This window comes from Dipodomys merriami, unplaced genomic scaffold (genome assembly GCF_024711535.1).
Source record: "Dipodomys merriami isolate MVZ:Mamm:240054 unplaced genomic scaffold, mDipMer1.0.p SCAF_59, whole genome shotgun sequence".
Classification (NCBI taxonomy): domain Eukaryota; kingdom Metazoa; phylum Chordata; class Mammalia; order Rodentia; family Heteromyidae; genus Dipodomys; species Dipodomys merriami.
Window position 1 is genome coordinate 2,462,259 of NW_027206168.1, and position 136,355 is coordinate 2,598,613.

The 136,355-nt window shown below is 49.0% G+C and overlaps 7 protein-coding genes and 11 non-coding genes across 25 annotated transcripts in view; 11 read left to right on the forward strand and 7 right to left on the reverse strand.

The window, feature by feature from the left end:
• The first annotated feature begins 4,126 nt into the window (after nucleotides 1-4,126).
• Nucleotides 4,127-6,227, forward strand: Borcs6 (BLOC-1 related complex subunit 6). Its single transcript, XM_070001442.1, has one exon. The coding sequence runs from the start codon at nucleotides 4,457-4,459 to the stop codon at nucleotides 5,549-5,551; it is 1,095 nt and encodes a 364-aa protein (XP_069857543.1). The 5' UTR covers nucleotides 4,127-4,456; the 3' UTR covers nucleotides 5,552-6,227.
• Nucleotides 6,228-6,828: 601 nt separating this feature from the next.
• Nucleotides 6,829-6,902, reverse strand: Trnai-aau (transfer RNA isoleucine (anticodon AAU)). The gene has a single exon. It is a non-coding gene; the product is annotated as a tRNA-Ile (tRNA).
• Nucleotides 6,903-7,579: 677 nt separating this feature from the next.
• Trnas-gcu (transfer RNA serine (anticodon GCU)) lies at nucleotides 7,580-7,661 on the reverse strand. The gene has a single exon. It is a non-coding gene; the product is annotated as a tRNA-Ser (tRNA).
• A 243-nt stretch (nucleotides 7,662-7,904) lies between these two features.
• Trnaw-cca (transfer RNA tryptophan (anticodon CCA)) lies at nucleotides 7,905-7,976 on the reverse strand. The gene has a single exon. It is a non-coding gene; the product is annotated as a tRNA-Trp (tRNA).
• Nucleotides 7,977-16,753: 8,777 nt separating this feature from the next.
• On the forward strand, nucleotides 16,754-18,781 carry Tmem107 (transmembrane protein 107). Of its 3 annotated transcripts, XM_070001363.1 has the most exons (5): nucleotides 16,754-16,988; nucleotides 17,155-17,222; nucleotides 17,321-17,421; nucleotides 18,199-18,295; nucleotides 18,537-18,781. In XM_070001363.1, exons 1-5 carry the CDS (start codon nucleotides 16,902-16,904, stop codon nucleotides 18,604-18,606), a joined length of 423 nt encoding a protein of 140 aa, XP_069857464.1. In that variant the 5' UTR covers nucleotides 16,754-16,901; the 3' UTR covers nucleotides 18,607-18,781. The 3 variants fall into 3 exon arrangements, with proteins under 3 accessions (XP_069857464.1, XP_069857466.1, XP_069857465.1); XM_070001365.1 differs by lacking the exon at nucleotides 18,199-18,295 and having other exon boundaries at nucleotides 17,321-17,460; XM_070001364.1 differs by lacking the exon at nucleotides 18,199-18,295 and having other exon boundaries at nucleotides 17,160-17,222; nucleotides 17,321-17,460.
• Nucleotides 18,782-19,175: 394 nt separating this feature from the next.
• On the forward strand, nucleotides 19,176-19,311 carry LOC138813357 (U8 small nucleolar RNA). Its single transcript, XR_011367758.1, has one exon. It is a non-coding gene; the product is annotated as a U8 small nucleolar RNA (small nucleolar RNA).
• Nucleotides 19,312-44,253: 24,942 nt separating this feature from the next.
• Nucleotides 44,254-48,087, forward strand: Vamp2 (vesicle associated membrane protein 2). Its single transcript, XM_070001443.1, has 5 exons — nucleotides 44,254-44,362; nucleotides 44,903-45,023; nucleotides 45,494-45,652; nucleotides 45,737-45,788; nucleotides 46,389-48,087. Coding segments are annotated over exons 1-5 (351 nt in total). The 5' UTR covers nucleotides 44,254-44,360; the 3' UTR covers nucleotides 46,406-48,087.
• A 3,900-nt stretch (nucleotides 48,088-51,987) lies between these two features.
• Nucleotides 51,988-68,709, forward strand: Per1 (period circadian regulator 1). Of its 5 annotated transcripts, none has more exons than XM_070001444.1 (23): nucleotides 51,988-52,070; nucleotides 57,324-57,743; nucleotides 57,858-57,956; nucleotides 58,051-58,205; nucleotides 58,324-58,445; nucleotides 58,543-58,744; nucleotides 58,897-58,948; nucleotides 59,063-59,205; nucleotides 59,575-59,653; nucleotides 59,729-59,835; nucleotides 60,269-60,422; nucleotides 60,528-60,636; nucleotides 60,730-60,861; nucleotides 61,105-61,210; nucleotides 61,302-61,473; nucleotides 61,550-61,680; nucleotides 61,910-62,089; nucleotides 62,757-62,999; nucleotides 63,729-64,336; nucleotides 64,777-64,963; nucleotides 65,128-65,317; nucleotides 65,582-65,732; nucleotides 67,826-68,709. In XM_070001444.1, exons 2-23 carry the CDS (start codon nucleotides 57,469-57,471, stop codon nucleotides 68,117-68,119), a joined length of 3,891 nt encoding a protein of 1,296 aa, XP_069857545.1. In that variant the 5' UTR covers nucleotides 51,988-52,070; nucleotides 57,324-57,468; the 3' UTR covers nucleotides 68,120-68,709. The 5 variants fall into 5 exon arrangements, with proteins under 5 accessions (XP_069857545.1, XP_069857549.1, XP_069857548.1 ...); XM_070001447.1 differs by lacking the exon at nucleotides 51,988-52,070 and adding an exon at nucleotides 52,096-52,359; XM_070001445.1 differs by lacking the exon at nucleotides 51,988-52,070 and adding an exon at nucleotides 52,368-55,843.
• Nucleotides 68,710-69,265: 556 nt separating this feature from the next.
• Trnat-agu (transfer RNA threonine (anticodon AGU)) lies at nucleotides 69,266-69,339 on the forward strand. The gene has a single exon. It is a non-coding gene; the product is annotated as a tRNA-Thr (tRNA).
• Nucleotides 69,340-69,675: 336 nt separating this feature from the next.
• Trnas-cga (transfer RNA serine (anticodon CGA)) lies at nucleotides 69,676-69,757 on the forward strand. The gene has a single exon. It is a non-coding gene; the product is annotated as a tRNA-Ser (tRNA).
• Nucleotides 69,758-75,934: 6,177 nt separating this feature from the next.
• On the reverse strand, nucleotides 75,935-76,005 carry Trnag-gcc (transfer RNA glycine (anticodon GCC)). Its single transcript has one exon. It is a non-coding gene; the product is annotated as a tRNA-Gly (tRNA).
• Nucleotides 76,006-76,142: 137 nt separating this feature from the next.
• On the forward strand, nucleotides 76,143-80,890 carry Hes7 (hes family bHLH transcription factor 7). Of its 2 annotated transcripts, XM_070001367.1 has the most exons (5): nucleotides 76,143-76,234; nucleotides 76,606-76,667; nucleotides 79,064-79,159; nucleotides 79,723-79,810; nucleotides 80,142-80,593. In XM_070001367.1, exons 3-5 carry the CDS (start codon nucleotides 79,064-79,066, stop codon nucleotides 80,591-80,593), a joined length of 636 nt encoding a protein of 211 aa, XP_069857468.1. In that variant the 5' UTR covers nucleotides 76,143-76,234; nucleotides 76,606-76,667. The 2 variants fall into 2 exon arrangements, with proteins under 2 accessions (XP_069857468.1, XP_069857467.1); XM_070001366.1 differs by lacking the exons at nucleotides 76,143-76,234; nucleotides 76,606-76,667 and adding an exon at nucleotides 78,173-78,224 and having other exon boundaries at nucleotides 80,142-80,890.
• Nucleotides 80,891-81,134: 244 nt separating this feature from the next.
• Trnar-ucu (transfer RNA arginine (anticodon UCU)) lies at nucleotides 81,135-81,221 on the reverse strand. The gene is given in 2 exon segments: nucleotides 81,135-81,170; nucleotides 81,185-81,221. It is a non-coding gene; the product is annotated as a tRNA-Arg (tRNA).
• Nucleotides 81,222-81,722: 501 nt separating this feature from the next.
• Nucleotides 81,723-81,804, forward strand: Trnal-uag (transfer RNA leucine (anticodon UAG)). The gene has a single exon. It is a non-coding gene; the product is annotated as a tRNA-Leu (tRNA).
• A 412-nt stretch (nucleotides 81,805-82,216) lies between these two features.
• On the reverse strand, nucleotides 82,217-82,288 carry Trnaq-cug (transfer RNA glutamine (anticodon CUG)). Its single transcript has one exon. It is a non-coding gene; the product is annotated as a tRNA-Gln (tRNA).
• A 472-nt stretch (nucleotides 82,289-82,760) lies between these two features.
• Nucleotides 82,761-82,833, reverse strand: Trnak-uuu (transfer RNA lysine (anticodon UUU)). The gene has a single exon. It is a non-coding gene; the product is annotated as a tRNA-Lys (tRNA).
• A 1,064-nt stretch (nucleotides 82,834-83,897) lies between these two features.
• Nucleotides 83,898-113,346, forward strand: Aloxe3 (arachidonate epidermal lipoxygenase 3). The gene is made up of 15 exons (XM_070001369.1): nucleotides 83,898-84,059; nucleotides 84,623-84,827; nucleotides 86,803-86,884; nucleotides 90,019-90,141; nucleotides 90,453-90,578; nucleotides 92,382-92,485; nucleotides 93,020-93,192; nucleotides 95,408-95,551; nucleotides 95,657-95,860; nucleotides 95,944-96,030; nucleotides 96,679-96,848; nucleotides 97,453-97,574; nucleotides 105,306-105,406; nucleotides 105,972-106,142; nucleotides 112,576-113,346. The coding sequence occupies exons 1-15, from the start codon at nucleotides 83,913-83,915 to the stop codon at nucleotides 112,753-112,755; spliced, it is 2,139 nt and encodes a 712-aa protein (XP_069857470.1). The 5' UTR covers nucleotides 83,898-83,912; the 3' UTR covers nucleotides 112,756-113,346.
• Nucleotides 113,347-128,705: 15,359 nt separating this feature from the next.
• Alox12b (arachidonate 12-lipoxygenase, 12R type) overlaps nucleotides 128,706-136,355 on the forward strand; it is a 16,128-nt gene continuing 8,478 nt past the window's right edge. The window contains exons 1-2 of the mRNA XM_070001370.1: nucleotides 128,706-128,888; nucleotides 130,312-130,516. Of these exons, the coding sequence (XP_069857471.1) occupies nucleotides 128,742-128,888; nucleotides 130,312-130,516 (352 nt within the window). The 5' untranslated portion in view covers nucleotides 128,706-128,741. The remainder of the gene's footprint in view (nucleotides 128,889-130,311; nucleotides 130,517-136,355) is intronic.

The window sequence follows — 136,355 nt, forward strand, 5'->3', positions numbered from 1 at the left end:
TTGAATCAGCAAAAATGCCAGAAGTGGAGCTGTGGCTCAAGGGGTAGAGCAAAACAGCAAAGGTACAGCAGCCAGGTCCTGAGTTTAAGCCCCAGTACTTGCACACATACACAAATATTCCAAATGCCACTGCCATTCCGATCCATTGAACAGTGCTCCACTGATCCCATCAAGTGCTAGATTCTGCTTGGACACCGACTTTACTCAAGGAAACAAAGCATCAAGAACCATATGTAAGAAGTGGCGCTGTAGCTCAAGTGGTAGAGCACTCGCCTTGAGCTGAAGAGCTGAGGGACAGCACCAGGCCGAGTTCAAGCCCCATGACCGACAAAAAAAAAAAAAGAACCATATGTAGGGGCTGGTAAAATAGTTCAGTGGTAGAGTGCTTGCCTTGCATGCATGAAGCCCTAGGTTCCATTCCTCAGCACCACATAAGCAGAAAAAGCCATAAGTGGCACTGTGGCTCAAGTGGTAGAACGCTAGCCTTGAGAAAAAGAAACTCAGGGACAGCACCCATGTCCTGAGTTCAAGCCCCAGGACTGGCAAAAGATAAAGAAAATTGTAAGAATAGCTCCAGTCTTTACAAAGTTGAGTGCTGGCCAGGTAGTTTGTTCTGATTTAGTAACTTAACCCTGTTTTCAGAACCTCCACTACTGATGCCAAATGGCCTCTTTGTTCTGTTTTCATACATGGAGATAATACTCCCACCGTTCATCCTCATTTAGCTGTCCTCATTCCCACTGATAGCCACCCACCCCCTACCAAAGCCTTTGTTACTTTTCTGTCATTCATTTCACTGCCTCTTCAGCTTCATGGCTGGAAATCTTCCCTCATACACCTTCTGTGTTAGCCATTGGGGCTAACACAATGTCTCTCCTGCCTCCCCATTCCCCCAAATTTTGATGTCAAGTTTTGTTTCAAGGGAAAGCCTTTATTGTAATATCAGAAGGACAGCAAGAAGGACAGTTGTAGTTGGTTTTCTATTGGACCAAAGGGGCCTTCAAAAAAGAAAAACAAAACATGTGCTTGAGCCAGATGCTGGTAGCTCATGCCTGTAATCCTAGCTACTCAGGAGACTGAGATCTGAAGATCATAATTCAAAGCCAACCTAGGCAGGAAAGTCTATGAGACTTATCTCCAATTAACCACAAGAAAACTGGAAGTGATGCTTTAGCTCTAAGTGGTAGAGTGCTAGCTTTGAGCAAAAGAGTTCAGGGACAGTGCCCAGACTATGAGTTCAAGTCTCATAACTGACAAAAATTAAAATTAAAAACCCAAAACGTGCTTATAACAAAGGATTCTCAGTAACAGTGCTTTAACAATAGTTAACAAAAACTAAAAGTGTACTAACAATGGTAGCCCTTCTGTACAACTCAATAAAATTATCTTTAACAGGCATATCTGTAACAGTACTTTAATAACATTTAACAGTGCTTTAACAATGCTTAACTCTGCCCATGTCCTCTGTAGGGATGGGTCCCTACTACGTTTTTCCAAACTTGCCTGCTACCACCTCACAGATACCTAGGTGTCTGGGAAAGCAGAAATCTCACTGTTATACTTGCAGTTAATTTAATGTCAGGATGTTCCAAGTCATCGAAACAGTGGAACACATCTATCTTGTGATGGAGCATACAAGGGCAGGAGAGTACCACACTCTGTGTCTCCTACAGATGCTGTGACAGAAAGGCCTCATGAAGCTGGTTGGGGTGACATGCATCTATTGGGAAGCTTAAATAAAAGGGTCATAGTCTAGGCCAGCCAGGTAAAACATGAGGCCTTATGTCAAAAATAAAAACCTTTAAGACCAAGCCCTAGTACCAGTAGGGGGGGGGGGAGCAAATAGGATTAGGGCATGGCTCAACTGACAAAAGTACCTGCCTACTAGTCATCACGAGGCCCTGAGTTCAAACCCCACTACTGCAGTTGATAAATACTACTTGGGACTGGAGATGTGGCTCAGCAGTAGAGCAGCACCTGCTTCACAAGCATGGTCAGGCATCCTAGGTATTCCCTGGAGAACAAGGGTCAGCAATTTTGAACTGCTCACCAAGTTCATGGTGAGGCCTGGAACTTTCCTAGCAGCAAGGATATTGTGACTCCCAAAGGTAGACGGATGGAACCTAGATATACTTTTCTGCAAGGAATGACTTTCCATTTCAACCGTCTCCACAGGAGCAAAACATCAATTAGTTGCTAACTGTGGATGCCCGGGCTGAGGCCCATGCTGGGACACATTATGAGATACTCTGATGTGCTCAGAAAGGAACATTCATGGAGTTGGCCTATGGCGTAGGGAGATACACTCCTCAACCACTCCCCCCAATCATGACTGTTCTGTATGTCAGACCTGAGTTATAACCCATGAGAGCTACGAATCCTTACTAGGAAGAAAATTCAGTGAAACAGCATGCAGGACATTGCCTTCCTTTGACCCCCTTCACCATCTTGCCATCTCAATATTAGCTGCCTGAAGACAGCAAGCAGTCAGGGCAGAAGGGTTGCAGAAGAGCCTCCCTGAATGCCATTCTCCTCTGCAGCTTGCAGGGAAGGATTCCTCCCCCTACCCCATTCCCACTTTCCCTGTCCCGCAGCCAGCATGGCTCTGTGGCTGTCTCCTGTCTCACCTACATGAGCAAATAATACAGGGAGCAGAAAGTCCTCCCAGGGCATGTCATCAGAAGAAAACTCCCTCCCCAGCCTGACTCATGACAGCAAACAGGGCTAGAAGGGGGTGGGGAGGTGAATAAGAGAATTATTATGTGTATCCTAAGAATGTGTGACATCCCCCCAAATCTAGGAATCAAGTAGTTTCACTGAAAGGGGCGGACATATAAAACCATATATAACCAATAGAGAGACAACAGGATTCTGGACTCTGGGAATCACGACTTCATGGAGTGGATCCAGCCATGTGTGCTGTGTGCCTGGCACCTGAGGACCACATCTAGCATAGGAAGGAAGGTTTGTCCATATGCGATTCCAGTCAACGGGGTTCATGTCACCACACTGGTTTTCCAAAGCATCCAATGCTGAAGGAGGTGAGCTGAAAAGCTGCCTGGAGACCAGAAACTTCCCTCCCCATCCCCTCACATGGGGTAAGTGTGTTTATCCTTGCATACTCCTCTGCTGCCCGGCTCTTCAGCACCCTTTTGTCCATGTTTTTGGGATAGCAGAGACTCCTCTTCGTTTCTTCTGTCTCTTATCATAAAATTCATTCAGTGCTGTAGGCCAGGAGTCTGGTATGGCATGGCTGGGTTCTCTGTTCAGGGAACCCCAAAGCTAAAAAAAAATCAAAAGTCTTGGCCAGCTTGAGTTCTTGTCTGCAGATTGGAGAAAAATCCACTTTCAGGGAATTTTGGTTGGTGGCAGAATTCAGTTCCTTGTGATTGTAGGACGGAGAACCTGACTTCCTTGCTGGGTTTTAAGTGTGTAGGGTGGGGGAGGGGGGACTCAAGTTTCTAGAAACTTTCCACATTCCTCCTCACAGGGTTGGCCACCTCATCTTCAAACCAGCAATGACACATCAAATCATCCTAGTCCTTTTAATCTGACTTCCTGTGAAGCCTTCTTTTGTCTCTTCCAGGGCTAATGTCCTTCCCTCAGCCTCCAAGAGGCCGAGAGGGCAGGAGACAGAAAACAAAGCATCCAAAGCCAGAAGCGTCTCTAGGCCTCGCTGGTCACCGTCTGTGAGTTCCTCTCAGACCGTTCAACTGCCAGGTCGGTTAACGAAAGAGGATGGAACTGGTCAACGGTTCAAACTCAGCCCAGACTTTTCTCCCTTAGAGCCTGGGTGCTGTCACCGAGCTCTTTTGCTCAAGGCCTACCGCTCGCTCTCCCACTGGAGTCACAGCTCCACTTCCAACTTTGTGGTGATTAATTGGAGATCAGAGTCTCGTGGAGTTTCCTGCCTGGGGCTGGCTTCGAACTGACATCTTCAGATTCAACCTCTGAGTAGCTAGGATCCAGTTGACTCGGTGCCAGAGTCGTTCAACCTAAGAACGACTCACCATCTCCATCCCCCCCAAATCAATAAGAACCCCAAGATCGATTCCCGTGAGTGGCGCCCGGGCAGCAATAAGTGTGGGCGTGGCGAGCGTGGGCGGAAAACGTCTGAATTCCGCCCCCGCGGGACTCCCGTATTTCAGGTCCTACACCTTTAAGATCCGTCCCCGCGACTTCCGAAAGGGGCGGGGCGACGCGCCACAGCTGTCACCTCCTTGGCTCCTCCCCGCTGCCTTTCACGTGGGCTCCGCCGCGCAATAACAGCCCTTCTTCCGGAACTTCCTGATCGTCGCGTCCAATCAAATCGTTCTTCCTGTCCTTACCATTGTCAGTCGGCGGCCAATCGGCCCGCCTCTACTAACGCCCCTTAAAGGCGCCGCCGCCTCCTGAGGGGTGGGGGGGGGCGGCGGCGGGGGGACCAATCCCTGGGTTCCGGCCCCCCATTCGCAGTATGGAGTCGTCCCGGGGGCGGCTGGGGTCCGGAGCAGACCTACTAGCTGTCGGGGAGCAGCAGCAGGCCGCGGTTTTCAGCAGCCGGCCGAGCCGGATGCCTTCCAAGCCGCCTTCAGTTCTGAGGGTGTCCGGGGAGGAAGAGGCCGAGAAGGCTGGGCTCGTGAGCCGCCCCCCGCGAGCGACCCCGAAGGTCTCCCGTAGCGGCTCTGTCCAGCGGAGGCCCGAGGCTTGGCCGGACGAGCCCGGGCCCCGGGAGGCGCTGCCTGGGACCGAGGACCGCCGAAGGGCGCCGGCTTCCGAGCATGGCGCGCCCCCGTCCTTGTGGCACCCAGACCCCGATCCGCCTGAGGACGAGCCTGCCTCGGAGAGGGTCTGCCGTCGGGGGAGCCCGGGAGGCGTGGAGATGAACGCGGACGAGGAGGAGGCGGCGGCGCTGGAGGAGGACGACGAGGAGGAGGCGGCGGCGGCGGCGGCCGGGCGCGCTGGCCGCTCCTTCTCCAGCCGCCTTCAGGACAGCCGCAGCCTGGACGGGCTGAGCGGGGCGTGCGGCGGCGGCGGCGCGGGGTCGGCCGGGGCCGCCGAGCCCGGCGCGGGGGGCGGGCGCCGCGCCACCATCTCCAGTCCCCTGGAGCTGGAGGGCACCGTGAGCCGGCACGGCGACCTCACCCACTTCGTGGCGAACAACCTGCAACTCAAAATCCGTCTGAGTGCCGCCCCTGCCGCCCCGGCCCTGGCCCCGGCGCGGCCAGGCCTGCCCCCGGCCCCCGCGTCCAGCATCCCGCCCATCGACCCGGACGTGCTGCGGGATCTGGAACGGCTGAGCCGGGAACTGGGCGGTCGGGTGGATCGTCTGCTGCGCGGGCTGGGGGGCGCGGTGCAGGAGCTGACGGCGCTGAGCGTGGGCTGCATCCAGACCTACCGCGACGCCGTGGACTCCCTGGGCGAAGCGGTGGACATGAGCATCAAGGGCATGTACACGCTGCTGGCGCGCTGCGAGGAGCTGGAGCGGGCGTTGCAGCCGGTGCAGGGGCTGGCGCGCCAGGTCCGAGACATCCGACGCACACTGGAAGTATTGGAGGCCCTGTGCAAGTGATCAGGAGCACGGAAGAGGCCCGTTCCTGGCCCCAGGACGCGGGGCCCAGCAGGACCCCGAGGACTCTTCCCCCAGGAGCCGGTGTGTTGGAGATGCATCTAACTTGACCTGCAGGAGGTGTACTGGGGAAGTCCTAACAGTTTTGGTGGGACGGGATGTTGCTCTGCTTCTACTAATTTAGCCATTTATTGCTACCCTCTTCTCCCCCAACTCTTTCTCCCTAGCTAGAGCACCATCCCTGGGAACCCAGCGCCTTGAGTCTGGGCTTGAGGGTGGGGACGCGACTACCATTTTTGTGATCAAGAGAAGGGAACAGAGGAGGCCCCCAGCCCCAATGTGGCCATCTGACTCCGTGGCCATATTCTCAGGTGTCAGGGGCTTTGGGAGCTTGAGTAGTCATTGGTCGCACACCATGCAGGCAAGATACATACGTGAAGATGAATCACCTCCTGCTTCTCTCCCTGGTCGCTTACCACACCACTTGCCTAGCCTGAACTGGAGTGTAGCTGGGAGGAACGCGCTGCGTGGTGGAGGAGGTGAGGTAGGAGGTGTCTCACTGCTCTCAGGGTTCAAGAAGAATTGTCGCTGGTTTTGAAGCCCACCTGTTGTGGAGTGTTCTTATCAGTTTTGGCTTTCTGAGTTTTTGTGGAATTAAAAGTGTTGCTGCTGCTGCTAAGGCCGAGTCTTTGTCTGTATGGGGTTCTGGGGGTTGATGGGAATAAAAGTTGCTCTTCATGGAGCTCTCCTTGGGGTGGATACTGGGAGTAGTGGAGTTCCCTGGCTAGCTGGGGAAGGATATAGTTCCTGCTGTTAGCAGTAGACGTTAGAGGAGGAATGTGAGACAGATCACATACAGGGTCCTAGAATGAAAGAAGAGACATAAACTAGGTTTCTGGAATGGGGGGTGGGGGGGGAGGAGGAAAGAAGGGGTTAACTTCTTAGAGCCTCCTGGACTGGTGTGGGATGGTAGATTGATATTTAGACTGTGGAGGAAGGAGCATTTGACAGCTTAATCATGATACATTTGCCTTACTGATTTGACTACACTTTAGTATTTGAAACAATCTCAGTCACTACCAGTCTTTTCTTTTTTATAGTTCATGTAGTTCTAGACTATGCTATAGTACTGAAATTTAGATGTCAAAAGAACTATTAGTACTCCCATTTTTAAAATACCAAGTAATTTCTTTTTAATATGTTAAGTGTTTTAGGATGAAATACTAGTTAAGGAACGATGCAATTACACTGGAGAGGAAAAAAAAAAAACCTTCGAAAGATGGCCCGTACGGGGATCGAACCCGCGACCTTGGCGTTATTAGCACCACGCTCTAACCAACTGAGCTAACCGGCCAGCTGAGCTCGCAGGTCTGATTTGAAAGTATATAAATGTATCCAACTAGTAATACTTAATACTAAGCTTTGTCCAGTAAACATCTGTAAGGATAGAATAATTTAAAAGACATGAAAACATATACATAAATTGATCCAATAAACACTTAAATTCAACTTAACGGCAAAACGGAAACACAGAGATGGATCGAATTAGTTTTTAATTGTAAGTCAGAGAGCAATTAATGACATGCACAAAGGACAGGATAGTAGCACCTTTGCCCAAACCAAAAAAAAAAAAATTGACGTTTGGGGGTGAGAGAAGATGCATGGACATGTGGAAAAGTCATATAATTTAACTTGATAAGAAAGAAAAAAAAAAAAAAAAAGCAAACTACAAGAACATTCTCCCTGAAAATTTAGTGACCCCTGAGGGGGAACCTCTGGGATTTGAACCCAGGGTTTACCTGTTTAGCAGAAAGGCCCTTTAACCAACTAAGCCACGGCACCAAAGCACAAGACACAGGGCCCTGATTCCTTGGCCAGGTCAATTTCATGAGAAACCGACGTGCAATTAAAGGGTTCTTGGCAGCACTGGAAAATGAAGATGAAATGACAATGAGATTGATAGAGCAATGATATCTGTAACTTGGGTGTTGAGAAACCATAAAACTGACTGGGAAGCCAACTTTAGCATGTCGACGAGGATGGGATTCGAACCCACGCGTGCAGAGCACAATGGATTAGCAGTCCATCGCCTTAACCACTCGGCCACCTCGTCTACAACGCTCTCCACTGCTTTCTTCTCTCTGGGATATGAACACGCCCGATTTCCGAGCAGCTTGAGTCACCAAAGCAGTATGTTGCAAGAAACCTTTCAAGAACCAAAAAAGAAAAAAGAAAAAAACCTCAGCGCAGAAAACAAACCACACTGTGAAATCCCCGTGAACTCCGTCTCTGTTTCTCCTCTGACTTGAGGTTGGATAAGAGTTAAATACAGAAGGTTAAAAAAAAAACTCGTAGCTGACCCCGACGTGATTTGAACACGCAACCTTCTGATCTGGAGTCAGACGCGCTACCGTTGCGCCACGAGGCCCGCCGCCCATCTGTGCAGGAAGGGTTCTTTATGACCATTGTGCAACTTGTTGTCCGGGCTTCAGCGTTACCTGGATGTTTGTACGCACGGACTGGGGTTCTTCTGGTGATCTGAGGAGGTGGCTTCTCTTCCAGATCCGGCCGCCGCCGCAGAGCGGGGATCGGCAGGCTTAGGGTGTGCAGTGCCTCCCGCCGCCGCGCCCCTGGGGTCCTCGGACAAGCAGGGGGCGCCGAAAAGTGGTCGCAAGGGGACCCGGGCCGCAGAGCCCGGCGTGGATCGACACTCCCGGCTGCGCATCAGAACCAGCTGCGGTGCAGATTTGAATATAACCGGGTCAGAAAAGAGCATCAGTATTTAAAACCATTCGGGAAAAAAGAAAAGATCCACACTTCAGTCTTGAGGCATAATTTACACACGGAATGTTTATCAGGGTATTTTAATTTTTGTATTGTGCCTGTGAGCCACGCCTCCAATTTAGGCTCTTTTCTTTTGCTGGTTACTTGGAGAAAGGAGTTTCAGGGAATTTTCTGCCTGGGCTGGCCTCAATATATGATTTTAAATAAATAAATAAATATATATGATATATAATAGTCCATATACTTCTGTTTATGCCCATGAAGATGTATGTCTTTTAGCAGTCCACATAGGAGTGAAAATATAGAATATCTTGTTTTATGAGCTTGGCTTGTCTCACTCAATAGATATAGAATGAAGTGGTACTGTGGCTCAAAGTGATAGAGTGCTAGACTTGAGTTGAAGAGCCAGGGTCAGGTGTCCAGGAGGCCCAGAGTTCAAAGGACACGACTAACCAAAAAAAAAAAGAAAAGAAAAGATATAGGACATTTTCATCACTCTAGAAAATTCTCCCATGTCTCTTCTCAATGACCCTGACACACACCAGAAGAAACCATTGTCCTAATTTCTATTATCAGTATTTTTAGACTTCTAGGTGAGCCAGAGCTGGAAACTTAGAGGGATTCCATAACTTAGAAGAGACCAATTTGCTTCTTGAAATGTTACCCACCAATGTGGGGGTCTGATTAGTTTACTAAACTTGGGTTGTTGTGACATGATGTCCATTTCCTTCTTTTTTTTTTTTTTTTTTCCATTTCCTTCTGTGTTCCTTCTGAGGTAAGAGTTGAGTTTACCTGAGCGCCTTTTGAGACAAGTGTCCTTCCTTAACATATTTTTTTTTTTGCAAAAAGAAAAAAATGATTATTCTTGATTACTTCTGTAATCAAATGAGTTATTTTACCCAATTATTTTTCAAGGTGTCTTTAAGATAAGTCTTTCCTCACGTCCTAGAACATAGTAATTTTTTGAGCATGTGGGCAAGGCCAGAGGGAGGGAGCTACATGTGAGAAGAAGAAGAGACTGGGAAGGTGGCTCAGTGGTAGAGTGCTTACCTTGCATACATGAGGCCCTGGGTTTGATTCTTCAGTACCACATAAGCAGACTACACTGGAAATAGTGTTGTGGCCCAAGTGGCAGAACACTAGCCTTGAGCTGAAGATCCCAGGCCCAGAGTAAGCAGACTACCCTGGAAATAGTGTTGAGGCCCAAGTGGCAGAGTACTAGCCTTGAGCTGAAGATCCCAGCCCCAGAGTTCAGGCCCCATGACCAATAAAAACAATTGAACAACAACAAAAAAAAGGGAAGATATATATGCTGTTCATCAAACTATACATTCACTTGCTTTTTTTTTTTTTTTAAGCTTCTGGCTTTTGAGTCTCATGCTCCATTTTCCCTAGTCTATTCTACCTGGACAGGATGAAAGAAATTTAACAATCCAAGACTGCAAAGGAGGTCATGGTGTTTTCCAATTGCAACCCTTCACATTCTGCAAGGCTCCTTCTCTTTGTGGAGTGTTCCACGATCATGGACATGTCAAAAACCTAGATACATACTCATAAGCCTAAGGCAGGATTAGGAGTTCAAAATCAACCTGGATTACATATTGACATTTTGTCTCCAAACACACAAAAAGCTTAGAGATACTTCTCAGACTTGGCCTAAATTGATTCCAGGAAGGGATGATTTATTTATTAATTGTGTGTGTGTGTGTGTGTGTGTGTGTGTGTGTGTGTGTGCAGGCACACATACACACGTGCATATTAGTACTGGGGATTGAACTCAGTTCTTGCTTAGCACTTTTTTTTTTTGTCGGTCGTGGGGCTTGAACTCTGGGGCGGGGCGCTGTCCCTCAGCTCTTTAGCTCAAGGCGAGCGCTCTACCACTTCTGGTTTTCTGTGGTTTATTGGAGATAGGAGTCTCACGGTCTCTCCTGCCCCGGCTGGCTTTGAACCGCGATCCTCAGATCTCAGCCTCCTAAGTAGCTAGGATTACAGGCGTGAGCCACCAGCGCTCCGCTTGCTTAGCACTTTTGTGGGGGGACAGGGGGCAGTCTTGGAGTTCAAGCTCAAGTCCTGGATGCTGTTCATGAGTATTTTTGCTCCAGGCTAGGGCTCTACCACTTGAGCTATAGCTCTATTTCCTCCAGCTTTTTCTGGTTAACTGGCAATGAGTTTCATGTGTTTTCCTGCCTGGGCTCGCTTTGACCTGTGATCCTCAAATCTCAGCCTCCTGAGTAACTGGATTTCAGACATTAGCCACCTGCGACCAGCTGAGTCATTTTCAATTATCTAAAATAAACCCACTGTCCCTGGTACTGCTGGATGGTCTTTCAAACAATTTTGTTTTTATTCTGTTTGGTCCTTATACTCAAGAGTTCATTCAAACCCTCCTCTTTTCTTGTCTATCTTCCAAGACAGCACTTAATATGTTATTATATTTTAATTGATTCCTTGGCATGTCCTACTAGAAATTAGGAAATGTGTATTCGTAGCACTCAGTATGATTCCTGTAATATATTCAATAAGTATTTATACAAGAAGCACTGGGGTAAGCAAGAACTTGACTCACAGAGAAAAGTAACTGAAGAACATGGAGGGTACAGCACAAAAAGCAACAGGCAGAATGGCCTTGCTGAGAACAGCAGCAAGACAGGTGACAGGTTTTCATGAATCCCTTAAATTGTACATGTTAAAACAATCATTCGGACTTGGGAATGTGGTTTAGTGGTAGGGTGCTTGCTTAGCATACATGAGGCCCTGGGTTTGATTCCTCAGTACCACATAAACAGAGCAAGCTGGAAATGGTGCTGTGTCTCAAGTGGTAGAGTGCTAGCCTTGAGCAAAAGAAGCCTGTAATCCTAGCTACTCAGAAGACTGAGATCTAAGGATCACCCTTGAAAACCAGCCCAGGCAGGAAAGTCCATGAGACTCATCTCCAATAAACCACCAGAAAAATCGGAAGTGGCACTGTGGCTCAAGTGGTAGAGAGCTAGCCTTGAGCTGAAGAGCTCAGGGACAGTGCCCAGGCCCAGAGCTCAAGCCCCATAATCTACCAAAATAAATGAGTTAAGCTGGGCACAATTGCTCATGCTAATAATCTTAACTACTCAGGAGTCTAAGATCTGAGGACCATGGTTTGTACACTAAATTACTAAGTAAGCCAGATATGGAAAGGTGGCTCAAGTTATAGAGCACTACCTTTGTACAAAAAGAAGTACCCAGGCCCTGAGTTCAAGCCTCGGGACTGGCCACCAAAAGACAAAAACACAAAAGAAAAAAATTAGTTACTTTTACAGGAGGTCAGAGAACCAATTCATTCTAATAAGGAAAAAAAAAGAGACACATCCTTTATTTCCAGTATGGTCTACATGTCACAGAAAATAACTGATTGATGAGGGTAACTCCCTTGATTCCCCCCCCCCCCCCCCACACACACACACAAACACAGGCTGATCTTAAGTTCTGGATTCTTCTGCCTCTACTGATTAAGGGTTTGGATTACAGTTCATCTCTATGTAAACTGCTCGGTAAATTCTAACCCATGAAGGGATCACAGTTGGTAGACATAGAAGGAATAGGACATAGATTAGAATTAGGACAAGGACACCTTTGTTCTGAAAATCCTGAGGATAAATGGAGTTAGGTATAGTCCATCCATTAAACCATTAGATGATAATTGATGGGAAACTTTTTTTGTTGTTGGGCTTGAACTACAAGCCTGGGCATTGTCCTTGAATCTTTTCTTCCCCTGTCATGACTAGCACGCTACCACTTGAGCCATAGTTCCATTTCAGCTTTTTGGTAGTTAACTGGAAATAAGAGTCTCATGGCTTTTCCTGCCTGAACTGGCTTCACACCGTGATCCTCAGATTTCAACCTCCACAATAGCTAGGATTACAGGAGTGAGCAGAACCATACCAGGCTAATGGAGAATTTTTAATGGTTTCTTTAGCTAGCCTGAATCCACCTTTGCTAAAAACAGAGAAGGAGAGATAAACAGACCTCTCAATGAGAAGGAACAGAAAGTACAATAAGCTTTCAAAATCAAAAAGGGATTGATCAATGTCGAAAGAACCAGTTTGCAGGAAATACAGGGGGGCAGAAGGGGGTGGATTATGTTAAACTGGCATCACAAGAGTAAGGGTCCCAGGAGGTCCAATTTCAACAGATAATTTCAGGAAAAGGAAAAGAGAAGGAACGTGAGTGGGTGGGGAGGAGGAAATATCTAAGATTAAGATTTTAATTTTAGAGAGAGGCCAGCCAAGTATATGTAGTTTATTTGGACTCTGGCTCAGGGATTAGTATATATATATATATATATATATATATATATATATACATATATATATATACATACATATATATGTATATATACACATACATACATATATGTATATATATATATACACATACATACATATATGTGTGTATATATATGTATATATATATATATATATATATATATATATATATATATAAGTCAAGAAATTAAACTATTGATCTCTAAAATTTGCTAGTCCCAAGTAGGGACTAGGAATGTGGCTTAGTGGTACAGTGCTTGCCTAGTATCAATGAAGTCCTAGGTTTGATTCCTCAGTACTATATAAACAGAAAAATCCAGAAATGGCACTGTGGCTCAAGTGATAGAATGATATCCTTGAGCAAAAGAAGCTCAGAGAAAGTACCAGGCCGAGTTCAAGCCCCAGAATTGGCAAAATAAATAAATAAATAATAAAACAAAATAACCAAGAAGAGGTTGTAATGAAGTTACAACTGAAATAAAGCTCCCATAATTGATAATTGTTGAAGAATAGTAACACTTCTTGTTATTTTAGTGGTTTATTGGAAATAAGAGTCTCACAGACTTTCCTGCTTGAGCTGGCTTTACACTGCAATCCTCAGAATTCAGACTCCTAAATAGCTAGGATGACAGGTGTGAGCCACCAATGCCTGGCCACTTTCCTTATTTTTAACATGTTTGAATTTTCCTGTGATAAATTTATTTTATTACCAGTTTAAATGTTAGGATATGAGTCCCCCACCTATCTTAAGTGGCCATTTGGGGAAAACAACAAAACCCCGTCTACTCGCAGTACCACCTATGGACACCAGGTGGCTCTAAAACTCAGAAATTGCAAGGCTTTTTTTTTTTTTTTTTTTTTTTTTGATCCTGGGGCTTTTAACCCAGGGCCTGGGCACTGTCTCTGAGCTTCTTTTGCTCAAAGCTAGCGCTCTACCACTTGAGTCATTATGCCACTTCCGGCTTTTTTTTTGTTTGTGTGGTACTGAGGAATGGAACCCAGGACTGAGCCAATTCCCAGCCCAGGCAAAGCTTCTTTCTGCCAACCAACGCCGGAAAAATGACAAGACATACCATCAAGATCCATTCTCATGGGGCTGGGAAGGTGGCTCAGTGGTAGAGTGCTTGCTTTGCATGCATGAGGCCCTGGGTTCAATTCCTCAGCACCACATAAGCAGAAAAAAAAAGCCGGAAGTGGTGCTGTGGCTCAAGTGGTAGAATGCTAGCCTTGAGCTGAAGAGCTGAGGGACAGTGCCCAGGCCCAGAGTTCAGGCCCCACGACCAGACCCCCCCCCCCAAAAAAAAGATCCACTCTCACTAATTCATAACATGACATGCAAACTATCCGATCTACTCTCACTAATTCATAACATGACATGCAACTATCCACTTTTTACTCTCTAGTATTTCTTCTAGGCAGGAAGCTTATAATAAACATATTGTAAGCCCCATCCCTCCAGATACTTGAACCTCACTCTAATGGTCATCCTGGACCCTCCTTTTGTTTCATACTGCATTGTTTTTTTTCCTTCTACATATCTCATGGTTCTACTTAATTAGCTCATTCCATCCTCTTGACTCCACTCTGGTTCAAGTACCATCCTGTCCTTTCTAGATAATCCTCTATCATCCCTATTCACCTTCTGCTTAAAATCTGTAATCCAAATTGCAAAGAGTCATCTTCTAGAATATGAACACCCACCCACCCCCTCCCCACGTGGCTGTAAGACCTCATAGGATTGGGCTCTTGTATACTTCTGCAACCTCACTCTGATCTTTTCTTCCCCTTACATTGTTGGATTTCAGAATCACTGGCTTCCTTTCTCTCCAACAAACACACTGGATTCATTCCCATTACCCTTGACCTTTTTCTTCCCTCAGCCTGAAATGCACTTTCTCCAAATATTCACAATACTAACTTACCCTCATCCTATTCAGGGACCTTGGAAAATCTTGCAAAAACAAGAGTCTAGACTGTCCTCACTTTTGCCCTATTACACAGCTCCCTTTATCTTTTGTGAATAGTCAGATGATAAAACCATCATTGGGAGAGCTTGGCCTGGATTTTCTATTCCCTGGAGAATATACATGAAAATTACCAGAGAGGAGGAAGAAAATGATAAGCTTAGCCTGTGGTTTACATCTATAATCCTAGCTACTCAGGAAGCTGAGATCTGAGAACAGAAGTTCAAAGCTAGCTTAGGCAGGAAAGTCCACCAGGTTTGGTCAGTCATGGGGCTTGAACTCTGGGCCTGGGCGCTGTCCCTCAGCTCTTCAGCTCAAGGCAAGCACTCTACCACTTGAGCTACAGCGCCACTTCTGGTTTTCTGGTGGTTTATTGGAAATAGGAGTCTCACGGTCTCTCCTGCCCGGGCTGGCTTTGAACCGAGATCCTCAGATCTCAGCCTCCTGAGTAGCTAGGATTACAGGTGTGAGCCACCAGCACCTGGCTCACCAGGTTCTTATCTATAATTAAGCACTAAAAATCCACAAGTAGAGGTGTGGTTCAAGTGGTGGATTGCTTGTACTTGAGAAAAAAAAATTCAAGTGTGTGAGGCACTAAGTTCAAGCCCCATGCTTGCACACACACACACACACACACACACACACACACACACACACACACAGAGTTATTTTAGTATCCCTTAATTTGGTAGGTGTTTTCTATTTTTGGTGCTACTGATGTTGGGCATTTGTTAGGTAGGCTATATTTTCTTTTTGGGGGGGGGTCCGGTCATGGGGCCTGAACTCTGGGCCTGGGCGCTGTCCCTCAGCTCTTCAGCTCACTTGAGCCACAGCGCCACTTCTGGCTTTTTTCTTTTTGCTTATGAGGTGCTGAGGAATCGAACCCAGGGCCTCATGCATGCAAGGCAAGCGCTCTACCACTGAGCCACCTTCCCAGCCCCGGGCTATTTTTATTTGGAAGAGATCCTCAGGTTTTTTGTTTTTGTTTGCCAGTGAGGGCGTGGGCACTGTCCCTGAGTTTCTTTTGCTCAAGTCTAGCACGCTACCACTTGAGCCACAGCGCCACTTCTGGCCTTTTCTGCTTATGCGGTACTGAGCAATTGAACCCAGGGCTTTCGGCATGCTAGGCAAGCACTCTACTGCTAAACCACATTGCCAGCCCTCCTCAGTCTTTATCTTTCTTGACCTTTAACCAAAATACTTTAACGTTGAGTTGTTTTGTTTTGACCCACTGGTGTAGAAAAAGGAAACCCATCCGCCTATTTGGGGCCAAATTCCCTAAAATGAAGTTTTAGAAGAGATGATGCAACTTCAAAGAGCTTATCTCTGCTCATATTATTCTAGTGTTTCTTTTAAAATGTTACTAATCGCACCTATTACCTACTCTTAGTTTATTGGTTCCGTGTTTGTCGTTTTCCCTGCCAACACTATAAGATAGAGAGAGGTTTTGATTTTTATTTACGGCGTACTTCCAGAACACAGCAGAGTCAGAACACTCACGAGTCGATACATTTTCGTTGAATGAATGAATGAGAAATGCCTCTTGGCCTCGCCACTTAGACTGGCTTAAAAAGGAACAGAGATGGTAAGTGGAGGTTGTGATCCTGGGAAATGGGCCCTCGAGAATGGAACTGTAAGCAATGTCCGTGGTAAGAACTTTGGGATGTGCAGGGCTCCCACAGGTCAGTAAGGCTCGCAATAAGAAGGGTTTTCCGGCCTGTAACTGTCTAAGATCCGGGGATCCGGGCGCTTCAAAGCCGCCATGGCCTGCGGATTGGGCCTCGAGGCTCTTCTATTCCTTTTCTCCACTCAGCCCCACCCCCCACCCCGAAACTCGCATCTCACCCACACCCTAGTTCTGGGGAGCTGTCAGTCTTGGGCACCTCGCTGGGCCGAGCGCCGCTGGCGGCGTGGGGAAGCGCGGGCCTTCCTCCGGCCTCCACCACAGCGCCCGACGCTCTGGGGGCCGCCCCTGCTTCTCCACGTTCGCTTTCCGGGTTCACCGTGGCCCAGGGCTGCGGACGGGAAAACAGCATATGAGGAAAAAGGTGCAGCAAACGGCCTCCGGGAGAGCCGCGCGGTGAGGTCAACTCTCGCGAGGCTTCCGAGAACGCAGCGCTGCGCTGCTTACGCAGTTACCACGGCAACCGGGCGGCGCCTGAGCCCCGCGCGCGCGGGAAGGCGACCTAAGTCGCGGGGTTTTGTTTTGATTTTTTCTGTCTTCTTGCCTCAGATATCTGCGATTGGAACTTCCAGCTCCCTAACCCGCTGCCTCTGATCCGGGCAGTTCTTCGTCCCCCTGAGGCCATGGGTCGGATCTCGGGGCTCGTGCCCTCTCGCTTTTTGACGCTCCTGGCGCATCTGGTGGTCGTCATCACCTTATTCTGGTCCCGGGTAAGATGATGTCCGGCTGCAACCTGTTCCGCCCTCAACCCCATCGCGACTCCCAGTTCAACTCCACCCCCCCCCCCCCCCCCAGCTAGAGGTCTGACCTCTCTGGGTTCCTTTTCGTTTCCAGCTTACCCCCGCCACCTCCTTCTCTTTTAACATCTTTTCCTAGGACAGCAATATCCAGGCCTGCCTGCCTCTCCGGTTCACTCCCGAGGAATATCAGAAACAGGACACCCAGTGAGCTTCGGGGACGGGGTGGTGTGAAGGAAGAGGGGAAGGGACTGGAGGCCATCGAAGACCTCTGCAAGTCCTGACCCGATTCTTTTCCTCTGCAGGCTGGTGATAGCGCTCGCCGTCACCCTGGGCCTCTTTGCAGTGGAACTGACCGGTTTTCTTTCTGGAGTTTCCATGTTCAACAGCACTCAGAGCCTCATCTGTATCCTTTCTTCCTGTCCACTTTTCCCCACACAATTCCGTAAGCCTTTCTGGCACAAGTGTGTCTCTACCCTGGCTAACCAACAGAATCTTTCTTTTTTTTTTTTTTAATTTTATTTTCTTTACAGTACTGTGATTTAAAGATTACTTTTTTTTTTTTTTTTTTGGTCCGGTCGTGGGGCCTGAACTCTGGGCCTGGGCGCTGTCCCTCAGCTTTTCAGCTCAAGGTGAGCGCTCTACCACTTGAGCCACAGCGCCACTTCCAGATTTTTTCTTCTTGCTTATGTGGTGCTGAGGAATCGAACCCAGGGCCTCATGCATGCAAGGCAAGCGCTCTACCACTGAGCCACCTTCCCAGCCCCCCAACAGAATCTTTCTTGTTGAGAAATCTTAGATAACATGTTTGTGTGAGTGAGAGTGATCGATCGTGCCGGTACTGGGACTTGAACTTGAACTCTCTCACATATGTACATTTGTAAGTGTAATAATAAATGCTGTGGTATATAAGGGGTGTGTAACATATAAGGCATTATAAGGAGGCCTTGGGGTGAGGCACATGGATCAAAGAAGGTTCTTTTTTTCTTTTTTCTTTCTTTTCTTTTGGTGCTTAGTGCTCACCTCCAGTCCCATGACTGTCTTAAAATTTAGATGTAGTTACTGACACTGGCCCTTGCAGTGTGGTAAGGGAGCAGTGGGATGCTATCCCCACCACTGGCTTTTCTCTGCCCCGTAATCCTGTGAATCTAAAGACTTTCCTTGACTGGAATGCATTTGCTAGCCATTGCAGCTCACTGTAGTGCATCTGTGTCTCTATCCTTCTTCATATTTGAACGTTGGGAGTGTACCACGTACTGGTACATTTTTGCCTTCTGCAGGTACAGTAACACACAGTATTAGGGAATGGAAGTGGAAGATGGAAAGTTTTCCCCAAATCTGAAAAGTCCCCCCCCCCTCCAGCCTTTTCCCCCAGGTGTGAGGCATCACATACAACATCTTTTGAAGTTTCATACCCCACCACCCCTGTTCCACTCCCCTGCAGTTTGAGGGTGTAGTCTGGTTTGGGAATTGGGGTTTCATGTTGGAAGAGGCGCTGAACCCACCACTTTCCTTTCACAGTGCCCTCCCAGCTGTCACTGAAATGGCATTGCTTGTCGCTGTCTTTGGGCTGAAAAAGAAACCTTTCTGATCATCCTGATGAGAAAGTAGGTATGAAGCCAGAGGGGCGCAGGACGTCTCATGGTTCTTTGAAGAAGGAAGGTGAAGGTGCCAGTCCCTTCCACCATTGGATAATTATCTCCCTTATCCGAGATTCTCATTTTATACAGTGCTTTATAATAAAGTATATTTTACAGTAAGAGCAAGACTGATAACAATTTTCAGAAGACAATTGGGGTGGCCAAATGCTTTTTTAGCCAGCCCTACTGGTCACAAAATAACTTACACCGCTTCTATTTTGAGTTTTACGGTAGATGGCTGGCGGAAGAGGGTGGGCGGGGATATGTAAATATACTGGGTAGGGACCAATATCGCAAGGGTCTGTGCGTGAGTGGAGCATTCTGGGAGAGACATGTTTTTGGCGTTTTGGTACCTAAATTGGGAAAAAGTATATTTTTAAGGATTTTCTAATAAGTGTTACAATATAATTAGAAAAATCTCGAGACAGCTGGGTTGCACCAACTAGCCCAGTAGCTACTCACCGTAGTTTATAGAGGAACCGGTTTTTGCAGAGTACGGAATGGGTGAAGTTTCTCTTTATCGTCAGGTAGGATAATCCTTACCTGTTCCTCCTTCGGGAGGGCAGATAGAACGTGATGATTGGAGCTCGCATGACTCGTGATTAAAGTCTTCGCGTAACCAGAGACTTACAACACTCTGGTTGCTCCTATCTGATTCTTCCTGGCGATCACCGGTTTTCATTAGTACATAATTGTTAGACTTAACCTGCGTCTTCTCTTACTATACCGTCGTGTTTTGTGGAGACTTTCCAAGTGTGTCCTTTTTGGTGGTGGAAATCAGCGTCTGTTTGTGTCTTATTTCCCCCACAAGAAGTCAGCTATTCCCGTTGGGTAAGATGTTTCCACCCTGAGAATTTGGCCAAGCAACCATTAGTGAGGCATGTATGCCAATACCAAAGAAGATGAATGTTCAAGAGGGATAGCTAGGCCTGGGCGCTGTCCCTCATGAGGGTCTTCAGCTCAAGGCTAGAGCTCTACCACTTGAGCCACACTTCCTAGCTTGTGCTTCCAAGCACCACTTCCTAGCTTGTGCTTCGCGCGCTCTCTCTCTCTCCCCCCCTCTCTCCCTCTCTCTCCTTTGAGCTTTTTGCTGGAAATTTTGAAATTTTGAGTCTTACCTTGCCTTTCCTGCCTAGTCTAGTTTTGGACTGTAATCCTCAGATCTCAGCCTGCTGAATAGCTATGATTGCAGACATGAGCCACCAGTGCCAGTTTAGGATGAATGTTCTGAGTTCAGTGTATGTTGGGAAAGTTTTCTGTACCAAATGGTGGGATTCAAGCTATTTTGTTTTCTTTTTTTTTTTTTTTTTTTTTTTTTTGCCAGTCATGGGGCCTGAGCTCTGGGCCTGGGCACTGTCCCTCAGCTCTTCAGCTCAAGGCTAGTGCTCTACCACTTGAGCCACAGCACCACTTCTGGCTTTTTCTGCTTATGTGGTGCTGAGGAATCGAACTCAGGGCCTCATGCATGCAAGGCAAGCACTCTACCACTGAGCCACCTTCCCAGCCCTCAAGCTATTTTGAATAAATAAACAAAAAATCCAAAACATCCAAGGAGATGCTTTCTGGTGATGTCTTCTTACTGTACATACCTAACTTCTCTGATTTTCCAATGGCCGATTCTCATCTTCAGCATTTATTCAATGAATACTTACGGAGCCCTCTTATAAGCAAGGCACTGTAATACCTGAAGGAATGGAAGTGGCTAGGACACATCTATTTAGCTATCACAGATCTTATGGCTAAAAGAGACAATTTCCAGTGCTTCCAGAATAATTATGCAAATTGATTAGTGCTACAAAAGAAATTAAGATAGTACAGGACAGATTCATTTGCCAGGTAGCTGGAAGAGTGTGTGGCTTCTAGAAGAGCAGTTTGAGTGAGGACTTGGAGTGGCTGGAGTGGAGTGGTAGGACAGTAGAGTGTGGAGGAGACCAGAGGGGAGACTTTGCTCACTCCAATCAATTACAGTCTGCCTGGCATCTCACCTAGTGAAGTGTTCCTACTGAAATTGGAAAAGCTGTGGACTTGTTCCTTAGCACAGCCATTATTAAAAATTAAATGAAGGGGCTGGGAAGGTGGCTCAGTGGTAGAGTGCTTGCCTTGCATGCAGGAGGCCCTGGGTTCAATTCCTCAGCACCACATAAACAAAAGAAAAAGAAAAAAGCCGGAAGTGGCGCTGTGGCTCAAGTGATAGAGCACTAGCCTTGAGCTGAAGAGCTGAGGGACAGCGCCCAGGCCCAGAGTTCAGGCCCCACGACCGGACCCAAAAAAAAAAAAAAAAAATTAAATGAAGAAGCTGAGTGCTGGTGGCTCACACCTGTAGTCCTAGCTACTCAGGAGGCTGAGATCTGAGGATCACGGTTCAAAGCCAGCCCGAGCAGAAAAGTCTGTGAGACTCTGATCTCCAATAAACCACTAGGAAACTGGAAGTGGCGCTGTGGCTCAAGCAGTAGAGCACTTGCCTTGAGTTGAAGAACACAGGGACAGCGCCCAGGCCCAGAGTTCAAGCCCTACGACCGACCTAAAAAAAAAAAAGAAGAAGAAAGAAATTAAATGAAGCCAGGCGCTGGTGGCTCATACTGTAATCCCAATTACTCAGGATGCTGAGATATAAGGATTGCGGTTCAAAGCCAGCCCTGGCAGCAAAGTCCCTGAGACTTTTTGTTTTTGGGGGGGGGGTCCAGTCGTGGGGCCTGAACTCTGGGCCTGGGCACTGTCCCTCAGCTCTTCAGCTCAAGGCTAGCGCTCTATCACTTGAGCCACAGCACCACTTCCGGCTTTTTTTCTTTTTGCTTATGTGGTGCTGAGGAATCGAACCCAGGGCCTCATGCATGCAAGGCAAGCGCTCTACCACTAAGCCACCTTCCCAGCCCTCCCTGAGACTCTTATCTCCAATTCACCACACAAAAACTGGCAGTGGAGCTGTGGCTCAAACTGGTAAGAGTGTTAGCCTTGAGCAGAAAAGTTCAGAGATAACACCCAGGCTCTGAGTTCAAGCCCCTTAACTGACTGCTTTCCCTCTCCCCTCAAAAAGGTAGATTGGTGCCGGTAGGTCATTCTATAATCCTAGCTATTCAAGAGGCTGATATCTGAAGATCAGATCAGAGTTCCAAGCCAGCCCAGGGAGGAAAGTCAATGGGACTCATCTCCAGTTAGCTACTAAAAACATCAGAAATAAAGCTGTGGCTCAAAATGGTAGAACGCTGGCCTTGAACAAAAACATTCAGGAATAATACCCAGGCTCTGAGTTCAAGCCCCAGAAGTGGCGCGCGTGTGTGCACACACACACACACACGAAGTGGCTGGGAAGGTGGCTCAGTGGTAGAGTGCTTGTCTTGCATGCATGATACCCTGGGTTCGATTCCTCAGCACCACATAAGCAGAAAAAGCTGGAAGTGGTGCTGTGGCTTAAGAGGTAGAGTGTTAGCCATGTTAGTCTTGAGCTGAAGAGTTGAGGGACAGTGCCCAGGCTCAGAGTCAGACCCCACAACTGACAACAACAACAAAATAAAAATAAAAAAGTAAATGATGGAGAAGTGGCGCTGTAGCTCAAATGGTAGAGTGCTCGCCTTGAGCTGAAGAGCTGAGGGACAGCGCCCAGGCCCAGAGTTCACGCCCCACGACCGACAAAAAAAAAAAAAAAATGATGGAAACTTATAATTAAATGTTACATTAAGACTGCTGATTTCTCGGAGATAAGAATCTCATACCTTCCTGCCCAGACTGGCTTCAAATCAAGATCTTCAGATCTCAACTTCTTATAACGCTAAGATTGCAGGTGTGATCCACTGCTCCAGGAGCCAGTGAACTTTTAACATAACTCTTCATTGCTTTATTCTCATTCGTGCGTAGAAGTAAAAATAATCAGTTTTCATGCTGGAACTATACTTATCATGGGGATACAGCTCCATTTATGAAATGATAGCTACAAGCATAAAGAATACTGTAAAGCCGGGCACCGGTGGCTCACACCTGTAATCCTAGCTACTCAGGAGACTGAGATCTGAGGATCATGGTTCAAAGCCTGCCTGGGCAGGAAAGTCTGTGAGATTCTTATCTCCAATGAGCCACTAAAAAACTGGAAGTGGTGCTGTAGCTCAAGTGGTAGAGTGCTCACCTTGAGCTGAAGAGCGCAGGGAGAACACCCAAGCCCAGAGTTCAAGCTCCACGATCGACAAAAAAAAAAAAAAGAATACTGTAGACCTGGGGACATAGCTCAGTGGTAGAGCACTTGCCTAGCATGTGTGAGGCCCTGGGTTTCATCCTCAGCACACACAAAATGTATTACTATTTACAAATTCTGTGCTACAATACTTGATAGCAAAAACCTTTGTAATAAACTTACGTATAGTTAATTGTTCATTGTTCACCAGCCCAGTCTGCATTGCCATCCCAAGAAATTACTCATTGCCAATTCTGTGTGTGTGTGTGTGTGTGTGTGTGTGTGTGTGTGTGTGTGTGTGTGTGTGTGTGTGTGTGTGTGTGTGTGTGTGTGTGTGTGTGTGTGTGTGTGTGTGTGTGTGTGTGTGTGTGTGTGTGTGTGTGTGTGTGTGTGTGTGTGTGTGTGTGTGTGTTTCCCCAGGACTGGGGGCTTAACTCAGGGCCTGGATACTGTCACTGAGTCTCTCTGTGCTTAAAGCTAGCATTCTACCACTTGAGCCACAGCACCACTTCTAGCTTTGTCTGTGTCTGTGGGTATTGAGGAATTGAGCCCAGGGCTTCATGCATGCTAGGCAAGCACTCTACCATGAAGCTACATTCCCACTTCCCACTCTCCCCCTCCCCCCTTTTTTTTTTTGGTGCTGGTACAAAGGCTTGAACTGAGTGCCTTGCTTGTTTGCAGCTGGCAATATACCACTTGAGCCACACCTCCAGTCTAACATTGCTGGTTATTTTTTCTGCCCATTCTAGATTCCAACCATGATCCTCAGATCTCAGTCTCCTGCGTAGATAGGATTACAGTCATGAGCTACTGGTGCCCATTGTTAGGAAAATGGAGGGAAAAGGTAGAAAACAAGCCAGACTCAATCTTCCACAGGCAAAGACTGGTTCTTGAGATAGAGCAGCGAGGGACACAGCCTTCCCGTGGGTTTGAAGACTGTGTCAAGGAGCTGGGACTGGAGTTAGGTTTTTTTGAGGTCTGAGCGAGGAGGCAGAGGTTAATGAAAAAGCCATTAGGTCTAGGGAGTGTGGGGCTTTCTGGTTGGGCCCACAATGGAATGTTTACAGCTGGGTTTCGGTAGATTGCCCTGGCTGCAAATCAAGCATGTCCATGCATACCTGGGGTTTTGCCTGGTGTCTGTATATGCCTGGGACAATAGGGTGGGGGTCAGTCCTTCACCCATTGCTGGTTATTTTGGAAATGCAGTCTTGCAGACTTTTTGGCGTGGACTGATCTGCCATCCCCCAGGTCTCGGTTTCCTTAGCCACTGGGATTATAGGCATGAGCGACTGGCACCTGGCTGGCTCATAAACATTTATTGAAATGAAATTGGAACTTCTTTAAATAAAACATGCATTTATTTAAATAAATTTTTTTTTTCGTCAGTCGTGGGGCTTGAACTCGGTGCTTGGGTGCTGTCCCTGGGCTCTTCAGCTCCAGGTGAGCGCTCTACCACTTAAGCCACAGCACCACTTCTGGTTTTCTAGTGGTTTATTGGGGATACGAGTCTCATGGAGTTTCCTACTCAGGCTGGCTTTGAACCATGATCCTCAGATCTCAGCCTCCTGAGTAGCTAGGATTACAGGCACGAGCCACCGGCGCCTGGCTAAATAAAGTATTTATTTAAATTAAACAGCACTAGACTGTCCCCTTCACCTGCCCCTTAAATATTGGTGATTACTTCTTCCTTGGCTGACTTCTCCACCTCTGTTTTAAGTGTGTGGAGGGGTCCCTCAGGGCCTTCCTCACACACTACAAAAGCTCTTTACCACTGAGATGCAACTCCAGCCCAGATCTTACCTTTAAACACCATTCGATGTTTTGATTTCAAATCTCAGCTTTCTAGACCATGGGGCAAACTGTACAGCCAGATTGCTTGCCCACTACTAAGTACAGTCTTCCCTCCTTGGCTATCTAATGGACAGCAGGTCATTTTACCCTTTACCTGCCTGAGACTCTTCTTCTGTACTTCAGATTCAGTTACTAGGAATACTTTATTTATTTTTCAAAGGCTTTGCCAATTAGCATGAGAAACAAATTGATGTGAGTGGTCATCTAGATAGGATGGGTGGGGCTAATGTTTTGAAGAGACCTCCTCACAATTTCAGAAATCAGACCTGCAGGCTAAACTCTGAGGGCTTGAGCCTTGGGGCTGGAATCCTAAACAGTCCTCTCTCCTGTCAGTGGATCTGGGATGGCAAGAGGAGGTCTGTCAACTTCCATAAAACTGTGGTTGATGGGGGCTGGGAAGGTGGCACTTGCCTTGCATGCATGAGGCCCTGGGTTCGATTCCCCAGCACCATATAAGCAAAAAGGAAAAAAGCCGGAAGTGGCGCTGTGGCTCAAGTGGTAGAGCGCTAGCCTTGAGCTGAAGAGCTGAGGGACAGTGCCCAGGCCCAGAGTTCAGGCCCACAACCGGACCTAAAAAAAAAACAACAAAAAACTGTGGTTGATGCTGGAAAAGTGGCTCAGTGGTAGAGCGCTTGCCTTGCATGCATGAGGACCTGGGTTCGATTCCCCAGCACCACATAAGCAAAAAGAAAAAGCCGGAAGTGGCGCTGTGGCTCAAGTGGTAGAGCGCTAGCCTTGAGCTAAAGACCAGGGTTCAGGCCCCATGACTGGACCCCCCTCCCCCCCAAAAAAACTTGCATAAAATTGTGGTTGTAGGGCTGGGAAAGTGGCTCAGTGACAGAGTGCTTGTCTTGAATGAATGAGGGCTTGGGTTCGATTCCTCAGTCCCACATAAGCAGAAAAAGCTGGAAGTGGCACTGTGGCTCAAGTGGTAGAGCACTAGCCTTGAGCTGAAGAGCTGAGGGACAGCACCCAGGCCCAGAGTTCAGGCCCCATGACCAACAACAACAACAACAACAAAATTGTGGTTGCTACCACTACTACCACTGATCTGGCACCTGCACTGATCTGCACTGATCTGGGAGTTTGGACACTTTTGCTTTTTCCACCCAAAGACAGCTTGGTGGTTTCCTATTGGTTACACCTTCGGTGGGAGCCGAGTGGCGGGGTTCCAGCAGCTTTTCCAGAACTCGGAACTGCCACAGGAACTCCGCCGCGCTGTTCTGCCCGCCTTGGCCGTGGCAGGCCGCCATGGCCCTGCTTCTGGCGAGTGCGCTCATCCATGAGCTCCCAAGGCCTCAGTTCCTCACGTTCCCTTCTGGGGACACCAGGTAGACAGGGACCCTTTCCATCTGGTAACCTCTTCAGCACTCCCCAGACTCCCCGTCCACAGCGGGACAGCCCTTTGGGGTGCCTCGTGTGCGCTCTCGATGACCTTTGTCTCCAGACATGTTAAACCCCGAGCGCCTTCTCTTGATCGCAGTAAGGCCTGGCCAACATACAGACGGGACGATCAGACTGGATGTCCCCAGAACGGGCTTCCGGTTGTAATAGCCTCAGATCTGGACGGGTTCTGCCGTGGCCGTGGTAGATGGTCAGATGGTAGATGTGCATCCAGGCCTTTCTTGCCCTCCACATGTGTCTTCATGACTGCCAGGCTTGTCTGAGTTTCCTCTCCCTTCCCCTCTCCCCTCTGTGGGCAGCCCGGGGGAGCCCGGGTTACCCAGGGACCCCAAAAAAGTCCGGGTGGATTTCTCCACCGCCTGGCGGTGGCGCTTCGGCACCATGCTACGAAGGAGGGTACGGTTATTCTTAAAACTCAGTTTATCGTAGAAAAGCCCGGCATGGCAGTGAGGGTTTCCAATAAACGGGAGGATCAGGAAATAGCCGGTAAGACCGCCCGTTCCTGGGTACCATGTAAAATAGAGAACTTTCCTTCTTCACACTCCTTCCTAATCTTACCCTGCTGTCCCACACCCTTCCTAGGGCGAGACTTGCTCTCTAAATTGCAAGTCTCCTCCTCATTCCATAGTCCAAAATAGCCAACACCTATTCTGCTTTTATCTCTTTTTTGGGGGGGGGTAGGGTGGGGGGTCCGGTCATGGGGCCTGAACGCTGTCCCTCAGCTAGGGCTCTACCACTTGAGCCATAGCACCACTTCCTGGCTTTTTTTTTTTTTTTCTGCTTATGTGGTGCTGAAGAATCGAACCCAGGGCCTCATGCATGCAAGGCAAAGCGCTCTACCACTCAGCCACCTTCCCAGCCCTCTGCTTTTTATCTTTAGATGACTCTCCACCCATAACCTCCATAACCCCCCAAGATCTCAGATTTTGTCAATCGTCTCATCTGGGATACTTCTACCCCTCCTATTGCTCGACCCCATAGTCTGTCCTCATTAAACTTAAGGACCCTACCCATTTCCCCAACACATTCCCAAACCCCACTTCTTTTCGACATAGGCAAGGTGTAAAACCCATCATCCTTCACCTTCTTAAAAACTTTTCAGGGTTGGGAAGGTGGCTCAGTGGTAGAGTGCTTGCCTTGCATGCCTGAGGCCCTGGGTTCAATTCCTCAGCACCACATAAGCAAAAAGAAAAAAGCTGGAAGTGGCGCTGTGGCTCTAGTGCCCAGGCCTAGAGTTTAGGCCTCATGACCAGACCCAAAAAAAACCCCATACTTTTCAGACCTGCTAACTCCCCCTTTAACACCTCCAATTTACCAGTAATTAAACCTGATGGAACCTATGGCTTAGTCCAGGCTCTGCACTTTTTTTTTTTTTTTTGTCGGTTGTGGGGCTTGAACTCTGGGCCTGGGCGCTTGTCCCTCAGCTCTTCAGCTCAAGGCAAGCGCTCTACAACTTGAGCTACCGCGCCACTTCCGGTTTTCTGGTGGTTTATTGGAGATAGGAGTCTCATGGTCTCCCCTGCCCGGGCTGGCTTTGAACCGCGATCCTCAGATCTCAGCCTCCTGAGTAGCTAGGATTACAGGCGTGAGCCACCAGCGCCCGGCTTTTTTTTTTTTGATATGTTGTGGGGCCTGAACTCTGGGCCTGGGCACTGTTCCTGAGCTGTTCAGCTCAAGGCTAGCGCTCTACCACTTGAGCCACAACACCACTTTCTGGCTTTATTTTTGCTTGTGTGGTACTCAGGAATTGAGCCCAGGGCCTCATGCATGCAAGGCAAGCACTCTACCACTGAGCCACCTTCCCAGCCCCTCTGTACATTATTAATACTGCAGTCCTCCCTACTCATCCTGTTGAGCCTAACCCATAAACTCTCCTTTAAGATATACCTGCTGGTACCACCCACTTCTCCATGCTGGATCTGAAGGTTGTATGGCAGGCTATGCCATACTTCATAACTATTCTATTCTTGAAAGCAGCTCTCTGCCCCCTGATGCTACCTCACAAAAGGCACAACTTAGAGCTTTAACTAGGGCCTTAACTCTAGCCAGGGGCCATGAGGATTAACCTTTATACAGGCTCAGAATATGCTTATCATGTTCTCCATTCACTTGCAGCCATCTGGAAGGAGCTTGGTTTCTTGTCCACAAAAGGAGCCCCTATTACTAATGCTTCACTTACTCTTAGGCTCCTAGAAGTGGTTCATTTCCCCATCAGGTAGCTGCGGATACCAGACTAGATGCCATCACAGTCAATCCAAAAGCAGACTGGGAGGCAAAGCTAGCAGCCCAGAGCCAACGTTCAACCCTCTTACTTCCTTCCATCCAACCCTTTTATACCCCACAGGAGCTTAAGGAACTTACCCACCGGGGAGCCTCTCAGGAAGCACTGGGATGGCGGTCCACAGGAGGATGACTTGTTCTTCCCAAAACACAAGCTGACAGCTTTCTTTCCCAGGTTCACTAGGGACTGCACATCAGATACAAACCTCTTGCCCACCTTCTTCTTAAACCTTTACTCCATTGTCCTAGCCTAATTGCCACATTTTCTAACTATGGTAGATACCTTTTCAGGATGGATTGAGGCCTATCCCTTCACAGCAGAGACTGCTGACACTGTTGCTTCTGTCCTACTAAAGGAAATTATTCCTAGGTTTGGCCTACCCAGGTCACTTCAATCTGACAATAGGCTTGCCTTCTCCAAAGCGACCCAACATGTGGCAGCCTCTTTAAATGTCCAGTGGGAACTTCACATTCTGTCTTCCTGTCTGATTTTTCTTTTTCAACATGCTGACAAATGTCTTCCTCAGCCACATCAAGACCTCTCTCCTCCCCCAATTTTGCTTGGGGATCAAATTTTTCTTAAGCCCCTTCATCCATCCAGTTTACATCCAAAATGGAGGGGCTCTCACCCAGGTCCTGCTGACCACTCCTACCACAGTCAAGCTCAAGGGACAGCCACAGTGGACTCATCTGTCAAGAATAAAAGGCTCGGGGCTGGGAAGGTGGCTCAGTGGTAGAGCGCTTGCCTTGCATGCATGAGGCCCTGGGGTTGATTCCTCAGCCCCACATAAGCAAAAAGAAAAAAGCCGGAAGTGGTGCTGTGGCTCAAGTGGTAGAGCACTAGCCTTGAGCGGAAGAGCTGAGGGACAGTGCCCAGGCCCAGAGTTCAGGCCCCACAACCGGACCCCCCCCCCAAAAAAAAAGAGCAAAAGGCTCACGTTTCTGCCCCTTCCATACCAACATTGACTCCAAGGTACACCTATTTTCCTCTTGAGCCTACCAAGGTAAAGCTGTCTCAAATCCCTGAAGATGAGTGTGAATAACACTGAAACAACTGCTTTCTACCTCATTCATTTTGTCACTTCTAAGTCATTGTCATCCAATTTTTTCCTTTTCTATAATATTTTTCCTTTTTTATTGTTCAAGACTTCCATACTTCATCTAAGGACTCAGTCCACCACCAAGGAACAGCTGCTGCTTGCTGCCTTCTCCCAGATGGGACCACATCCCCACCTTTTACCCCTAAGGTTGACACCCTTTGTCAGCAGGAAGTAGCCACAGAGAGTCAGCATCCCTTTATAACTATCAAAAGGCTGGAAATGTTAGGTCCCCCGGAAGGGCTGCATTTCTCCCTGTGAGTCCCTACAAAACTCAACATAGATTTCCCCCTTCCCCACTTGTTGTCCATGCAGGGTCCTACATACCCTGCTAGAAATCTCCGCCCAGCACCTGTGTTGTCCAGGTGACCTGTACATCTGGTGGCAGTTACCTCCCCTTTCTCTGAGGTCACATCATGGACTGCCCAGTCACTCCTCTTTCAGACCACAGAAGGTTCCCAGGCTACCCCCCCCATCTCTACATTAACCCCAATCCTACCTGGTGTCAACACCAGCAGTTCAGAATAAATTTTCTTTTTCTGCCTGAAGACTGCATGGTAGTTTCCTATGTGCTAAACCTTACCTATGCTCCCATGCTCATACCAGCCTTACAAGAACCAAAGGGAGGGCTGGGAAGGTAGCTCAGTGGTAGAGCACTTGCCTTGCATGCATGAGGCCCTGGGTTTGATTCCTCAGCACCACATAAGCAGGAAAAAAAAAGCCGGAAGTGGCGCTGTGGCTCAAGTGGTAGAGCGCTAGCCTTGAGCTGAAGAGCTGAGGGACTGTGCCCAGGCCCAGAGTTCAGGTCCCAGGACCAGCAAAAAAACAAAACAAAACAAAACAAAACTCGGAGACAGTTTTCAGGTCCTGAATTCAAGTCTCAGGACTAGACATGTACAAAAAGGGAGCAGTATATACACAACAATGGGGGTAATATTCAGCTTAAAAAGAAAGCAAATTATATCAAGAAGGAGGGTTGGAGCAGGTGCTGAGGGCCCATGCCTTACTGTAATCCTAGCTACTCAGGAGGCTGAGATCTGAGAATCATGGTTCAAAGCCAGCCCAGGCAGGAAAGTCCATGAAACTTATATCCAATAAACCACCAGAAAACCAGAAGTGGAAATGTGGCTCAAGTGGTAGAGCACTAGAGCTCAAGAGCTGAGGGACAGCGCCCAGGCCCAGAGTTCAAGCCCCATGACCAACAAGAAATAAAAGAAGGGCTAGAAACAGGATGAAAAACGAATATAGGGGTACAATTCAACTGGAACAATTTCTTCTAATGTTATATAGTACTGTAGTATAATTATGGAAGTTACACTTTAAAATTAAAGAAGAAAAACTTTCATTTTACAGCCTGGAGTCTATCCTTTACTTTTTTTTTTTTTTTTTTTTTTTGAGCTCTTCAGCTCAAGTCTAGTGCTCTACCACTTGAGCCACAACACCACTTCTGGCTTTTTCTGTTTATGTGGTGCTGAGGAACCGAACCCAGGGCCTCATGCATGCAAGGCAAGCACTCTACCACTGGGCCACTACTCTTTAGCTTTATGCACCAATTCTACTCCGATTTTTGGTGGTTAATTGGAGATAAGAGTCTCATAGACTTTCCTGGTTGGGACTGGATTTGAACTCTTGAGTGTCAGATTTTAGCCTCCTGAATAGTTAAGATTATAAGTACAAGCCACCAGAGCATAGCAAGGTCATTGTTCATACAGCAAGCATATTGTAAACAGCCTAAAAGCTGGTCCTTGAAGGAATGATTAAATAAACATGGCAAAATTTCTTGGTTAAACATGGGAACTTGGAAAGCCCAGAGAAGGAAACCTGTCATCTTGTGACATTTGAGGCTTCCCCCATAAAAAGAGTTCTGTCCTACAGCAAGGCCAATAGTTAAGGAATGTCCTCTTCCTTACAAACACATGAGCACTCACGCACAAACACACACAAACAGCTCCCAGTGGGCCTCTTAGTGGCTTCCTATGGAATATGAACAGAAAGCCAAGGCTCAACAGAATGTCTCCAAAATGAAAGAAAAAGATGCCTTCCATTTGTGAGAAAAAAATTGAAGGAATACCAAGGCACTAAGGAGCATAAAAAAGAAAGGTAGCCAGATCAGTGGCTCACATCTGTAATCCTAGTTACTCAGGAGGCTTGAAGCCAACCCAGGCAAGAAAGTCCAGGAGACGACAACTTCTTCTTTTCTTCTTCTTCTTCTTCTTCTTCTTCTTCTTCTTCTTCTTCTTCTTCTTCTTCTTCTTCTTCTTCTTCTTCTTCTTCTTCTTCTTCTTCTTCTTCTTCTTCTTCTTCTTCTTCTTCTTCTTCTTCTTCTTCTTCTTCTTCTTCTTCTTCTTCTTCTTCTTCTTCTTCTTCTTCTTCTTCTTCTTCTTCTTCTTCTTCTTCTTCCTCTTCTTCTTCCTCTTCTTCCTCTTCTTCTTCTTCCTCTTCTTCTTCCTCTTCTTCTTCCTCTTCCTCTTCCTCTTCCTCTTCCTCTTCCTCTTCCTCTTCCTCTTCCTCTTCCTCTTCCTCTTCCTCTTCTTCTTCTTCTTCCTCCTCCTCCTTCTTCTTCCTCCTCCTCCTCCTCCTCCTCTCCTTCTTCTTCTTCTTCTTCTTCTTCTTCTTCTTCTTCTTCTTCTTCTTCTTCTTCTTCTTCTTCTTCTTCTTCTTCTTCTTCCTCCTCCTCCTCCTCCTCCTCCTCCTCCTCCTTCCTCCTCCTCCTCCTCCTCCTCCTCCTCCTCCTCCTCCTCCTCCTCCTCCTCCTCCTCCTCCTTCTCCTTCCTCTCCTTCCTCTCCTTCCTCTCCTCCTCCTCCCCCTCCTCCCCCTCCTCCCCCTCCTCCCCCTCCTCCCCCTCCTCCCCCTCCTCCCCCTCCTTCCCCTCCTCCTCTTCCTCTTCTTCTTCTTCTTCTTCCTGGACTGGCCCTCAGCTCTTCAGCTCAAGGCTGAATGCTCTACCACTTGAACTATAGCACCACTTTGGTTTTCTGGTGGTTTATTGGAAATAAGACTCATGGACTTTCCATGAGACTCTTATCTCCACTTAACCACCAAAAAGCCAGTGGAGTTATGGCTTAAGTAGTCGTGTGCTAACCTTGAGCAAAAACATTCAGGATAGCCTTGAGTTAAGGCCCCAAGACAAGCATTACATAAATAAGCAAATAAACAATGTAAGAGTATAGTTGAGTGCTGGTGGCTCACACCTGTAATCCTAGCTACTCAGGAGGCTGAGTTCTAAGGATCATGTTCAAAGCCAGCCTGGGCAGGAAAGTCCCCAAGAGACTTTTTTTTTTTTTTGGTCGGTCATGGGGCTTGAACTCTGGGCTTGGGCACTATCCCTCAGCTCTTCAGCTCAAGGTGAGCACTCTACCTCCTGAGCCACAGCATCACTTCCAGCTTTTCTAGTGGTTTATTGGAGATAAGAGTCTCACAGCTTTTACTGACTGGGCTTGGCTTTGAACTGTGATCCTCAGATCTCAGCCTCCTGAGTAGCTAGGATTACAGGTGTGAGCCAGCAGCTTCTGGCTCCCAAGAGACTCTTATCTCCAATAAACCACTCAGAAAACCAGAAGTGGCTCTGTAGCTCAAACTTCCTGAGTAGCTAGGATTACAGATGTAAGCCACCAGGGCCCAATCTAGTAAGACATTTATCTGGCGATGCTTTTTTTTTTTTTTTGTCGGTCCTGGGGCCTGAACTCTGGGCCTGGGCACTGTCCTTCAGCTCTTCAGCTCAAGGCTCTACCACTTGTGCCACAGTGCCACATCCTGCTTTTTCTGCTTCTGTGGTGCTAAGGAATCAAATCCAGGGCCTCATGCATCATGTATGCAAGATAAGCACTCTACCACTAAGCCACCTTCCGAGCCCCCCCCCCTCCGCCCCCCCTCGAGAATTTTCCTACATCTCTACCAGATCTGCCTGGGCCTCCGGCACAGCCTCTGAATTCTATGGTCTCTGAGCCACATTCCCCGCCCCTTTATGGTCTCTAACTCCTATATTACTGTGATCGGAACTGGGTGGTCTGAGAGCTAGGATTATAATTAAGACTGTAATAAAAGAACCTGTGTGACCAGTGGCCTACACTATCAAGTGACTTTAGTAGTAGCTGGCAAACTGAAGCAAAATTGATGTAACTTGTGAATTTGTTGTTATGCAATCAGTCCTGGCACTGTGGAAAGACACAAGTTTATCTCTTTCTCTGAAATAGTTCTCTCATGACAAATATGGGAAGGTTGGGCAGGATTCTGTTTGTTAAAGAAGGAATCCAATCAAGGAAGAGACATCATTAGTCTTGAGTTCAAGTTACAGTACTGCTTTCACCCAAAGAGGAAATATATGCATTTCCCCCACAAACCACCCATTTGGTGATAGAAAATTTGGCACTAACTGGGCTGGGAATGTGGCTTACTGGTAAAGTGCTTGCCTAGTATACATGTGTTCGAATACTCAGTACTGCATAAAGAGAAAAAGCCAGAAGTGGCACTTGGCTCAAGTGGTAGAGTACTATCCTTGAGCAAAAGAAACCCAGATACAGTGCTGAGGTCCTGAATTCAAGCTCCAAGACTGGCAAAAAAAAGAAAAAAAAAAGGTATTAAGCACTTGAAAAGACCAGTTTTGTGACTTTCCAAAACTACTCATGGTGCACCTGTAGCTCATACTTGCAATCCTAGCTAATCAGGAGGCTGAGATCTGAGGATTGTCTTTCAATGCTAGCCCAGGCAGGAAAGTCCATGATACTCTTGTCTCCAATTAACTACCAAAAAAAGCCAGAAGTAGATATGTGTCTCAAGTGGTAGAGTGCTAACTTTGAGCAAAAGAAACTCAGGAACAGTACCCAGGCCAGGCTTGGCACATGCAAATGTGTACACCCACACCCACACACCCACCCACACCCACCCACAACAAACTATACTACTCAATATCTAAGTCTCAAGATTAGAAATCATGATGGCATAAAATTACTACACCTGGTCATTATGGACCAATGAGCCTATATACATATAGCTTTGTTCCTGTAGGATTGGAGACAACAAAATTTTCATATGCATCAAACAAGTATACACTTTTTTTTTTTTTGTCAGTCATGGGCCTTGAATTCTGGTCCTGGGCGCTGTCCCTCTGCTCTTCAGCTCAAGGCTAGTGTTCTACCACTTGAAACTTCCAGTTTTCTGGTGGTTTACTGGAGATAAGAGTCTCATGAAGGGCTGGGAAGGTGGCTCAGTTGGTAGAGTGCTTGCCTTGCATGCATGATGCCCTGAATTCAATTCCTCAGCACCACAGAAGCAGAAAAAGTGGAAAGTGGTGCCATGGCTCAAGTGGTAGAGCACTAGCCTTGAACTGAAGAACTGAGGGACAGCGCCCAGGCTCAGAGTTCAGGCCCCACAAAACCAACAACAACAAAAAAAGTCTCATGGACTTTCCTGCCCAGAAGGGCTTTGAACTGTGGTCCTCAGATCTCAGCTTCCTGAGTAGGTAGGATTACATGCTTGAGCCACCAGTGCCCAGCAAGTATACACTTTTTTTTTCCAAAATTTTTATTGTTATTAAGTGGTTACATAAGTTCCCAAATTTCACAGTATTGTGGGATAGTGAAGCTTAGTTAAAGTCACAAACACATTCTAACTTTCATGGGGCAAATTGTCTATCATGGTCTATAACATTTATGAGTTCTATGAGCTTTGCAATACACTTGTTTCCTCCACATTGGGTGATATGTACATTTCTTTTGTTTTGCATAGCATCAGCTGTTCCCTCTTTCCCACTTGTTTCCTCCCTCCCATCACTGCCATTGAGTTGTTTAGTTCATTTTGGTCAATGTTCAGTGTAGTTGATGGGTCCTATACTGTTGTATGTTTTTCCAATTCCCTCTAATTCTGTGTCGTCCTCCTGGTTTCCCTCCATGTGATCAGCAGCATGGGGGTTCGACCAGATGAGTGGAAGTCCTTTGTTTCTTAAGTCCTGTTAATTTTGTCATATCACCTAACATTTTGGATTTAAGAGCCACTTATCAGGGAGACCATGTGCTGTTTGTCTCTTTGTGCTTGGCTTACCTTGCTCAACATGATTTCTTCTAGCTCCATCCATTTCCCTGCAAATGCCATTCTTTTGTCCTTTCTAATGACTGCATAAGATTCCATTGTGTATAGATACCACAATTTTTGGATCCATTCATCTGTGGTGGGACATCTGGTTTGTTTCCATTTCCTGGCTATTGTCAATAGTGCTGCAATAAACATGGAGGTGCACGTGTCCTTGTATACTGGTTCCTGTTGTTCAGGATAGATGCCTAGAAATGGTATGACTGGGTCATAAGGGAGGTCAATATTTAGCTTTCTGAGGACCTTCTAGACTGTTTTCCAAAGTGGTTGTATAAGTGTACATTCCCACCAGCAGTGTAATAGGGTTCCTCTTTCTCTGCATCCCTCCAGCATTTGTCGTTGGCTGACTTGAGGATGTGGGCCATTCTGACTGGGGTAAGGTGGTATCTCAGGGTTGTCTTTATTTGCATTTCCTTCACAACCAGGGATAGTGAATATTTCCTCATGTGTTTCTTTGCCATTTTTATCTCTTCTTCTGAGAAGTTTCTCTTTATTTCCCTTGCCCATTTAGTAATTGGTTTGTTAGGTTTGGGAGGGATTAGTTTCTTGAGTTCCCTGTATATACTGGGTATTAACCCCTTGTCTGATATACTGCTGGTAAATATTTTTTCCCAATTAGTTGGTTGTCTTTCTAGCTTGGTTGTTATAGATTTAGCTGTGCAGAAACTTTTTATTTTAAGGTAGTCTCATTTGTTGAATCTCTCTCCAATTTGTTGTGACCCTGGGACTCTGTTCAGGAAGTTCCTGCCTGTGCCTATAAGTTCAAGTGTCTCTCCTACTCTGTCCTGTAGTAGTTTCAGAGATTCAGGTTTGATGTTAAGGTCTTTACTCAATTTTGAGTTGATGTTGGTGAAGTATACACTTTCTAAAAATGTGTTCTGAGTCAGGCACTGGTGTCTAATCCTAGCTACTCGAGAGCCAGAGATCTGAGGATTACAGTTTGAAAGGAATCCAGGCCGAAATTAACCACTAAAAAGCTGAAAGTGGGGCTGTGCTCAAGTGGTAGGGTGTTAGCTTTGAGCAAAGGACAGTTCAGGGATATGGGCACCAGTGGGTGGCTCATACCTGTAATCCTAGCTACGGAGGAGGCTGAGATCGGAGGATTGTGGCTGGAAGCCAGTATAAGAAGGAATGTGTGTGAGACTATTATATGCAATTAAGCATAGAAAAAGCCAGTAGTGGCACTGAAGCTCAAGTGGTAGAGCGCTATCCTTGAGCAAAAGAAGCTCAAGGGCAGTGTCCATGCCAAGAGTTCAAGGACCAACAAACTGGGGGTGAGGGGGGAGGAGCAGCTCAGGAGACCACCCAGGCCCTGAGTTCAAATGTCAGGTGTAGTGTGTGTGTGCACACACACACACACAGCACTAAGTCATGTGCATATCACATATGTATCACATATAATTTTTTTAAAAAAACACCAAATAGGCCAAGTGTCAGTGGCTCACGCCTGTAATCCTAGCTATTCAGGAGGCTGAGATCTGAGGATCATGGTTCAAAGCCAGCCCAGTCGGGAAAGTCTGTGAGACTCTGATCTTCAATAAGCCACTCAGAAAACCAGAAGTGGCCCTATGGCTCAAGTGCTAGATCACTTGCTTTGAGCTGAAGAGCTGAGGGACAGTGCCCAGGCCCAGAGTTCAAGCCCCACGACTGACAAAAAAACAAAACAAAACACCAAATATAATAACCAGGTAGATGTACTACCATGAAGTACCAGGGAAGAGGGCAAACTACCCAAATTAAGATCAGTCAGGGTTTAGTTCAGGAGAGGGAGCCTGAGATATGGCTACATGAAAGGCAGCAAGTATCCAAATTATCCACTCCTGACCCAGGAAAGTATGAAGAAAAGCAATAATACAGGACTCTTTCAAGGCTCAGAAATTGGATTGGGTCTACTTCAAATTCTTTAATGAGAATTCATTGAAGGGCAAGTCTGGTGCCAGCAGCTCCTAGTTGGATCTTTAGAGTGAACAGAGGGCCCAATGCCAGGTGAGTCCTGGCTCATCCCTGCCCTGACTCTCAGCGCCTACAGATGCTCAAGGTAGAGCAGCCTTTGAAAAAAATAGCTGCTGTTCTACAGCTACTAAGGCACCACATACCAGCCTGCTCTCCCCAAGACAGCAGTGGAGTCAGGTAGCCGGGGCTGGTCTGAGTCAGACAAGGGCTCACTAACTTAATACTTTGAGTTTTTTTTTCAACTATGATTTTTTTTTTTTGGGGGGGGGTCAGTCATGTGGCTTGAACTGGTGCCCTGGGTGCTGTCCCTGAGCTCTTTTTTGCTCCAGGCTAGCACTCTGCTACTCTGAGCCACAGGTCCACTTGTTTTGTTTGTTTTGGTAGTGAATTGGAGATAAGAGTCTCACCAACTTTCCAGTCCAGGCTGGCTTTGAACTTCAGGCCTCAGATCAGTGCCCAGCTTTGGCAATACTTTTAAATTTTAGTAATGGAGCGGGGGCGCAGGTGGCTCAGGCCTGTAATCCTAGCTACTCATGAGTCTGAGATCTGAGGATTGCGGTTCAAAGCCAGTCTGGACAGGAAAGTCTGTGAAGCTCCAATAAATCACCAGAAACTGGAAGTGGCGCAGTGGCTCAAGTGGTAGAGCATTCAGCCTTGAGCTGAAGAGCTCAGGGACAGCACCCAGGCCCAGAGTTCAAGCCCCACGACTGACCAAAAAAACAACAACCAAAAAAATTAGCATTGGAGGGCCTGGGAATGTGGTTTAGTGCTATAGTGCTAGAGTGCTTACCTAGGATGAAGCCCTGGTTTTGATTCCTCAGTACCACATAAGCAGAAAAAGCTGGAAGTGGTGCTGTGGCTCAAGTGGTAAAGTGCTAGCTTTGAGCACGAGGCTCAAGGACAGAACCCATGCCCTCAGTTCAAGCCCAGGACTGGCAAAAAAAATAAAAATAAATAAATCTTTTTTTTTTTTTTTTTGTGCTTGTAGTGGGGCTTGAACTCATGCCTGGTTACTGTCCCTTAGCTTTCTTACTCAAGGCTGTTGCTCTAGCCACATCTCTAACTCCTCTACTTCTTTTTTTTCTTTTTTTTTTTTTTTTTGGGTCCGGTCGTGGGGCCTGAACTCTGGGCCTGGGCACTGTCCCTCAGCTCTTCAGCTCAAGGCTAGTGCTCTACCACTTGAGCCACAGCGCCACTTCCGGCTTTTTTCTTTTTGCTTATGTGGTGCTGGGAATCGAACCCAGGGCCTCAGGCATGCAAGGCAAGCGCTCTACCAATGAGACAACTTCCCAGCCCCACTCCTCTACTTCTTGATTATTATTTTTTTGGTGGTGACTGATTGGAAATTATAGTTTCATGGTCTTTCCTGTTCCTTTGAACCTCAATCCTCAGATTTCAGCCTCCCGAGTACCTATAATTATAGGCCTAAGATACCAGTATGCTGAACTTATGAAAATCTTTTTTTTTTTTTTTTTGGCTAGTCCTGGGGCTTGAACTCGGGGCTTGGGTGCTGTCCCTGAGCGTCTTTGTGTACAAGGTTAGTGTTCTTGCACTTGAGCCATAGCACCATTTCTGGCTTTTATTGAGTAATTTATTGAAGCATCTCATAGACTTTCCTGCCTGGGCTTGTCTTTGAACCACACTTTTTACATCTCATCCTCTTGAGTTGCTAGGATTACAAGTATGAGCCACAAAGCACCCTCTTTTTTTAGTTTTTTTGTTTTTGTTTTTTCCTCAAGGCTAGTGCTCTACTACTTTGAGAGACAGGTCTACTTCTGGCTTGTTGGTAGTTAATTGGAGATGAGTCTCACAGATTTTTAGTTCTTCCCTGGCTAGCATTGAACCAGGGTCCTCAGGTATCATAGAATATAGGCCTGAGTCACTAATACCTGACTTCACTTCTGGCTTTTTTGCTGGCTAAAGATAAGGGTCTCATGGAGTTTCCTGCTGGGTCTGGCTTTGTTTGAAACAAACAAAAAAGGGTACAAATGAAACAAAAATACAAGAGTTGTAGGTGGCCAAGGCTATTTAACTTTGTTTAATGTTTTAATAATTTTTCAGAAGGCAGTTCACATTCTTTTGCGTCATTTAAAAGCAGATGTGCAGCAGGGTGCCCGTGGCTCATGCCTGTAATCCTAGCTAATCCAGGAGGCTGAGATCTGAGGATTGTGGTTCAAAGCCAGCCTGGGCAGGAAAGTCTATGAGACTCTTATCTCCAATAAAACGCCAGAACACTGGAAGTGGCGCTGTGGCTCAAGTGGTAGAGTGCTAGCCTTGAGCTGAATTGCCTAGTGACAGCGCCCAGGTCCAGAGTTCAAGCCCCATGATCCACCAAAAAAAAAAAAAAAAAAAGACAAAATCATTAACACATGGGGGGAGGGGGAGAGATCTTGTTTCCATATCTTGGTGTTCTAGATCTTTTAAACAATAGCTTTATGTATACTCTTCTAGTTTATGTTTTCTTGGTGAAAAAAAGGTAGACTCAGCCTGAAGACAAGACCTGTCTGTTCAGACACTTCTGGCTTTGTATTTATGTGGTACTGAGGAATCACAGGGCTTCATGCACGCACTCTACTACTAAGCCACATTCCCAGCCCATCGTTGAAGACTCTTATCTCCAATTAAGTACCAGAAAACTGGAAGTGGTGCTGTGGCTCAAAATGGTAGAGCACTAACCTTGAGCAAAAGGAGCTCAAGGACAGCGTCCAGGCACAGATTTCAAGCCCCATGGCTAACAGAAAAAAAAGAAAAGAAAAACAAGAAAAACAGAAGTGAAGGCTTGTGGCAATCCACTCAGCACGTGTGGCATAGAGGAGGTTTTGGATTTTTTTCCTGGAACCCAGGTGGTCCTGGTAGGCTCTGAAATAACCTCAGAGGTCTGGGACTTGAAGAACTACCTGATTATGATGGCCGTGGAGCTTACCTCCCAGCCGCCATCTTAGGCACAATTTGGCTCTTAATTAGAAGGCCTTTCCTTCACAAGCTTCATTGGGCAACACATACATTCTCTGAAATTAATTACCAGTTCTATCAGGTTGACTCATTAGGATGGAGTGAGTTCATGAGTCAGTATGGTAATGACCCAGCTCCCTTCCATCCCAACTTCTAAACAGGAGTTATTTGAAATAAGAAAAACAATGAAAGGGCTGGACAACCATGGCTCACACCTGAGCGACAGCGCCCAGGCCCAGAGTTCAAGCCCCACAACTGACACAAAAAAAAAAAAAAAGAAAAGAAAAAGAAAAAAATCTAAGGATTAAGCCCAGTGCTGGTGGCTCACATCTGTAATCCTAGCTACTCAAAAGGCTGAGATCTGAGGATCATAGTTCAAAGCCAGCCCAGGCAGGAAAGTCTATGAGACTCTCATTTCCAATTAAACACAAGAAAACTAGAAGTGGCTCTGTGGCTCAAATGGTAGAGCACTCAGCCTTGAGCTGAAAAACTGAGGGACAGTGCCCAGGCCCAGAATTCAAGCCCCACTACTAACCCAGCACTGGTGGCTTACTGGTTGGTGGCTTACTACTGTAATCCTAGCTACTCAGGAGGCTGAGATGTGAGGACTATGGTTTGCAGCAAGCCCAGGCAGGAAGTTATTTCCAATTAAACACACACAGACACACACACACACACACACAGACACACACACACAGACACACACACACACAGACACACACACACACACACAGACACACACACACACACACGTGCGCGCACGCGCACACACACACAAAGCAGAGCTAGAACTCTAGCCTTGACCAAAAAAGTTCAGGGACAGTGAGTGCCCAAGCCTAAAGTTCAAGCTCCAAGACCTGCACATACACATACACACACACAAACACGCCAAGTTAAACTCTGGCCTGGGGCGCTGTCCCTCAGCTCTTCAGCTCAAGGTTAACGCTCTACCACTTGAGCCACAGTGCCACTTCCAGCTTTTACTGCTTATGTGGTGCTAAGAAATCAAACCTACGGCCTCTACCACTGAGCCACCTTCCCAGCCCCAACACACACACACACACACAAAGTTTTACAAATGACTTTGAACCTCTATCCTCATCTCAGTCTTCAGAGTAGCTAGGATTATAGGTATGAACCACTTGTACTCTGATAAGATTTTTTTTTTTGGTAAATGTATCTCAGTTATACAAATACGTTAACTTTTCTCTAATTCAACTCCTTCGATTCTGAGTCTCTACCTGCTTGCTGAAAATATTCTCTTACTCATTTCCAGGTAAATTTGGTCCTCCTCCTCCCCCTCTCCCTTCCTCCAGCTTCAAAGATTGATCTAAATTTGGAGTTTCTCAGCACCACAGCCTAGGTGGGATCCAGTGGGAGGGGTTGCTCAAGGAGCACTGTCTCTCTCAGATGACTCCTACTGGGACCTCCACCTCCATGGCTTACATGTGCTCCCATTTCCACCCTGCTGGCCCCAGGATCCACTGGCAAAAGCAATTTAGCAGTTTTCCAAGCCACACTCCCTGGCCTAGGTTCCCCAACTTTATCTGGAGCAAACCCTGCTTGTTTGTACCTACCTCCTTCTAACCCTTCCAGTTTTTTTTGTTGTTGTTGTTGGTCGTGGGGCTTGAACTCTGGGCCTGAGCACTGTCCCTTAGCTCTTCAGCTCAAGGCGAGCGCTCTACCACTTGAGCTACAGTGCCACTTCCGGTTTTCTGGTGGTTTATTGGAGATAGGAGTCTCACGGTCTCCCCTGCCTGGGCTGGCTTTGAACCTCGATCCTCAGATCTCAGCCTCCTGAGTAGCTAGGATTACAGGCCTGAGCCACCAGCGCCCGGCTAACCCTTCCAGTTTTATATCCAGACCCTTAGGCTTTTGAACTTAAAAGTATGGAATTTAGTATTGTTCTCTGAGTAGAAAGTGAAGTAGTCTCAGGGCCAAAAATCACAGGCCAGCTGCCCACAACGTGGTCTGAGGTATACACCTCCCCATCCATGAAAGTGGCTCTTTTTATTTTTATTGTCAAGGTGATGAACAGAGGGGTTACAGTTACTTAAGGCAGTGAGTATACTTGTCTAACTTGTTATCCCCTCCCTCATTTTTCTCCCTCTTCCCCTCCCTCTTAACCCACCCCCCAAGTAGCTCTTTTCTTGTGATATAGGTTGAACAATCACAGCCATTCTGTGTCACTGCACAAAGTCCAGGGAGCAGGAGGGAGCCAAGAGCATCTTGTCTTATATTGGGCTGTGAGTCCCTGCACCCAGCTGCTCACTCACCTCCCCCAGACAGCTGGGAAATGACACCTTTAGTGACAGAGCCAGTCCCAGGGCTTCTGCTGGCTGGGGGGTGGGGCATTGCGGTGGAGGAGGATCTCATACTCGGAGGCCCTCTTCTGTTTGTCTCAGACATGGAAAAGACACCAGCCTTCTTCCCTCCTTGCAGGGTGTATGGAATGAGTACCCCAAGGGCCAGTAGATCCCCCTTAAAATGCCTCCTTCATCCTTAAGGCTTGCTTTAGCCCACCCCACTGGATAGATAACTAGACACCTCATTGGCTCCCTCCTTTTTCTCTGAGAAGCTGGGTTAGGGTGTGTACAGATGCTGGGTCTGCTCAGAGGACCTAAAATGGAGACCAGTCAGGAGATGGGCCAGGCCTGGGATAATCTAGTATATTGTCCAGATCAAGCCATATACTGCCTACCTATGAGAGAATGGAAACTGTCAAGGTCATACCTCTGAGGCTTATCCACGTGTAACCTAGCATCCATACCTGAGTACTACAGGCGCTACAGTCCTCTTTTGGATGGAATCCCACTGGCTCCTGTGATGAAGGGCTGAACGTTCTCCTGTGGTGGGACTAGCTGACCCCTACTTGGGGGCAGAGCTAGGTTTGAACAAGTCTACAGCCACCACGTGAAGCAGTGTCCTCCTCCCTGGGGTCCTTAGCTGGCCTGGCCTCAGGGAGGCCTGCTCCAGCTTTACCTGCCTCTGCCCTCCGGTCTGCTGAACTTCAACCTGTGTTGAAGGAGGGGCAGCTTTTCCCTGGTGGGGACAGGGAAGAGCCCCTGTCCTTACATCCTGGGACTCAGGGTTGGAGGCCACATAGCTTCCTGGAGACAATCACTGGACCCGGTGAGGGCAGTTCTCACGCCGCTGCACCCCAGCGGCAGGTGTACCAGTATTGACCTGGCCCCACCCGCATGGACCCCTTGGCATTTCCGACCCCCAGCCCATTCTAGATGCTTAGAAGCAGGTTCCCAGGTGTTGGAACCAGGGTGCAGGGGGAGGCCAGGGTGCAGGGGGGGGGCAGGGAGAGGGGGAAAGCCAGGGTGCGGTGAGGAGGGAGAGGCCAAGATGAAAGTGGGGGGGAGTCTGAGGTGGGGGAAGGGGGAGGCCAGGTTTTGGGGGGGTGAGGCCAGAGTGTGGGAAGGGAAAGCCATGGGGGGGCGGGGGAAGCCCTGGGAAGGCCAGGGGGCGGGAGTGGGGGGGGAGATGAGACCTGGGTGCGGGAGGGAGAGGCCAGGGTGCGGGGACGGGGTGGGGGGGGCTTGTATCAGGTTCGTGGATGGGAGAGGCTGTGCCCGGGGTGGGCGCGGGGGTCCCAGTGGCCGAGGTCTTGGGGACGCCTGTGGTGACACAGGGCGCTACGGGGGCGGGCGTGGGGGCCTTGCGGGGGTCCGCGGGGGCCGGACCCCGCGGCACGGACGCTGGCTCTGGCCCGCACGACCCCCGCCGCGCCCCTCCCCCGCAGGCCGCTCCCGCCGCGCCGCCGGCCGCGCCCCGCCCCCGCCCGCAGTGCCCGGATGCGGGTGACGTGCGGCCGCCATCTTCCCGTCCCGGGCAGCCAGCGCCAGTCGGAGCCAGAGCGAGCCGCCGCCGCCATCACTGCCGCTGCCAAATCCTCCGCCCGTTTCCCCCGCCATGTGAGTTGGCCGTCAGCCGCCCGCACCGCGCTGCCCCGCACCGGCCGCTTGTCCCGGAGAACCGGCCTGGGAATGCCGGGGTCCCCGCCCGCGCCACCCCCCGCCGTGCTCGGGGCCAGGCTAGCTGACGCCGGTGACTGCGCGCGGGCGACCGGGAACCCCGGGTTCCACAGGCCGGCCTGCGCGGGCGATGGCCGCGGGAGGGCGCGGACCCCCGCGTCCACCTCTCCCCGCCCCGCCCCGGCCATCATGGCCCCCAAGGCATTCCGACTTGACCCCCCCCCCCCCCGACCGCGTTTGTGCGGTCGCTGTCGTTGGACAGGCAGGGGAAACTGAGGCCTGAGGAGCGGGAGGGAGGGCCTCGCTCAAGGTCACGCAGCCCCATCCTCTGCGAGGACCGAAGAGAGACCCGGGCGCCCAGCGATGCCCTTCCCGCAAAGAAAGACCGGAGGGACGATGGATGGACAGGTGGATGGGCGGAGCCCTGGCCGCAGGGCTGGTGGCTCCAGCCCTGGGTCTTAATCTGTTCCTGCTCCTCAGGTCGGCTACCGCTGCCACCGTCCCCCCTGCCGCCCCGGCCGGGGAGGGTGGTCCCCCTGCACCCCCTCCAAACCTCACCAGTAACAGGAGACTGCAGCAGACCCAGGCCCAGGTGGATGAGGTGAGTGAAGGTGTGATACCCAGGTTGGCCAACGGGGTGGGGGCCCGGTTGGGTTGGGTTGGGTTGGTGATGTTGACAGTTCATACCTTTGGATTTTGGGTCAGAGACATGCCATGTCCCTGTCTATTTCCCTGTCTGTCTGCACTTGGATGCTGGGGGTGGGGGGTGGGGGAGGACTAGTCGTGCTATCCTTGGGTGTGCCAGCTCCAGGAAGGCGTGCTCAGGAATGCTCAGGTGATTGAGGCAGCACATGCGGACCCACAAAGCGTGTTGCTATGACATCTGAGATGTCAAGACTACCCGCATGTTTACGATGTGTGCTCCTTGCATGTCCCCAGGTGTGCTAGGTATGTTTTATGTGTGTCCTTGGCATGTGAATCTGGCAGCACCAGGCACGTGTTCTGTGTACGGCACCTGTTTGAGGTGAGGTGGGCCTTGGCACACCTCTGCCTCTTTGGCCTCTCCCCCAGGTGGTGGACATTATGAGGGTGAACGTGGACAAGGTCCTGGAGCGGGACCAGAAGCTGTCGGAGCTCGATGACCGTGCCGATGCACTCCAGGCAGGGGCTTCCCAGTTTGAAACAAGTGCAGCCAAGCTCAAGCGCAAATATTGGTGGAAAAACCTCAAGGTTAGGGGAAGGGAAGTGGGATAGGAGGACTGGTGGGTAAATGGTGTCATAGTTTATCATACTGATGCTCCTTCTTCTCCCCAGATGATGATAATCTTGGGAGTGATTTGCGCCATCATCCTTATCATCATCATCGGTGAGTGGGGCAGGACTGGCCAGGGCCCTCTCCCTGGAGAGTTTTCCCTTGTGGATTCAGGGTTTTGAAGGTCATTAACCTAGTTTGTACTCTTCAACAAAAGACACATGTTGGTGCTAATGGCAGTTCTGATTCAACTAGAGCTGAAAACCTTGATGTTGTGTCACTTCATTTTGCCTGGTTCTGGGCAATTTGTTGAGCTTGGAAACAGGGAAACTGAGTTGGTCCTCAGTACTCCATTGAGAACGCTATGGACCTAAGAGCCCATTCTAGGAATCCTGGAATTGGGAAGGGCCGGGAACATGACCAGGAAGTCAATTATCCCCACTGAAAACCTGCCACCTCACAAGCCCAAAAGAATTAGGGGACTTTGGCCCAAGGCTACCTCATAGATTTGAAGAGACCCTGGGACCCACCTGCCCCAGCCCCTTTGCTTTACAGATGAATGAACTGAGGCCAAGAGAGGGAAAAGGACATCAGCCAGCTGGGAAATGGGGAGGGTTGGAACAGGGCCAGGTCTGACACACTGCTTTCTTTCTCTCTCTCTCTCTCTCTCTCTCCCCTCTTCCTCATCCCCCTTCTCTTACCCTCTCTCCACAGTTTACTTCAGCACTTAAATTCCCGAGGAGTCTGCCCTGCCTAGAGAAGGGCCTCTCCCCTACCCCCCCGCCGTTCCTCCACCTCTCAGCCATATCTTTCAGCCCCCATCCCCTGGATCCGTGTGTGTGTGTCCGTGTGTGTGTTCCCCTGTAAATAGCCAGCTGTTATTTATACATATATAATATTATATATATTTGGTCTGTTTGTAGTTTTATTACTAGAAGATTTTTCCGGTTGTCCTTAACACCCCTTCCTGAGGTTTCCATCACCTTCTCTCTCCTACCTTCCTTTTCCCTCTTCCTGATCTGTCCCAGATTCCTTCATTTGCATCTGCTATGCAATAGTCCCTCTCTTCTCCTTCCCTCGGATTTAACCTGACCCTCCCCAGCTCACCTCCCCCTATTCAATCCCCACCAAAAATAGGTAAAATACACCTGTCCAGGCCTCCTTTGGTGCGTCTTTGCATCAGTTGGGAGGCTCTGAGACTGGCCCCACTTGGTCCTAAGAATCCCAAAGTCCTTTGGGAGCTTCCAGCATGTTAATTAATGTATCATTTGCATACCAACATCCCTTTTGGTTTCCTTTTTTTGTTTGTTTGTTTCATCTTCTCTCTACCTGTTTCTTTTTTTTACTGAGGAATTAGTCCCATTGGTCCTTGTATCACACTTTCATTTGCACGACATTACTTGCAGGTGGTGGGGAACCTGGGATTTGGGGGAACCAGGCTGCTCTGGCCCCCAGAATTGTCCCTTCCTAGCCCCTCTAGTCCAGTTTACCTCTCCTACCTCCATTTTCCAGACCTCTTGTATCCTTTGCTCCCTCCCCCAGCTGGTGTGTAAGTGTCTTGGAGTTCAGTGTGTTATGATGGACCAATAATTCTGCCACTTGGGGTCTCTCCCTACATTCCTGCTCCCCAGTTTTCATGTGGGGGCACTTAACTGACATTCCCATGGGGTTTTCCTCCCTCCCATCTGCCTGATCCACCTCCTCCTCCCACCAGGAGAGTTGGGGGTTGGCTACAATCTGATCTCTTTTGGGAGGGGTGGCTACCAGTGTATGGGGGAGGGGGTCATCACTGCCTTGCGGGAGGAGTGGGAAAAGGCAGAGAATCCCCCCAGTTCCTGCCTGAAACCTCTAGCTTCACCCGTGTTAGAGGTTGGACTGAAATCCTGCCTCCCCAATTTGGGGGATGTTGCTCCCATCACTGCCCAGCTCCTCTGACTGCCACCCTGTATTCAGGGTGGGGATACTAGTCACTGCCAATGTGTGGATGGTCTTGCTGGATGATGGGGCTCCTCACCCCTCTCCAGGGCTGTTGAGCCCAGAGAGAGAGAGAAAGAGAGTGAGAGAGAGCGCGAGAGAGCTGTCCTTTCATTAGATGAAGTTATAAGAGGAAGAAGAGTCTAATGACTTTTTACTAAATGGCACAGTTTTAGGGGTTTGAGGGTGAAGTCCCTTAACCTACCACTGGACGGGGCCCCCAAACTCTTTATCCCCCCACACTGTGTGGAGGGGGAGCAGGGAGATTTAAACTGTTGTGTGAAAGGGTAGGAGAGATGCTGGGGCTGGGGGTGCTGTGTTCTAGACCCCCCATATTATCCCAGTGTCCCCTGCCTTCCCTCTTTCCCCACCCATACCCCCAATTCTGTGGCGCATCCAGATTGTGAAAATGTACAATAAATGTGTAATGAGTAACTAAGTGCTGTCTGTTGTAAGATCATTTCTTAAATAGCAATAAGGACTTGTAAGTACAAGGGTACGGGTTTGGGCTCTGCAGGCATTCCTAACCTTGGGCAGTGCCTAGTGTGATTCTCGAAAGTGCCTATTGGGTGGGAAGCAGGCACCAGGAGTCGGTAATGGGAAATGTCACTAGGACCCCTATGTCTTAAGAGTCTGGTGAAACCTGCAATCTGGATCTGGGTTACCAAGTCACACCTCCCTTCCTCCTCTCTTACTTAGATTCAAAGTAGTTGTTCCCATGGTCATTCAGCTAGGCCAGAAGTAGATGATCACTTCCAGGAAGCATTTCTTTCCTTTCGAGCACATTGCTGTTGGCCAGAGTGTTTAATAAATTCTTTTTTTCTTTTTTTTTTTGGACCAGTCCTGGGGCTTGAACTCAGGGCCTGGACACTGTCCCTGAGTTCCAGGCTAGCACTCTAACACTTGAGCCACAATGCCACTTAATGGCTTTTTCTATTTATGTGGTACTGAGGAATTGAGCCCAGGGCTTAATGAATGCTAGGAAATCACTCTACCACTAAGCCATGTTCCCAGCCCATGGTTAATAAATTCTTATTGAAAGTTTGATTGGAGATCCAGCTGAGTGTGGCATGATACTGACTATACAAGACATATTACTGGGGGCTGGGAAGGTGGCTCAGTGGTAGAGTGCTTACCTTGCATGCATGAGGCCCTGGGTTCGATTCCCCAACACCACATAAGCAAAAAGAAAAAAAGCCAGAAGTGGCGCTGTGGCTCAAGTGGTAGAGCACTAGCTTTGAGCTGAAGAGTTGAGGGACAGCACCTAGGCCCAGAGTTCAGGCCCCACGACCGGACCCCCCCCAAAAAAAAAAAATCACATTTAAAAGGGCTGGGAAGGTGGCTCAGTGGTAGAGCGCTTGCCTTGAAGGCATGAGGCCCTGGGTTCGATTCCTCAGCACCACATAAGCAGGAAGTGGTGCTGTGGCTCAAGTGGTAGAGTGCTAGCCTTGAGCTGAAGAGCTGAGGGACAGCGCCCAGGCCCAGAGTTCAGGCCCCATGACCGGACCCCCCCCCCAAAAAAAAAAAAAAAAAAAGACATATTACCCTTGAACTCTGTTTTATGACTTGTGACTCTAGATCTTATCCTAAACTCCCAAAGCTCTAGGTCTGTTTTGTTCCTGATGAGGCATCCCATAATCCATGCCCCTTGGCTCTTATTATTTTTTGCTAGTCCTGGGACTTGAATTCAGAGCTTGGGTACCATCCCTGAGCCTCTCTGTGCTTAAGGCTAGCACTCTACCACTTGAGACAGTGTCATTTCTGGCTTTTTTTTTTTTTTTTTTTTTTTGTCAGTCATGGGGCTTGAACTCTGGGCCTGGGCTCTGTCCCTCAGCTCTTCAGCTCAAAGCCAGCACTCTATCACTTGAGCCACAGTGCCACTTCCAGTTTTCTGGTGGTTTATTGGAGGTAGAGTCTCATGGAGTTTTCTGTCCAGGCCGGGGTGATCCTTAGATCTCAGCCTCCTGAGTAGCTAGGATTACAGGCATAAGCCATTGGCGCCTGGCTGGCTTTTTATGTTTATATGGTACTGAACCAGGGCTTCGTGCACATTAGGCAATCACTCTACCACTAAGTGACATTCCCAGCCTAGGCTCTTTATTTTTGTGCTAGTCCTGGAGCTTGAATTTAGGGCTGGGGTACTGTCTGAGCTTTTTTGCTCAAGGCTAGTGCTCTACCACTTAAGCCAAAGTTCCACCTATGGATTTTTGGTGGTTAATTGGAGATGACACACAGACTTTCCTGCCCTTGTCTTGGAATGGAAATCTGAAGATATCAGTCTCCTTCTGAGTAGCTAAGATTACAGGTGTGAGCCACTAGCACAGGACCCTAGTTTCTTCAACTATGGACAAAGGCTCCTAATTGAACTCTTGAGGTCCAGCCTTAGAGCTCAGCACAAAGATCAAAGTGTATAGGAAGCCTAGATATTGTTTCCCAAAAGCTCTTAGAACTTCCAGGGGTTCTGTTTTTGTGTTTGTGCCCCTGCGCATGCGCACACACTTGTGCTTTCAATCCTGGTGCTTCAATGTGACCTGAGTGCTGTCCCTGAGCTTTTGTGCTCAAGGCTAGTGCTCTACCACTTGAGCCACAACTCTACTACCAGCTTATTGGATGATTAATTAGAGGTAAGAGTCTCACAGACTTTCCTGCATGGGCTGGCTTCCAGTCTCCATCCACAGATATCAGCCCCTGGAGATGGTATAATTACACTGGTGCCTGGCTTTCCAGGGGTTCTTTTAGATAGGGTCCCACTAGGGAGCCCAGGCTAGTCTCAGACTTTTCATTTTCTTGCCTCAGCCTCCGAAGTTGCAGGGATGACAGGAGTAATCCCAGTCACCACCATGCCTGGCCCAGGGATACTTACTTTTTTTGGGGGGGGGAGGGGAGGTGGCATGTAGGTCATGGACCTTGAACTCTGGGCTTGGGTGCTGTTCCTTAACTCTTCAGCTCAAGGACAATGGTCTACCACTTAAGCCACAGTGCCACTTCCGGATTTCCGGTGGCTAATTGGAGATGAGTTTGATGGACTTTCCTGCCTAGGCTGGCTTTGACCCATGATCCTTAGATCTCAGCCTCCTGAGTAGCTAGGATTACAGGCTTGGCAGGGATACTTTTTAAAATAGATTTATTGGCCTCTTTTTTTGGAGAGTCTAATTCAGAGGATCTAAGGAGCCTAGGTGACTTTTTGTTTGTTTGTTGGTCATGGGGCCTAGGTGCTGTCCTTCAGCTCTTCAGCTCAAGGTGAGTGCTTTACCACTTGAGCCACAGCACCACTTCTGGTTTTCAGAGTGGTTTATTGGAGATAAGAATCTCCTGGACTTTCCCTGCCTGGGCTGGCTTTTAACATCGATCCTCAGATCTCAGCCTCCTGAGTAGCTAGGATTACAGGCGTGAGCCACCAGTGCCCGGCTAGTAATTTCCACTTTTATAGAGGACTTATTGTATGCTGGGGACATGTGCTTTATCTCCTGAATCCCTTGTACATATTGGGTTTCCACAGGCCCTAGGACATACTTTTGGTGTCTGGGACCTGGGTTTAAGTTTTAGCCCCATTATTGACTATCATGTTAATTTAATATTATGTAATCTCTCGGGATCTCAGTCTTACTTGTGAGGGGGTGGATAGTAAGCGATCAGGCCTTCTTGAGGTTTGCAAGAAACTTTTGCCAGGACTGGCCCTCAAGTGACAATCACGAGGAGACTGTTGTGTTTACCGCCTTCATCTTGGTCAGGCGCTGAGCTCTAAAGACCATTTCACCCAAGTGCTTCGCCGTACAGCTTTGGGGAATCGCCGTAAACGCAGGGCGCCCACAGGAGCACTCTTGTCACGCCTGGTTTTCTAGTTAGTGTCCCCACCTACGCCACCGCTTCTTACATCTGCGCCTGCGCGCGCGCTCTCAATGCGCCTGCGCAGACTAAGCAATCTTGGGTAAGTGTCGTCAAGGAAAATCCCCAGCTTCTGGGTAAACAAGTTGCCGCGTGAGGCCGCCTGCACGTGTCCCGAACATCTCCGGGACCTCTCAGCCTATCAGAAAGTTTAGAGGGCAGGACCGGCACGTGCGTCACCGACCTAGGCAGCTCGGGGTTGTTTCCACAGCCAATAGTAACTTAGAGAGTGGGTGGGGGAGTGGCTTCCGTTTAGACTTCCAATCAACGCGCTGGGGCGGCCCCTCCCTCACGTGTATCTATCACTAACTGTTGTGGAAATGGCCAATGAAAAGATGATGGCGGAAAGTGTTGCCAATAGAGGCTTTACTAGGGCGGATCGGCTGCACGCGGCGCGGTGCATGGGATAGCTCCTCTAAACCAATAAGCATTGGGGGGCGTGGCATGCCTGGCGGTGGGCGGGCTGGAGAAGCCTGTGGTGTAGCTACTGTACGTCCCAGTTGTGAAGAAATTCGGCTCCTGTGTGCGCTCCGATCGGTGAGTGCCTGGGGTAGGGAGGTAAGGGGTGGTCGATAAGAGTTTGGGGTGTGTACTTGGCCAGAAGCGGTGTTAATGGTATGAGGGGTGGGATTATGCAAATATGTGATCGCCTTCAACCGGGTCTCAGTTATGGGGTGTGGAAAATCAGGACCGCGAATTCAGAACCCTAGAGTGGGAGTTAACGACATCAGATTCCCGCACGACTCTAGGATGTCTGGACCCAACTGCCAAGCAGGGAGTGCTCAGAATGCTGAGTGAACCGAATGAAGCCCCTGCTCCTAGGGAGGTACAGGGGTGGAACCCTTGAGAGCTTGTGTGTGTGTGTGTGGGGGGGGAAATGTTATAATGTGTGGCTGAAGGCGCCTTAAGTCTGAGGCTGAGAGAGGCCTTAATAGGGTAGGTAGACAGGTAAGAAGAGTTACGATGGTGCTTTGAGAAAGGGTAGTTTGCTGACATATGTGACCCAGAGCTAGTCTTACAGCAGCTATGCGTGTCTCCCGTAGGCAAAGGGCAGGATTTGGGCTTCAGAACCTTCTTTGAGAAACAGATGAGGTGGCAGTTGTTGCGTTCTGTGAGGGAATAGGGGTTTGTGCAGATTTGCAGTGTATTTGTCTTCTTGAGCCAGTAGAGGTGAGGAGGCACAGGAGATGCTCCAATGTCTATGAACAAACAGGCTTGTGGTAAAGCGGCCTGGAACAAGGCCACTTAAAAGTGGAAGAGTGAGGGATTTAGGTTCCTACAAAATGGTTGGAGCTGAGAGTTTCTACGGTGATTTCAAGGAGTTTTGGAGCATGGAGAAAATGAGTTCTAAAGATAAATGTGTAAGAAGTACAAACTATGTCTTGAGAGCAAGCCCAAAGGAGAAGAGTTGGATGGACTCTGTGTTATGGATGTTTGAAAGGTCCAAGTTTGTCAGTGCTGGAATACAACTTAGAAGCTAGTTGAGGGAAGGTTACTGAGGGGGAGAAGCCAGAATAACAAGCCATCATTATAACTCAAATTTGAACCCTGGACTCCATTTGTTAAGGGGCTGAGAATATGTTACAAGACAGACAATTGTGATTTTAAGTAACCATTGAGCCCTAGTTGTCCGCTGTAAAATGGGAGTAATAACATCCAGCTCACAGGGTTGTTCTGGGAATTCAATAAAATTATGTGTAATATATGTAAAGTGTTCAGCACAATGCCTGGATCATTTTTTTAAAAATTAGTAATAGGGTGACAAAACAGCAGTGACAGTGTAATTTATGTGGATGTTGTATTTGGGAATTAGTTTCACATTCTTAGGTTTTTCTGCAAGTTTTGATGGCTGCTTCCCTCTTCCTGATTCTTTTGGTCTACAGGCAGCAGCACAAATTCCTCCACTCCTCCCCCTCTATCCTCTCTCTCAGGATCTGGGCTCCAGACTGGGCTACTTGCTCTGTCCCAGTTTGATTTCTTCATCCTAGACCCATTCTCCTCCCTGTCCCTGCTCCCTCCCTCCTTCCTTTCCTCCCTCTGTTGTTATAGCAACCGGAGATTCAGGCACTGAAGGAGGCCTCAGGGTAGGAGCAAAGGTGCTTGTGTTCCCTCCCAGAATTTATCTGTACTGGGCCAACAGCTGTGTACAGTTTAGCGGAGGGAAAGCTAGTTCCAGGAGCTGTAGGGACAAGTCCAAGGGTGGGCAGCTTTGAGTACCGAACAGAGAACCAGACGTTGAGGTGGGAGAGGTGAGACCCCTTGCTTCTAACCCTCTCTCCAGGAATCCCTGGCGTTGGGACTGGACGGCGGTCGTTGGGTGGGGGGAGGCGCCTAAACTGAGTGCATGTCCTGGGCCACCAGCCAAGAGAACACGATGTTCCCAAGTGCGCTGGCCGCCGCCCTCTGGGGCTGGCCAGCTCCCAAACCGCTGCCTCTCCAGCCTCCCTGCCCCACATTCCCCGGCTGCCTCGCCCCGCCTTCTTCCTCCGCTTTGACGTCACCGCTGTCTCCCGCCCCCTCGCGCCTCCATTGACGGCAGCAGAAGCTGGTTACTGTGGGGACCGTGAGACAGGATAACTGGGGCCTTGGGAGCAGGTGGGGGCTGCTGGAGCGCCGAAACCTTTTGTCTAAGCAAAAGACAGATATGGAGGTGGAAATGGGCGAGCTAGGAGTGCCTGGGTCAGAGGAGATCACATCGAAATCCCTGAGGAGAGGTGGGGAGGGAGAAAAACTTTCCAGAGAAGAGGATTTTTAAGAATCGAGTAGGATTGGGCCACAGTATGGGAGCTGGGCGGGGGAAATATTTTCAAGGAGAGGCTGAGAATCTAGACTACTCCTTTGTTTTCCGGGGTTGGTTTTTCTGGGTTATTTTATAATGTCCCTGTGTCCCAGCTTTTCTCGGAGCTCCCCCCCCCCCAACCCCGTGGGAAACACCATTGTTGAAGAAGGTTTAGGCCACGTGACAGCGAGGGGCGTGCACTTACAGCTGATTAAGTCGGCAGCTGTTTGAGGGCCTCTTGGCTTGCTACCCACGTTTCCTGTGAGCCCCCGAAAGAACTACTCATGTAGTCCTAGATGGAAGGACTTGTCACTTCAGCTCTCCTGGACCTAGATTGGCACCTTTCTTCTCTCTAATCAAACTCTCCTTCTTCCTCTTCCTCCTCATCTTCTGTCAGTGCTCTGCTTTTTCTTCCTTAAAATGTAGCTTTCTATTCACCCCTGACGCTCCTTTTCCATACCTATTATTGTTAGAAACAAAACTATTTGCTTATAATCACGGACCATGTGTCAGATCCTCTCTGGTGAATGTAAAGTAGGTGAGACAGATGAGATGGTTTCTGGGCTCCTTGGGTTCCAAATAATGAGCCTATGAAGCACTTCTCATACCATTTTCTGTACAGGGCCACAGCTGGCCTCTTTTCTCTGCCCCCACTTCCTCCCTATGTAGCCTGGCTTCCTATTCCCTATCTTTGCCAGCCCCCCGCACCCCCAATAGTGGGTGGCCACATCTAGAGAGCAGAAACACTAGCCACCAAGTTGGCTGCTTAGAGCCCTTTTCTCTGATTGGCCAGTGAAGCACCTACTGTTGTTTTCCGTGACAATCTCCAGTAGCTCTGGCTGCCGTTTCCATTGTCTTCATCCTCCCAACACTTTTTCTTTTCAATCACACGTGGACTGTGAATTACTCTCCTACCGGGATTTGAAGTACCAGAGGAAGGGACTCGGCTCCTTACATTTGATGACAAGGCTGGGAAGAACCTAGGAAACGCCAAGCCAGGTTTCTGTCTCTGTCAGAGGGCAGCCATTTCATCCAGCTTGATTCAGCTCTCAGGATCTATGTTCCTTTTCCTATCTGGTCAAGCCTGAAGTGTCTAGTTCCTCTAAGCTGGTCAGTTCTGGAAGTTCTGAACCCAGGCGCTTTAGACGTCTATTTCTTAAACACCCGTTGTGGCCTGAAGAGGGGCAGCTCTCCTCCCTTCATTTCCTTTTTATTATGCACTATGCAAGGCATCCTGCACCCATTGGCTGGGCAGTGTCTGAAGCCCTTCCGTCCAGCGCCAGCACCCAGGTCCACGTGCGCCTGTGTGTGTGACACAGCCCTGACCTCAGTGGGGGCCTGTAGCCAATCAGGCGCCGGGACAAGATCCCCAGCCGATTGGGGGCGGGGCCTGTGGCTCAGCGGGCAGGAGGCCAATGAGGGGCAGTGCCTGGCATTATGCAACCCGCCTCCCCGCCTCGCGGAGCTCCTACTCGGTTGCGGGCTGGAACGGCAGCGGGCAGGCGGCTGGAGGGCGCTCGAACAGCACCAGGTAGGCATCCTTCGCAGCTACTCTGAGGCCTGGTTTCTGTCCCTGAGCGGGGCCACCTCCACTTTCAACCTGATGGGCCACTTTCAGCCCAGGTGCTTACATAGCACAATAATTTCACCGCCTTCTTTGTCACGGTCTATCCCTTCCCTGCCGCCCGGGACCTAGGGGGTCCTTGCAATCCTGCACCGGGTGTCCTCACTCCCGATCCGCTCATAGGGCCCCTACCTCCAGTTTTGGACATCCTGGTCCTACGACAGACCTTAAGCGGGCATGTCTCTCTCCCACCTCCTTGCTCGTCACTCGGAGGCTCTCGGGTTTTCCCCAGGATAGGACCCTTTAAGGCTCTCGGCGTTCCACACCATCCCCCTCCAATCCCTGGCCCCGCGCCGGGCCGTGATGTCAGCCCGCTTCGGGCTGGAACATCCCGTTCCAGGCGCTAGTTCCCACTGTTGGCCACAGCCTTTTCTTCTGGCACTCAGAAAAATGCTAGGGGATGGGGGTGTGGTTGGACGGGTAGTAGGGGAAAAAACTGCTGGTGGTTGTTCCCTGCCCAAGTCTTCGGGTGCCGGGGATCGGGTGGGAGGCGGCTAGCAAAGTCGGGGGTGAGGAGAGCATTTCTGGGTCCTTGACTGTGTGGCCGGTGCCGGCTTCAGCTCCCCGTGGTTGGGCGGGTGACAGGCCAGAGAAAGAAAGGCTGTGTCGTCTTGACCTGAATGGCAGCGTCCCGGGGAGAGCTTGAGTGTGTGTGTGTGGGGGGGGGCACGGTTGTTTCGCCCCAGGGAGGCCAGGAGCAGCCCTTGGAATTCCCTATAGGTTGTTCCTCTTCACAGAGCTGCCTGGGACCTGGGCGAATGTGAAGAGTGGGCGACCCCCGGTCGTGCCCGCCAGCGTGGGAGTGGGTTGTTCCCCCACTTCCGCGGTGGAATCGGAGCCGGGTCGCCCCTCCCACCCTCCAGTGGTCCCTCCAGCAACCGCTGAGCTCAGCGGCTGACGTCGGTTTCCCTGGCGACCACAGCAGCGGCGGCGGCGGAAGCGCGTGGTGGGCCGCGCACAGCGGTGCGCATGTGCAGCGGGGGTGGTGCCGCCCCCGGATAAATTTAGCCCGGAAGCCTAAATATAGGAGGTTATCGGCTCGCACCCTCTGCGCCGCGGCCTCGGAGTCCCAGGGCTAGTCCCAAGGTCTGATGCAGAACCCGAGGATCGGAAACCTCCAGGTTTTGCCCACAGCCGGTAGTTCAAGCCTCCTACCCAGGTTCCATTTACCTACAGCATGCCGGCAGGGGATGTAGGGACCAGCCCGAGAGAGGTCCCTTCCCCACCGCGGCACACCTACGGAGACAGAAAACAAAACTTACCTGGCTTCCGATTTCGAGCCTTACACCTGGGTTCTAGGAGTGAGAATCAGGCAGGGAAGGGTCTGAATAAAGGGTCTGCTGTGGGACTTTCTCCAAGTCCTTTTTTCCTGGTCTCTTCACTCCAGGTACTTGTTGTGATCTCACTTTTCAACTCCCAGCGACAGATCTCCATTTTACTGCCTCCATCAAGCCTCAAGGCCCCCTTGTGCATCCGTGGTGGCTTCTCCACCCTCTCTGTTCTCCTCTTGTCCTCCTCCCCATGGCTCAGTTATGAGTGGCCCCCTGGAAGGGGCTGATGGGGGAGGAAACCCTAGGCCCGAAGAATCTTTTTGTTCTGGAGGAGTCCCGTCCCCTGGACCCCCACAGCATCGGCCCTGCCCAGGCCCCAGCCTGGCTGACGATACCGATGCTAACAGCAATGGCTCAAGCGGCAATGAGTCCAATGGGCACGAGTCCAGAGGTGCATCTCAACGGAGCTCACATAGCTCCTCCTCTGGAAATGGCAAGGATTCGGCCCTGCTGGAGACCACTGAGAGCAGCAAGAGGTGTGTCTGTCTGTCTGTCCTCTTCAGGGTTTGGGAGTGAGACTGGGTAAGTTTGAGCTAGTCCATACTGGCGCTCACCTGCCTCTCATCTTGAGTTGTTGCCTTTTTCTCCAGCACAAACTCTCAGAGTCCATCCCCACCTAGTAGTTCCATTGCCTATAGCCTCCTGAGTGCCAGCTCTGAGCAGGACAACCCATCTACCAGTGGCTGCAGGTGAGTGGGGTGAAGACTGTAGGAGAGATCTCTTGCTGTGGGTAGCAGTCTGGAGCTAATACCTTTACCCCTTGCTTTCCTGTGGGCCCTGTAGCAGTGAACAGTCAGCCAGAGCAAGAACCCAGAAGGAACTCATGACTGCACTTCGGGAGCTCAAGCTTAGGCTGCCACCTGAGCGTCGGGGCAAGGGCCGCTCTGGGACCCTGGCCACTCTACAGTATGCACTAGCCTGTGTCAAGCAGGTGCAGGGTCAGTGATACTTCTGGTCTGGGGAGGTAGCCATGGTCTTGGCCATTGTGTGTGTGTGGCGGGGGTGGGGGTGGTCAGCTTCCTTATTGAATTCTTCACACATGCCTTCACTCTGTAGCTAACCAGGAGTACTACCAGCAGTGGAGCCTGGAAGAAAGTGAGCCTTGTGCCATGGACATGTCCACCTACACGTTGGAGGAACTGGAACACATCACATCTGAATACACACTTCGCAACCAGGTATGCTGCAACCTAGCCCCTCCACTCCAGTACATCTTCATCTGGACCCCCTCCCTCTGGACCCCCAGCTCTGAATCTTCTCTTGTTCTTCTGCTAGGATACCTTCTCTGTGGCTGTCTCCTTCCTGACTGGCCGAATCGTCTACATTTCAGAGCAGGCAGGTGTCCTGCTGCGTTGCAAGCGGGACGTGTTCCGAGGTGCCCGCTTCTCGGAGCTCCTGGCTCCCCAGGATGTGGGTGTCTTCTATGGCTCCACTTCCCCATCTCGTCTGCCCACCTGGGGTGCTGGGGCCTCTGCAGGTGAGGTGCCCAAGTGTTTGTGGGGGAGGGATGAGCATCTCTAGGAAGCAACTGCTTTGAGAGGCTAGGACTCAAGTTTTTCCTTGCTGGGTTCTTCTCAGCCTAGGAAAGGGGTGAGAGGTTACACTCACTGTCTTCCTAATTTATACTAGGTTCGGGCCTCAAGGACTTTACCCAGGAGAAGTCTGTCTTTTGCCGTATCAGGTAGGTAGAGAAAGCAGAAACTGGCATGTCCCTCTTATGTTGGTTGTGTGAATGACCTTGATGCTGAGGTGTGATTCTACTGAAAGTTCCTAAGTTTCTGCTCTCCCTTGCCAGAGGTGGTCCTGATCGGGATCCAGGGCCTCGGTATCAGCCATTCCGCCTAACTCCATACGTGACCAAGATTCGGGTCTCAGATGGGGCCCCTGCGCAGCCATGCTGCCTGCTCATTGCAGAGCGCATCCACTCGGGTTATGAAGGTGGGTAGGACCCAAAGCTGGTCTAAAATGTGGGGAGAGGGAGGATTTTCTTCTTAAGTCTGCTGGGAGGAACCATCTGGGCCCTTAGGAATTTGGAACAAGTAAAGTATTTTACAGATGAGTTTCAAGCCCATCTTAAAGGTCAGTCAGGTCATGTAAGAATCCAGAATCAGGAGTGATCTGGAGAAGATCTTGGTCATTTTCAGTGTTGCTACTGGCATGAAAGACCCAAGTCGTGTTTTTGGGCTGTAGGGATCAGAGCTGAGCTGGGGAGATGATTGCCAGGCACCCTTGGTATCAGGCAAGGAGGAGATCTAAGGCACTGGACTATTCTGGATGAAGCATAACAGCCCATGTTCTATGCTACAGCTCCCCGGATCCCACCTGATAAGAGGATCTTCACCACAAGGCACACACCCAGCTGCCTCTTCCAGGATGTAGATGAAAGGTGAGGTCAGGATCTGGAGGAAAGGGGTGGCCAGGGATGAGACCAAGTCCACTCTGACACCTCTTCCTGTGGCAGGGCTGCCCCACTGCTGGGCTACCTGCCCCAGGACCTCCTGGGGGCCCCAGTGCTCCTGTTCCTCCATCCTGAGGACCGACCCCTCATGCTGGCCATCCACAAGAAGAGTGAGTTTCTCTTTCATCCTGCTCTACCTCCTGGCTGTCCCTGGGGCTTCCTCCATGTTCTTTTTTTTTTTTTTTTAATTTTTTTAAATTTATTTTTAATTTTTTTTTTAATTTTTTTTTTTTAATTTTTTTTTTTTTTTTTGGTCCAGTCATGGGCCTGAACTCTGGGCCTGAGCTCTGTCCCTCAGCTCTTCAGCTTAAGGCTAGAGCTCTACCACTTGAGCCACAGCGCCACTTCCGGCTTTTTTCTTTTTGCTTATGTGGTGCTGAGGAATCGAACCCAGGGCCTCAAGCATGCAAGGCAAGCGCTCTACCACTGAGCCACCTTCCCAGCCCTTCCTCCATGTTCTTATGAGCTGTTTCTTGGTGGTTTAGTCTCCTGGATTTTGATGGGTAGCCCTGTCACCTCACCTCCTTTTCCTGCTTTCATCAGTTCTGCAGCTGGCTGGGCAGCCCTTTGACCACTCCCCTATTCGCTTCTGTGCCCGTAATGGAGAATATGTCACCATGGACACCAGCTGGGCTGGCTTTGTGCACCCTTGGAGCCGTAAGGTGGCTTTTGTATTGGGCCGCCACAAAGTTCGCACGTAAGTAGGTAGTTTCCCCTAAATTGGCATTACGAGTGTTGATACTATGGGATGGGGCAGGACTAAGGACAGGATTGGAATCACTCACTGTTCCTCACCCTTCAGTGCACCCCTGAATGAGGATGTATTCACTCCCCCGGCCCCCAGCCCAGCTCTGTCCCTGGACTCTGATATCCAGGAGCTCTCAGAGCAGATCCATCGTCTGCTATTGCAGGTAAGAGTTGAGGAGAGAGAGGCTTGGGAGGCAGAGAAGGCATTGGGAAACAGGATATAAGAAGTGTTTAACCTGTGCCTTTCCCTGCCACAGCCTGTTCACAGCTCCAGCCCCACAGGGCTCTGTGGTGTTGGCCCTATGACATCCCCAGGCCCTCTCCACAGCCCTGGCTCCTCCAGTGATAGCAATGGGGGTGATGCCGAGGGGCCTGGGCCTCCTGCTCCAGTGAGTAATCCACTGCTCTCACTGCTCCTCCCTTGACCGCCTGGGAATCAGTATGGCCCCTTCCAGAGCTTTGCCTTATTCCCTTTCCTTTTCCTCCTTGGCTTTTCCTCCCCTCCCCCCCCTCCCCAGGGCTCTTTACTGGTACTTTTTGTTATTGTTGTTGTTGTTGTTATTATTATGCCCTGGCTCCTGTCGCTGGCCAGGCACCACAGCCCTTACTCACTGCTCTTTTGTGTTTCCTAGGTAACTTTCCAGCAGATCTGTAAGGATGTCCATCTGGTGAAACACCAGGGACAGCAGCTCTTCATTGAGTCCCGGGCCCGGCCTCCACCCCGGCCTCGCCTCCCTGGTGAGTTGACGATGGGGTTGAAAGAGTTAGACCCAAGAGTCTCCTGTCCTGTACCCCCCAACCAATGTAGCTTTTCCTCTCTCTGACCCAGCTCCAAACATATTCAAGGCCAAGGCCCTTCCATGCCAGTCTCCTGACCCAGAGCTGGAAGCAGCGCCTGCTCCCATCCAGGCCTCCCTTGCCTTAGCCCCTGAGGAGGCCGAGAGGAAAGAAGCCTCCAGCTGTTCCTACCAGCAGATCAACTGCCTGGACAGCATCCTCAGGTAAGCCCCTCCCCTAGCCCTGCTTCTGCCCTGCTCCAAGCCCTGCCCTTATACCTTCTGTTCCATCCATCTCCAGGTACCTGGAAAGCTGCAACATCCCCAGCACGACCAAGCGTAAATGTGCCTCCTCTTCCTCCTACACTGCCTCCTCTGCGTCTGATGATGACAAGCAGAGGACAGGTCCGGTCCCTGTGGGGGCCAAGAAAGGTAAAGATGCAGTGCATGCCCAGTTCCCACCACCCTGTCCTAACAGCCGTGGGTCTCTCTATACTTCTGCCTTGGGGTCCCCACCTTGCTCTGCCCTGCCCTCCTCCTCCCCTGCCTCCTGATCTCCAGGCTCTTCCCTACAGTCAATCCTTTCCCCTCCTCCCCGGGATCCCTTCTCCTAAATTCCCAGTGGGGTAAGGGCAGTAACCAGTGCCATCTCTCCGCACAGATCCTTCGTCGGCAGTGCTGTCTGGGGAGGGGGCCACTCCTCGGAAGGAGCCAGTGGTGGGAGGCACCCTGAGTCCGCTCACTCTGGCCAATAAGGCGGAGAGTGTGGTGTCCGTCACCAGTCAGTGTAGCTTCAGCTCCACCATCGTGCATGTAGGAGACAAGAAGCCCCCGGAGTCGGGTATGGGCATGGAGTGAGGTGGGCAGTGTCTGGGCCCCACTTGGTCCTTCAGCCATATCTTCTTCTTGCTTACCTTTCCCTTCCCCCTCCTGTCCCCAATGGAGAGAAGGCCTGCGCTTTTAGCTGACTGTTCCTTGGCTTCTGCTTTAGCTTACCCTCCCAACTTTTGCAGGGGGGTTTTCTCCCCCATTCTGCTTCCTATATTTTCACTCTCACTTGAAACATAAAGTCTGTGGCATAGAGGGTTTCAAGCCTGAGGTGCTGACCACAGAGGGAGGGTGTGAGGCAAGGGATCTTAGAAGACCCCTAAAAAAAAAACCTTTGGTTACTGGCTTCTAAAACATGTGAAGGAAGAGTAAGGGGTGGGCTTCCCTTAAAAGAGGACTTGTGAAGGGGTCATCCCCAAGGGTTCCTCACAGAGTAATGGCCACTAGAGGGGAATTGTGTAACCTCTGTCCCCTTGGGACAGCTTAGCATGTTGAGGAGGAGGGTCCAGGGTCAACCACCTTCCTCTAACTGAGGAAGTAGCCTGGCCTTCCAGAGGCCCAAGTTTGGAGGTGGGGCAGAGGCCAGGGTTAAGCTAGGGTATTAGACAAGGGAGGGTGTGGTGTGGGTATGTTGACCCCGGAAATATTCTGATGACCTTTTCCCTCTCTACCTTTCTCAGACATTGTCATGATGGAAGACCTGCCTAGCCTAGCCACAGGACCAGCCCCCAGCCCGGCCCCCAGCCCCACAGTAGCCCCTGACCCAGCCCCGGATGCCTACCGCCCAGTGGGCCTGACGAAGGCTGTGCTGTCCCTGCACACACAGAAGGAGGAGCAAGCCTTTCTCAGCCGATTCCGAGACCTCGGCAGGCTTCGTGGGCTTGACAGCTCTTCTGTAGCCCCCTCAGCCCCTGGGGAGCGAGGTAGCCATCTGGGGCTTCCTTGAGCTGCCTTCTGCCTAGTCTAAGGCCAACTGTCGGGGGTGGGCCTTAAGGGAGATGTTCAGAAAAGCCTGGGGGAGCTGGTTCTGAGACAAGAGGGTGGAGGGGCTGTGTTCCAGTTAAGCTATTTCAGGCCTAGCCTGGGGGCAGGGGTAGAAGTACACCCATCTAGGAGCCTGTCTCCCGAATGGTGAATGGAGTTAGGCTTCAAGGGCAGATGGAAGGTGCCTGAGGGAGGCTCCGTGCAGATGGCTTCAGGACTCAGGACTCAGGCGTGGGCATTCTCGCCCACCTCTTCACTTCATTGGAAGCTAGGCGGAGCATGGTCTCGACTGGCAAAAGGAGTACCCAGGCTGGCAGCGCCTGCGGGAGTTTGGCAAATGGACTGAAGCCACCTGCCCGTTCGCCCATGAACTTTTCCTGCCACTTTCCATCCCAGCACACCCCGCCTCTTGCACACCATCAGCTTGACCCTAATGTAACCTTGCCATTTTCTGGCTCCTTTCTCAATAAACCCCCATGTCCCTGGCTCCTGTGATTCTTCCCTGAAGGTGCCCCAACCTCCCATGTCACCTCTGTTCTGGGCAAGCTGAGAAGCTCTGTCTGGGCCTTGGTGCCCGTTCTCTGTCAAGGGTGTTAGGGCAGTGGGGGTGGCAGAGGCATGAACTCTGCCAGGCAGGGGCCCTTCCTAACCCTGGTCTCTCTCTACAGGCTGCCACCATGGCCCCGCGCCCCCTGGCCGCCGACACCACTGCCGATCCAAAGCCAAGCGCTCACGCCACCACCAGATTCCCCGGGCCGAAGCCCCCTGCTGTGTCTCCCACCCCTCATCTGTGCCCCCTTCTGGCTCCTGGCCCCCTCCACCAGCCTCTACTCCCTTCCCAGCAGTGGTCCAGCCCTACCCTCTCCCAGTATTCTCTCCTCGAGGAGGCTCTCAACCTCTTTCTGTCCCCAACTCTGTGTCCCCGACTGCTTTCCCTTCCCCACTTGTGACCCCCGTGGTAGCCTTGGTACTCCCTAACTACCTATTTCCCACCCCACCTAGCTATCCCTATGGGGTGCCCCAGGTCCCTGCTGAGGGGCCTCCTACTCCCGCTTCCCACTCGCCTTCCCCATCTCTGCCTCCACTCCCCCCGAGTCCCGTGCACCGCCCAGACTCCCCACTGTTCAACTCAAGATGCAGCTCCCCACTCCAGCTCAACCTGCTGCAGCTTGAGGAGCCTCCACGCATGGAGGGGGCTGCTGCTGCAGCAGGCCCTGGGAGCAGTGCTGGGGCCCCCCCTCCCAGTGAGGAGGCCGCTGAGCCAGAGGCCAGACTGGTGAGCACTGATTCCCCCTGTGTCCCATGGCTAGCCCCCCCGCCTGGTGATGTTCCTCCACTGGTTTCTCCCAGGCTGATGTCGCAGCCTCCTAGAGATGGTGTCATGGGTGGGAGACCTCCCTCCCCCGCCCCCAGTTGAATTTCTAAATGAGGCAGAAATCAACTACCTCCTCTGTGAAGGGACTGTCCTGTCTGTCTGACAGGTGGCGAGGACATCCCTGTAACTTCTGAGAGCGCATCTGCCACTTGGAAAGGGTCCGGCGTCACTCACCTCCCTCTCCTCAGCTCTCTCCTCTCAGCTTGGCTCCCTGTTATGGAGTGGGAAGCCTGAGACCTCTTGGGTTGGGTGTGTCCCCTGCCCCAAACCCTGGCAGAAGCAGTTGAAGGAAAGCTGAGCCCTTAGCTCCTCTCTGTTCCCCTCTCCTCTCCTTCCTTTAGGCGGAGGCAACTGAGTTCTCCAATCAGGATGCGCTGTCTGGCTCTAGTGACCTGCTAGAGCTGCTGCTGCAAGAGGACTCCCGATCTGGCACAGGATCTGCAGCCTCAGGCTCCCTGGGCTCTGGCTTGGGCTCTGGGTCTGGTTCTGGCTCCCAGGAAGGGGGTAGCACCTCCGCCAGCCTCACGCGTGAGTGCCTACCCTCCAGACCTTCCCTGGGTATAATGGAGATTGGAAGCCAGGCCCCATCTATCTTGGCATAGCCAGTTAAGGCCTATGGCCTAGATGTGTGGCCTGGTGACCCTGAGGCTGGCTATCTGGCTTGGTTCCATTGGCTTGTTCCCATCTCACAGGCAGCAGTCAGAGCAGCCATACAAGCAAATACTTCGGCAGCATTGACTCTTCAGAGGCTGAGGCTGGGGCTGCTCAGGCGAGAGCTGAGCCTGGAGACCAGGTCATTAAGTATGTGCTCCAGGATCCCATCTGGCTGCTCATGGCCAATGCTGACCAGCGTGTCATGATGACCTACCAGGTACCCTCCAGGTGAGCAGCCACAGAGGCCCCTATCTTCACTGCCCAGCTAATTAGCTGGGCCAACCCCTAGGGCTGGCTCTGACCTAGGGGTACCCTTCCTATCCCCTGTCCCTAGGAGCACCATGAGTAATTCCTCCTAGGAGGAGACCAGATATCCTGGTCTTGGTTGCCTCCTGGGTTCAGAAATGGAGCAGAAGGCAGAAGAGCTCTGAGAGAGGGACGCCTACCCATGGATCGTGGCTCTGGGTCCCAGCTTCTACCTTCTCCACACAGGGACATGGCCTCTGTGCTGAAGCAGGACCGGGAGCGACTTCGGGCTATGCAGAAGCAGCAGCCTCGGTTCTCAGAGGACCAGCGGCGGGAGCTGGGTGCTGTGCATTCCTGGGTTCGGAAAGGCCAGCTGCCTCGAGCTCTTGATGTGATGGTAAGAGAAGTCTGAGACAAAGAAAAAACTGAAGTTGAACAAAGATAAGGGCTGGGATGGAGCTCAGTGGCAAAAGTGCATTGTCCTGGGTTCGATCCCCAGTACCAAAAAGAAAAGACAAAAAAAGATAGTTTAAAAAACAAACATAAGCTGGGTGCTGGTGGCTTAGGCCTGAGGATCACAGTTCAAAGCCAGCTGGGGCAGGAAAGCCCGTGAGACTCTTATCTCCAATAAGTAAACCACCACAAAACTGGAAGTAGAGGAAGAAGCACTGTGGCTCAAGTGGTAGAGCGCTTGCCTTCAGCTGAAGAGCTCAGGGACAGCGCCAAGGCTGTTCAAGCCCCACAGCCAACAAAAACAAGCAAACAGAAAAGAAAAGCCAAACCAATTCAAGAGATAGAAACTAAAGTGCAGGCTGCTAGTGGCTCATACCTGTAATCCTACTTAGAAGGCTGAGATCTGAGGCTCAAAGTTCAAAGCCAGCCTCAGAAAGAAATGGGATGTTTACCTCCAATTAGACACCCAAAAAACCAGACAGGTGAAGCTGTGGCTCAAGTGGTAGAGTGCTAAGCTTTGAGCAGTAAAGCTCAGGGATAGCATTCGGGCCTTCAGATCAAGCCCCAGGACCAGGGCACACACACAAGGAGCAGCTATGGGGGCTGGGAAGGTGGCTCAGTGGTAGAGCATTTGCCTTGCATGCCTGAGGCCCTGGGTTCGATTCCTCAGCACCACATAAGCAAAAATGAAAAAAAGCCAGAAGTGGCACTGTGGCTCAAGTGGTAGAGCGCTAGTCTTGCTGAAGAGCTGAGGGACAATGCCCAGGCCCAGAGTTCAGGCCCCATGACTGGACCCCCTCCCCCCTCCAAAAAAAAAAAGCAGCTAAAAACTAACCAGGTGATAATGGTCATGCCTGTAATCCTAACTACTTAGGAGGCTCACTGTTTGAAGACATGGGCAGGAAAGTTAATGAGACTTTTTTTTTTTTTTGGTCGGCCGTGGGGCTTGAACTCTGGGCCTGGGTGCTGTCCCTCAAGGTGGGCGCTCTACCACTTGAGCTACAGCGCCACTTCTGGTTTTCTGGTGGTTTATTGGAGATAGGAGTCTCACGGTCTCTCCTGCCCGGGCTGGCTTTGAACCGCGATCCTCAGATCTCAGCCTCCTGAGTAGCTAGGATTACAGGCGTGAGCCACCAGCGCCCAGCAGTTAATGAGATTTTTATCTCCAATTAATCACCAAAAAGCCTGGAGTAGAACCATGATTAAAGTGATAGAGTGCTACTAGCTTTGTGGAAGGAAGGAAAAAAGATCTAAGAAACTGACCCAATGTCCTTGGATGATTAGTATTTTTTTGGTCATAGGGCTTGAACTCTGGGCCTAGGTGCTGTCCCTGAGCTCTTCAGCTCAAGGTAGCTCTCTACCTCTTGAGCCACAGCACTACTTCCATTTTCCTGAGTGGTTTATTGGAGATAAGTCTCATGGACTTTCAAACTGCCTGGGCTGGCTTTGAATCCCAATCCTCAGATCTCAGCCTCCTTAGTAGCTAGGATTACAGGTATGAGCCACCAGTGCCTGGATCCTTGAATTATTAATTCTGAAGGATGCAGTCATCTGGATTATATAATATTAAGCCACCTGAGGTTTTTTTTTTTTTTTTTTTTTGCCAGTCTCGGGGCTTGAACTCAGGGCCTGGGCATTGTTCCTGACCTTCTTTGGCTCAAGGCTAACATAACACTCTACCACTTGAAGCACAGCACCACTTCTAGTTTTTTCTGTTTATGTGGTACTAAGAAATCAAACCTGGGGCGTCAGGCGTGCTAGGCAAGCACTCTATCACTGAGTCACATTCCTAGTCCTCACTTGAGTGTTTGTAGATTTTTTTTTTTTTCCAGCACATCCTATGCCAACATACACTGTGACCGTCACATAGTTGGGGATCTGGGCAGAGGGTCCTAGGGATTTTCAAGCCTTGGACCCTAGGTACATTTACAAGAGCCAATTTGTTGGGGATCACTGTTGAGTTGGGTGCGGGAAGTGGGCTGGCAGATTCCCAGTGAGGACCCTGCCTAATACATTCATCTCCCTTTTCCCTCCCAGGCCTGTGTGGACTGTGGTAGCAGCACCCAAGACCCTGGCCACTCTGATGAACCACTCTTCTCTGAGCTGGATGGACTGGGGCTGGAGCCTATGGAGGAGGGCGGAGGCGAGGGTGGTGGTGGTGGTGGTGGTGGTGATGATGATGGTGGTGGTGAGGGTGAGGTCAGTGAGGAGACTCAGGCCCACGTTGAGGCCAAGGTCTCAAGTTCTCAGGACTCTGCCATGGAGGAGGAAGAGCAAGGTGGGAGCTCACCCAGTCCAGCCTTACCTGCTACAGAAAATGGCACTAGCTAGACTCCATTTAGGGCCACTTCCAGCTGTCCATGAGAGGCTTCCTTCTCCCGTGTTGCAATTCCTAGAACTCAGATGTTGCTGGACCAACCAATAGAAAACCTCCCCAGCTTCTCCCACTGTCGGGGGCAGGACCCCCATCACCAGCCCAGGATTCAGGGGCTGCCTCTGGAGACCCTTAGGGAACAGAAAGGTGGAAGTTTTCAGTCCAGCCTAGAAGACTGCCACCTACGCCCTGGTGAGGAGTCCTTTCCTTCTCTGGATGAGATTGCTAACAAGCTGCTGAAGTGGTCTCTCCAAATCCCAGCTGAGCCTGAGTCCCAGTCTGAAATTTGGGGCCGTACTTATTTATTGGGGAAGACAGCTCTCTCTCTTGCCTCCTCTTCAGATGGGAGGAGGGGAGCTTGGGGCCCAAGTAGGACCCAGGGGTTTGAACCCCTAGCTGCTCCAGGGTGGAGGAAGTTGGTGGACCATGGAGTCCCTGGTGCTGCCCCTCAGGTGGGACCCAGGCGTTCTCAGCTCTACCCTCTACCAATGGCATTTGTGTTTTTGATATTGTGTCTTATTATTTTTAATACAAAACAAAACAAAAACCAACAGGATTCGTGGAATGAAGCTTTGGGTTTGGGTGACGAGGGGGAGTTGCCCTGAAGAAAGCAGTAGTGAGCTATTGCAGATAAACCACGCGTCCTCTCCTGTCCACAGGCTTTCCAGCAAGGGCCTTTCTAAACCAGCTAAATCTACACTTAAACTCGGTTTTCACCAGGTTTCCTCCCCCGGTTTGTCCTGGGAAGGATCGATGAGAGGCAGCTAAGGGTTCTGGCAAGCTCCAGTTCTGGGCGGGGTGGCAAAGGCCCTTTGAACCCCCCGTGATGCCCTGGTTTTAGCAAAGGGTATTTAGCTGCTTTTTTAGCTTCATGATTACCACAGATGAAGTCAGTCCAGGTGGCAGAGGCACAGGAGTCCCGGGCCCATTGAAGGTCAAGCTGGCCTCCGCGGAGATTGGAGAAGGGAAGGGTAGAGCGTCAACGCTGGGGCTTGAAACCTGAAAGGGAAATAAGGTGTCCATCACGGGGGACCCCCTACAGTCTTTGGTCACCGGCACCAAGTAACACCTGATCTAAGTTGAGATCGAACTCGCCCTCCACTGGCGCCGTGGCTTAGCTGGTTAAAGCGCCTGTCTAGTAAACAGGAGATCCTGGGTTCGAATCCCAGCGGTGCCTGGGGTCGCTGTATATTATTGCTGAGACTCTACGTTTAGGTCTGAACAACATCTCTAAGATTCTTCTTTGGGCCGCCAGTCACTTCTGTGCCCTTTTAGTGTGTATTCGGGAGCACCGTCCCTTCTCCCCGACTTGGTGTACCAGGGGGGCGACTGGGTTCGGATCTGGGCTCGTTTTGTGGCTCTGGGAAAAGTGGAAGCATCCTGAAGCCGAGGGCCAGGCGCGGACGCCGCCTCCAGCGGGCGCGCACGGCGGCCGGAAGCGGCGAGGGCGTGGCGGCGGGAGGCCGGCCCCTTGATCGGCAGCAATAGTTGCGCAGGGCCCAGGTCGCACGCGGCTGTGATGGCCGAGTGGTTAAGGCGTTGGACTCGAAATCCAATGGGGTCTCCCCGCGCAGGTTCGAATCCTGCTCACAGCGCTGGCGATTTTGGAGGAAGCCTATTGTTTTCTAGTCCTTTCTCGCGTTGGAGAAGCTCTTGTTGGGATGATGATCACGGGGACTCAACCACCCGAGACCAGATCGCTAGCGCCCTCTCGCGAGGCTCCGACCTGCAAAAGCCATTCATAGCACACACCGTACGCTCGCTCTGAATGAGCAGCTGCATTTTTCATCTCAAACCCAAACTGCCCTCCGTCGTCTTCAGCTTTCTTCCCTGTTTTACTGAAGCTTCCACTGAATTATTTTTTTTTGGGGGGGGGGATGGTCGTGGGGCCTGAACTCTGGGCCTGGGCACTGACCCTCAGCTCTTCGGCTCAAGGTTAGCACTCTACCACTTGAGCCACAGCGCCACGTCCAGCTTTTTCTGCTTATGTGGTGCTGAGGAATCGAACCCAGGGCCTCATGCATGCGAGACAAGCACTCTACCAGCCCTTGAATTATGAATTATTGAATTATGAGTAATTCCATTGACTTGTAGCCAACCTCTACACCCACCAGGTTTCCTACTCCCTTTACCCTACTCAAGGACATTGTTCTTTGTTCTGTACCATCAAATTTTTCTTCTTTTCTGGAAGAAGGAAAATATACCTACCTTAGCCTACATTGTAATTTCTTTCATTTTGAACAAACAAGATAACAAAACCTATCTGCTGCTAATAATGGCTAGTTCGTGTGTTGGAAACAATCCCTCAATTTATATGTTAAGACATAATGTGAGTTGGATAAAGGCTTAAGAGTGGAGTTCCTATTATGCCAGCAAGAAAGAGGAGGAGGAGGAAGAGGGGGGCAGGGAGGAGGAGGAGGAGGGGGGGGAGGGGAGGGGGAGGGGGAGGAGGAAGAAATTCCAGCAAGCTTACTTGCTTTTGAAGTGCTCTCTGCCATGTTAGGATACAACAATAAAGCTTCTATCAGGTGATTCTAGCACAATGATCTGAAAAACTTCTATGTGTATGTGTATACCAGTCCTGGGGCTCAAACTCAAGATCTGAGGACTGTCCCTGAGCTTCTTTGCTTAAAGCTAGTGCTCTACCACTTTATGCATACCTCTACTTTTGGCTTTTTGGTGGTTCATTGGAGGTAAGAGTCTCATGGATTTTCTTGCCCTGGCTGGCTTTGAATCACTATCCTCATATCTCAGCTTCCCAAGTTGCTAGGATTACAGGCTAGTGGCATGAGGCACTAGTTATTTGAATTATAGCCAGTTAGGGGCTTGAAAGGTGGCTCAGTGGTAGAGTGCTTGCTTTGCATGCATGAGGTCTTGGGTTCGGTTCCTCAGCACCACATAAACAGAAAAATCTGGACAGTGGCACTGTGACTCAAGTGGTAGAGTTCTAGCAGTAAGCTGAAGAGCTGAGGGACAGCATACAGGCCCAGAGTTCTACCCCATGACTGACAAAAACAAACAAAAACAAAACAGAGTTATAGCAGATTAGTGAAAAGATCAGAAACCAGGGTAACATACTAGCACATTTCTCCCCCCCCCCTGTATAACAAGCATAAGTTATGTTTATTGTTTCTGGATTTGAATTCCCTCCAACTAGGCATTCCTGTCCCCATCAGAGCCACCAATCCTATACTACCTGTAATCCTAGCTACTCAGGATTGTGGTTCACTAAGGTTTGTGGTTCAAAGCCAGCCTGGGCATAAAAGCCTCCATGAGACTTTTATCTCCAATTAATTACTTAAAAAGACCAGAAGCGGGGCTGGGAAGTTGGTTCAGTGGTAGGGCGCTTGCCTTGCATGCCTGAGGCCCTGCCCTGGGTTCGATTCCTCAGCACCACATAAGCAGAAAAAAAAAGCCGGAAGTGGCGCTGTGGCTCAAGTGGTAGAGTGCTAGCCTTGAGCTGAAGAGCTGAGGGACAGCCCTCAGGCCCAGAGTTTAGCAGGCTCCACGACCGGAACCCCCCCCCCCCAAAAAAAAAGGCCAGAAGTGGCACTGTGTCTCAAAGTGGTAGAGTACTAGCTTTGAGCAAAAGAGCTCAGAGACAGAACTCAGTGCTGGGAATGTGGCTTAATGTGAGAGTGCTTGCCTCACATGCATGAAGCCCTTAGTTCAATTTCTTAGTACCACACATACACAGAAAAAGCTGGAAGTGGTACTGTGGCTCAAGGACAACACCCTGAGTTCCCTGAGTTCAAGTCCCAGAACTGGCAAACAGAGTTGGGGGGAGGGGGAGAGAGAGAGAGAGAGAGAGAGAGAGAGCACCCTAGGTCTAGAGTTCAAGCCCCATGACATTAAAAAAACTTTTTTTCTTTTCTTTTTTTTTTTTTTTGGGGTCCAGTCTTGGGGCCTGAACTCTGGGCCTGGGCACTGTCCCTCAACTCTTCAGCTCAAGACTAGCGCTCTACCACTTGAGCCACAGCGCCACTTCCGGCTTTTATCTTTTTGCTTATGTGGTGCTGGGGAATCGAACCCAGGACCTCATGTATGCAAGGCAAGCACTCTACCACTGAGCCACCTCCCCAGCCCCTAAAAAACTTTTTTAATTAAAAATTTTTGCCTGGCTTTGAACCATGATCCTCAGCCCCCCCCCCCAAAAAAAAAAATCTCATGGACTTTACTACCTGGGCTGGCTTTGAATCATGATCCTCAGACCTCAGCCTCCTGAGTAGCTAGGATTATAGGTGTAAGTCACTGGTGCCTGGCATCAGTTCATTTTTAAAATAAGCCAGAAACTTGTCACTATCTTAAATATTACACCCTGGCCCAAGCCATCTTACCTAGATTACAGTATTCCCTCGGTACTGTGTGTGTATGTGTTTATATATTTATATTTACTATATATGCATATATTTATATGTGTATATATGTATATATGTATGTGCATATATATATATATATATATATAGTAATAAAAAAGACAGGAAGGGATTACAGCTGAAGGAATTCCCATTGGCTAAATATGGGACAATTAGAGCATAAATAATGATTGCAATTGATTCTAGATTCTAATTACTGGATAAAATAAGAATATCACATTCTTACTAATGTAGATATCTATCTACCTATCTTTCTATCTATTTAGAGTTAGGAAGGAAAGTTCTGTGAGGCTGGGAATGAGACAGGGTCTCATACATATCACAGGCTGGCTTCAAATTCTAAGTTCTTCTGCTTCAGGCAGAGTGCTAGGATTACAGGTATGCACCTCCATGCCAAATGAATACCAAATTAGTGAGATTGTGTGTGTGTGTGTGTGTGTGTGTGTGTGTGTGTGTGTGTGTTTTAAGTAATAGTCTCAAAGCATGTTCCCACAAGCTGAGTACTGGCAGCTCATTCATGCCTGTAAAATGGCTGAGACCTGAGGATTGTGGTTTGAAGACAGCTTGGGCAGGAAAGTTCATGAAACTCTTATTTTTGGGTCCAGTTGTGGGGCCTGAACTCTGGGCCTGGGTGCTGTCCCTCAGCTCTTCAGCTCAAGGCTAGTGCTCTACCACTTGAGCCACAGCACCACTTCCGGCTTTTTTTTCTGCTTATGTGGTGCTGAGGAATTGAACCCAGAACCTCATGCATGCAAGGCAAGCGCTCTACCACTGAGCTATCTTCCCAGCCCTCATGAGATTCTTATTCCCCATTTATCATTTAAAAAAAAAAAAAGCCAGAAGAGGAGCTGTGGCTCAATTGATAGAACAGTAGCCTTGAGCAAAAAAGTTCAGCGATGGTGTGTGCAGTCCCTGAGTTCATGCCCCAGGACTGGCACACACACAAAAAGGAATGTCAAGGGTTAGTTTTTAGCAAAGACAAATGAGGAAGGCAAGACTAGGAGCACTTGGATCATGTCGGTCAGCACTTGGGTTCTTTTCTTGGTACTCTTCCTTCTTAACCCCTGAATTCCCAGGACTCAACCTTCCAGGAACTCTCCACCTAGTATGGGGGTAGGGGTAGGGGAGGGGGAAGGGATGGGGGGGTAGGGGAGGAGGTCCCGGAATGCAGTCTTTTCTTTACAGAACTAGGGGCTAGGAAGGTGGCTCAGTGGTAGAGCGCTTGCCTTGCATGCCTGAGGCCCTGGGTTTGATTCCTCAGCACCACATAAGCAAAAAGAAAAAAGCCGGAAGTGGTGCTGTGGCTCAAGTGGTAGAGCGCTAGCCTTAGCTGAAGAGCTGAGGGATAGCTCCCAGGCCCAGACCCCACGACCGGACCCCCCAAAAAAAATCTTTACAGAACTAAAGAAGGAGGAGCAAAGCCTTGTAATCAAGTGTGGGGAGCTGTTACCCCTGGAGAGGGGAAGTGGACACTGCACCAGCTGTGGGGGGCTTTGTCCCTTCTTGTGCCAGCCTTGATGCCTAGCCTTGGGACATGTGTTTTCTTCTCCTAAGCCCCAGTGTGGCTCACTGTGAAGAGAGTAGCCAGGGCTAGGAAGGTGGCTCAGTGGTAGAGTGCTTGCCTTGCATGCATGAGGCCCTGGGTTTGATTCCTCAGCACCACAGAAGCAGAAAAAGCTGGAAGTGATACTGGGCCTTTATAAAGCGGTAGAGTGCTAGCCTTGAGCTGAAGAGCTGAGGCCCTCCAGGCTCAGAGTTCAGATCCCACGACTAACCAAAGAAAAAAAGGGTGTCATGGGCCATATTTGACTCATCTTAATTTCCATTACTTTGATTTTTTTTCTGTCCTAGATCCATTGCTCTTTTTAAATTTTTTTTCCTCTTTTTTGGCTATTTTTCACCAGCAAAAGCCCTTTCCTACCAGCAAAAGCCCTTTCCTACTTCAGGGCCTTTGTAGTTGCTTGTGCCTGGACTTCTGGCTGACCTACACTGAGCTATTTATCACCTCTTCACAGAGGTCAAGACTAAGGTAGTGCTTCTGCTCAAGTTCTTGCCAGCGTTCCTGGTTAGTCACACCCCACCATTGTAACCATCTGAAATTTTCCGATATGAGTTCTTCCTTTCTTGGTTATTTTTTTTTCTGTCCTCGTCTCACTAGAATATATGGTGTAGGAAAACCCACACCCAATGTAACCTCAAGTCCTAAACAATAATGCGCACATAGACACCACTAGCTGGGGGAGCGGATAAACAAATGCAGCCACTGTATGCACACAGACATCTCCAGATGCCACCATCTTTTATTAATTTTCATTTATTTATTCAATTTTTAAAAATGTTTTTAAGTTTCCTAAGATAGAGCACACAATCCAGACACAATCCAGATCTGGGCCTAGATGACCAGGGCTGAAAGAGACAGGGACAGAACTCAGGGACCGAGATCCAGACCCTCCGGAGAGAAGACCAGCCTCAGCGAACGGGAGTCCGGAGGCCGGGGTGCGAAGCGCGCCGGAAGAGAGCGGGAAGCGAGGGCCCCGGCGTGGAGGAGATCCGGGCTTCGGGTCCGGCTCCCAAGTGACCGCGGCAGGTGGCGGCGCGCCCCTCCGCCCCTCGCCGCCCCCCGCCGCCCGTCGGCGCGTGCGGGATCAAAGCGCCGGGAAGGGGTGGGTCCGGGAGGCGTCAGCGCCTGGGGTGCCGAGCGGGCGGGCTTCCCAAGGGGGGGGGATGCTGGCGGAGCGTGGGAGCGCAGAGAGCCCCCGGCGGGGACGGAGACCCGGAGAGACTACCAGATCTCAGGGAGAGACTCGAGGCGGAGAGGCGCGCGCCGGAGCCGGGGAGCCCGGGCTGGGCAGCTCCAGGCAGTCGCAGATGCAGAGACCACTGGAGCCCCGGGGTCGCTAAGAGGCCTGGAAAGAACGTGGGAACTAATCGCCAAGAAGCACTTGGCGATCCTAAAGACCCACAGCACCTTGGGGGGAAAGCGCGTCACTAAGGACAGGAAAAAGAGGGCGGAGGGGCAGGGCTGCGGAGGGAAGCGGGATTGGAGGGAGGAGAATCGGGGACCTCGCCTGGCACCCGCGGAGGCGCAGAGGACCCCCGCGGAGGGGAGCCCGGAGCCGTGTACTTTCTCAGGGTCACGCCTGTGCAGGGATGGGCCAAGGGGAGGAGGAAGGGGGTGTGGAGACAGCAGGACCCCCGAGCTGGGAGGAGGGAGGAGGGGCATGTGAGGAAACGGAATCACAATTATCTGGAACTTTCAATTCTGAAACAAGTCAAAAAAAAAAGTCTGCATTTGTTAGGTGGAAATGATTCAAGATTAAAAAAATAATAATAATAAGTGAACCCATTTACTGTTTCATGTATCTTTTGGGGAAGGAAAAATGGAAAACAATCAAGTGCATTGGCCGGGAATCGAACCCGGGCCTCCCGCGTGGCAGGCGAGAATTCTACCACTGAACCACCAATGCTGACGAACGTTTCTCCTCCTAATGACCGTATTTGAGTTTGTAAGAGGCGGAGGCAAGCCTGTACACTCTTGGAAGGAGTGGCCGGGAAAGGTTGACGTAGGTGGAGCTGCAGGTCATTCTTTATCCGGCCTGGATCCGGCCGCCACCGGGTCATAAAGCTACTCCATATGGCTAGGGGCGGCCCCACACCCGGGTGCGAACAGCCCCGGGTCCCGAGCCTCGCGTGCAGGTGAGAAAAACTTTACTCGAGCCCAGGTTCCCAAGGAGGGGGGTAGTGGGGCTGCCGGGCCACACATCTGTGGTCCCATTTGGCCGAAGTAGGAAGAGGTGGGATGTGCTGGGGGGGGGGGGGGGGAGAGGGGAAGGGTGGGAGCGTCCTTCTCAAGGTCTGGGGCCCTCCCGCTCAGGCTTTGACTAGTCACCCTCCGCGGGGGGAAAAAATCCCTAAGATGTGCAGGGTTTGGAAGGGTTTAGAGGCAGCCCCACACGTCTCTGATTTCCCAGCTACCTACGGTCGGGGTTGGTTACCCTTGTCGTTCTGTGTCTTCGTTCCCGCCAGCGTTCTGGTTGTGGCATTAAATTTCGGATTTATCTTCTCAGGCACTTCCTCCTGACATCTCCAAGACTCCATCCTTTGCAGAGGGTCGTGCTCTTGGTGTGAGGTGGGTATGGATCCCTCCCTTTGTACCCCTTTTCTTGTTTCTTTAGGAAAATGCATTCTTCCTTTCTCTTCTACAATCACGGGGTGTATGGAGTTCCAGAAGTAAGCAGTTCTGGCATAATGCGAGGTGTTTCATCAGTCATAGTTCTAAAATTTTCCCTCCCCTGCCATCCCTACGCCCAAGTTACTAGTTCAATTCTTAAATAATGAACATTGAATATAATGAATGCATTTGCTCACTAAATTTTAGTTTTAAACCAAATGCATGTAAGTGAAAAGATCTCCACTTGTGTGCATGCTTTAAAGACGTGTTCTTTCTTCCTAGAATGATCTCTCCTCAGGCTGGCCATTCTGGAGGAAAATTCTTTCCTTGGTGCACTCTGCTTCTATACTAGTTACTTAATGACACATCCTTTTCACTAGATCTGCAAGGACCTCTGGGCCTCTCCCACACATATCGATAAGAACTGTCCAAGCCTAGGACAGTAGGCAGGTGTGTGGGAGGGAGACAAATAAAAAAACTGACATAGATGGGACACATCAAGATGCATTGTGCTCCTAAATTGACATATTGAATTGAAACCCCTTTGAACTCCTTCAAGATAGTTAGGTGAGGGTGGCTCACACCTGTAATCCTAGCTACACAGGAAGCTGAGATCTGAGGATTATGATTCAAAGCCAGCCCAGTCAGGAAAGTCTGCCAGACTCTTATCTCCAATGAACTCCCAAAACCTCGGAAGTGGAGCTGTGGCTCTAGTGGTAAAGTACTAGCCTCGAGCACAAAAGCTCAAAGACAGTGCCCAGGTCCACAGAGAGAAAGAGGTGGGAAGGAGAGAGAGAGAGAGAGGGAGGGAGGGAGGAGGGAGAGAGACAGAAAGACAGAGACAGAGAGGGAGAGGGAGAGAGGGAAGGAGGAAGAGAGGGAGCAGGAGGGAGAGAAAATATGAGAGAATGATATGTGGATTTAGAGCAGTTTCTTCTCCACTGCCAGGCAGAGAACCAGTTGAATGTGGAGGATCTGCCAAGCACACACGGGATGGCTCCACGGTGCTAAGCCAGAGGGAAATCTGAGGGGAGATGTATATAATATTCAGTCTAGAAGGCTAAAGGTGCCAACTTTTATTTCAGTGTTGGTGGACCCCCCACAAACGCTGCAATTCTAGAACTCTGAATCTCATCCCTAAGTGAGTCCTGTCCCAAATCACTTCAACTCCCTCACTTCCGAATAGCCCCCCTCTCTTCAGCTCGCCGGGTCCCGCCTCATTATACAGCCTTATGGTCCTTCAACCAGCCGGGTGCCCCACGCCCCTCGCTTCCCACACTCCGGGGCCCGCTCTCCTCCCCCTCCCCCTTTCACTCCTGGTCCTTCCGGGAGCCTCGTGTCGGGGGTCTTGGCCCGGCGGCGTCCAGGGGCAGAAAGGGGCGGGACCGTGTCCTATCCCTCCTACCCCGGCGTGGCAGGATATAAGGATCCAGGCAGGCAGGGACCCGGTCCACGCCAGGGTCCGGAGGAACAATGGTTACCCGGGATCGAGCTGAGAATAGGGACGGCCCCAAGGTGAGGGGCGGGAGGGGAGGGAGCAGAGGTCCCTGTCCCAAGACCTGGGCCCTGACACCGGGGTGGGGAAGGGTTGTCAGGGGGTGAACCTGGACGAGCAGGATCGTGGGGGGGGGGTGTCTAGGCAGCCTGGAGTTGGAGAGGAAGCTGCAAAGTAGGAAGAAAAGGGCAGAGTCCGAGCAGGCCTCGCGTGGGCGGCGGAAGCAGGGGCCCCGAGTTGAGTAACCGGGGTCAGCACCTTTGGGCTTGGAGGGGGCCAAGCGCCAGGAGGATGGGTCCTCGGCGCGCTCGGGCTGTAAGCCAGTCTCGCGGAGAAGACCCTAAGGCATTGGTTTCGGGGTGGTGTTGGTGGTGGTGGTCTGAGACTCAGACCTCTGAGAGCTGTGGGAGATTTTTAGGGGAGCCTACGGAGAAGGGGTGTCCGTCTAGACGAGTTTGAGGGAGAAGAAGCGGAGCGGTCGAGCCGGGCCTCTCCTTTTCTACACGCAGGGCTGCCAACTCTGAGCCTGGCCCCCGTCCTGCCCACTTGCCTAGGTTCCAAGAGGGACCCCAAGTTCTCTGCTGGGACAGGGAGAGGGAAGGAGGAAGGACGAGAGACAGGAGAGACAGCGAGAGGAGAATGTAACAGATCGGGGAGAGGGGAGGAGAGTCCCCCCCGCCCCCCCGTCCCCACCGATCCTAGGTCATGAGGATGGGGAGCAGAGAGGGATCGAATGGGCCCTAGGCAAGTCTTGGAGCACAGATGCTCAGGGGTTGTCCCAGCGTGGGATCGGGGCGCCGGCGCGGCCGCGCTGAGTCTCGGTGGGGTCGGCCTGCGCCCCCTTTCCCACTGGTCACAGATGCTGAAGCCGCTGGTGGAGAAGCGGCGCCGGGACCGCATCAACCGCAGCCTGGAAGAGCTGAGGCTGCTGCTGCTGGAGCGGACCCGGGACCAGGTCAGTCCCTCCTCCAGCCCCGGACCCCCAAGCATCCTGTTCCCGCGTCTCGGAGCTTCCCTTTGGGGGTGGAGGAACAATACATCGGGGTGACAACCCTGGCCCCAACTTCCTGTCGCATCCCTGGAATCTCATCCTAGACCCCTTTAGCTCTCAGATCTTCATTCTCCCGCGGGTCTGCACGTTTCCCATCTGGTTCTATAAATGTCGCTCCCAGAGTGGGTCGAGCTCACCCTTTGGGTCTCTTTAAGTGTCCCCTTTCCGTCCCCTAAGTCGTCGCCCCCCCCCCCCCCGTCCCCCAATCAGCTTCAGTGTTGCCGGTGTTTTTCCCTCCCTGGGCTCCACGTTGAGTTTTGGTTCCATCCTGTAGGGTTTGGGCAGTTGCGTCTCGGTGGTGGTGGTGGTGGGGACAGGACCTTTCTGGTCATCTCACTCCACGTGCGCGCAAGTGCGTTCCGGGGGCACCCCCAGCTCCCGTGCCCGCCCCTCCCTTCTTCCCCCTGCCACTTTCCCCCTCTCTCCCCACCCCTTTCTGTCTCTGCGCCCTCCCTTCCCGCCTGTAGAACCTCCGGAACCCGAAGCTAGAGAAAGCTGAGATACTGGAGTTCGCCGTGGGCTACTTGAGGGAGCGAAGCCGGGTGGAGCCCCCGGGTACAACGCGGCGGTGGGGCTGCGGAGGGAGGGCGGGAGGGAGGGGGACCCTCGGAGGATGGGGCCCGGGAAGCTAGGGCGGACCCCGCGGTGGGGGGGGGCGGGTTTGGGGGCGGGCAAGCTGGGCTCCCAGGCTTGGGTAATAACACCTGCGCGTGTCTGTCTCTGTGTCTCCCTCGTTTCCCCCCCCCCCCACGATCCATCCATCCGGCTTCCTGCCTCTGTTTGACCTCGGTAATCTCCGCGCCCCGCCCCTTCCCTCACCCCTGCTGGGGCCCTGCCCTGCCCACCGGTCGTCCCCGCTGGCTTACACCCGCCGCGGCGGCTCCAGGGGTTCCCCGGTTCCCAGCCCAGGACGCCGAGGCGCTCGCCAGCTGCTACTTATCCGGCTTCCGCGAGTGCCTGCTTCGCTTGGCGGCCTTTGCGCAAGACGCCAGCCCGGCCGCCCGCGCCCAGCTTTACTCCGCGCTGCAAGGCTATCTGCGCCCCAAACCGCCCCGGCCCGAGCCGCTAGATCTGAGGCCTCCAGTGCCGCGCCCAACGCTGGACCCCGCCGCACCAAGCCCGGGCCAGGCGCTGCAGCAGCGCCCCCCAGTGCACCAGGGCCCCCCTAGCCCGCGCTGCGCGTGGTCCCCAACCCACTGCTCCCCCCGCGCCCGGGATTCCGGCGCGCCAGCGCCCCTCACCGGACTGCTGCCGCCGCCACCTCCGCCTTACAGACAAGACGGGGCGCCCAAGGCCCCGCCTCTCCCTCCGCCCGCTTTCTGGAGACCTTGGCCCTGAGCTTTGAGCTTTGGAGGGACGGGGGCAGAGGCTGGGGGAGGGGTAGAGACTCCAGCCCGAGGGCGGCGGAGGGACCCGGGCGTGAGGGCGAGGTGTTGGGGAGGGCGGCGGGGCGCGCGGGCTCAGCGCGCGGGTGAGATGTGGTCTATATTAGAGTATCTATATAAATATATATATCCCTGGTTCCTGTCCCTTTTCCCTACGCCACGACCCTGTGTCTAGGATTGTACCCTCTATCCCAGGCCAGTCCCAGTCCCTTCCCGAGTCCCTAGTGCATGGAATAAAGTGGTTATTCAATCCCCGTGTGTCCCCGAGCAAGGGGCCTGCCTTTATCTCGGCGTCCACGCCCACTTTCCTTTCCCTTCTATCTCCCACCGCAGTCCAGCACCCCACGGCCCTAGTCTTGGGGCATACAGGTAAGTAACGAGGAGAGAGCAGAGCGGAGGTGAAGCCGAGTTGTAAGCCTTGGAGATAGGGTTCGGGAGAAAGGGGGAGGTTCTTTTACACCAAAGCCATTTGAAAGGAAAAACAGAAATAAAATCGACTCTGGTGGGATTCGAACCCACAACCTTTGAATTGCTCTTTCGTCTCTAGAAGTCCAATGCGCTATCCATTGCGCCACAGAGCCACCTGGTGGGCCGCGGCGTCTCCAAGCTTACTGGTACTAGCCTGGAAAAGGGGCCGGGCGGAGGAGTGTTTGCGTGGAAATTGGGCGGGGCGTACCCGGAGCGCAGGATTAAGGTCTCAGGGGCCCTCCGGGAAGTAAAGCAGGTGTGAGCCTGGTGGAAGTGAGAGTTGGCGAGGAAGGAGAGCACCTGATCCCGAGCTGGCGAGCGAGCGCAAAGCTCCGGCTGCCCACGTGGGGGGTGCTACCGGGTCTGGCGCACGCCGCTTCCGGATACGAGCTCATCCAATAAACCTGTTTTGTTGAAGATGTTTGTGTGCTTCTACTTCCTTGGGCTCGTCTCTTGTGACTTTGGTTACTGCGCAGTTTCGGGTCTCGATGTTTTTCTATTCGTGTATATAGAAAGTATACAAAAATAGAAGTAGAAACTCAATTAATATCCCTACGCTAACTTCTAGCTTCTACTCTCTTAGGAAGAGAGCAGGGACGAGCGCTCTGCATGCAGGTAGCGTGGCCGAGCGGTCTAAGGCGCTGGATTTAGGCTCCAGTCTCTCCGGAGGCGTGGGTTCGAATCCCACCGCTGCCAGGGCCAGAGTTTTCCTCCTGAGCAAAGTTACTCTAATTGCTGGCAAGGTTCTACCTGCGATTTGTATGAACAGGACTCTTAGTTTTACGAGGACCATTGAGATCGTAGTGTGTGTATTTGTGTATGTGTTCCAAACGGAGACAAACCTAGAGCTCCTAGGATGCGAATAACAATCGAAACGGGCTTTACAGTAATTTTCATGCCTAGTTCCATTTTAAACATGTCCACAAATATTTTTATCTTTCATAGTTCTCCCCCAGGGTCTGCTATAAGCTCCATCAACCCATGCCCAGTATAAAAATATGGAAGGATTGTATCCTAGTTTTTAATTCTTTTGATCATATCCTCTGATGTTGTTAGAGAACAGTAATATATAAAATCAAAAAATGTTATTGGCTATAAACAAAAGCTAAGGTTCCACCGAGATTTGAACTCGGATCGCTGGATTCAGAGTCCAGAGTGCTAACCATTACACCATGGAACCCGATGCTTACTGTGGCTTTCGGCAATTCTATACATTACTGTATGTATATGTCTTCCTTTTCATGCAACCTCCCCCCCCCCATATTCATTTCTAGAAAACAGAACAACCTCTGCTGTATGTTTTAGGCACCATTACTAAGCACCTGCAATATGAATTTTGTTTATTATTATTTTAAATGAATTTTTATTATTATCTGCTAAGGCGGGATGTTATACAAAAGATCAGAATTCGTTCAAATACTAATTTTAAAATACTACAAGTTAAAATACTATTGGATTAAGCAAATCGTTATCAAGTTTAGTCTATGTTTACTCTTTAGTATGGCTAGCAGAAAATTTAGTCTAGTGTCTATCACTCCTAGTTTTTTTCTCGACTGTCATTCCTTCTTTTCGAAACTACGTCCCCAGTGTAATCCAACTTGCTTTAAAACAAGAGGACTGCTTGTTGTTGCTGCTCCAAGGAAAAATACTAACGCCCGAACAGGGACTTGAACCCTGGACCCTCAGATTAAAAGTCTGATGCTCTACCGACTGAGCTATCCGGGCTCTGGAAAAGCTTGCTCTCTCTTTTCCCAAAAAAAGAGGTTTGTGTACGGACATGTAGCTTCTCGGAACCGAGAACGAAGTGTGTCCGCCGGAAGTTACTGCGTTGACACTCAGAGGGAAGCGGGTGAAACTGGCCGCGTTTTCCCGGCAGGCTGGAATCCTGCGGTACTGCATGTCGCCACAGGGGGCCGCTGCGGCCTACGAGCCGAGACAGTCCTCCCAGGCCCCCGAGACCCAGATCCCAGAGTCTGGCAACCCAGCTCCTGCCGATAGCGGAGAGAATGCCACGTGGGGCCTCCTGATGCTCTATGTGGGACTCTGCTTTGTTCATCTGATCGGCCCTAGTCCTAGGAAGAAACTGATTTGGGAGAACCAAACTCGGGGCAATCTGGGCGTGTGGAGGGGGTGGTGATTTGTTCTTTACCGTCCTACCTGAGCTGGGATGCAGGTGTGGCTCACCTGTGGCTCTGGTCATGTGTGATCTATGACCAGATTCAGCAGCTCTTCTCTGTATAGTGTGACTGACACGCATAAGTCATAGGAATTCAATGCTCTGTGTTGTTCGGATTGGGAAGCAGTAGGAAAGGGTCTGGGGCAATTGAGGAAGGGGTGAGCAAGAGCCCCTTGGCATCAGTTAGGCCTCTTGTCAGGCAAAGGACAGTGTCCCCATTACACAGGCGTCACCTCTCTCCATTTGGTCCCTCCCTGCCTCCTCACTGGATCCACATTCCCGATACTCATCTGGGTGAGCCACCCAGAGGGACCGGCTGTGTCAGAGGCAGGCAAGCAGGTATTAGGCTGCCAGTCAGACTGTGGGCGGAGGAGAGAAGAAGCCCTAGCCCGGAGTTCTGGAAAGAGAGAAGAGAGAGAGAGAGAGAGAGAGAGAGAGAGAGAGAGAGAGAGAGAGAGAGAGAGAGAGAGAGAGAGAGAGAGAGAGAGAGAGAGAGAGGCCAGGAGCATCCTAAAGGCAGCTGTCCTCAGACATACCCGTCTCCTGGCCCTCCACCAAGCAGCTTGTCGGGCTTGTCACTCACCAACTCCAGGCCAGCAGCTGCTGTGTGCCCCGTGTGGGTCCCATCATGGCAGTGTACAGCCTTTGTGTGACTACCGGTTCCTACCTGAAAGCTGGCACAATGGACAACATCTATGCCACGCTGGTGGGCACGTGTGGTGAGAGTCCCAAGCAGCGGTTGGATCGAGTGGGCAGGGACTTCGCCAAGGGATCGGTGAGTACCCAAAAGTGACAGGCAGGACCTCTGAGGGGCAGGACACACAGGCAGGGGATCCCAAAAGAGGGGAGAGTCATCCAAGCCGACTCATCACATCCTGCCAAACTTATGAGGTGTGCTGTGACCTTTCACCAGGCCTTTGTGGTCCCTGCCTTTTCTAGGGGTGATAAACCTACCTAGGCAGGACTGTGCAGGGGCAACTTCAGGAGTTCACCTGGCTTCTTGATTCCTCCCATTGTTGGTGGTAGACTGGTCTAGTTGCTTCTTCACTAAGCCTGGGTTTCCTCTTCTCTGGAGGGGATCTGTTTGCCTTTTTCACCAGCCCCTAGGGTCGTTTGCTGATGTCCTACACAGGGTGCTCTGCTGGCCCAGGAGGCAGGGAATTCCGATTGCCATTTCCATTCACATATTTGGGGTGGCACCTGGAAGAATGATCGCCTTGTTATTTATACCATGGGCCCACATGGGTTAGCTGCTGCAAAAGCTGAAGCATCAGTGCACCTTGCATGGCCTCTGATGGCTTCTTGCCTCTCACCTGCTTGCTCTCCTGGTTGTTCCAGGTAAAGAAATACAAGGTGCGCTGCACAGCTGAGCTGGGAGAACTCCTGTTGCTACGCTTAGACAAGGAGCGCTATGCGTTCTTCGGCAAAGATTCCTGGTACTGCAGCCACATTACAGTCACTACACCCGACGGCACTATTGTCCCCTTTCCCTGCTATCAGTGGATTGATGGCTACTGCACCATGGAGCTGCGGCCAGGAGCAGGTGGGCCAAGGGAAAGGGCTGTTTGCAGAGAGGGCTTTTTGAATGGGGTGAGGGGGCCGGTAGGGTGAGTCTCACAGAGGCCAGGGTGTAGAGAATAGGGTTACTTTCTGGAAATGGTGCCACTGAAGCCTGAAACACAAGGCAGCATTTACTTCTCGGAAGGCCCTGCAAATGAGCACAGTTTTGCAATACGCTGACATACCAAACCATCTGCTTTCTACAGTCTCCCTCTGTCCTAACCCTGGAGTAAATTCTTCTGGGGCCCATGCAAGCAGGATTTCAGTGGGTAGAAAAGCCTTGAATATTTAGCCACTTGGGCTGGACAGGCCCTGCCAAGTCTTGTCACTTATTGCAGGCCCTGTCAGTTATTTCTGATTTTTGTTTTGTTTTGTTTTGTTTTTTTGTCGGTCATGGGGCTTGAACTCTGGGCTTGGGCGCTGTCCCTCAGCTCTTCAGCTCAAGGTGAGTGCTCTACCACTTGAGCTATACTTCCAGTTTTCTAGTGGTTTATTGGAGATAGGAGTCTCACGGTCTTTCCTGCCCGGGCTGGCTTTGAACCATGATCCTTAGATCTCAGCCTCCTAAATAGCTAGGATTACAGGTGTGAGGTACTGGAGCCCAGCTTTCTGACTTTTCTTGAGTGTGCAATTCTAGAACTTGAACTCACAGCCTGGTGTTGTCCCTTTTTCTCTCTCAAGGACTGGTAGTCTAGTACTTAAGCTACAGCTCCACTTCTAGCTTACTGGGTCGTTGTTTTTTTTTTTTTTTTGGGTCCAGTTGTGGGGCCTGAACTCTGGGCCTGGGTGCTGTCCCTCAGCTCTTCAGCTCAAGGCTAGCGCTCTACCACTTGAGCCACAGCACCACTTCCGGCTTTTTTCTTTTTGCTTATGTGGTGCTGAGGAATTGAACCCATGGCCTCAAGCATGCAAGGCAAGTGCTCTACCACTGAGCCACCTTCCCAGCCCTTGGGTCATTAATTGGGGATGAGAGTCCTATGGACTTTTGTGCCTGAGTTGGCTTTTGAACTAACATCTTTGACCTCAGCCCTCCAAATAGCTAGGATTATAGGCATGAGCCACTGGTACCTTGTTCACTTTGACTTTTTTTTAGGCCCTAGGAGGTGAGTTAAGATCTCTTACTGATTTGAGTGTCTTTTCAAGGATACTAGGCCTGAGCACCTGGTTCCTTCTGTCTGTGTGTTGAGATGAGTATCAGGGATAAAAGGTGGACATTCTGGGTCAACATGAAGCAAGAAAAACATTACCCCACAGACAATAGTGGGTTTCCAATTGATTTCACTATCAACCCCCACTGGTCATCACAGTATACCAGTATCTTCACAAAGTACATGCCAGTCCTGGGGCTTGAACTCAGGACCTGAGCATTGTTCCTGAGCTTCTTTTGCTCAAGGCTAGCACTCTACCATGTAAGCCACAGCGCCACTTCTGGCTTTTTCTGATATATATATATATATATATATATATATATATATATATATATATATATATATATATATATATATATATATATATATATATACACACACAGTATGTTTTCATCGTTGTTCATCAGTTGTTATCATCACTGTGGAGTTTCTTTGTGTGTGTGTGTGTGTGTGTGCAGTTCTGGGGCTTGAACTCGGTGTCTTAATGCTGTCGCTTAGCTTTTTTGATCAGTGAAGGCACTCTGCCATTTGAGACACTTATGTCTTTTTTTTTTTTTTTAAATGGAGATAAGAGTCTCTTGGATTTTTCTTCCAGGGCTGTCTTTGAACTGTGACTCTCCAGGATTTCAGGCCTGAGCCACCAACAAAATCTGTGGTGAATGCACAAAGGACTTGGAGGGACCCCTCAGGCAGCTCAAGTGGAAATGAATATGGTTTAAGCTCAAGGGCTAGAGAGTTCAGGCATTATTTGCCCAAAGGGATATTATTTGAAAAGAGATTGATATGAAGCTTAATTTTCATTCCCCACAGCAAGAACCATTTGCCACGACTCTCTTCCTCTCCTTCTGGAGCACAGGAAACGGGAAATCCGGTCCCGACAAGAATGCTATCGGTGAGGATGGTGGAATTGGACTTCTTTTCTTCTTTTGCCATCTTAGTTCTGTCCCCAGTCTTAGGCTGTTCCTCGGGCCTCAGTTCCAACCTTGGGGAACTAACTCTGATCAGGACTTGTTTTGTTTTGTTTTCTGTCCTGGGGCTTGAACTTTGGGCCTGGCTGTGCTCTATCTCTGAGCTCCTTTTTACTCAAGGCTAGTGTTCTACCACTTGAGCCACAGTGCCACTTCTGGCTTTTTCTGAATAGTTTATTGGAGGTCAGAGTCTCATGGACTTTCCTGCTTGGGCTGGCTTTGAACCATGATCCTCCTCTCAGCATCCTCAGTAGTTAGGATTACTGGTGTGAGCCACTGATGTTTGGCTAGGACTCTCTTTTAAACCCAATCTCTTCTAATACTGATCCTGTGTCTGGACCCCAAATACCAGTATCAGTGATTATCCCAGGCTGGGGATGTAGTAACTCAATGATAGAGCACTTGATCTCCAATACCAAAACCCAAACAACAACAACAACAACATGATCTGGAGGTGTGGCTAAAGTGGCACAAACCTAGGAAGTATGAGGGCCTGAGTTCAAACTCTGGTATCAGAAAAAAAAAATCCAAGAATTATGCCAATATTTATGCCATGTCCAACTGATTTGAATATAACCTAGTTCTCAATCTCAACATAAAAAAATGACCCTAGTATTTATGTTGTTCTCAAATGCTACCCTGGGGTTTGTGGATGTAGCTAGTACTTAGCATGCACAGAGCTCTAGATTTGATTCCCAGCATGAGAGAAAGGTTGGGGGGGGGGGGGAGAGGAGTGACTATCTTGATCTGATGTCCAATGCCTTCATGGAGAAAATCCAATTGTTGTCACCTACAAGGAAGTAAGTTTCAATCTGTAATTAATTTTTTTTCTTTATATCCAGTCCTAGGGCTTGAACTAAAAGCCTGGGCACTGTCCCAGTTTCTTTTGCTCAAAGCTAGCACTCTACCACTTGAGCCACAACCCCACTTCCTGCTGTTTCCTGTTTATGTAATATTAAGGAATTGAACCTAAGGCTTCTGTAGTTAATTTTTAAAAATCAAAGGCAACTGAGCTGGGCAGTGGTGGCTCATGCCTATAATCCTAGTTACTCAGGAGGCTGAGACTTGAGAATCATGGTTCAAAACCAGCCTGGGCAAGAAAGTCCAGAGACCTTTTTTTTTTTTTTTTGCCAGTCGTGGGGTCTGAACTCTGGGCCTGGGCACTGTCCCTCAGCTTTTCAGTTCAAGGCTAGCACTCTATACCACTTGAGCCACAGTGCCACTTCCAGCTTTTTCTGCTTATGTGGTGCTGAGGAATTGAACTCAGGGCCTCATGCATGCAAGGCAAGCCCTCTACCACTGAGCCACCTTCCCAGCCCATAAGAGTCCATAGACTGTTATCCCCAATTAAGTACCAAAAAGCCAGAAGCAGAGGTGTGGTAGAGTGTTAGCCTTGAGCAAAAAGCCAGCACCTGGCTGTCCACAGCACTACTTCCGCCTTTTTCTATTTATGTGGTGCTGAGGAATCAAACCCAGAGCCTTGGCTTTTTCTGTTTATGTGCTGAGGAATCAAACCCAGGGCCTCATGCATGCAAGGCAAGCGCTTTACCACTAAGCCACCTTCTCAGCCCCCATGAGACTCTTTATCTTCAATTAACCACCAGAAAACTGGAAGTGGTGCTGTGGCTCAAGTAGTAGAGTGCTATCCTCAAGCTGAAGAGCTCAGGGACAACACCTAGGCCCTGAGTTCAAGACCCAGGCCTGGCACACACAACACAAAGATCTAAGGCTTTTGTTTATTCCAAGCTTGGACGACAGATTGTTTTTTTTGGAGGGTGGGGTAGGGAAGGAGCAGTACTAGGAATTGAATTCAGGATCTCACACTTTAAGTACTTTACCAATTGAACCACACTTCAGTGTCTTTTGCATTGCTTATTTTTTATTTATTTTTTGGTGCTAGGGTCTTGTACTCTTGTTTGGCTTTTTTTTTTGGTCTGGTCGTGGGGCCTGAACTCTGGGCCTGGGCGCTGTCCCTCAGCTCTTCAGCTCAAGGCTAGCGCTCTACCACTTGAGCCACAGCACCACTTTCGGCTTTTTTTTTTTTTTTTTGCTTATGTGGTACTGAGGAATCGAACCCAGAGCCTCGTGCATGCAAGGCAAGCGCTCTACCACTGAGACACCTTCCCAGCCCTTGTTTGGCTTTTTTTCCCCCCTTAGGGCTGATACTGTATCATTTGAGCCACAGCTCTTTGTTGGTTAGTTGAAGGTAAGAGTCTCACTGACTTTTCTGTGCAGGCTGGCTTTGAACCATGATTCTCATATCTTAGCCTCCTAAGTAGCTAGGATTACAGGTATTAGCCTGACCACATTGGTGTGTGTGTGTGTGTGTGTGTGTGTGTGTGTGTGTGTGTGTGTGTGTGTGTGTGTGTGTGTGTGTGTGTGTGTGTATGTGTGTGTACTACAGCTTGAACTCAGAGTCTGGGGACTGTCCCTTAGCTTTTGCTCAAGGCTAGTGCTCTACTTTTGAGCCACAGTTCTGTGTCTGGCATTTTGGTAGTTAATTGGAGATATGAGTCTCACAGACTTTCCTGCCTGGACTGGCTTACAACCATGATCCTCAGATCTCATCTCCTGAGTAACTAAGATTACAGGCATGAGTTACCAGTCCCTGACTCACATTGTTTTTGTTTTGCCAGTCCTGGGGCCTGAACTCAGTGCTTAAGCACTGTCCTTGGGCTTCTTTTTGTTCAAGGCTAGCACTCTACACACCACTCCTAGATTTTTCTGTGTATGTGGTACTGAGGAATTGAATCCAGGGCTTCATGCAGCACTCTACCAGTAAGTCACATTCCCAGCCCCACATCGGTTATTTCTGAGGGAGAATCTCACTTCATGCAAGCAAGCTTAGACTGCAGTCTTTCTTCTTGTGCTTTCTGGTGTCACTGGGGCTGACAGGCACATACTACTGGGTCCAGCCATTGCCTGAGATAGAGCCTCTGGAACTTTTATGCCTAGACTGGTCTTGATCCCAATCTCTACCTCCCAAGTAGCTAGGGTTATAGGCTTGAACTCCAGTGCCTGGCCTTAACCTTCCACTTCTACCTGTTTCTCTGGGCAGTTGGAAGATCTATGCCCCTGGCTTCCCCCGCATGGTGGATGTCAGCAGCTTTGAAGAGATGGAGTCAGACAGGAAATTTGTCTTGACCAAGACAGCGCCTTGTACTGATGAGGAGGGTGACAGGTGAGGAGGTGGAGGGAAGTGATGGCAAGGGTCTGCTGTGAGGGAGGGATACAGCAGCCTGGGAGGAGTCAGGGTCTAGAACAAGTATAGTTTCATTCAAGGGTCAGGAGCAGAGGGGGACCAGGGATGGGTTTGAGCGAATCTAACAGAGAAGAACAGGAGTAAGGAGATTGGAGCTGAAAGGGCAGAAGAGAAAGCAGGAGTGAAGGGGAGACTCTGGGGAGGCCAGCCAAGGGGAGGAATTAAGGGGAATAGAATGCAGGTTCCACTGACTGGTTGTCATCTGTTCTTCTATTCCTCTGTGTCTCCAGCCCTGGGAATCGGTATCTGCCTTGCATGCCCATGAAAGTTGATATCCCATCTCTGCTGCACATGGAGCCAAACATCCGCTACTCAGCTACCAAGACGGCCTCACTGATCTTCAATGCCCTCCCTGCGTGAGGCCACTGCCCTCCCTACTCTCCTGCTCACGGTCCCCGATGAACACCTTTCCTCTGTTCCCAAGTGCCTTGCCCTGTTCCCTGTCTCCCCTCTCACAGACCTTCAAGTTTCTCTTTCCTGACTCTGAGTCTCTCTGCCTTCCCTGCCCCTCTCAGGGCAGCACATGGCCCCAGGGACTCCTGACAGGACCCTATTGAGTGAGATAATGGTGATTTGCCTTTAAGCCTTAAGAAAGTGAAGTCTAACCACCTCAGCTTAAATCCCAGAACCCATGCTTTCTAGCTGTGTACCCTTGATTCCCCTTTATGCTCTAAGTAATTTCCTTACTCACATTCATCCCTACATCATTGGTTTCTAGGAGAATTAAGCCACAAAATAATCTCTTGATTAATAATCTTTAGTAGCAGTATTCATTTCTTTTTCTTTTTGCCAGTCCTGAGGCTTGAACTAAGGACCTGGATGCTGTCCCTGAACTTCTTTTGCCCAAGGCTAGCACTCTACCACTTGAGCCACAGCTCCACTTTGGGTTTTCTGGTGGTTAATTGGAGATAGGAGTCTCATGGACGTTCCTGCCCAGGTTGGCTTTGAACTGCGATCCTCAGATCTCAGCCTCCTGAGTAGCTAGGATTACAGGTGTGAGCTACCAGCATCCAGCTCCCAAAAGCTTTTTGGTGGTTAATTGTAGATAAGAGCCTCATGGATTTTCCTGCTGGGGCTGGCTTCAAACCACAATTTTCAGATCTCAACCTCCTGAGTAGCTAGGATGACAGGCGGGAGTCATTGCCAGCCAGCTTCAGGATAATTCTTGAAGGAAAGAACAAATGGAAGAGGCCCAGAGGGATGGAGTGGGCGATCAGGTGTGGCTGTGCTTGGGGGAGTATGCAAACAGCTGAAAGTGGCTCAGGCTTCAGGACAAAAACACATTGTCAGGGCTGGGCAGGGCTGCAGGGCTTGAACATCTAGGCTGATGGAGTTTCATGGACTAGCTAGGCTTGGCAGATGGAGTTTTATACTGAAGGAAGAGGGGGAGCCAGGTAAAGTCTGGGACAATATTGGCACCCCAGAGAAGCCAGGTGCCAAGTGGCTCATGTCTGTAATCTTAGGTGGCTGAGATCCAAGGATCATGGTTTGAAGCCAGCCTGGGAGGGAAAGTCTGTGATACTCTTTTTTTGGGGGGGTCCATTCATGGGGCCTGAACTCTGGGCCTGGGCGCTGTCCCTTAGCTCTTCAGCTCAAGGCTAGGGCTCTACCACTTGAGCCACAGCGCCACTTCCTGCTTTTTTCTTTTTGCTTATGTGGTGCTGAGGAATTGAACCCAGGGCCTCATGCATGCAAGGCAAGCGCTCTACCACTGAGCCACCTTCCCAGCCCATCTGTGATACTCTTACTTACAATTAGCCAGTAAAAAAAAAAAAAAAGCCTGAAATGGAGGTGTGGCTCATGTGGTAGAGTGGAAAAAACTAAGGGGTCAGAGCCCAAGTCCTGAGTTCAAGCCTCAGTCCTGGCATAAACAAAACAAATGACCAAACCAATAATACCTCTATCCTCACAAAAAACAAACCTCAGTGAAAGTGGTTTGTTTTGTACGGGGGCACATGTATGTAGTTACTCATCTTGGGATGGTTGCATTTGAACCAGGCACTTCCAGGCTCTGTAGAGCATCCATCGGTCACAAAGACTTTCCCACTATGGGGACTCTACTCTGGAGAATAACCTTACCAGGTCTCTCCAGAGAGAAGGAGCTTCGTGGTCCCCCAAAGCCCATAGCCTCCCTACTCTCATCTTATCCTCCTTATCAGATCTTTGGGCATGAAGATTCGAGGGCTGTTAGACCGCAAGGGCTCTTGGAAGAAGCTGGATGACATTCGGAACATCTTCTGGTGCCACAAGACCTTCACTTCGGGTGGGTGGAGCTAGGCAGCACTTGCCTAGTCTTTATTCTTGCTCAAATCCCTTCAGAGTTGAGAGTCCCGCTCCTGTCCAGTCCTCCCAGAGAGTTCTCTCAGGGATTCAAGTGGGAGGGGCTTGGTTTTCACTAGTGGCATCTGGGTCCCAGTTTTCTCTCTGAAATCCAGGCCTTTCCCAGTAGGATAGGGGGAGGCAATATTATGGAGGTAAAGGTAGACATGCTTTGTTTACACAGAAGAGACTCATGATCATTTACAGAGTCCTGATCCTGATTAGGTGCATGGGACTCACTTCTCTACTCCTTATCACCAGGTGTTCAGGACTTTGGGGTCAAAATGGCATAGGTTCAAATCCCTGGATTGCTACTTAAATTGGCAAGTGACCCAACATTGTCTAGCATTCAAATGAACATGTGGTTTTACCTACCTCATAGGTGGCTGGGAGGAAAATGCAAGTCACAGAAATGGGCAAAGGGCTGGGCAGGACAAGGCTCTAGGAAGTACTTTCCAGACCCTCTCTTGTCCCCTAGAGTATGTCACGGAGCACTGGTGTGAGGATTACTTCTTTGGATACCAGTATCTGAATGGCGTCAATCCTGTCATGCTCCATTGCCTCTCCAGCTTGCCAAGCAAGCTGCCTGTCACCAATGACATGGTGGCTTCTCTGCTGGGACCAGACACCTGCCTACAGACAGAGCTAGAGGTGGGTGAGGAGCACTGCAGTGGACTTGATTGGCTGGGTTGCCATTGTGTGTAGAGCATAAGGCCTGTGGACCTCGATCTCTGGAAAGCATTGGCACTCTTTCCCTCCCTCTTTCTTTCCTACCTCCCTCTGCTTCCCTCTTTCCCACTCTTCAATAAACTCTCTTATCTCCAGTAAACTACTCTAAAAAGCTGGGAACTAACCGGGCACCAGTGGCTGATGCGTGTGATTCCAGCTTCTCAAGAGGCTAAGACTCGAGGATTGTGGTTCAAAGCCAGCCTGGGCAGGAAAGTCCATGAGATTCTTATCTCCATTAAACTACTCAGAAAAAGCTGGAAGTGGTGCTGTGGCTCAAGTGGTGGCTCAAGTGGTGGAGTGCTAGCCTTGAACACAGAGAGACTCAGGGACAGAGCTCAGGTCCTGAGTTCAAGCCCCAGGAATCCCCCCCCCCAAAAAAAAAGAACTGGAAGTGGCACTGTAGTTTAAGTGGTAGAAAGTTCACTGTGAGCAAAAAGAAGCTCAGGGATAGCTCTCAGGCTCAGAGTGCAAGCCCCAGGTTCAGCAAACAAGAGTTTCACAGACTTTCCTGTCCAGGCTGGTTTTGAGCCATGATCCTCAGATCTCTGCCTCCCAGTAGCTAAGATTACAGGTTTGAGCCATTGGCACCCAGTTCTCTCTCTCTCTCTTTTCTTTTTTTAATGCTAGTATTAGGGCTTAAAGTCAGGGCTGGGTGCTATCCTTGGCTTTTTTGCTTAAGGCTGGCACTCTACCACTTGACCCACACTGCTCCTTTTGGCCTTTTGCTAGTTAATTAGGGATAAGAGTCTCATAGACTTTTCTACCTGGGTTGGCTTTGAACCACAATTCTAAGATCTCAGCTTCTTTTCTTTCTTTCTTTCTTTTTTTTTTTTTTTTTGGGTCCGGTAGTGGGGCCTGAACTCTGGGCCTGGGCGCTGTCCCTCAGCTCTTCAGCTCAAGGCTAGCACTCTACCACTTGAGCCACAGCGCCACCTCCGGCTTTTTTCTTTTTTCTGATGTGGTGCTGAGGAATCGAACCCAGGGCCTCAGGCATGCAAGGCAAGCACTCTACCCTGAGCCATCTTCCCAGCCCGATCTCAGCTTCTTGAGTAGCTAGGATTTCAGGTATGAACCACCAGTACCTGGCTTGGCTTGTTCTCTCTTTCTCTCTCTCTCTCTCTCTCTCTCTCTCTCTCTCTCTCTTTCTCTCTCTCTCTCTCCTTCCCTCCCTCCCTCCCTCCCTTCCTGCCTGCCTGCCTGCCTTCCTTCATTGTCTAGCTTGAACTCAGGGCCTGGGTACTGTTCCTGAGCTTTATTGCTTAAGGCTAGTGCTCAACCACTTTCAGCCACAGTGCCACTTCCGATTTTCTGGGGGTTAATTGGAGATAAGAATCTTACAGATTTTACTGCCTGGGCTAGCTTTGAACTGCGATCCTCATATCTCAGTCTCCTGAGTATCTAGGGTTACAGGTGTGAGCCCCAGTGCCTGGCTTCCCCCCCCACCCCATGATGTAGCCCAAGATGGCCCCCATACTCATGATCCTCCTACCTCAGCCTCCTAAAAGTTGGGATTACAGGTATTTGTCACCATGCCTGGCTTAGCGCTGCATTTTCAAGGAAAGCAGGTATGGATGAAATTCAGATGGGGCTTCCACCATCCCAGATGTGGAGGCTGAAGAAGGCCGCTGTAGGACAGGCCAATGGGAGGTCAGTCAGATGCATCAGAAAGGATCACAAAGGGCAAGGAACTCTGACAGTGCAGAAATAGTTTATGACTCAGACTCTCTGGGCTCCCTAAGCCCTCAGCCATTCTCCAGAGGCTGGTGTTGTGATTGGTTCTCATTGTGTGTTGATTTTGCTGTGTTGGATACACTAGATCAGATCTAAGAAGAGGATGCCTTTTGAGTTGAGAGAGTGGGCAGGGCTAGGTATGGGGGAGAGGAGGAGGAGCGGCCACTGGCTTGTTAAGCCTAGAGGCCCAGTGAAAGGTTGCACAACAGACTATTCTGGACCTCATTCCGGACATTCTAGGAAGGGTGCGGTACCCAACGAGTGGCATTAGTCCAAGCACCAAGAATTTCTGGGGCTCAAATTGGGGACTTCAACTTCTGGCGGCAGAGGGCCATGAGGCCAAGATCGGAGTGGACTGTGAACTGGGGAGGCCGCGCTAAGCCTCTGCATTTCTGCCTTCCTGCAGAAGGGCAACATTTTCCTAGCTGATTACTGGATCCTGGCGGAGGCACCCGTCCATTGTCTGAACGGCCGCCGGCAGTACGTGGCCGCCCCGCTCTGCCTGCTGTGGCTCAACCCGCAGGGGGCGCTGCTGCCCTTGGCCATCCAGGTGAGCCTGAAGGCGGGGCGGGGGGGGGGGGCAGCTGGGCCTAGGGCGGCGTGGGGGGGGGGGCGGGCAGGCAAGCCATTTTACACCCCACATCTTGACACTCAGCTCTGCCAGAACCCTGGTCCGGATAACCCCATCTTTTTGCCCACGGACTCCGAGTGGGACTGGCTGCTGGCCAAGACGTGGGTACGCAACTCTGAGTTCTTGGTGCACGAAAACAACACGCACTTTCTGTGCACGCATTTGCTGTGCGAGGCCTTCTCCATGGCCACGCTGCGTCAGCTGCCGCTTTGCCATCCAATCTACAAGGTCTGTGTGACCCCGGGACGGGGAACCGAAGGAGGCGGGGCCTTCTGTGACAGTCGGCTCAAGTGATCTCATTCCGCTCGCAGCTCCTGCTTCCCCACACGCGCTACACGCTGCAAGTGAACACCATCGCGAGGGCCACGCTGCTCAACCCAGAAGGCTTGGTGGACAAGGTGCAAGCCTTCCCGCCTCGGCTCCTAGCCCCGCCCCCGAGCGTGTTTGACCCCGCCCACAGGATCTGATGGCCCCGCCCCGCCATTAGGCCCCGCCCCTGCCCTGCGTGGCCCCTCCCACCAACTCTGCTCAGGCTCCGCAGTTCCGGTCTTCCAATTTGCCCCGCCCTTAAATTCTGATCCCCACCAGCCAATCCCATCTACAAATCCCTCCTGTCAAGGGTCTACTGGCTGGGCAGCCCCAGCCCCAAGCAATACCCTCAGCTGGTCCTGCCTGAGGCCAGACTCTCCCCTTTCAGCTTTCAGGTCTTTTATTTCTTTGAGACAAGGTCTCTCCACGTTTAGTTCAGGTGATCCGGAACTCACTATAGGGCTTAGGCTGGAGATTTTTCCTGTTTCAGCCTTCTGAGTGCTGAGATTACACACATGAACTACCACTCCTAGGTCATTCTTAGAGGTTTCAAATATCCCAGAACCTCCTATGCTCGTAGTAGTAGAATCTCAACCGGAGCTGTCCGGATCAGACAGGCTCATATGAGTATTTAACGGGGTGGTAGACCACTTGGTAAAACCGTGTGAGATCTTCCCAGGAAGTCCCTTAGGCTCTGGGACAGGGAATAGGCGAGCCCCTCTGTGCTGTGCCCACAGGTCACATCCATCGGAAGGCGTGGCCTCATCTACCTCATGAGCACAGGTCTGGCCCACTTCACCTACACTCATTTCTGCCTTCCGGATAGTCTACGGGCTCGTGGCGTCCTGAATATCCCCAACTACTATTACCGAGACGACGGCCTAAAGATCTGGGCAGCCATTGAAAGGTGCTGGGCAGGATCTGCAGCCCCTCCAGTCTATCAGGATCTCCCTGGCCTTAGGGAAGCGTGAAGCCTGGTGCACATGACAGTTGGGGGATTTGGGGCCCATCCTTCTCGGAGGAACTCAGGGGCTGTCTCCAGTATAGGAAGTTTCCGAGGATAGGAATTGGTGTTGCAGTGCTCTGTGACATGGATGTGAGCTAGAACCTGGCTGGGTGTCTTGAATACAGCAGAGGAAGGCAAGTGTGATGGGGGTGGGTGGTGGTGTCCAGAGGAGTCAGAGGACCAGGGCTTTTCCAATAGCTCAGAATGACTGAGGCTCCCTCCTCCTGGGTGATGAATGGAGAAAGGAGGACACAGTATGAAGCAGACCTCCTCTGTGCCTTGTCCCCTTAAACTTCTGTGCAGAAGCTGGGTCTAGAACCTCTTGGATCAAGCAGAGGGGACTTAGAGGAAGTCTGGGCACTGAGTTCCAGCCAGATCTTGGGGGGGGTATCTTCACAGACACCCCCTCTCAGAACTCTTAGTACCTCTTCAAGGTAGAGGTCTTGGTGTCCTGCCAGGCCTGGGCCCAGGTTACTGGAGAAGAACCAGCATCTTTCTTCTGCAGCTTTGTCTCAGAAATCGTGGGCTACTATTACCCCAGCGATGAATCCGTGCAGCAGGACTCTGAGTTGCAGGCCTGGGTCAGCGAGATTTTCACTCAGGCGTTCCTGGGCCGGAAGAACTCAGGTACCAGCTACATAAAAACGCAGACCAGCTACATAAAACTTATGTCACCCCTTTATGGAGCCAACTAATGTCCTTATTCAGGTGAAAATGATTCAAATGTCTCTCCCTGGCCTTTTTATTTTTATTTTTTTGCCAGTTTAGGGCTTGAACTCAGGATCTGGGCACTGTCCCTGAGCTTCATTTTGCTCAAAGCTAGCACTCTACCACTTGAGCCACAGTGCCACTTCTGGCTTTTTCTGTTTATGTGGTACTGAGGAATGGAACCCAGGGTTTCATGAATGCTAGGCATTTTGCTGCTAAGCTACATTCTCAGCCTCCCCAGGCACCCCCCCCTCCCCTCCATAATCCAGTTCTTACTCTGGCTTCCTCCCTTCACTCCATCAATCAATTCATTTTGTGTTTTGTTGTCTCTTCATGCTAGTACTGGGGCTTGAACTAAGAGGCTGTGTGCTGTCCCTAAGCTTTTTTGCTCAAGGCTTGCACTTGAGCTACACTTCTACTTCTGGATTTTTGCTCATTAATTGGAGATAGGAGTCTCAAAAATTTTTCTTCCCTAGCTGCCTTGGAGCCATGATTCTCAGATCTCAGCCTCCCAAGTAGCTAGGATTACAGGTATGAGCTACTGGCTCCTGGTTCAATTTTGTGTGTGTGTGTGTTGGTTGTGGGGCTTGAACTCAGAGACTGACAAGTTGTCCCTGAGCTCTTTTCCTCAAGGCTAGTGCTCTTGCACTTTGAGCCACAGCTCCACTACCAGTTTCCTGGTGGTTAATTGGAGATAAGAGTCTCATGGACTTTCCTGCCTGGACTGGCTTTGAACTGCAATCCTTAGATCTCAGCGTCCTGAGTAGGATTACAAGTGAGAGCCACTGCCGCCTCCAATTCTTCTTCCTCCTCCTCCTCCTCCTCCTCCTTCTTCTTCTTCTTTCAGTTCAAGGCTAGCGCTCTACCACTTGAGCCACAGCGCCACTTCCGGCTTTTTCTGCTTATGTGGTGCTGAGGAATCAAACCCAGGGCCTCATGCATGCGAGGCAAGCACTCTACCACTGAGCCACCTTCCTAGCCCTCTAATTCTTATTTATTTAAGTCCATACTATTATTTTCCCACTTGACAGCTGAGGAACTAGGCACATAGAAGGGTTCATAGACAATATTCAAGGCCACTTTTAACTGTTCCCATCATCCTTGCTTTTCAACTGTGTGTCTCTTGTCTATAACTTTCCACAAGTTCATCAGTTCACGTCAGCTGCTAGGCAATGTGCAGTACGTGGTAGGAGCCATCTTTGATTTCAAAGGATTCTAGAACCCACTCATACCCTCTTGTGCCTTGTCCTGCCAGGTGGTCTCTCCAACCACCACATCTTTCCTGTGACCACAACCATTGGCTGCTATCTGACTTCTAATATATACTTGTCACTAATAACCCCAACACTAGCCTCTGTGCCTAACCACAGTGCCAGGCAGGCAAATACTCTAGATCATACCCCTTTCTTTGGTCTTCCCTTAGCTCCAGGCCTCTGGCAACTTTTTGGTTCTAGCACTTTCTATCCCTCCACCTTTTCCTAAAGGAAGGAGCTGTTCTGTTTGTCCTCAGAAATCCCAAATCCCCCAACTCTGAAGGAATTCTTTTTGGCATCTAACTTGTCCTTAAGACCAGCCACATAACGCCGGGTACCGGTGGCTCATGCCTGTAATCCTAGCTACTCAGGAGGCTGAGATTTTGAAGATTGTGGTTCAAAGCCAGCTGGGGCAAGAAAGGCTGTGAGACTCTTAACTCCCATAAACTACCAGAAAACCAGAAGTGGTGCAGTGGCTCAAGTGGTAGAGCGCTAGCCTTGAGCTGAAGAGCTGAGGGACAGCGCCCAGGCCCAGAGCTCAAACCCCATGACCAACAACAACAAAAAAAAGACCATCCACATAAAAATTATAGGTCACCCTTTATAGAACAACTTCTGTCCCTTGCTCAGTTGCCAATGGTTCAAATGTCCAGTTCTCCTAATCCTAGCCTGGGATTATCTCAGCAGAAATGTGGCTTTCAACTGACTTTATGCTTCTGCAGGCCATGGATGGAGTTGCTGGGGAGACTCAGGGAGGGGGGTGGTGTCCTCAACTCACCTCCACATAGAAGTGTTTTTGCAGTCTGCCCTGGGATATAGGGCTTGAATGATCCTCCCTCCCTCCCTCTTTCCCTCCTTCCCTCCCTCCCTCCCTCCCTCCCTCCCTCCCTCCCTCCCTCCTTTCTTTCTTTCTTTCTTTCTTTCTTTCTTTTTTTCTTTCTTTTTCTTTCCCTCCCTCCCTCCCTTCCTTCCTTCCTTCCTTCCTTCCTTGCTTCCTTCCTTCCTTCCTTCCTTTTCTTTCTTTCCTTCTTTGTGCCTGGACTGAGGCTTGAATTTAGTGCCTGAGTGCTGTCTCTTAGCCTTTTCTTTTCAAGGTTGGTGTGCTACCACTTGAGCCATACCTCCACTTCCTGCTTTTTTGCTGGTTAATTAGACATAAGAATCTCACAAACTTTCCTGAACTAGCTGACTTTGATCCTCAAGCCTCAGCCTTCTGAGTAGCTAGGATTATAGGTGTGAGACACTGGGTGTCATATGTTTTAAAGCTCTGTCTGTCTATCATTGGAGATCAAACCTGGGCCAAATAGGCTAGGCAAGTATTGTACCATTTAGCTATACCTTTAAACCTATACTTAACAAAATTGCCAGTTATCTCTACTGTCACCCTCACATTTAGACCATATTCAGATTTCCCTACTTGCCTAGTTTTCTTTTAATCAATTTAAGATATTATAGTCCTGTCAATAGACAGAAGAGCCAATCAAGGACTATGTGGAATCTTACATTTGTTTCAGCTCTAAAGCCTCTCATTCATTCAAGGGCTTGAACTCTTGGCCTTGCTCTTGCTTGGTTTTCTACCACTCAAGTCATGCTTCTAGTCAGGCTTTTTGCTGGTTAATTAGAGAGAGGGTCTCCTGGACTTTTCTGCTTAGGCTGGCCTCAAATCTCAATCCTCAGATCTCAGCCTCCTGAGTAGCTAGGATTACAGGTAAGAGCATTTGCCACCAGCAAGTCTTTTTTTTTTTTTTTTTTTGTCGGTCGTGGGGCTTAAACTCTGGACTTGGGTGCTGTCTCTGCACTCTTCAGCTCAAGGGGAACGCTCTACCGCTTGAGCTACAGTGCCATTTCCGGTTTTCTAGTGGTTTATTGGAGATAGGAGTCTCATGGACAGCCTCCTGAGTAGCTAGGATTACAGGCATGAGCCACCGGCGTCTGGCCAGCAAGTCTTTTTAAACTTAAACCACCATTTCTTCACCCCTGCTTTTTTTTTTTTTTTTTTGCCAGTCTTGGGGCTCAGGGCCTGGGTACTGTCCCTTAATGGTAGCTCAAGGCTAGCACTCTACCACTTGAGCCACAGCGCCACTTCTGCCTTTTTCTGTGTATGTGGTACTGAGGAATCAAACCCAGGGCTTCATGCATGCTAGGCAAGCACTCTACCACTAAGCCACATTCTCAGCCCCTTCACCCCTGCTTTTTAAGTTCATATGACATGGAGCCTAGACTTGTTCTATGGAATTTCTTCCCTCCCAAATGTGTCTAATTACTTTCTCACGGTGTCATTGATATTGCATCTGTGTCCTCTGTTTCTGTTTGTTTGTTTTTTTAACTGGAAGGAATATGTAAGTGTTGCACATTTTTGGCAAGAATATTTCTCAGATGATGTTGTGACCTCCATGTTGCATTACTCTGGGAGGTGCCTTGTGTCAGGCGGTTCATGGTAATGAGGCCAAGGGAGATTTCTAGGTTAAGGTGGTAACAGCAAATCTCTCTTGGATTGTGTGTGTGTGTGTGTATGTGTGTGTGTGTACACTCATGCAAAGGTGCATGTGTACTAGTCCTGGGGCTTGAACTCAGGACCTGGTTGCTGTTCCTGAGATTTTTTTTTTTTTTTTTGATCAAGGCTAGTACTCTACCACTTGAGTCACAGCTCCACTTCTGTCCTTTTTTTTTTTTGGTGGTTAATTGGAGATAAGAGTCTCATGGATTTTTTTTTTTTGAGGGGGGCTGGCTTTGAACCACAATCCTCAGATCTCAGCCTCCTGAGTAGTTAAGATTATAGACATGAGCTACTGGAGCCCAGTGGATTTTTTTCTTTTTCTTTTTTTGTTGGTCATGGGGCTTGAACTCTGGGCCTGGGCGCTGTCCCTCAGCTCTTCAGCTCAAGGCGAGCGCTCTACCAGCGCCACTTCCGATTTTCTGGTGGTTTATTGGAGATAGGAGTCTCACAGTCTCTCCTGCCCGGGCTGGCTTTGAACCACGATCCTCAGATCTCAGCCTCCTGAGTAGCTAGGATTACAGGCGTGAGCCACCAGCGCCCGGCTTGGATTTTTTTTCTTTTTGAAAAAGAAATCTTTCCTGTTCTCTTCTCTTCCCTTCTCTTCCCATCCTCCCTCTCTCCCTCCCTTTCCTTCCTTCCTACCTTTTTCTAGGGCTTAATTTCGGTCTTGCATTCTACTACTTGAGCAATGTCTCTAGCCCAGTGTCTTATTGGTTGATCACAGATGGGGTCTCTTGCCTTTTCTTCCCAGAGTGGCTTCACACCAAGATCCTCTAGAGCTCAGCATTTTTTGTTGTTGTTGTTGGTCATGGGGCTTGAACTCTGGCCCTGGGCTCTGGGCCTGGGTTCTGTCCCTCAGCTCTTCAGTTCAAGGCTGGTGCTCTACCTCTTGAGCCACAGCGCCACTTCCAGTTTTCTGAGTGGTTTATTTGAGATAGGAGTCTCACAGACTTTCTTGCTTGGGCTGGCTTTATTTTTAAATCATTTTTAAAAATTATTATCTTTAAGTAGTTGTACAAAGAAGTTCCCATTCTACAAAACAGTATATAAGTACAAAGCGTCTTGATAACATTGTCACTCATCTCTCTTAACCCATCCCTTCTCTCACTTTTTTTTTTTCTTTAATTGAGACTAGGTGATTACATAAATTTCACTTGGGCTGGCTTTGAACTGTGATCCTCAGATCTCAGCCTCCTGAGTAGCTAGGATTACAGGCATGAGCCACTGGTAGCATCTAGCTTAGAGCTCAGCTTTTTTTTTTTTTTTTTTTTTTTTTAATCGGTCGTGGGGCTTGAACTCTGGGCCTGGGTGCTGTCCCTCAGCTCTTCAGCTCAAGGCGAGTGCTCTACCACTTGAGCTACAGCACCACTTCTGGTTTTCTGTTGGTTTATTGGAGATAGGAGTCTCACAGTCTCTCCTGCCTGGGCGGCTTTGAACCGCAATCCTCAGATCTCAGCCTCCTGAGTAGCTAGGATTCCAGGCATGAGCCACCAGCGCCCGGCTAGAGCTCAGCTTTTTGAGTAGCTAGGATTACAAGCATGAGCCAAAGCACCTGGCTGCTGTGCAGATCTGATTCAGATCACTTCTTTTCCCTAAACCAGATTTGGGTCTAATTACTGTTAGTTCAAGTCTCCTATCTTTCTTTATTTAACTTATCTCTGATCTCATAATCAGAACATTCTTTAAATTGACAACATTCTTCCAACTAGTTCAGACTTATTTTATATTCATATATTTAAAAGTAAAACCTATACATTAACCTGTTTGGCTCATCCAAGAAGAAAATAAATAACATGAACTACAAGAAAATTCTCATAGATAGGTGGAACCCTGCTCTGTGTGTGTGTGTGTGTGTGTGTGTGTGTGTGTGTGTGTGTGTGTGTGTGTGTGTGTGTGTGTGTGTGTGTGTGTGTGTGTGTGTGTGTGTGTGTGTGTGTGTGTGTGTGTGTGTGTGTGTGTGTGTGCCAGTCCTGGGACTTGAATTCTGGGGCTTGGGCATTGTTCCTGAGTTTTTGGTTTTGTTTTTTGCTAGTCCTGGGGCTTGAACTCAGGGCCTGGGCACTGTCCCTGAGCTTCTTTTGCTCAAGGCTAGCACTCTACCACTTGAGCCACAGTGCCACTTCTGGATTTTTCTGCTTTTGTGGTACTGAGGAACAGAATCCAGGGCTTCATGCATGCTTGGCAAGCACTCTACCCCTGAGCCACATTCCCAGTGTAAGGAACTAGGCACAGCTAGTGAGATGTGAATCTATGAGTTGTCAGTTGAATGAAAGGTGGGTAAACCATAGACTTGGAGGAGGTCAGTGGAGAACAGAGAAAGGAGGGTGAGGGCTCAGCTCTTCTTTCTCCAGCTCTGATGATGTTTTTCCTCTGTCATCTTTCTTTCTTTCTTTCTTTCTTTCCTTTCTTTCCTTCTTTCTTTCTTTCTTTCTTTTCTTTCTTTCTTTCTTTTCTTTCTTTCTTTCTTTCTTTCTTTCTTTCTTTCTTTCTTTCTTTCTTTCTTTCTTTTCTTTCTTTCTTTCTTTCTTTCTTTCTTTCTTTCTTTCTTTCTTTCTTTCTTTCTTTCTTGCCAGTACTGGGGCTTGAACTAAGGGTGTAGGTGCCTGAGCTTTTTACTCAAGGCTGGTGCTCTACTATTTGTGCCACAGTTCTACTTTGTGCTTTTTTTGTGGTTAATTGGAGATAAGAGTCTCACAAACTTTCTTGCCTGGGCTGGCTTTGAACTGTAATCCTCAGATTCCAACTTTCCAAGTAGCTAGGATTATAGGCATGAGCCACCAGCACTGTTTTATTTCTTGAGACAGAGTCCAGTCCCGGCTGGCCTGTAAGTCTGGGGCTCAAGCAAGTCTCCTGTCTCATTTTTTGTTTTGGTCTAAGGGCTTGAACTCGGAGCCTGGGAGCTGTCTCTCAGCTCTTCAGCTCAAGGTGAGTGCTCTACCACTTAAGCCAGAGTGCTACTGCCAGTTTTCTGGTGGTTAATTAGAGATAAGAGTCTCATGGACTTTCCTTTTCTGGGCTGGCTTTGAACCCTGATCCTCAGATCTCAGCCTCCTGAGTAGGTAGGATGACAGGCGTGAGCCACTGGTGCCTGGCTTCTGTCTCATCTTTTTTTTTGGGGGAGGGTCTGGTCATGGGCCTGAACTCTGGACCTGGGTGCTGTCCCTCAGCTCTTCAGCTTAAGGCTAGCGCTCTACCACTTGAGCCACAGCGCCACTTGCGGGTTTTTTCTTTTTGCTTATGTTGTGCTGAGGAATCGAACCCAGGGCCTCAGGCATGCAAGGCAAGCACTCTACCACTGAGCCATCTTCCCAGCCCCACTGTTAGTTTTCTTATTCAATGATCACCCACCCCCCAACTTGAGGTCCTTTCTCTTCTTCCATTAAAATCTCCACTAACCATACTAGTTCCTGTGCCCTTTCTAACCCACCTGCTTTCTCTAGATACTTCTTTCTGCTTCCCTTGCTTTGTACTTCTGAACAACAAACTCTGGTCATCTGTCTTGGCCAAGAATAATCGCTCAGAGGATCCAAGATTACAGATCTAGTACTAGAAAAATGAGTAGAATTAAGTTACGAAGTGCTAGTATGGGCAGCCGGGGGAAGTGTTTGGAGGCCAGAGAGAGGCATCTTGGTATTCAGCTTAAACTTGGCTCCATTATGCGCCTTGGCAAATGGTTCCATCCCAGCACTCACGTCCTATCCTGACTCCTTTCAGAGACCACAGCTGTTGGACATGGCCATGCTTAACTTCATCCCAGCCTTCATCTTGATCTGAGACAGTCATAGTCAATATCTATTCCTTATTTTCTCATTCTCCCCTTCCCCCCTACTCAAGCCAGAACTATCCCCAGGAATCCAGTACCTCCCATCCACACCCTCTTCCTTTCTGTCCCACACCCAGGCTTCCCAAGCAGGCTGTGCACCCCAGGAGAGCTGGTGAAGTATCTCACTGCAATCATCTTTAACTGCTCCGCCCAGCACGCTGCTGTCAATAGTGGGCAGGTGAGACAGTGGAGGGCAGGCCTGGGGGCAGCAGGCCATCTTGGGTGTGATAGACTTGACCATGAACTTGAAGTCCAGAGTTCTGGTTGACAAGCCTGGGTGGATCAGGGTTAGAGTGGGTTTATGAGTTGGGTTGATGTTGAGGTAGCAACTTGGGTGGAGTGTTGAGTGATGGCTGGGTGAGGTCCAAGGTGATGATGGAGACTCAAGTTGGAGTTATGTTGGCAGTAGAATTTGTGGGCTCCTGTCCACAAATGCTACTGGTTGGGATCAGGCCACATGTAGAATCAGGTTGCTTGTGAGACATTTCAGCCTAAGGCTCTTTTCTAGGATGACCTCCTCTCCGAGTCCTCCTTCCTCCCCAATGACTCATTCCAACCAGTCCTGGAATACTGGGTGGGGAATGACAAGGGGTGAGCTGGGCTTCTGCCCCACTTCTGGGACTTTCCACGATCTCCTTATTTCCCAATTTTGACACCTGGGAGTGTAGAGAGGTGGGATGAGGAATGATGAAGAGGAAGGGGGTCCTTGCCCTCCGATCTAAATGTGCTGGGCCTCTCCACAGCATGACTTTGGGGCCTGGATGCCCAATGCCCCGTCATCTATGAGACAGCCTCCACCTCAGACCAAGGGGACCACCACCTTGAAGACTTATTTAGACACTCTCCCGGAAGTGAATATCACCTGTAACAACCTTCTCCTTTTCTGGTTGGTCAGCCAAGAGCCCAAGGACCAGGTGGGTATATGAAGTATGGGGAGAGAGGGAGGATTTTTTGCAGGGCCTGGGCAGTAAGAGATGATGATGGCCGTTCCAGTTGGAACTGCTTTGTATCCTTTAGTTTCCTCTGGAAGTGATACTTGATCCCCAAAAGCAAACATTTGAAGACTCAGTTTAATGTCTGAGTTACAACTTCCACTTCCATCAAGTTCTATCCATCCACTCATCCATTTGCGTATCCATCTGCTCATCCATCCATTCACCCATCTATTTACCCATCCACTCATCCTTCCAATTATCCATTCACTCACACCATCCAGCCATCCATTCATCCAATCATTCTCTTATTCATTAACCACCCATACATTCGTCCAAACATTAAGCAAGCATTTTGGGGTATCTCTCATGTGTCAGCATAACACTGGGGACCACATATATTAAGTTGAGTGAGATCTTCCTGTCTTCAAGACTCCTTTGGCTTCATGGAGGAGACACATAGATAGATGAAGAACACCATGGTGTTATATTCACTTCTTCATTCAACATGACTTCCTGAGCACTTGCACTAATGCGAGATACTGATGGAAAGCCATGAACCTTGTCCAAAGCTGAACTCTAGGGACAGAGTCCTGTCGAACTTCAATGGGCTATCAAAGAGGTCCCATGAAGGGAACCCAAGAAAGCTTCTTGGAGGAAGTGACATGTAAGCTAAAACCTGAGGACAAGTAGAAATTTGGCAGATAAAGAAGAGGAAGGGAATGTGGCTTAGTGGTACAGTGCTTGCCTTGCAGGAAAACGTGGGCTTGATTCCTCAATGCCACATAAACAGAAAAAGCTGGAAGTGGTGCTGTGTCTCAAGTGGTAAAGTGCTAGCTTTTTTTTTTTTTTTTGGTCAGTCGTGGGGCGTGAACTCTGGGCCTGGGCGCTGTCCCTCAGCTCTTTAGCTCAAGGTGAGCGCTCTACCTTTTGAGCCACAGCTCCACTTTGAGTTTTCTGAGTGCTTTATTGGAGATAAGAGTCTCATGGACTTTCCTGCCAGGGCTGGCTTTGAACCATGATCCTCAGATCTCAACCTCCTGAGTAGCTAGGATTACAGGCGTGGGCCACCGGCACCCAGCAAAGTGCTAGCTTTGAGCAAAAGATGCTCAGGGACAGTGCTCAGGTGCTGAGTTCAAGCCCCAGGACTGGCAAGAAAAAAAAAAAAAGAGGTAGGGTTCATTTCTAGGCAGAGGGAAGAAGGATGCAAACAAGAAGCGGAAGGGAGAATCCACTGGTGTGTTTCTTAGAGCATCATGGCAAGGTAGAGAAAAGAAGACAGGACCTTTGTCTCTACTGTATTATTAAAAAGACAGGAGAACCATGCAAGAGTTGTTGTTGTTTGTTTGTTGTTTTTTGTCAGTCATGGGGCTTGAACTCTGAGCCTGGGCGCTGTCCTTGAGCTCTTCAGCTCAAGGTGAGTGCTCTACCACTTGAGCCACAGCGCCACTTCTGGCTTTATCTGCTTCTGTGGTGCTGAGGAAACGAACCCAGTGCCTCATGCATGTGAGGCAAGCACTCTACTACTGTGCCATCTTGCCAGCCCCCATGCAAGAGTTTTAAAGCAGATATGACAGGACTTAATTAGTGTCAGGAATGGAGCATGCTCCTGTAGCTGTGCAAGTGGGTTGGGGGTGCAGTTTTAGAAGCAGCAGAAAGAGAGGAGGCAGTTAAATACTTTAGGCCATTGCAAACCGCCCTCGATCACCAATTATCGTCATGGCCATTCCCACTTGTGTTATCAGTCATGGATATCTGACTTCCCAGACTTGCTGAGAATTCAAGTTTCTGTGTCATATGGGAACTTCCTCATTTCTCAGCATTGACACCATTTGGTACTAGAAAGACGTCAGTTGTTTTATCTTCCTAGATATTTTTGTTATTGTTTATTTATTTATTTTTTGGCAGTCATGGGGCTTCAACTTAGAACCCAGGTGCTGTCCCTGAGCTTTTTACTCAAGGCTAGTACTCTAGCCCTTTGAGCCACAGCACTGGTTTGCTGGTGGTTAATTGAAGGTAAGAGTCTTACAGACTTTCTTGCCCTGGCTGGATTTGAACAGCAGTCCTCAGCTCTCAGCCTCCTGAGTAGCTAGGATTACAGGTGTGAGCCACTGGCACCCAGCTCCTAACAGGTTTTGACTTGTTGTCTTATATACTGGGAACACCAGGAAGAACCCTGCTACTTTCTGTTCCCAGCAGGATAAGTAGATGAGAGATTAACCTGGAAACCTACAAACAGTAATAATAATAGCAACTATCACTTAGGATCCATCTTGTCTCAGTCACTAAATCATACACTTGACGCATACTATTTTAAAATACAAAACAAACAAGTAGCTATATTTAGAAGGCTTTTTTTTTTTTTGCAGTCATGTGGCTTTAAACTCAGGGCCTGGGCTCTGTCACTGAGCTCTTTTGCTCAGGGCTAGCACTCTACCACTTGGAGCCACAGTTCCACTTTGTTTTCTAGTGGTTAATTGGAGATTAGTGTCTCATGGACTTTCTTGCCTAGCTTTGCTGGCTTTGTACCAAGATCTCAGCCTCCTGAGTAGCTAGGATTACAAGCATGAGCCACCAGTGTCCAGCCTATTTAGAAGGCTTTGTATAGTACCAGCATGCAAGTGTTCAATAAATGGTAGTTACATTTAGAGGTGTGAAAACTGAGGTTCAGAAAGATAAGGCAATTTCCTCAATTTCACATAGCTAGGAAGCATATGATAGTTTTGAATACAGTCTCTCATATTTTTGTCCACTCCTGTCATGGTTATACTATAGTTTAGAAATTAGATATCAGTCTGGCAAATAAGACTTAAAACTGGTTCTTTGAGTTAGGCATGTTGACATATGCCTGAAATACCAGCAATCCAGGAGGCTGAGGTAGGAGGATTTCAAGTTCAAGGTATCCTGGGCTGTGTAGCAAAAAACCTATCCCCAAAATAAAAGCAATTAACAAAAACCTGGGTCTTTGTGAAGACCAATAATATAAAGAAACTGATTACATTTCTATTCAAGAAAGAGAATTAATTCTAGCTACGTAAAAGGGTGAGATCAGGAAGGTTGAAGTTGAAGCCCAATCCAAGCAGAAAAGTACTAGAGACTCCATCTCCAAAGAAACCAGCAAAAAGCCAAACTAGAGATGTAGCTCAAGTAGTGGAGAACTCATGGAGTAAGCATGAGTTCAAATCTTGGTTAAAAAAAAGGGAATATAGGGCTGGGAAGGTGGCTCAATGGTAGAGTGCTTGCCTTGCATGCGTGAGGCCCTGTGTTCAATTCCTCAGCACCACATAAGGAGAAAAAAAAAGCCGGAAGTGGTGCTGTGGCTCAAGTGGTAGAGCATTAGCCTTGAGGTGAAGAGCTGAGGGACAGAGCCAAGGCCCAGAGTTCAGGCCCACGACTGGACTCCCCACCCCCCCCCCCCAAAAAAAAGGGGAATATAGGTCTGGGAAGGTGGCTCAGTGGTAGAGTGCTTGCCTTGCATGTAAGAGGCCCTGGGTTCTATTCCTCAGCACTGAATAAGCAGAAAAAGCGGGAAGTGGCGCTATGGCTCAAGTGGTAGAGTGCTAGCCTTGAGCTGAAGAACTGAGGGACAGTGCCCAGGCCCAGAGTTCAGGCCCCACATCTGACAAAAAAAAAAAAAAAAAGGAATATAATGTACTAATGAACATTAGTAATGGAAAGAGCATATAGAGAAGGCTTTTGAAAATCACAAGGAAATTCTACTTATGATACTTGGCAAACAAAATTAGAAGTCTAAGTGAAACAAATGATTTCCTAAGAAAAAAACATGAGCAATGGAAACTTCAGAAGAGGTAAAAACCATATAGCAATGTAAAAATGTGTCAAATCTTCAAGGAGCACTGGTGGCTCACGCCTGTAATCCTAGCTACTCAGGTGGCTGAGATCTGAGGATCATGGTTCAAAGCCAGCCTGGGCAGGAAAAGCCATGAAACTCTTATCTCCAATAAACCACCAGAAAACTGGAAGTGGTGCCGTGCCTCAAGTGGTAGAGCACCTGCCTTGACCTGAAGAGCTGAGGGACAGTTCTCAGGTCCAAGGTTCAAGCCCCATGACGAATGACAAAAAAAAAAAAAAAAAAAAAAAAAAAAAAAAAATATATATATATATATATATATATATATATATATATATATATATATATATATATACCAGCCAACAGTGTCTAGTGAAGCAATAATATGCTACAATGAGATCTAGTTTATTCTAGGAATGAAGGGTGATACTAGCAGTATAGTTTGTTGCATCAATAAAGAAGTATCCTATGTAATTATCTCCACATATGTTGGAAAAGCATTTGGTCAGTGTGAATAGCCATTACTAATAAAAGCAATGTGAAATGAAACCCTGAAGGAGTTGTCATAAAGCATATTTAAGAAAACACTGTAGTTATGGTGAGGCAATAATGGTCTCTTCACTAAAATCGGGGTCAAGAAAATGTCTACTATTACTGTTATTTTCCCCTTTTTTCTTGTGTTGCTACTGTGGCTTGAACTCAGAGTCTTGTATTCTCTCTCCTATCTTTCACTCATGGATCACACTCAACCACTTAAACCACATCTCCAAACTGGCTTTTTTTCTGATTAATTGGAGTAAGAGTTTCATGGACTTTTCTTCTTCAGCTGGCTTTGAACTGAGAGTCTCTGATCTCAGCTTCCCTAGTAGCTAGGATTAGTGTTAGCCATAAGTGCCTATCAAAACAGAATTTAAAAAATAGTAGTGGTGCTGAGCCCTGGTGGCTCACACCTATAATCTTAGCTACTAAAGAGCCTGAGATCTGAGGATTGGGATTTGAAACTAGCCTGGGCAGGAAAGTCTGTGAGACTCTTAGCTCCAGTTACCACCAGAAAACCAGAAGTGTGGCTGTGGTTCAAAGTGGTAGAGCCTTGAGCAGGAAAGCCCAGGAACAGTGCCCAGGCCCTGAATTCAAGCCCCAAACGAACTAACAACAAAAAATAATGATATTGACCCAGTTATATTATATGAAGGTTAATCAGATGAGAAGTGTGAGGTAGTTAGGAGGCTGGGCCCATATAGTGTGATGGTGACCTGGATGTGATGTCATCATAGGAGAAGACGCAGTCCTATACATAGGAAGACACTGATGGATGTTCAGTGAATCTTAGTTCACCAGTGTTTTCTGCAATACTAGGGTTTGAACTCAGGACCTCAAGCTTACTTGCTTACTTGCTCTACCACATGAGCCATACTTAATTCTTTCTTTCTCCTTCGTTCCTTCCTTTTCTTCTTTGCTTCAGTTGCTTTTCAAGTAGGGCCTTGTGTTTATGCCTGGGGCTGGCTTCTGACTTGTGTCCTCCTACCTATAGTTTCCTGTGTAGCTAGGACCATAGAATACACTACTTCAACTGACTCAGAGTGTGTGTGTGTGTGTGTGTGTGTGTGTGTGTGTGTGTGTGTGTGTGTGTGTGTGTGTGTGTGTGTGTGAGTGTGTGCGCGCCATTCCTGGAGCTTGAACTCAGAGCCTGGGCACTGTTGCTGAGCTTTTTTGCCTAAAGCTAATGTTCTACCACTTAAGCTTTGGCTCCACTTGTGACTTTGTTTTTCTTTTTTTGGTAGTTAAATGGAGATTAGAGTCTCATGGAGTTTCCTGCCTGGGCTGGCTTTGAACCACAACCCTCAGATCTCAGCTGCCTGAATAGTTAGATATGAGCTACTAGAGCTTGGCTTTTACCTTATTTCACCTTATTGAGATGGGGTCTTGCTAACTTTTGATCTAGGCTGTCTTTGAACCCTAATCCTACTGATCTCTGCCTCTTGAATAGCTGAGATTACAAGTGTGAGCCACCAGGTCTGGCTCTTTATGACATGACTGTGGTTGGTCATGCTACAAAGTGCAACAGTGTAGTGGTGACAGTGATTTTTTTTTGGCAAAAGCTCCATTATGTCAGCTGAATATTAATTTAACCAGGGATTGAATTTTCTGAAATTGTGAGGTAGCAAATGTATTCTTGAACTTCTTTGGTGGAACATGTCTATGTCAGCCTCTGTTGGGTGGTAAGTGTGACTGTGTTCTCTTAGTTCAGAGAGTGGATCAGATTCTGGAAGGAAACAGAAGATTTTTTTTGGGCTTAATCTACTTTCAGATGCAGGAATTGAGCTGAAAGAGTAACATGCAGAACATTGCCAGCAGAGGGCGCACAGAAACTAGGTTGTCCAGCTTCCAAGTCACAGAGTGTCTTACCCTGTAGGCTTTGGACCCTGGGGAGAAGCGTGTGTTCTGGGTCAGGCTGCAGTGAAGAGTCATGGTTTGGAGTTGTCCTTTGAAGGACTGTGCTCACAATGGCAACGCCTGCTCGATTGAATTTGTTGACACTTGGTGCTTCATGAAGTTTCCATCCCACCATACTGTATACCATCCTGACTTTTTTTTTCCCCTTAGAGGCCTCTGGGCACCTACCCAGATGAACACTTCACAGAGGAGGTCCCCAAACAGAGCATAGCAGCCTTCCAGAACTGCTTGGCCCAGATCTCAAGGGACATCAGGGATCGGAACCAGAACTTGGCCCTGCCCTATGCCTACCTGGATCCTCCTCTCATCGAGAACAGCGTCTCCATTTAAGCACCAGCTCAGGTTCAGGCATGAGGAAAGTCAACTTCCTGTAATCTTTTCAGACTCTTCCACTCTTTATTTTCAGCCCCAAACTTCTCTGCACGTGTGGACCAAGATGTCTCTAGCATCCTATGAATAGGCCCTGAGCTGTGAGAAACCAGTACAGCAGTGACCAGGGTAAAAGCCGCTGAATAGTCAAATGCACAGTAGACTCCTCACAAAGAAAAGAACCCTGACACTTCATGCCTTTTGTTCCAGCCTCTTGGAAATCTCCCTACCTCCTCCTACTAGGATGCTCAGCTTGCATTTCTGAGCTCTCCTTCCCAGTCTTTTCCATTCCCAAACTCTCCTACCATGCTTTTTGGAGTCCTCTTTCCTCCAAGGAAAGAGAATGGAAGTGATGTGTTCCTGGCCCTGTCATGTGGTCCCCTTCATCTCTAGTAAGGGGAGGGGATGAATCAGAGCCCATCTCATTTGGACATCTAGCTGTGGTTCTTGGGGACAGATGGCCTGGCCTGGGTGTGTTTTGGGAATCTCTCTCCAGTTCTCTTCTCACTCCATTTCCCCCCTTCTTTGCCTTTGAGCCCAGAGACTTCAATAAAAGTGAATGGATTTGGCTTTTGTTTCATATTTTCCCTTTGATGCTGCTGCTGCTATTGATGGTGGTGGAGGTGATATTGTGCATGTGTGCATGCATGCATGTGCTTGCATATATATGTGTGTGTGTGGTATGAAAGGGTGTGGAAGTACTCTGGGGGAGGGGAAGAGGGAGCTGCTGTGAATCCTTGGGTCATCTGTTCCAGAGTCAGGAAGCCGCCCAGCTCCACCCACCACGCAGCTGGGCCCTGTATTCCTGTCCTCACCTTGTAGAGCCTGTCATTAGGAGGGGAAGGAATATGTGGACTCAGAGACTGGTAGGGAAAAATGTAAGCATTTTGCAAAGCTTCAGAATCCAACTTCTGGGTGTGGTAGTTGTTAGCACTGAAACTCAGCCCTCCTCTGGGGCACACGGAAGACTCACCCTGGCCCTTGCATGTGTGGGTGGAGTCACAGGATGAGTTTGGGCTGAGTGGCTGCAGAAGAGGTCCAGTCATTTCCCAGCTGGCATGGAGACCCTTCCAGGGTTCTCTTCTCTGCCTCTCCACTGTGGACACGCTTCATAGCAGTAGTTCCCTCAGCCTAGGGAGGCCCTGCTGACTGACCTAGATGTGTAACTGAACCAGAGTTTGGATGTGTGTGTGTGTGTGTGTGTGTGTGTGTGTGTGTGTGTGAATGTCCATACTGGGATTTTTTTGGGGGTCTGGTCCTAGGGCCTGAACTCTGGGCCTGGGCGCTGTCCCTCAGCTCTTCAGCTCAAGGCTAGTGCTCTACCACTTGAGCCACAGCGCCACTTCCAGCTTTTTTTTTTCTGCTTATGTGGTGCTGAGGAATCGAACCCAGAGCCTCATGCATGCAAGGCAAGTGCTCTACCACTGAGCCACCTTCCCAGCCCTCTTACTGAGATTTTTCATTCAAGGCTGGTGCTCTACCACTTGAACCACAACTCCACTTCTAGCTTTTTTTTTGTCCGTAACTGGGACTCAAATTCTGATGCTGCTTTTTCTCATTGGTTGGCACTTCCAGCCTTTTAGTGGTTATTTAGAGATGAGTTTCACAGATTTCTCTGTCTAGGCTGGGTTTGAGTCACCATCCTCCAAACTCAGCCTCCTGAGTAGCTAGGATAGGATCACCAGTACCTGGCAATTTTGGGATTATTTGTTATTGTAATATTACCTAGCTTTTCCTGACTCCAACAGGTGAATTTGGAGTAGTTTTTTTTTTAATTTTTTTTTGTCAGTCCTAGGTTTGAATTCAGCACCTGGGCATTGTCTCTGAGCTTCTTTTGCTCAAGGCCAGCACTCTACCACTTGAGCCACAACGCCACTTCTGGCTTTTTTTTCTGTTTATATGGTACTGAGGAACTGAACTCAGGGCTTCATGTATGCTAGGCAAGCACTCTACCACTAAGCCACATTCCCAGTCCCTGATCTGGAGTTTGATTTTCCTCTTTCCAGTCATATAGTGCTTAAAAGTAGATATTGGTCTATCTTTGTCAGCCATCCACATCTTTTCTCACAACTGCCTAATACCTCCCAGTGTCCTGCTTCTTCAGACCTCAGGCCCAGCTCACCCTTACCTCCTTTACTACCTGAGTCAAAATTTGTGCCTGATTAGAGTCTCTTTCTGGCTCAAAGTCACAGTGTCTTTGAGCAATGATACAGTAACTGTTTCTCTATGGTGGTGGCAGAGGGATCAGATGGCTTTATGGTCAAAATAACCCATAACATTTCCTCTCCCCTTACCAAAGCCTAGGGCTTTGGTAAGCTGTGCAGAGGCTCTTGGCCCACCTCCAAACTGTAGTCAAGGCTTGTTCTGCCAGTTAGTAGGGATCCTCCAGCTGCTTGGCCTGAGCTACCAGTATCTAAGAAAACATGAAGTGCTTGCTGTGCAAGCCCAGTTCCAAGAAAAGCTCCACATCTGACTATGCCTTCGAAACAGTCTCTTTCCAGAGACTGAAAATTTCCAGCACCATCATTCCACAGACCCAGGAAAATGCACTGCCCCACCCCATTTCCCATTCACTTCCAGCCTCAGACTCTTTCCTCTGTTCAGTCAAACCCCCTCTTTCTTCCTCTGGGACAAGTGTGTGTGTGTGTGTGTGTGTGTGTGTGTGTGTGTGTGTGTGTGTGTGTGTGTGTGTGTGTGTGTGTGTGTGTGTGTGTGCGCACGCGCGCGCGCGCACTTATGCAGCAGTCTTTGACTATGTCAAAGGATTATCCCTTCCTGTATTGCTGAAATCAGAAAACCCCTATGCCATTGTGCATGAAGAGGAATGTTTGAGACATTCCACATAGGGATCTCATCTCTAGAATTTAGCCATGTTGGATGACAGTAATTCACATCTATAATCCTAGTTACTCAAGAGGCTGACATCTGAGGATCATGGTTTGAAGCCAGCTTGGTATATCTTACCACTTACCCAGCAAAAAGCTGGAAATGAGTCAGGCACCAGTGGCTTACACCTGTAATCTTAGCTACTCAGAAGGCTGAGATCTGAGGATTGAGGTTCAAATCCAGCCTGGGCAGGAACGTCTGTGAGATTCTTACCTCTAATAAACCATCAAAAAGCTAGAAGTAGAGCTGTGGTTCCAGTGCTAGAGAGCTAGCCTTGTGTGCAAAAATGAAGGGTCAGTGCTCAGGTCCTGAATGTCCTAGTGTATACACACACACACACACACACACACACACACACACACACACACACACACACACACACACACACACACACACACACACACACACACACACTCCCAGAAGTGAAGGCTCGGCTCAAATGGTAGAGTGCTGACCTTGAGTGAAAGAAGCCAGGCAAGAGAATGACATTCTGACTTCAAGCCCCAGTACTGATACTACAAAAAAGAAAGAAAGAAAGAAAGGAAAGAAGGAAGGAAGAAAGAAAGAAAGAAAGAAAGAAAGAAAGAAAGAAAGAAAGAAAGAAAGGGAAAGAAAGAAAGAAAGAAAGAAAGAAAGAAAGAAAGAAAGAAAGAAAGAAAAAGAAAAGAGAGCTGGCTCTGGTGGCTCACGCCTGTAATCGTAGCTACTCAGGAGGCTGAGATTTGAGAATTGCCGTTCAAGCCAGTCTGGGCCAGAAAGTCCCTGAGGCTCTTATCTCCAACTAGCCACCAGGAAAACAGAAGTGGTGCAGTTGTTCAAAGTGGTAGAGCACTAGCCTTGAGCTGAAGAACTCAGGGACATGGCCCAGGCCCAGACCAGAGTTCAAACCCGATGACTGACAAAGAAAAAAAAAAAAAAAAAAGCTCCAATCACCAAAGCACCAGGTTTTGTTTACCTTAGATAAAAATCAAAGAACTACAAAGTAGCCAGAGGCGCCCTCTTGTGCCCAGCTGAGGTGTGGCTGAAAGCTGGAAGTATGGACCATTTCTTTTTCTTTTTGTTCTGGTCATGGAGCTTGAACTAAGGGTCCAGATGCTGTCCTTGAGGTTGGACAGAGCTCTGCCACTTAAGTCACAGTTTTGTTTTTTTTTGGTGCTTAAATGGAGATAAGAGTCTCAGGGACTTTCCTGCCTGAGCTGTCTTCCAACCACAATCTTCAGATCTCAGTCTCCAAAGTAGGTAGGATCACAGGCATGAGCCTTTAGCACCAGCCATATGGATCTCTTCAACTCTGTACTTGACCTAGGCAATACTCAGGTGGCCTGTTTTCCCAAGAAGATGGACACTCCTAGTCTGGAACAAAGGTTCCATTAGAAGACATGCTTCTTCTGAAAAATGCTCCCAAGCCGGAGAGGGAGGGGTCCAGGTGGATTACTAGAATCTGGTTTCCCAGAAAGCCAGCTTGGAGGGAGATTCATTGGGAAGACACACCCAGCCACGGAGGACTTCTTTCCTGACTCTGGGCAGATCTGGAGACAGGGTGTGGGGAAGGGGCTCAGGTCAGGCTGCTGGAGTCCTGTCAGTTAGGGGGTTTCTTCCACCAACACTCTAGACTCTTCCATGCTTTGGGGTCAGTTTGGAAGGTTGACCCATACAGTGGAAAGCACAAAAGCCCCTTGCATCAACTGGCCTTGAAGGAATTCCTCCACCTCAGTGGTCCAAATCTTCTAGATAAATGGAAAGGGTGGGTGGGCCTGGAAAGTCCCTTCCTGTGTTGATGGTCTAGACTTGCTTTGAGTCATGGCTTCTGTCACTCTGAACTCTTTCCGACTTTGGGAACCAGTGGTGATTCCCCAGGTGCAATCTGTTTCTATCTGCTTCCATGTAATTGGGGGGTGGGGGATGTTGAGAACAGGATTACAGAAACAAAACCCAATCTTGGAACAGCTTGGTAGGGGGAGGTATAGCAAGGGTGAAGGGCTCATCTTTGAGGAAGAGCAAGAAGGCCAGGCTGTCTGGAGAAAGGGGTCAATGTAAAGTTTCTCTGTGGTCAAGCTTTGACTTGGATTCTAAAGGTGACGCTGTTTTGTAAGCTCTGGTGCATTTTAGTCAGGGAATGAACTGATGTGAGTTTTTTTCTTTTCTTTAGCTCTGTGTAGTAGGGGAATAGCTCCCTAGGGTTTGTTCCATGTCTTACAAGGGTTTGGGGTGGGGTGAAGCAGGGGGTGCCTCAGCAGGGAGGACTTGGCTTCCAGTGTGGGAAGGTGTTGTGAGACACCCCTTGCCAGTGTGCATCCGTCCCAGGGCCTCGGAGGCTCCCCAGGTCCCACCCCTGGGTCTAGGAGAACCAGTTTTACAGTGAGCACCTACCTAGAGTTATGCGTCCACCTTTGGGTCACAACCGGGGAGTGCCCTGTCCACATCCTAATCCCATCCTCACCCTCTATCTCCGCCACACCCACCTCCACCTCCTTTTGCCTGGAGAATTCAAGATTGTGGCTTTTTTGGGTGGGGAAGGGGGGAGATCTATTGCTAGTGTTGTGACTTGGAGATGTAACTATTGGCAGGGTGGCGAGATTCTCCCCATGTGTGGTCATTCCCCATCCCTTTCCTTGTGTCCCCCAAGCCTGTATCTATTCAGATCTCCACCAGGCCTATGTGCCTTTGCTCTCTTACCCTGATCTTACCATTGAGTTGACAGCTTAAGGTGGGGCTCTCTTACCCAAAATACCCAGGATTCTGTATCCCTGGTGGTTACCTGGTGGTTACCATTACCCAAGTTCTGAAGCCTCAATCATTCTGCTTCTCAGCAAATCTGTCTTAGTAGCCCCATTGGGGGCATAGTCTAAGGGATTAGGGGTATGGCTAGAAAGCAAGTGTCTGGGTGAATTTGCATGGAATGTGTATTTAAATTGAAATTTGCATATTCAGGTTCCTAGTATCCCCCAAGAGTCATCAGGGTGACTGAGCAGAGCCTAAGAGGGCGGGACTGACCTGCCTGACAGCTCCTGACTTCAGCCAAGGAGGGCACTGTGCCCAGGGGGATTAAACAGCTTGCCAGTTACCCGCCTTCCTTCCTTCCTTCCTTCCTTCCTTCCTTCCTTCCTTCCTTCCTGCCTGCCTGCCTGCCTGCCTCTCTGCCTGCCTTCCTTCCTTCCTTCTTTCCTTCCTTCCTTCCTTCCTTCCTTCCTTCCTTCCTTCCTTCCTTCCTTCCTTCCTTCCTTCCTTCTTTCCTTCCTTCCTTCCTTCCTTCCTTCCTTCCTTCCTTCCTTCCTTCCTTCCTTCCTTCCTTCCTTCCTTCCCTCCTTTCCCCTCCTTCCTTCCCTCCCTCCCCTCTCCCTCCTTTCCTCCCATCCTTCTTTTCCTTTTTTTCTTTTCTCCATTCCTTTTTCTTGAGATTAAACCCAGGGTTTCTGATGGGAATTTGTAATCTTAAAATGTGAAAGCCACCACGTGTTGGTGGCTCACATCTGTAATCCTAGCTACTCAGGAGGCTGAGATCTGAGGATCATGGTTCAAAGCCAGCCCAGGCAGGAAAGTTCGTGAGATTTTTTTTTTTTTTTTTTTTGGTCCGGTCGTGGGACCTGAACTCTGGGCCTGGGCACTGTCCCTCAGCTCTTCAGCTCAAGGCTAGCACTCTACCACTTGAGCCACAGCGCCACTTCCAGCTTTTTTCTTTTTGCTTATGTGGTGCTGAGGAATCGAACCCAGGGCCTCAGGCATGCAAGGCATGCAAGCCTCCTTCCCAGCCAACTTCTCCAATAAATCACTAGAAAACCATAAGTGACAATGTGGCTCAAGTGGTAGAGCATTAGCCTTGAGCTGAAGAGCTAAGGGACAGCATCCAGGCCCAGAGTTCAAGCCCCATGACTGACAAAAAAACAAAAAACAACAACAAAAAATAAATTATAGCTAACTTGGGGCTGGGAATGTGGCTTAGTGGTAGAGTGCTTTCCTAGCATGTATGAGGCCCTGGGCCTGATTCCTCAGCACCATGTAAACAGAAAAAGCCGGAAGTGGCGCTGTGGCTCAAGTGGTAGAGTGCTAGCCTTGAGCTGAAGATACTCATTAAGACTGAAACCATTGTAGGTGTCAGTAAGCTTTTTTGATTTCAATAAGGACTGCAGGAATACAGGCCTACTTGGTGTCCTTTTTAGCTGTTTAACCAAGGTGGCTTACATAATTGGGAAACACACATACTAGAAGCAAAGAATAGCATTTTAATTTTACATACTTATTTAAAATGCGATCATTTGGAGGAACTTGACATAAAAACAAACACTTAAATGAACTTTGGTCTAGTTACTACATTACCTTATTATGTATTTATAACTAGACAAGCTTAGTAGTACACAAGTAATTGCTTTCATAGATGGATATAAAGATTAGGTTATTTTTTTTTTGTTGGTCATGGGTCTTGAACTCTGGGCCTGGGCACTGTCCCTTGAGCTCTTCAGCTCAAGGCTAATGCTCTACCACTTGGCCATAGCACCACTTCCATTTCTGAGTGGTTTATTGGAGATAAGAGTCTCATGGACTTTCCTGTTCCGGCTGGCTTTGAACCGTGATCTTCAGATCTCAGCCTCTTTTTTTTTTTGGTTCGGTCGTGGGCCTGAACTCTGGGCCTGGGTGCTATCCCTCAGCTCTTCAGCTCAAGGCTTGCACTCTACCATTGAGCCACAGCGCCACTTCTGGCTCTTTTTTTTCTGCTTATGTGGTGCTAAGGAATCGAACCCAGGGCCTCATGCATGCAAGGCAAGTGCTCTACCACTGAGCCACCTTCCTAGCCCTAGATCTCAGCCTCTTGAGTAGCTAGGATTATAGGCGTGAGCCACTGGCATGCACTAGATTAATTTTTAAATCATAGCTAGGGCTGGGAAGGTGGCTTAGTGGTAGAGTGCTTGCCTTGCATGCATGCAGCCCTGGGCTCGATTCCTCAGCACCACATAAGCAGAAAAAGCTGGAAGTGGTGCTGTGGCTCAAGTGGTAGAGTGCTAGCCTTGAGCTGAAGAGCTAAGGTACAGCGCCCAGGCCCAGAGTTCAGGCCCCATGACCAACAAAAAACCCCCAACAACCTCCCCCCTTAAAAAACAACAAAAACAATAAAAAAATAATAGCTAACTTGGAGCTGCGAATGAGGCTTAATGGTAGAGTGCTTGCCTAGCATGCATGGAGCCCTGGGTTCGATTCTTCAGTACCACATAAACAGAAAAAGCCAGAAGTGGCATTATGGCTCTTTGAGCAAAAGAAGCTCAAGGATAGCACCCAGGCCCTGAGTTCAAGACCCAGGGCTGACACACACACACAAAAATAGCTAGCTTAATTACATACCAACGTCACTAACCTTATTTATAAGATTTATCTTATAAAATTCAAAATATACTCATACCATCTGCTACTTACTTGAATGTTCCGTGGTTTGTCTTAATTTTTCCCTTTTTCATTTTGGAACAAACATTTAAGACAATTCCTACTTCCCAAAGTCTTTCTTTTCTAAATGAAACCATTTCTCCCCACCTCTCCCCCCATCACAGCTGTTTGGGAGTGGGGCTGGGAACAGGGTTGCCTGGCAGACAAAGCTGGAGGGAGTTGATCTGGTCAGTGGAAACCTCCCACTCAAAAGAGGGTTTCATTCCTTTGAACTCCATTGATAAAGATGTCTTCTTTTAACAAACAGCATACTTGGTAGTTGCAGTTTTGTTCCTTTAACTCCTGTGATAAAGATCTATTTCCCTAACTTCAATGCTGGTCACAAACAGCACAGCTTAATAGTTATAGTTGAAGTCACAAAGCAAATCATTAGGAAATATCAGTACTAAAATAATATATCAATATACAAGACAGAAGCAAAAGACAGATAGAAGACAGATAGAAAAAAAAAACTTTTTCTCACACCATGATGACTTTTTATGTATTAAAATGAGATCATTTTGAAAGTGTTCACACATACTTGCACACAAAAGTTTTAAGTTGCACTTAGGTTTTAAAAATGGAAATTGAGGCTGAGAAGGTGGCTCAGTTGTAGAGTGCTTGCCTTGCATGCATGAGGCCCTGGGCCTGATTCCTCAGCACCACATAAACAGAAAAAGCCAAAAGTGGCACTGTGGCTCAAGTGGTAGAGTGCTAGCCTTGAGCAGAAGAGCCGAAGGACAGTGCCCAGGTTCAGAGTTGAAGCCCCACAACTGACAAAAAGGAAAAAAAGAAAAAAAAAAAAAAAAGAAAATTGGCTGTAAGTTTTCTGGAATTCTAGTGGCAAATGACATTTTTACCCATTGTATATTAGAACCACGTGGTCAATACTAGAAAACTAGACAGTACCAAACAAAATACAAGACAAAATGCAAGTCATAAAACTTTTGACAGGGGCTGGGAAGGTGGCTCAGTGGTAGCGTGCTTGCCTTGCATGCATGAGACCCTGGGTTCCATTCCTCAGCACCACATAAGCAGAAAAAGCTGGAAGTGGTGCTGTGGCTCAAGTGGTAGAGTGCTAGCCTTGAGCTGAAGAGCTGAGGGACAGCGCCAGGCCCAGAGTTCAGGCCCACAACCAACCAACCAAAACTTTTGACAACTACAGACAGAATTTAACAGAATTCCCAATCATAAACATAGATTACTAAGAACAGAATGTTTCGAACTGTACTAACAAGGCACATTAGCATACAAATGGACCTATGAACACTACCTAGGTAGGTATTAGTTTCTAGGACCTGCAGAGAGAATTGGGAGATGGAAGGTGCCCAAACTAGATTTACAAGGGAAGGAGGAGTCACTTCTCCTAAGTTATTTTCTATAGAAGGGACTAGCAATCCCCGTTTTACACCTAAAGAGGGACATTTTGACTTACAAAGAATTCTGCATTTGCTTATAGCCTTTAGGAAATTCCTTTTGTTAAACATGCATTTTAAGGGGGTGGCTTAAACTCTTGTTTTCTCCCCAGTTTTAGACCACAACAGTAAAAAAAAAAAATCATAATGAAGATACAGAAAGAAAGGCATGTTGAGATTAGGGAGGTAGGATGGTGGCAGTGGAAAGGGAATTTCTGGACACTTTTATGGCTGTGATTAAGGAAGAGATCAGAGGGAAGGAGTGATTTCTCCAAGGGATCTTTTTTTTTTTTGGCCAGCCCTAGGGCTTGAACTTAAGGCCTGGGCACTGTCCCTGAGCTTCTTTTGCTCAGGGCTAGCACTCTACCACTTGAGCCATAGTGCCACTTCCAGCTTTTTCTGTTTATGTGGTACTGAAGAATCAAACCCAGGGTTTCATGCCTGCTAGGCAAACAATTTACCACTAAGCCACATTCCCAGGCCTTCAAGTGGTCTTTTGTAGCCTCATAACGGAGTTTAATTAAGAGTCCAGATCCTGAAGTGAGTAGACTGAAGGAAGAGAAAAGGAATAGATTATTGTCTGAGGACAAAAAAGGATGGATTTACTTTGGGTACTAATGGGTACTCCCATTATGGGATTTTTGGGGTGGGAAAAGAGGAGAAAGCCATTTAAGTAAGACAGAGACAGGTCCCAGTGTGTTTGTCGGCCAACCATTGTCAGTGATAGGTTAGTGGATGAGCCAGAGGCCCGTTTTATGGTGGTGGTCTGGCGTAGGGTGGCCCATTTTGGGGCTGTGTGGCAGTAGCCAAGAGTTGGGATCTGACTTTAGGAAGTCTCTCATATTTCTTTTTTCACCTTTTTATCCTGATGTTAAAGATGTTGAAAGCTCTTGTTGGGATGTTTAGAGGCCCGGCTCTTGCTTTGGGAGTTCAAGAAGGGCTGTTAACTCATTGCTATGACTGTATATATGAGATAAAAAGTTGTATTACCTTTCTGGAGGATCTGGCTGGGTTGGAAGCTTATGCCCACCCCACCCTTTGTTGGCCTCACAGGTATGCACAGGAATGAAGGTCAACAGAGTTTGCTTAGAGAGGACAGTTTCAGCTAAGAGAATCTGGACAGAGAGGAAGAGTGTAGTGGCAAGAGTAAGGAAGGATAAAGGAACCTCTGACCATTTGCCACTCTATTGGAGGAAATTGTCCATATCTTGCAAATATGGTGCGGTCACAAAATGCTGTACGCAGGCCAGTGATCACAATGATCCATTTGGTACCAAAATTGAGGCCAAATTTCTACGAAGAAGTGGATATGTTTCTTTGATTTTAGATACAGTTTCAAGCCCAGAGTAGCTAGCCTTTGAGAGGGAAACTAGGGGAGGGGTCCCTGGGACCCACTGTGCATTTCATTCTCAGGGGCATAAGCCAAAGGGCTGTCAGCTAGAATAGACGATTGGACCCATGTCCTAAGAACCAGATCACTAGGTGGTAGTGAGGAAAAGGATAGAACTAAAAACTTGTATTAAGGCAGCTCTGAATATATTTTCAATGCCAGTGAGATCTCCACTGAGCGATGAATGTCTCCTAACTTTGATCAGCCGGAGAGGGTCCCTGGGACTTGTGGGTGTTTCACTTCTTGAGGGCTCTTCGAGAGGGACACTGGATCCTTACCTCACAATGCCTGTGGCATGTGCTCATAGGGGAAATGGCTGATGGTGGGTGTTTATCTGTCAAATGACGATTAGTCTTTGCTCTGGAGGTCTGGAGAAGAGTATAGTGGGGAGGGTAAGAGAGAGATGTTGCTAATTACAACCTGAGACAGGGGAATGGGATACCAGGCTGAAGAAAATTAGAAAATACAGAGACAGGTGTAGAGACAAAGAAATTCAGTGGGGACCAGAGGTCCCAAGACTCACTGGCACTTGGGCCCTAAATTCTCACAAGCAAATGTATTTATCTGAGTTCACACAGGGAAGGTTACTGTGAATACATGTAAAAAAAACCCCCATCTATGCTAATATTAAATCAAAGCCAAAATAGAGATTGTGAGGAACACTGGTTCCCTTACTTATTCTTTTGAGACAGGAGACTGCAGCCCAGGCAAAATCCAGATATATGTTACACTTTAGCCTTCAAGGTCCCTAGCATGTAATGTCCAGCTCCCAGTCTATCTATCAATAAGGAAGGGGGTGGCATACCAGTCTCTTAACCCTCTCCAGAGCTGTTTTAACACTTCCACGGCCAGCTCTCAGCATTCCAAGTGCTGTTGAGGTGGCATTCCAACCTCTCAAACCTTTTCCAGGTTTCCAAGCTCAGCTTCAGAGTTCCATACACAGAGAGAAGTTCCTAGTGGTCTTACAATTGAGTTTACCAATGAAGTCAATATAGTCCTACACCAAGACCTAGTCTCTCTTACATGGCAATCAGTCAACTAGAGCCCAGTGCTCTGGGTTGCATTCAGGCTACCACTGAGTCATAATAAGCAGGAGGGACCAGCTGGCTCTCACAAAGCTGCTGGGGAGGAAGAGGAGGTGGATGCCATCCCTTTCAAAGATGGGAGTCCTCCAGGGAACTCTGTTCCAGGTTTCCATACCATCAGTTAGGAAACCGAGTCATGAGGCTATTAGAATAAAGAAAGAGCTTTACTAGAGGTACTAGATTAGGCCTGAAATGGCCTTGTTTCATGAACCTGTTACGTCACAGCTGGCCTGCTTGCTGGAACTCAGGTGCCTGTCACCTGAAGAGGGAATGGGAGAGTGGGTTTTACATTTAGATTTATATTCCAGGCTGAAGAATGGGCTGAAGAATTGCAGGAAGGTTCTCCCAGGAGGAGGGTGGTCAGTGGACCAAGCCATGGGAGCAACATTGAGTTATAAGAATAAAGCAGATTTCCATTAGACAGGCTAATCTAGTAGGAAAAACAGACACAAATCAAAGATGCTTGCTCTAGAGATGTGAGAGTCATTGACAGTTAAGTTGGGACTTATAAAAGCAGGTTTTTTGGTGGGGATTGAACCCAAGCCCTCACATATAATGGACAATCATCCTGCCAGTGAGCTTTTACTCTGTCTGCTTCTTTGCTTCCTATTATTCTCCTCTCCTTTTATTTTTTCTTCCCTGGCTCTAATGAATATTTAATTCATTTGATATGAAATAATATTATCTGGTTCCCTTACTAGAATGTGAGCTAGGATTTGGTTGCTTACCCTGTATTCTCCTGGGCACACAGGAGAGACTGTGTTCATGGGAAATGCCTATAGTATTGTCCCAAAGATAAGAAAGAACTACTGCCAGGCTTGATCAGGCTTGGCGGGGTGTACGGGTGACATGAGCAGATCTGAGCCTTGAAAAGGTCATTTCAGTCCCTAACTCCAACCACATCTGGATTCCTCAACGGAATTCTAGCTTCATCCCCATTCCTGTTTCAACCCCAAACCCGCAATGTTATACGGAAATTTGATCGCGAGATACAGAGAGGCCCTATTTTGAGAGGGCCAATAGGAAGTCTTTATTGGAAAGCCAGCGACTACAGGCAGACACATACCTTCCCAAAACTTGCAGCCCTGTATACACTTAATACTGTTAGGAGCTGCACTGGTGGCTCACGCCTGTAATCCTAGCTACTCAGGAGGCTGAGATCTGAGGATCTCAGTTCAAAGCCAGCCCGGGCAGGAAACTCTGTGAGACTCTTATCTCCAATAAACCACTAGAAACCGGAAGTGGCTCTGTGGCTCAAGTGCTAGAGCCCTAGCCTTGAGCTGAATAGCTGGGGGATAGCACCCAGGCCCAGAGTTCAAGCCCCACAACTAACAACAACAACAAAAATACTGTTAGGAAACTGAGCCATGAGGTTAGGAAACTGAGCCATGAGGGTAGGAGAATAAAGAAAGAACAGAAAAACAATCTTAACAAACCAGATCAACTTTAATGGAGAGTTGAAGAGGGACACCGTGGTGACCCGAGGAGAGCCAGGAGACATGAGGCATGGTGCAAAACAGTGGCTAAGCTGGTTGGGGCCTAAATAGGGTCATGGTGGGCGGCAGGATCACAGGCAGCTCAAGATTTCAAAGGGTCTCACAAATTCATCGTATAGGTCTGGAAGTTTTGGTAACCTATTGTCCAAGTCCTTGCCCCTGCCTCTAGGAATTCAGGCACACCCATCACCTGGGGGGTGGGACTCCACCTTTACCCACCAAGAAGCCAAGATGGTGCCAGTTAGACCCAATTCCGTATCTTCCACCACGTTGCCAAGATGGCACCAGTTAGACCCAGTATCCTTAGTTCAGCAGAACCTACTCTCCATCTCAGAATCTCAGTCCTCTTTGGCCATCACTTGGCATGGGTACCATATGACCTTTCCTCAATGGTGACACAAGGAGGGTGCCACCAGGGAGGAAACCAGGGCTGGTACTTCCTGGTTGGCAGGTGCTGTCTCAGAGAGGCAGAAGGAAAGAGGGCAGGTCCAGAAGAAGGGGATGGGAATGTGACTCTCTCCTTACTCTCCCTGGGTCCCAAATGGTATGTGCTGAGAATAGAATTGGGATCCCCTCCCATCACTGCTCCTGTGTATACCTGCCGCTTGCTTCCTGTCTTGGCCCTCATGGATCTGGCTGTAAGATTCTATCAGAAATCGGTTCCAACCCTCTCCCACTCTGGGTTTCTTTCTTTCCTTACTTGCTTGTTTATTTTTATAGCACTACCCAAGATGGTAGTGAACAAGTTGTTTGCTGATCCTTCTCTTCTAGCTCTTCAGTAAGCTCCATGTATGTGTCCTTTCTTTCCGGTATCTGCAATGCCTAAACTAGTGTGCTTAATGTACATCTGCAAAGGGAAAGAAGGGAGGAAGAGAGGGAGGGAGGGCTTGGCTTCTGACAAAGTTAATTCCATTGATGCCTGACCCTCATTCCACTCATTTTCTAACTTCATTCTTTTCTTTTTTCCTGGTAGGGTGTATTCTTTATAAAATTGAGGGATAGCTTAGACATAGTAAAAATGAATCAAGTGTCCTATTTACCACCCAGATCAAGAGAGATCATATCCAGCTTATGTGGTTCTCCCATTCCAGAAGTACTCTCTCTATTCTGAATTGTATAAGTTGTGTCTTGTTTTGTCTGTTCTGGAACTTTATATCCTTTGTAGGATTCATTCACAACCACTATATATATATATATATATATATATATATATATATATATATATATACACACACACACACACACACACACACATTCATATACATATATATGCACACACATATATGTATATATTTAAATAATATATTAAAATACCATGTTAACATATATTAAATTAACACATACAGATTAATATAATACATAATACTATTAATAATTATGTAATAATAAATTATACTATACTATAATATATAATGTATCTATGTATCTATATCTATATTCTGCCATGTAGCTAAATCCTTTGTATTTTAGCTTAATTCTTGCCCCTGAAATTTTTTTCCAACTGCCTTCTTCCTCAATCCCTCTTCAACTTGTCCTGGCCTGGAAGGAAGCAATAGATACTCTCTCAGATATCCCTAATTACCTTTCGCTTTAATATCTTGGGGACACTTCTGTGCCCATGTGGTCCTTGAGCCCTGACTTCAACACCAACCACCTTTCTTGTAAAGGATTATGGGTTTTGGGGCAGAAGAATAGGCCTATTTATGGAGCAGGCCAGTTGGACAGCAGGTTTATACCACATCCCCTGCCCTCCAATGCAGGTCACCCCTGCCTATGGCCCTGATCATCAGGGTACCTGGCTCTGCAGCCAATGGGGGCGAGCTGGAAGAAGGAGCTTATTAGTCTGATAAAGATCTGGTGGCTTGGCCCAGTCCCCTCCCCCAACTTCCCTGGGGCCCTGACTCAGGCTGGACTGGCTCCCACACCCTGAAGGCTCCTTCAGCCACAGCCATGGCATCTTTTCTCCACCCTCTAGGAGGCAGGCCCAGAGCTTTGCCTGAAGTTCCTCCCAACCTACAACCACAGCTCCAGTGCAGACGCCTGCACACCTGCCACAGGCTCAGCCCAGCCCAGCCTGCCCAGCTCACATCCTGCCCTCCTGCCCAGGGCAGCAGGGACTCCAGACTCCAGCATCTCTCCTCCACTGCAGAGGCTGGTCCTGTCCATTTCTCTCTGTGCCTGGTGTTTCTTACCTACAGTGGCCTCCCTGTGTAATCCTTACATAGCACCTGAGATTGAGCTCCCTCCTGTCTCCTGAAGAGCAGCCATGGCCACCTACAAAGTCAAGGTGGCCACGGGCACCGACCTCATGTCGGGAACACTGGACTCCATTTCACTGACCATCGTGGGGACTCAAGGAGAGAGCCATAAACAGCTGCTGAACCACTTTGGGAGAGACTTTGCTACTGGGGCGGTGAGTGAGTGTGTGTGTGTGTGTGTGTGTGTGTGTGTGTGTGTGTGTGTGTGTGTGTGTGTGTGTGTCTTGCAGGAGGAATGGAGGTGTATAGGGGAGGGACAGAGCTTGGCTTTGAGTCTAGAGAACCAAGCAACAGCTCTGAAGGCTATAGGCTTCTAAATGGTTCTAGATGCCACATCCACACTTGGCTCTATGCTCTCTAACACTTTACTGGTCTCTGCCACCCTTCCTTCCCTTCCTTCCTTCCTTCCTTCCCTCCCTCCTTCCCTCCTTCCTTCCTTCCTTCTTTCCCTCCCTCCTTCCTTCCTTCCCTCCTTACTTTCCTTCTTTCCCTTCCTTCCTTCTTTCCTTCCTTCCTTCCTTCCTTCCTTCCTTCCTTCCTTCCTTCCTTCTTCTTCCTTCCTTTTCTTCCTTTCTTCTTTTCTGTGCCTATACTGGGGCTTAAACTTAGTTTTTTTTTTTTTTTTTTTACACAATGCTAGAATTCTATCACTTGAGCCACAGCTCCACTTCTGTTTTTTTGGTAGTTAATTGGAGATAAAAGTCTCACAGACTTTCTTGTCTGTGCTGGCTTTGAACTGCTGTCCTTAAGATCTCAGCTTCCTAAGTAGCTGGGATTACAGGTGTGAGCTACTGAGCCAGCTCTCATCCCTTTCAACCAGCTCCAATCCCCCTTTTCTTATTTCTCTCTTCCTCCCCTTGGTCCTTTTCCTCCCTCTCCACCCATCCTTCTTTCAATCTTTTTTCCATTCTTCCCTTCTCATCCTTTTCACTGCCTCGTTGTTCTCTCTCATTCTTACTCACTCTTTTAAACCAAGTTGCAACATAACTGGCTTAAATTTGCATTGGATTCCCTGTGACTTCGAATGGCATCAGACCAGCCTATCCAGTGGAGACCTGCTTGCCCTGTGCTGGAAGCCACTCTTTGTGGGCCCTTACACTTGATGCTGATTTTAATAGCCACCTGCTGCTATGTGACCTGAATAGGTTCCTCCATTTCTAGAATTTCTTCATCTTCATTGAGAAGTAGGAGATGGGCTGACTGTAGGAATTAAGTAGCCATTGTAAGTGGTTTGGGGAGTCCTGACCTTTCTTGGATTTCCTGGGGGTCCACAGGTACCTACAACCTCAGGTGATTGAGGACGGGAGTTCAGGAGCCGGGGGTAAAGAGAGGATGGAAGAGCTAGGATCCTGCCCAGCCCTGGGCAGATGTGCCCAACAGGAGATAGACAAATTGGGGAGTAGTGGTGAGAGGGGAGCCCAACAGTCAGGTATGCATTCCACCTCTCTGCCCACCTCAGCCCAGGAGGTGAGCATCACCCAGCATGAACAGGGCTAGGGTGATGGCTCAGCTCAGTGGGAGGCCTGAGGATCTGGGGTCAGGTCCAGCTGCTCAGCTAACTGGGTGGGTCCTGTATAGGTGGACGAGTACACTGTGCGGTGCCAGCAGGACCTGGGGGAGCTCATCATCATCCGCCTGCACAAAGAGCGCTACTCCTTCTTCCCCAAGAATCCGTGGTACTGCAACTACGTGCAGATCTGTGCTCCCAATGGCCACGTCTATCACTTCCCCGCCTACCAGTGGATGGATGGCTATGAGACCCTGGCGCTCCGGGAGGCCACAGGTGAGCCTACGTCACTCCATTCCATGGCTACTGCAGGCTTCCATCAGGCCAAGTAGGCACTGGGATGCCTGGGCGTTTCCTGTCATGGGCCCAGTTTGAGGCTATGAAACCGGATGGAAAGAAGAAGGACCAGAAAGAAAGAAGACCAGAGGTCACCCTCAGCATATACGCGCACATGTACACACACACACACACACACACACACACACACACACACACACACACACACACACACACACACACACACACACACACACACACACACACACACACACACACACACACACACACACACACACCCAATGCTGGGGCTTGAACTCAGGTCTCTTAGCATGTTTGCTTGAGGATGGCGCTGTACACCACTTGATCCACAGTAACATTTCTGGCTTTTTGGTGGTGCGTTGGAAATAAGATGTCTCACAGACTTTTCTGCTTGGGCTGGCTTTGAACTGTGTGATCTTCAGATCTCAGCTTCCTGAGTAACTAGGATTACAGGCGTGAGCCACAGTCCCCTTGGCTTGATACAGAGACTCTTTGTTACTCTGGGTCCAGACATTGTGCTGTTCTGACAGGATAAGCTGTTGATCATGCGAGAGAGCATACCTTGTGGCTCCAAAAAGCCTCCCTGTTACTCCAGGGAGTAATGAGATTTCATTCCAGCTGGACCTTCACCTGTTTAACAGCTATCAGAGCGCTGGGCCTTCCTACAGAACATGGTGCTCTAGCTTTATGGTTTTCTTTTTCTTTTTTTTGTGGTGTTGATCACCAGCGCCCGGCTTTTTCTTTTCTTTTGTGTGCATGTCCATACTGAACTTAGGGTCTTGTACTTTCCTTTAGCTTTTTTTGGGAGGTAGTGGTGGTTAAGATTGGTGCTTAATCACTTGAGTCAAACATTCACTTCCAGTTCCTTTTTTTTTTTTTTCTGGTTAGTTGGAGATGAGTCTTTGGACCAGGTACTGGTGGCTAATGTACTTAGGAGACTGAGTTCTGAGGATCATAGTTCAAAGCCAGACTGGGGAGGAGAGCCCATGAGAATCCTAACTCTAATAAACCACTAAAAAACTAGAAGTGATGATGTGGCTCAAAGTGGTAGACCACTAGTTTTGAGCAAAAGAGCTCAGGGACAGTTCAGGGCCTGAGTTCAAGCCCCATGACCAACAAAAAGAAAAAGAAAAAAAAAGTCTTTTGGATTTGGCTGTCTGAGCTGGCTTTGAACAGAGCTGACTTTGAACAGTGATCCTCAGATCTCAACTTCCTGAGTAGCTAGGCATGAGCCTGTAATAGTTTTCTCCCTTTCCTTCCTTCCTTCCTTCCTTCCTTCCTTCCTTCCTTCCTCCCTCCCTCCCTTCCTTCCTTCCTTCCTTCCTTCCTTCCTTCCTTCCTTCCTTCCTTCCTCCTTCCTTTCTTTCTTTCCTTCCTTCTTTTTTCTTTCCTTCTTCCTCCCTCCCTACCTCTCTTCTTTCTTTCTTTCTTTCTTTCTTTCTTTCTTTCTTTCTTTCTTTCTTTCTTTCTTTCTTTCTTTCTTTCTTTCTTTCTTTTCTCTTTCTCTCTTTCTCTTTCTCTCTTTCTCTCTTTCTCTTTCTCTCTTTCTCTCTCTCTCTCTCTCTTTCTCTCTTTCTCTCTTTCTCTCTTTCTCTCTTTCTCTCTTTCTTTCTTTCTTTCTTTCTTTGTTGTGGGGCTTAAACTCAGGGCCTGGGTGCTTTCCTTGCATTCTTCAGCTCAAGGCGAGTGCTCTACCACTTGAGCCACATCATTACTTCTGGTTTTCTAGTGGTTTATTGGAGATAAGAGTCTCACGGAGTTTCCTGCCTGGGCTGGCTTTGAACTGTGATCCTCAGATCTCAGCCTCCTGACTAGCTACGATTACAGGCGTGAGCCGCTAGCACCCGGCTTCTTTCTTTCTTTCTTTCTTTCTTTCTTTCTTTCTTTCTTTCTTTCTTTCTTTCTTTCTTTCTTCCTTCCTTCCTTCCTTCCTTCCTTCCTGTCTTTCTTTCTTTCTCTCTCTTTCTTTCTTTTTTTTCTTTCTTTTCTCTTCTTTCCTTTTCTTTTTGGTCAGGTGTGGGGCCTGAACTCTGGGCCAGGGCACTGTCTCTCATCTCTTTAGCTCAAGGCTAGCGCTCTACTATTTGAGTCATGGCGCCACTTCCAGCCTTTTCTGTTTATGTGGTACTGAGGAATTGAACCCAGGGCTTCATGCATGCTAAGCAAGCACTCTGCCACGTAGCCACATTCCTAGCCCTTGTGATAGTTTTCTAATTGAGCTGTGTGTGTGTGTGTGTGTGTGTGTGTGTGTGTGTGTGTGTGTGTGTGTGTGTGTTATTGGATTTTGAACTCAGGGCCTCAAGCATATTAGGCAGGCACTAAGTCATACCCCCGGCACTAAGTCATGCCCCCAGTACTAACTGAGCATTTGCAACACTGATAGGCTGTTTTATTGCTTCAGAGGACTCTTATTTCCCTAAGGGGACATCTTATTTCTCTGATAGGATATACTGTTATTCCAAAACGTCCCCCTTATCCCAGTAAAGGCCCACTCTTCTTCCACTAAAGGGCCTTTACCTGGGCATTGGTAGGTTATTCTAGCTACTCATGAGGCTGAAACCTGAGGATCATAGTTCAAAGCCAGCCCAGGTAGGAAAGTCTGAGACTTTTTTTTTGGTCAGTTGTGGGGCGTGAACTCTGGGCCTGGGCGCTGTCCCTCAGCTCTTCAGCTCTAGGCAAGCACTCTACCATTTGAGCCACAGTGCCACTTTGGTTTTCTGGTGGTTAATTGGAGATAAGAGTCTCATGGACTTTCCTACTGGGGCTGGCTTTGAACTGTGGTCCTGAAATCTCAGCCTCCTGAGTAGCTAGGATTACAGGTGTGAGCCACCAGTGCCAATTAACCACTAAAAAAATCTGGAAGTGGAGCTGTGGGTCAAGTGGTAAAGCATTAGCTTTAAGTGAAGAAGCTAAGGGAGAGCTTCCAGACCCTGAGTTCAAGACCTAATCCTGGCATGCATGTGTACACACACACACACACACACACACACACACACACACACACACACACACACACGGCCTTGTTATTTATATTAACCATCAGGCTCCTCCTGGTAACAGGGCAAAGCTGTCCACTGTATCTTCAGGTTGTTTGGTTGATCTATGGGAAAGGAACAGGATGCACAGGACCCACGTACCTGACCTCCATGTACCTGCCCCTGCCAGAGCCCTCTGTCTGGCTGCTTTGTCAGCTTCCTAAATGGGATTGCTCCATGGAGCCCGAGGATCTTTTCTCTGGTAACTCTTACTCCTACCTCTGAGCTTCTGCTGGCTTTCTTTACAGTAGGTACAAGGGGAGGGCAGAGCTGAGCCCCCCCCCCCCCAGATCCTGAGTCCCTGGAGCCCCAACCTTCCTGCAGCAGACTACTCTCTTTGATTTCTTGTTTCTCCATGCTGTCATCTTCTGGGAAGAGGGAAGACAGCCAACTCAGGGAAAGGAGGCAGGTGTGAAGGGACAGAAGGCCTAGGGATGTCTCATTGGGGACACTGAGTGCCTTCTCACGATGATAAGTCAGTGACATGGAAGCTGGGGACAGGCCATGGTAACTCTGGCTGGCTGGGCAGGAATGAGGTTGGGTGGGGTGGCTGCCACGCAACACCAGGGCAGGGAGACTTGAGTCACCTGCTGGGCCCTCAAAGGTGTGAGGCTTCTGCCCTGGGAATGAAGCCAAGTTTGAGACTCTGGGTTGTACAACTCTAGGGGACACCGTTCATCCAGAATGCAGCAAGAGCTGTGACAGAAAGAGGAGGGGGACAGTAGCAAAGATGAAGGCCTTCGGGAAGGATAGGCTGCAGGGACAGCACTACCCAGCCTGGGGGCAGCTAGGCAGGAGGCTGGAGAAACACAGGCAATGTCAGCTCCATCTTTGGGCATCTAGGTACACGTCCTCATTCTTTCAAGCTCCAGTGCCTTCATCTAAAATGGAGCTATGGTGGCTCTCACCTGCAATCCTAGCTACTCAGGAGGCTGAGATCTGGGGATCACAGTTCAAAGCCAGCTAGGGTAGGAAAGTCTGTGAGACTCTTAGCTCTAGTTAAACAGAAAGAGCCAGTAGTAGAGCTGTGGCCCTAGTGATAGAACACTAGCCTTGAGTGATAATATTAAAGGAAAGTGCTCCTGCGCTCATGTGTACAAGCATGAGCACACACACACACACACACACACACACACACACACACACACACACACACCAGGACCTACATAAAGCCTAAAAGGAATTTCAAAAAGGCTTCCCAGCTATCTTGGTTGTTACTGAGTAGGATGGAGAGGGTCTAAATCAGCCTGCCTTGGGTCAATTTCAACATGGCTAATTTTTCCTACATATAGCTCACTGACACTTTGTAAGATGGTTATGGCAGTTTAGTTCTTTAGCTTGAGAGTGTTGGGGCATAGGGTATTCTGATACTGAGATTTTTTTTACAGAAGATGCATATATATATATATATATACATACATATGTGTTTATGTATATTTGTATATAATATGTAGATATACAGATATATCTTTATCTATCTATCAGTTTAGTATCTCTTATATGAAACATTTGGAACCAAAAATACTTTGGATTTTAGATTTTCTTTAGTATTGTCTTTTTATTGTTATGGTAAGGTGATGTACAGAGGGGTTACAGTTACACAAGTCAGGTGATGAGTATATTTCTTTTTGGACAATTTCACCCTTCCTCTTGCCCTCTCCAAGTTTTTCCCTCCTGTCTCCACCTACATGTTATAGGTGAGATATCTTAAAGAAGTGGCTCAAGTCTTAGCATGAAATCCACTTATATTTTATATACACTTTGTATATATTGTCCAAAGCAATTTTAATATTTCTGGCATACTTGCATTCTGACTGATACATCACATGTGGTCAAGTGTGGAATTTTCCATGTGTGGCATCATGTGGACACTCAAAAAGTTCCAGATTGTAGCTACTGGTGGCTCACATCTATAATCCTAGCTATTCAGTAGGCTGAGATCTGAGGATCACTGTTTGAAGCCAGCTCAGGCAGACAAATCTGAGACTCATCTCCAGTTAACTAGCAAAAAGCCAGAAATGGCAGTACTCAAGTGGTAGAGCACCAGCTCTGAGTGAAAAATCCAGGTGAGGGAGAAAGGTCTAGGCCCTGAGTTCAAGTCCCAGGACACACACACACACACACACACACACACACACACACACACACACACACACACACACACACACACACACATACACCACATACACTTGTTTCAAGGTTTATAACATTTTGGTTCTGGAGATTAAGGATGCTTAGTGAGAAAGAGAGGGAGAGAGAGAGATGGAGATAGAGTATATTTTCTACCACCACACATCAGACCATTGATCAAATACACTGATATTTCTCATAAAAACTATGAACAATTATACCAGATAAGTTAAATAAAGACTGCATATCCTTGGGTAAAATTGGAGCAGCTTTATACTAACCAATGAATTTTCTTTTTTTCTTTTTCTTTTTTTTTGGGGGGTCCGGTCGTGGGGCCTGAACTCTGGGCCTGGGCGCTGTCCCTCACCTCTTCAGCTCAAGGCTAGAGCTCTACCACTTGAGCTACAGCACCACTTCCGGCTTTTTTCTTTTTGCTCATGTGGTGCTGAAGAATCAAACCCAGGGCCTCATGCATGCAAGGCAAGCGCTCTACCACTGAGCCACCTTCCCAGCCCCTCAATGAATTTTCTGTAAAGCAAACAAACTTGATTTCCACACTCTTTTATGATTTAGATTGCAGAAAGGGGTTGTAGGTCTATAATAATAGTCACCTGTTTTGTGAGATTGTTCTT

Bases quoted from the DNA above. Each gene is read 5' to 3' on its own strand.
- Tmem107 (XM_070001363.1), top strand. From the start codon at position 16,902: ATGGGTCGGATCTCGGGGCTCGTGCCCTCTCGCTTTTTGACGCTCCTG. The intron at 17,422-18,198 runs GTATCCTTTCTT...TGCATTTGCTAG, and splicing joins CAGCACTCAGAGCCTCATCT to CCATTGCAGCTCACTGTAGT. The intron at 18,296-18,536 runs GTACAGTAACAC...TTCCTTTCACAG, and splicing joins TACATTTTTGCCTTCTGCAG to TGCCCTCCCAGCTGTCACTG.
- Vamp2 (XM_070001443.1), top strand. The intron at 45,024-45,493 runs GTGAGTGAAGGT...CCTCTCCCCCAG, and splicing joins CCCAGGCCCAGGTGGATGAG to GTGGTGGACATTATGAGGGT. The intron at 45,653-45,736 runs GTTAGGGGAAGG...TCTTCTCCCCAG, and splicing joins ATTGGTGGAAAAACCTCAAG to ATGATGATAATCTTGGGAGT.
- Per1 (XM_070001444.1), top strand. From the start codon at position 57,469: ATGAGTGGCCCCCTGGAAGGGGCTGATGGGGGAGGAAACCCTAGGCCC. The intron at 59,654-59,728 runs GTGAGGTCAGGA...TTCCTGTGGCAG, and splicing joins TTCCAGGATGTAGATGAAAG to GGCTGCCCCACTGCTGGGCT. The intron at 60,637-60,729 runs GTAAGAGTTGAG...TCCCTGCCACAG, and splicing joins TCCATCGTCTGCTATTGCAG to CCTGTTCACAGCTCCAGCCC.
- Borcs6 (XM_070001442.1), top strand. From the start codon at position 4,457: ATGGAGTCGTCCCGGGGGCGGCTGGGGTCCGGAGCAGACCTACTAGCT.
- Hes7 (XM_070001366.1), top strand. From the start codon at position 78,183: ATGGTTACCCGGGATCGAGCTGAGAATAGGGACGGCCCCAAG. The intron at 78,225-79,063 runs GTGAGGGGCGGG...CACTGGTCACAG, and splicing joins AGAATAGGGACGGCCCCAAG to ATGCTGAAGCCGCTGGTGGA. The intron at 79,160-79,722 runs GTCAGTCCCTCC...TCCCGCCTGTAG, and splicing joins TGGAGCGGACCCGGGACCAG to AACCTCCGGAACCCGAAGCT.
- Aloxe3 (XM_070001369.1), top strand. From the start codon at position 83,913: ATGGCAGTGTACAGCCTTTGTGTGACTACCGGTTCCTACCTGAAAGCT. The intron at 95,552-95,656 runs GTGAGCCTGAAG...CTTGACACTCAG, and splicing joins TGCTGCCCTTGGCCATCCAG to CTCTGCCAGAACCCTGGTCC. The intron at 95,861-95,943 runs GTCTGTGTGACC...TTCCGCTCGCAG, and splicing joins TTTGCCATCCAATCTACAAG to CTCCTGCTTCCCCACACGCG.